The following is a 144179-nucleotide window of genomic DNA, read 5'->3' on the forward strand; positions in this document are numbered from 1 at the left end:
AAGGGTGAGCATATATATATATATATGGCCAAGTGAGCTATAAATTGAATCTTGATTAGTCTAAGATCTCACCTAACATATACATATTCTTATACAATTCTTAAATTATGCCTAGCTTCCCAAATTCCTCACTTTTGTATCACATACTCATGTACCAAATTATTTTTTATTTTTTATTTTTTATTTTTTTATTTTTATTACATGTGCATTGATTTTTTTACTAAACTTAGTACTGGGGTAATTTTGTGTCCCCTTATTTAATGATTTAATTATAGGAAATTTTTTTTATAAACATAACATATATCAATGCACATGGTATTTTAATTATTTTAGTTTCACATGAGCATGCACCCAAATTCTAAATAATTTGTCAATTAAGCACTTTCCTATCAACCCATGTTCCCACAGTTTCCCCACACTTTGTGGATACACAATCTCTATCTTAAGCTAACCAAAGATTCAATTTTGGGGTTATTTAATTTGTTTTCTGCTTAAGGCTAGTGATGTGGTAAAATACAGAACAAATGGGGATTAAAAGGCTCAAGGTGGCTAACAAGGGTGACATAAAAGGGTAGGCTATTTGGGATTAAGTGAGCAAAAATAAGTAATAGCCTCAATCATATGCAAGCATGTAACTACATTCTATATTGGACATATAGAATGGAACAAAGCAAAAGATTGCAATCATAGTGAAGAAACACACAGGAATGAAAACTATGGTTAAATAATGTAACCATGCAATTAAGCTCAAATCTCACAGGTTGTGTGTTCTTTGGCTCAAAAATCATATATCATTTATGTATATCATGCAAGTAAGAATACAGAGTTCCAACTCAATCAATGTGAATCCTTGAATGACTTTTGTAAAGAAATAAATACATTCTTTGAAAAATGTCGTCAATTCACCAACATTTTTTACTATATTTATATATGCTAAGTGGATTGTTGTGATTATGAAAATCTAAAAATTTCTAGTTTACTCTCTATTTTCAATTAAACCAAATTCTCATATGCTAAAATGGTAAACTAAACTTAATAATACATATTTTCTATATCACAACTAATAAACTAAGAGTGCAAATCAAGCTAAATATCTAAGATATATACAGCCCAAAGTGCAAAATGTAATAAAGTAAAAATAAACAGAAATACAGTAAAAGAAAATGTGCAAGTACTGGAAAGAAAATAAGATAAAATAAGATAAAATAAAAATACAGAAAATAAAACAAAATAGGATAAAAAGAGTCTGAAAGTAGTTCACCAAAATAAAGTTCGCCAGAAATGGAGACCTCCCCACACTTAGATAATAGCATCGTCCTCGATGCTCAGTCAGGCTGTGTGGGAAGAGTCGTCACCTCCAGAAGGGTGTGCTCATGCTGTCTCTATAGGCTCTAGTAGTGAAGGTGCCTGAGGCTCCTCGTGCTGGGGCTTTGCCTGCTGGGGCTCTGCTTGTGCATCATCCTCCTGCTCATCTGCCTCCTCCTCAGATGGCTCTGATGGTGTGTTAGGCTCGGAGGGGATGTCAGTGTGGCCCAACCGGATCATCAACTTCAAATCTCATAGCGTCGCTTGCTGCGACACTCAGACCTCTCATATCGCCGCTGGTTGCGGTGCTCCATCTGATCTAGGCACTCAAAGAGGCGGTGCACAAAGTGGTAAATGGGTTGGGAAGCCAGTGAGGGCGCTGTGGGTGTGGGTGGTGCAGCAGGTGCTAAAGGGGGAGCAGAAGATGTGGCTGCATCAGCGGAGGCAGTAAGAGAAGGCGGTCTGTAGCCCAGAGCCTCGAACTTCCTGCCGTGTAATATGGTCTTCTTGCAATCGGCGGCTGGTGGTTTCTCATCCTCAGACTCCCAGGGTACCTCAGCTTGGTGGCCCAACTGTGTAATCAGATATGGGAAAGGTAGAGTGCCGCGGACATGAACTTTAGCTATGGAGTGCCTGATGAACCGTGGAAGCTACAAGTCCTTGCCTTCCATAACACACCAGATGAGAGTAATCATGGCAGCTGGCACCTCAGTCTCGTGAGTGCTCGGCATAACATAGTTGCTCAGAATTTGCTGCCATAGTCGAGCCTCATCATTCAGATAAATGATCTTAATGCCTTAGGGTTTACTGTCGACTTACCCATAACCCATGGGACAGCAGGATCAATATCTATGGTGTGCTTCACTGCTTCCCAATCAAAACGCATAAACCTCATATCTTCCTCAGCCTGCTGATAGCCATTTGGCTTATCCGATTTAGGATGGAAATGGAGGATATCTTCAATTGCCTCCTCAGTGAATAAAATCTATTTGCCTCTGAGCTACACTACATCCAGGGTCGTTTTATAATAGTTGCAGTAAAATTCTCTGACCCAAGATGCATTTACCTCAGTCAAATTCCTCTCCAGAAAGAACCAGCCTCTCTGCTTTATCTGTTCTGTAGTGTACTGTTGTAGTTCAGCTGGAATTCTGAGGGTCTTTTCCAAGTATAGGTGCCTTTTAGTCCCAAAGACATCATATTTCAGTTCACAGTAGCGGTTTGCAAACTTGATCGGATCAGTGGCAGGCACTACTTGATCTGCTTTTTCTTGTAGAGTAAAGTTTTTCTCACGCCAGGAATCATCATGTAGTATATCTAAAATAGTGGTAGATGATTCTCCTCTTTTTCTTTTGCCGGTGCTAGCTTTAGATTTGCCTTTCCCTTTTGGATTAGACATCCTGAAAAGCAAAGGTTCCAGGATACAATTTATCTAAAGCAGAGAAAACAGGAAAGCAAATAGAATTCAAGCAATATAAGCATAGATGAGTAAAAGAGGAATGAAAATTAAAGCATGAAGTGAGTCAGATAGATGTAGAATTTTAGACTGCATGCAAGATAAAATTCAAAGAATTTAATTAAGAATCACAATCCAAAAACTATGAGATGCAGAATGCTTTGTTGTCAAGGAATAACGATAAACATGCCTTAAAAGGGTTTAAAAGGGGTTAGTGTAAACTAAGAGAGAAGTTAGAAAGTCAATGAAGTCAAAAGTTAAAAAGGGAAGTTAAAGTTAGTGGCATGGTACTGTAGTTCCTAGATAACAGAAATGCACAAACTTGAAGAACAATCAACTCACATTCAAGCAGATAATACAAATTATTAATGATAAACCGTGTGATAAAAGAAGCGCAAAAAATGAACAAAATCATCAATAATGCGATTTAACTAAGAAGGGAACCAAAAGGAATAGGAATGCTAGCCCATCCGTCCATGAATTGGCTTGGTTGAAATCCATTAGTGCAGAATTCAAAAGTACCAAAGCCAATTCATGAATGGGAGTTGAGTGAAACAATTTGCAGAAAAATCGGGCAGCATTCCAGCAGTTAAAGGAACGTTCCCGGGAAAAATAAATAGTAGAATCAACAAGTCAAATTCATATGTAGTGCAGCAGTTGGCAATTTTCATGAAGAACAAGGTAAGTCTCATGATGCAGGTAACATTAAGCAAAAACACAATTTGGGTTTTCTAAGAATTTATCAACAATGAAAAACACGAAAACCATATGTAACTTCCTAAGAATTAAATAATTGAGCCAAGAAAGCAGCCATAAGTAATAATTCAATAAACAATTGAACACAGGCAGCAAGGTTTTACTTGAGCGATGAACAGATTAATGGTTGAAACATGGCATTGATGTAGTAAAAGTTGGTCAACAAGGGCCTAATTGACTCAGAATTTCGTCAATTAGTTCCTTGGTCCTGGTAATGATGAATGCACATGAGAGGGAACCAAAAGTAGGACGGAGATGCTGGTCTAATGAAATATGAATTGAAATGGGCTAAAAGAAATGGGTACAAGGTAAAAAAACAGTGCCAGATTCAACTCATAATTCGCGGTTGAATAACTTAGCATCAAAAACTTTTTTTTTTTGGAAAATTTGGCAGCATCTTGGTAGTAAATTAGGCATTCCCGAATTAAAATAAGCAACAAATAAGTTCTCATGGAGTTAAAGCAGTTCAGAAAAGAATAAAGCAATCAGCATGTGATATAAACTCAGAGCAATAAATGCAACTAGCAGTAATAAATGCAACGCATATGAAATGATGGCATTAAGCAGAGCAGCATCAAAAGGGATTGGAACAGCATAACATCAATATCGGCAGTAAAGCAAATCGAAAATTAGAAAATTCAAACAGCAAGTACGGAGCAATTATAAGGCCTAGAATCCTCTAACCACAACCTAGCTACCTAACCACCTAGAATCCACTACGAAACATGCATTTCTAATTAACCTAAATTGAACAGAATTAAAATATGCAAACTAACTAACTTGAATCGGAAAAGAAATCGGAGTGCAGTGGAACCTGGGAGGGCAGTGAAAGAAATGGAACGAAGAGAGAGGGGGTGGTATGGTGGCTGCTCCGGTGAGCTGCACGGAGGCGATGGGATGCTGTGGTGGTCGGCGACGATCCTTGCGGGGGCGCAGGGTGGTACGTGGTGAGGCATGGGGCTGTCGGAGTTGAGAAGGGGAAGAAGGGAAGATGGAGGGGTGAGGGGGGAACGGTGGCATTGGGGGTGGTGCTGGCCGGCGTTCTGGGTGCGGCGGCAGGGTTGGGTTGGCAACGGGGCAGAGGGCGAATAGGGGGGTAGGGGGATAAGAGGAAGAGAAGGGGGAAAAGGGAGGGTACGGTGGTGTCGCGGTGATGGTGGCCGGCGGTCTGGGTGCGGCGGTGGTGGTGGGTTCGGCTGTTCTGGAGGAAGGGGAGGAAGAAAAGTGGAGATGGAATGTTGGGGAGGGGGTGGAAAATGACGCGAGGGGGGTTAGGGTTTTCACGTCAGGAGTTAGTGAATTTAAATCCACGCGTACGCGTGGGTCATGCGTGCGCGTGGATGAGGTAAAATTGAAACGACGCGGAAGCATCATTGATGCGAACGTGCGAAGAGGGATAGGTGGAGATGACGTGGACACGCGAAGCACGCGTACGCGTCGACCAGAATCGTGCTAAACGCACGAATCCAGCGTCGTTTTGGCGCAACTTTCTGTTTCATTTGAGTGGGCAAAAATTTTCTGGCGACGCGTGCGCGTCGCCCACGCCTACGCGTGGTGTGCTGGGATTTAGTGACGTCGACGCGTCATGGACGCACACGCGTGGGTCAATTTATGCCTAACGCACGCTAGCCGTAGGATTCCAGCCCAACTTTTTGGGCGTTGGATGGAGACGCCGATTTGGAATCGACGCCCAAGCGTCGCCTACGCGCACACGTGGTGTGAGCTTTTTTTTTTTAATAGAATATGCAAAATGCAAAATGCAGATGCTGATGCGGATGTTATGAATGATACTGGGAAAAATAAAATAAAATAAACAAACAAAACAAAATAAAATTAAAATTGAAAAGGAACGATCATACCATGGTGGGTTGTCTCCCACCTAGCACTTTTAGTTAAAGTCCTTAAGTTGGACATTCGATGAGCTCCTTGTTATGGTGACTTGTGCTTGAACTCATCCAGAAATCTCCACCAACGTTTGCAATTCCAATAGCCTCCAGGGTCCCAAACTAGGCACATAAAGCTTTTGAACAAGTTAAAGCAGGTGTTCAGGCCCCAGGAGTGTTGATTATCAGAATAAATTCCAGGATCCCAAACCTTGCTTTTGTACCCGTCTTTGCTTTGATCTATATTGTTCCAACCAGATGGTACGCAACTTGAATTTTCACTGAGACACCCAAACATCTTCCGAAATTCACTCAGTCAAGCTTTATACCAATCCTTGCATTTCCATTTGGAGCGTGGAATCGTATTGAGCCTTATATGCCAACTCTTATTACTAACTATCTCCATCTTACTCTTAAAGCCACAGAGAGCTCTAAGCTGGCCATCGGTTTCAAGAAAACCATATTCAAGTGGAAAGGTGAAGATAAAGGCTAAGGATTTTACCCACTTGAAGTTTGTATTGGGTGGTAATGGCCTTAGGAGAGGTGTGTCCAGTGGTCTTTCAAACTTCACTTCCTTGTACTCTTCTGTGAATTCTTCCACTTCCTGACAAACTTCTTCTTCAACTGCAACCACGTCTTGATCAAAGTCGTCGATTTCTTCCCCATCACTCAAGTCATAAGTTGGAGGTTGAGAAAAATCTACCTCTACATCATCTTCATATTCACTTGGGGCAGATTCTTTAATCTTGAAGAATTCAATTGTGGATGCAAGTTCATTACTAGGAGAGCTTGATTCATGATCATCTTTACCAAGGAAACTTACTTCTTGATCTGTTCCGTCCAGTTCTTCATAAGATACATGCCTTGGGGGTTGTGCACTATTCTCCTTAACATCAATTGTAAATTTCTGGGCAAAATTCTCCTCAACTCTTGATTCCCATGGAGGTTCAGCATCTCCTAAGTCTTCGACCAATTCTTCTTCCTTGATAATTTCATCTTCCTCCACTTGTTCCAATACAAAGTCATGCTCCTTACTGTCCACCGGAGCTTCTAGTGTCTTCTTCATGCTACGTTCTTCATTAGATTCTCCACATGATGCCATGGGAGTTCCTTGAGTGTCCGAACGTTGGGAAGCTAATTGATTTATCGCTTGCTCCAGTGGATGAAGGGTTACATGAAATTGATCTACTGTTTCCTTGAGGCGAGCCTGTGATTCTTGGGTCGATGGATATGGACATGGTACATATGGAAGTGGTGGATCTTAGGAGTAATTGGATTGGAATTGTGGTAGATAAGGTTTAGGGTCATATGGAGGTGAATGGTTGTAGGTGGCTTGTGAGTATGGTGGTTCAAAGCTATGTTGAGGAGGTGGTTTATTGGCATATGATGGAGTTTGCTGGTAACTACAAGGGGGTCCACCATATCTATCATCTTGGTAAGCACCTCGGAATGGCTCTTGACCATAGTAAATTAGTGGAGGTTGGTTGTCACGAAAAGGTCCACCATAACTATTGTCTTGGCATGCATTGTAGAATGGTCGTTGTCCATGGTATCTTGGAAGGTGTTCTTGCCGAAAGGGTTGATCAGATCCTCGTGGCTCCTTCCATCTTTGATTGTTTTGACCTTGATGCATGTTCCTGTTATAGCTTCCATTCCTTACAACAACATTGGAACCAAACTTAAAGCCAGAGGGGTGAGAACGCATAGTAGCTAATAAAAATTAAAAACAAAAACAAAAACAAATAAAAAAGCAAAAGAAAAAATTTACAATAACCAATAATAAGGCACACAATTGCAATTCCTCGGCAACGGTGCCATTTTGACGAAACAACTTTTGTTAATAAAGAATCTCATAAAAATAATCACATTGTAAGTATAGTTTCCAAACCAACAGAAGATCCTTTCGCACAAAAGTTTGGTTGTCACAGGTAACAAAACCCAACAAAATTTATAACCGAAGTATTTAAATCTCGGGTCGTCTCTCAAGGAATTGCAGGGTAGTATGATTTATTATTGGTTATGGAAAAAGATATATTTTTTAGTTTTTGAAATAAGGAACAGGAAAATAAATTGACAGGAAAGTAAATTAATTATCATAAAAACCAGTACAAGGTATAAGAACTGGAAATCCCATCCTAGTTATCCTTATCAAGTGTGATGATAATTGTTTATTGCTCCTACTTAGTTAATCCTTACTAAATAAAGGAAAGTCAAGTGGACTAATCAATGGGATTCCTCAAATCCTAGTCAACTCCGATGGAAAGACTAGCTTTAGAGGAATCCAAATCAATTAGCAAATTCTAATTTTCAATCAACAGCTGAGTTTGATAACTCAAGTGTCACCAATTACTCAACCAAAGTGAAGGGGGAAAGAAAAATCTAAATTAAATTGGAAGCATCAATAACATAAATAGAAGAAAGTAATCTTAAATCTGAAATACCTCAATTTATATTAAATAGGAAAAATCAATTCTAACATGGAATTCATAAACCAATATTGGGAAAATAAACAAATTAAAGTGATAGAATAAATAAAAGTAAAAGAGAACATAAATTAAACGAACATTGAACCTGGAATTGAGAAAACGAAGAAATCCTAATGCTAAAACCTAAGAGAGAGGAGAGAGCCTCCCTCTCTAGAAACTACATCTAAAACCTCAAATTATTGATTAATGAATGGATGAATGATGATTCTTTTGATTCCCTCATTCTCCAGCCTCTATTCTGTGTTTCTGGGCTTGGATTTGGGCCGAAAAAGGAGCCCAGAAATCGCTGGGGGCGACTTCTGCAACTTTCTGCACATGGCGTCTGTCACGCGTACGCGTAGGTCACGCGTGCGCATCATATGGAGATTTTCCTTGTCATGCGTACGTGTCAGTCACGTGTACGCGTCGCTCGTGCTCTGCGCTAGGCACGTGTTCGCGTTGTCCATGCGTGCGCGTCGCTGCCATTTTCTTCAAAACTCCATTTTGTGCGTTTCTTCCATTTTTGCATGTTTCCTTTCTGTCCTCTAAGCCATTCCTGCCCTATAAGGCCTGAAAATACTTAACACACAGATCACGGCATCGAATGATAATAAAGGATAATTAAAATTAACATTTTTTAAGGCTTAGGAAACATGTTTTCACATGTATCACATAATAAGGAAAGAATTGTAAAACCATGCAAATTATATGAATAAGTGGGTGAAGAATTGATAAAAACCACTCAATTGAGCATAGGATAAATCATAAAATAGTGGTTTATTAGGTACCAACCCATTAAGTCTATTTCTCAAAGCCTTAAGTATGTAGTGTCTACTCCTAGGCTTAAAGTACGTCAAATAGGTTTGATCACATCAACCCGTAAGTCCCAACCTATCTACTAATTAGATTAGTAGTGGGTTAGTGTCAATGGGTATCAAATTGATCACCAAGGGTTTTCAAACCACCAATTCAAAGAGACCCAATGACTCAAGGTCACTCACTTCCCTTAGCCTAGGCCAAGAGTAAAGAAAACTACTCCATAATCAAAGGAAACATTTCATCAAACACATGGTAAGCATTACTAAAGGACATATTCAAAATGCAATTAAATTGAAATTAACAAGTACCCACTAACAATTTTCAATGTAAAATCACTCAAACAACACAATTACCATGGAAATCATCAATGTAGCATTAATAATTCAAGATCCACTAGATTCATGAAATGGGTAGAAAATGACAGTTGACAAAAAAACATAAATCTAACACAAGATCTAAACAAAATTATACTAAGGAATTCAAATTAAGTAATCAAAACTAGAAATCAACAAGATCCAATTCAAAATTCAACAAGGGAAGATCAAATCAAACTAGATCTAGAGAGGAACAAGGGTTTCTCTCTCTAGAAGAACCAAAAACAAAAACTAGCTAAAAATTGTGCCCAAGTGTCAATGAATGATCCCACCCCCCTTTTCCCCTAGCATCCTTGGGTCTTTTCCATGTAGAACCAGCTTGAATTTGGGCCTCTTCAACCTCAAAAATCACCAGGCACGATTTCCTTTAATGAGGTCACGTGCAGCTTGTCGCGCATACGCGCCATGCACGCGTGCGCGCCATGTACGCGTGCGCGTCGGTGGGGATTTCTCTAATCCGCGCGGATGCGCCGATCTTCGCGCGCTGCTTCCAGCTGTCCGCACCCACGCGTGCAAGCGAGGTACGCGTGCGCGCCCATGCTAAAACTCCCAAAATCCAAATCTTCATGTTCCTTCCACTCGTGCATGCTTTTTTTCTCTCTTCTAGGCCATTCTTACTCTATAAATTCTGAAATCACTCAACAAACACGTCACGGCATTGAATGGTAATAAAAGAGGATCAAAATATGGTAATTTGAAGGCAAAAGAAGCATGTTTTCCATCATGAAGTAATATTAGGAAGAGAACACAAAACCATACAATTCTTGTGAATAAGTGTGAAAAACATTTACAAAACCCCTCAAATTCTACTCAATATAAACCACAAAATTGGGATTTATCAACCTCCCTCATTGTGTTACGAAATCGATGACAAGGAGGACCATGCACAACCTCCGACACATGGTTTGAGCAATGAGGGGTGTATAGAAGAAGTTGGTGAGCAAGGAATTGAAATCGAAGAAGCTTGCAATAAGGTGGAGATAGTCAAGGAAGAGCACAAGGGAGTGGAACTTGCAAGATCATTGGAACCACCCTTTTCTAAGTCACCATCCAACACAACATTCAAGTGGGTAAAATTCTTATCCCTAAGCTTCACTTTCTCACTTGAATATGGTTTGATTGAAAATGATTGTCAACTTAGAGCTCTTTGTGGAGTTAAGAGTAGGAGGGAAGTGTGTAGTGGTTGGAATAATAATGTTAGGCTCATAAAGGTTGAACCCTCAAGGCATAAATACTATGGTTGGAGGAATGTTAAATTGTATGGGTCTAGGAGGAGAATTTGGTGCCTTAAGGAGAATTCTATGTACCTACCACCCGGACGGAATCATGATGATCAATTAGAAGATGGGTGTGAAAATAAGATATAGGATCCCGGATCATAACATGAAGACCAATTTTGGGAGCTCATATCTTGGGAAGAACCTCACCCAAGCTTGGTGGAGGCGGTTGGAAATTCTGACAACCGTTTGAGGAGCAAGCATCCTTGGAGGTTCAAGGATGAATACAAGCATAAGCCACCTTGACAAGGAGCTTCCCAAATGTCCAACTTAAGGACTTAAACTAAAAGTGCTAGGTGGGAGACACCCCACCATGGTAAACTCTTTCCACTCTCTTGTACATATAATCAATGAATGAATTGAGTTGCCATTGTTAGGTAGGTTTCTTCTTTGCATATTGTTGTTATAGTATTTTGGTTGTTATTTTGTTTGATTAGATGTATGTCTTAAGTTGTAAGATAGTTGTTTTGAATTGCATTTTGCTTGAAATCCAAGTTTTGTATGCTTGTCTTTGAAAATTTTTCAAAACCAAAAAGATTTGTTGTTAAATTTGAATTTTGATTGTTCTAGAATGCTTGTAGAATAGGAGAGTGCCCTGTTTCTGTTTTCAATTTAAAAAAAATTGCACGCCACGCCTAAGCGTAGCCGACGCGCACGCGTCGTATGGCATTTTGGGACTCCTGGTACAAAAACCAGAGAGTTGTGTGAAATTCGTGCGAGAACTGTGCGGGGAGCACAACTGCTACCCACGCGCACGCTTACGCGTCACCTGTACTTTCTGCATTCCACGCGTACGCGTGGGCGACGCTTATGCGTCGCTTGTCCCTCCTGCCACCCAAGCGCATGCGTGGACGACGTTTACGCGTCGATCCACCATCCTGCCTACCAATGCGTACGCGTCGCCGAAGCGCACGCGTCACTTTCCGCGCCCTGTTTCCCCTGTTCTGCTCTGTTCTTTTTTCTTCCTTTCTTTCTTCTTTCTTCTTTCTTTTTTCTCCTTTCTTCTTCTTTCTTTTTCTTTTTTTCTCTCCTTTCTTTTTCTTTTTTTCTCTCCTTTCTTCTTCCTTTCTTACCTTTTCTCTTCTTCTCTTTTCAAATTTCCACTTTTTATTGGTTACGGAAAAGTATCTTTTTGGGTTTTTGGAATAAGGAACAAGAAAAGTAAATTGCAAGAAAGTAAATTGATAATTAAGAAAACTCTTCGCAAGGTATGAGAATCAGACGTCCTATCCTAGTTATCCTTATCAATTGTGATGAGAATTGTTCATTGCTCCCACTTAGTTAACCTCTAACTATGGAGGAAAGTCAAGTGGACTAATCAATTTGATTCCTCAAGTCCTAGTCAACTCCTAAGGAAAGACTAGCTTTAGAGGGATCCAAATCAACCACCAACTTCTAATTATCAATCAACAAAGGAGTTTGATAACTCAAGTTCTTCAATTACTCAACCAAAGCCAAGAATATAAAAATCTAACTTAAAACTCTCCCAAGCATTTTGTCAAACACTTGGAAGGCAAAACATAAAAAAACATAGAAAAAGTATTAGGGAATGTAAAATCTAAACAACCAATTGAAAGCATCAATAATAACAAAAGAAGAAAGCAATAAATCTGAAATACCTCAAAATGCATTAAATAGAGAATCAAGTCTAACATGAAAAGTTCATAAATTCAATTGGAAAGATAAATAAACTAAAATGCTAAGACAATTAAAAGTAAAAGAGAAACTAAATTAAAGGAACATTGAACCTGGAATTGAGAAGAAATAAACCTAAAACTAAGAGGAATCCTAAAACCTAGAGAGAGGCTCCTCTCTCTCTAGAAACTACATCTAAAACCTAAAATTATGTGAAATTGATGAACGAATGAATCCTTGATTCCCCCACTCTGTAGCCTCTAATCTGTATTTTCTGGGCCAAAAACTGGGTCAAAAATAGCCCAAAAATTGCCCCCAGTGATTTCTGATACGTCTAGTACGTGGCTCTGTCACGCGTACGCGTCGTCCACGCGTACGCGTGGATTGAACTTTCGCCAGGTCACGCGTATGCGTGATCCATGCGTGCACGTCACCTAACAGCATGGTAACTATGGCGAATTATATATCATTTCGAAGCCCCAGATGTTAGCTTTTTAACGCAACTAGAACCGCCTCATTTGGACCTCTGTAGCTCAAGTTATGGTCAGTTAAGTACGAAGAGGTCAGGCTGGACAGTTAGCAATTCCTTCAATTTCTTGTATTCCTTCTACTTTTGTATGCTTCCTTTCCATCCTCTATGCCATTCCTGCCCTATAAACCCTGAAATCACGTAACACACATATCAAGACATCGAATGGTAATAGTAGAGGATTAAAATTAGTAATTTAAGGCCAAAAAAGAATATTTTCAATCATAGCATAAAATTAGGAAGGAAAATGTAAACTCATGCAAATTATATGAATAAGTGAGCAGAGAGTTGATAAAAACCACTCAAATTAGCACAAGATAAACCATAAAATAGTAGTTTATCAATCTCCCGACACTTAAACATTAGCATGTCCTCATGCTAAGCTCAAAGAGATAGAAAGAATGAATAGGGGAAAGTAAGACTCATGAGATGCAACCTATGAATGCAACTATATGCTAAGATGTTTCCGTCTACTTGGTCAAAAGTAAATAAGTTCTCCAAGAGAAACATAAGTCAGATTTCTCTAATTCAAATCACACAATAAAAGACAAGTAAACTTGTAAGAAGATAGCTCATGAAAGCAGGGAACATAGAATCAAGCATTGAACCCTCACTGGTAGTGTATATATACTCTAATCTCTCAAGTGTCTAGAGTTAATCACTCTACTCTTCTCTAATCATGCTTTCTAAAACTTTGTTCTTTAATCAACAAAAATTTAGTATACCAATGCAAACATCATGAGGTCTTTTCCAGGTTGTAATGGGGCTAAGGTAAGGGTGAGGATATATGTATGCCCAAGTGAGCTAACATATGAATCTTTGACTAACCTAAGCTCTTGCCTAACACACATACACATTCTATGTAATTCTAATTCATGCCTAGCTACCCATAATTCCCACTTTTGCATCACATACTCATGTACTAAATTTTTCTCCAATTTCATCACCTATGCATTGATCTTTTATTCAACTTAGCATTGGGGTAATTTTGTCCCCTTATTTATTTATTTACTTATTTATTTGAATATCTTTGGTCTTTTTTTAAACATGAAAGCAAACATAACTTTATCAATGCACATAGGTTTTAAATTTTTTTTTTTTTTGGTCTTATATGAGTAGGTACCCAAATTCCCAATAATTTTTTCAATAAAATTCAACGCTTTCCTATCAACCCAAGTTCCCACGGTTCCCCCTACTTAATTGATACACAATCTCTATCTTAAGCTAACCAAAGATTCAAATCAGGTAATTTAATTATTTTTCCGCTTAAGGCTAGTGATGTGGTAAAATATAGAACAGATGGTATAAAAAGGCTCAAGGTGGCTAACAAAGGTGATTGAAAGGGTAGGCTATTTGGGATAAGTAAGGTAATAACAAATGATGGCCTCAATCATATGCAAGCATGTAAATACACTAAACAATGGACATATAGAATGGAACAAAATATAGTTTACAATCATAGAGAAGGGAACACACAAGAATAAAATATTATGGTTAAATAATGTAACCATGTAATTAAGCTCAAATCTCATAGGTTGTGTGTTCTTAGCTATAATTCATGTTCCAATTTACAGTCTCCAAACAAGTTTAACATAAATTTTTCAATTTAAATTAGTGAAATATTATAAAATAGGGTCTTGAAAAAAATTTATCACTCCAACCAAGTAGTGGTAAAATATGCACAAAATCAAGCAACATGCAATCAAACATGCAAATGCAACTACTAATTTAACAAGGAAAATTAAACATTGGTGTTGGAATAGGATATAACTAACCCACGAAAGTCAGTATCGACCTCCCCACACTTAAAAATTGCACCGTCCTCAATGCATGCTAAGATGTGCAAGTGGACGGGTGGCTTTAACTGATGCTTTTCTCCAAAGAATGTGCATATGAACTTGTTTGTCACCCCATGTAAAAGTTTTCCGTTTCCCTCCTTGATGGCAATCCTCAAAGAAGAGAAAAGGGAAGAAAAGTAACCCAAGAACAAAGATATAAAACAAATAAAATATGTTTGGGTTAATGCCAAATAATGAGGGTCTCAATTACATGGTAGCTACAGCATGCAAGTGAGAAAACAGTACAAGCAAATGGCATATCAATTAAATTTATGTCAATACAAAAAGAGTACAACTATCATAAAAGATTAGCATTGACTGAAATAATATTACCCAATCGAAATAGAACAAGTCATGAAGCACCAGGATAATGCAAGAAGAGATGCAACAGTTGAATAAGAAAAGTTAACACCAATGGAAAATTAATAAATTTAGAAAAGAAAAAAAAATATACACAAAATTAAAATCCAATAAATGAAAGTATGTAAATAAATTAAGTAAAATAGAATGAAGGTGAAGAAGGAAGAGAAGTTAAAGAGATGAAGAAGAAGAAAGTAAGAAAGGAGAAAGAAAGAAGGAGAAAAGAGAGAAGAAAGGAGAAAGGGATGAAAAACAGGACGTGACGCGCGCGGGGGCATCACGCGCATGCGTGAAAACACAGACAGCCATGCGACGCATAAGCGTCGCTCACGCGTACGCGTGGATGGCCAAAAGTGAAAACTGACGCGTGCACGTCGGTCACGCGTACGCGTGCCTTCTCACACAACTCCAGCACCATGGCCACACAACTCTCTGTTCAATGTGCTCTTTACGCCGATTTTCATTCCCACGCGTACACGTCACTGATGCTTACGCGTGGGTTGAACTTTTCTGCAGGGGACACGCACGCATGAGGTATGCGTACGCGTGGCGTGGCTTGTGTGCCACGCAACCCTCCCGCGTGTCTCTCGCGCAACTCTCTGTTCAGTTGTGCCCACAAACGACGCTTGCGCGTTGATCCACCATTTTTTATATGCAGCATGCAGAATGCAAAATGCAGATGCTGATGCAGACATTATGAATGAACACAAAGAAAAATAGAATAAAATAAAACTAAGAATAAAACAAAACAGAATAAAACTAAGACTGAAAAAGAACGATCATACCATGGTGGGTTGTCTCCCACCTAGCACTTTTGGTTAAAGTCCTTAAGTTGGACACTTGGTGAGCTCCCTGTCATGGTGGCTTATGCTTGAACTTATCCAGGAATCCCCACCAGTGTTTGTAATTCAGATAGCCTCGGGATCCCAAACTAGGTGCATAACGCCTTCAAGCAAGTTGAAGCAAGTGACAAGGCCCCAAGAGTGTTGATTGCTAGAATGAATTCCAGGGTCCCAAACCTTGCTTATGCACCCGTCTTTGTATTGATCGCCATTGTTCCAACCGGGTGGCAAGCAATCTGAATTCTCACTGAAGCGGCTAAACAACTTCCTAGACGCATTCAGTCGAGCTTTACACCAACCTTTGCATTTAAACTTTGAGCTTTTCACCATATTGAATCTTGCATGACAAATCCTACCACTAGCCATCTCCCTCATACTCTTATAGCCACAAAGAGCTCTAAGTTGCCCATCTGTCTCAAGCAAAGCATATTCAAGTGGGCTAATTAAGCTTAGAGATGAAAGATTTACCCACTTGAATGAAGGAATAGATGGTGATGGCTTTGGGGGAGAGGTCTCCAACAACTTTGGCAAGGTGATTTCCAGTTCCATTCCCTTGAGCTCTTCCTTGTCAAATTCCACCTCTTTGCAAGCTTCTTCAATTTCAACCTCTTCCCTTTGTTCAATGGGAGAGGGTTCAATGATAGGTAGAAGCTCATGAATTTTTGAACCCATCTCATGATCAACTACTTCCAAGTCTTCAACCATGATATGCCTTGGAGGTTGTACACCCTCCTCAACATCAACATCAAACATCTTGGAAGGAGGCTCTATGACTGAACTTTCCCATGGAGGTTCAGCATCTCTTAAGTCTGCAACCACTTCTTCCTCTTCAATAATTGCTGCTTTGTCCAGTTGTTTTGCTAGTAAAAAATTCAAAAATAAGTTCTCGTTGCAAGTATAGTTTCTAAACTAACAATAATCCTTTCGTACAAAAACATGTTTGTCACTAAAGCAAACCCAATAAAAATAAACCGAAGTATTTAAACCTCGGTTCGTCTCTCAAGGAATTGCAGGGAGGTGTAGTTATTATTGGTTATGGAAAAGTATCTTTTTGGGTTTTTGGAATAAGGAACAAGAAAAGTAAATTGCAAGAAAGTAAATTGATAATTAAGAAAACTCTTGGCAAGGTATGAGAATCAGATGTCCTATCCTAGTTATCCTTATCAATTGTGATGAGAATTGTTCATTGCTCCCACTTAGTTAACCTCTAACTATGGAGGAAAGTCAAGTGGACTAATCAATTTGATTCCTCAAGTCCTAGTCAACTCCTAAGGAAAGACTAGCTTTAGAGGGATCCAAATCAACCAGCAACTTCTAATTATCAATCAACAAAGGAGTTTGATAACTTAAGTGTCTCCAATTACTCAACCAAAGCCAAGAATATAAAAATCTAACTTAAAACTCTCCCAAGCATTTTGTCAAACACTTGGAAGGCATAACATAAAAAAACATAGAAAAGGTAATAGGGAATGTAAAATCTAAACAACCAATTGAAAGCATCAATAATAACAAAAGAAGAAAGCAATAAATGTGAAATACCTCAAATTGCATTAAATAGAGAATCAAGTCTAACATGAAAAGTTCATAAATTCAATTGGAAAGATAAATAAACTAGAATACTAAGACAATTAAAAGTAGAAGAGAAACTAAATTAAAGGAACATTGAACCTGGAATTGGGAAGAAATAAACCTAAAACTAAGAGGAATCCTAAAACCTAGAGAGAGGAGAGAGCCTCTCTCTCTAGAAACTACATCTAAAACCTAAAATTATGTGAAATTGATGAATGAATGAATCCTTGATTCCCCCACTCTGTAGCCTCTAATATGTGTTTTCTGGGCCAAAAATTGGGTCAAAAACAGCCTGGAAAAAACTCCCAGTGATTTCTGATACGTCCAGCACGTGGCTCTGTCACGTATACGCGTCGTCTACGCGTACGCGTGGATTTAACTTTCGCCAGGTCACGCATACACATGATCCACGCGTGCGCGTCGCCTAACAGCACGGCAAATATGGCAAATTATATATCATTTCGAAGCCCTGGATGTTAGCTTTCTAACGCAACTAGAAACGTCTCATTTGAACCTTTGTAGCTCAAGTTATGGTTAGTTAAGTACGAAGAGGTCAGGCTGGACAGCTTAGCAATTCCTTCAATTTCTTGTATTCCTTCCAGTTTTGCATGCTTTCTTTCCATCCTCTAAGTCATTCCTACCCTATAAATCCTGAAATCAGTTAACACACATATGAAGGCATCAAATGGCAATAGGAGAGGATTAAAATTAGTAATTTAAGGCCAAAGAATCATGTTTTCAATCATAACACAAAATTAGGAAGGAAAATGTAAACTCATGCAAATTATATGAATAAGTAAGCAGAGAGTTGATAAAAACCACTCAAATTAGCACAAGATAAACCATAAAATAGTGGTTTATCAATGTACTTCAAGCATAGAGGTAGACTTAATGAGCTTGGTTCCTCATAATTGTCAATATATGGTTTGTAGACAAGGATGGTGATCTCAATACCCATGTCTTAGCCAAGAGTTCTTTCCTTTATTTTATGAGTTCTCGTTATTTACTTTCTTGTTATTATATTTTCTTACCAATTGAAAATCAAACCCCCTTGTTCTTCATAGCCAATAATTGATCACTTCATTGTAATTCCTTGTGAGACGACCCGAGGTTTAAATACTTCGGTTAATTTTCATTGGGGTTTGTACACGTGACACCCAAATTAAACTTTGATTGAGCATTGCTTGTCAGTTGGGAACTATACTTGCAGTGAAGTTATTTCTTCTAACCGAGAAAAAATTCTTAGCCGACAGTTTTGCTCTTTCAAGTTTATTAATCCCTCATCTGAGAAATTATTAATCCTTGAAAGGTATGCAAAAATTGAAAAAAATAAATCAACAACACTCAACCGAACTAATTTTATTTATTGAATAATTTGAATAATTTACAAGAAAATAACTTACAAAAAATTTGTTCAGTTTCTTCCTCGAATCAAGTATATTTTCTGGCAGCTTATTGATAGGGTCAAGCACATAGAATTTCTTTTTGTTCACATCGGCAATCCACAACCACCAATGTGCTCCATTGCAAATTGGCACAAATAGCTAAAGTTTGGAAAAATATTAAAATATTTCAGTCAAAACAATAGCAAACAAGAGAATTATCGAAGAATTTTTAGAAATTACAACTTACAAATGGATGTGATGCAAGTTTTCTTTTCTCAAGAAACTGATGATGGTGGGCATATTGTTCAATATCGAACCGGTAGGCCTTGTTTGTACTTTTATCAATGTAGGACTCGCCATGTGTTCCCAACATAAAATTCTGCAAAAAGAATATCAGTTAAATCACATTTGCACTGAACCCAACACAATTAATGCACCGAACCGAAAACAATTCATGTGCTGAATAGTACTTGAAAAACATTCAATTATCACGAGAAAAGTTTTCTTTATGCAAAAGAACTCAACAAAACACATAACAATCAGGTGAATCAATATTAACATTTCCACTCTACCAAATAGCAATCAGCAGTGAATAAGAAATTTAGCTTACTACAATATCCAGTGGCACAATGTATATTAGTTCTTGATACCGCCGAACTTTTATTTCGTTGAGAATCATGCTGTATATACAAACCACCTACAGGATGAAAATTTATGCGATATACTATATAAGATTCTTTAGAAAAATCATTAACGTTAACGCAATTGGCAAAGGATTTACTGTGGCATGCAATTGTTTGGGCATTAGAGACATGAAATATTCTCTTAATCCCTCGTAAAGTGCCTCGTGTTTCAAGACAAATTTGGATCATATTCATTGCTACCATCTTTTGTATGTTTCACATATGTCATCCAATGATAACACTTTTCAATCAACTCATTTGTGATTTTTTTTTTTCTCCGGGGTTTTGTAAACTTCAGAAGCTGGTAAGGTTGGTTCTGAAGTTGTTGCTTCAACAAAGTTTAATGCTGCTGTCACTCCAGCATCTACGACTGCCTCTTCCAAGATTTGAAGCTGTGAAACACTTAGTTGAGAGGGCTGACTTGGTTGAGATGCTGGTGGACTTATCCCAAGGTTAAAGGAAGGCCTTTCATCTTCCCTTTCCCTATGTTCAGCAGCACTACAAGATGATAGATATTTAACAAAGATATTAATCAAAAATGATATTTAATCATTGCAGTGAACTGAAATTTAAATAAATAGTGAACCTAAATCAAAACTTATAGTGAAATGAAATGATATTAAAGAAAAGAAAGTAACATACCTATCAAATGATGACAAGATTAGAGTTTGTTGTTCTGATTTCCATGCCACCGGAGATTCTTTGGATTGTTGCTGTTCTTCATCATCAAAAATTTCATACACATCATCATCTTTGAAGAACTCTTCAATAATAGAACTCATAAGTGACACAGTAACATCCTGCTTTTTGGGTTCTGGAGGGCAGCTATAAGAAACAGAAGATAGTCCAAAGACAATAACACATTGAATTAATTTCTGGCTTTAACTGAACCATAATTAAACCATGTATAAGCAGTAAATATTATCAATATTTATATAACCAGTAAAACTTACACATCAACAGGTGTTTCTTCTTTGGATTGCTGTGCTGTTGGTTCTTTGGATTGTTGTTGTTGTTCTTTGGTAGGGCTATTGCATTAAATAGAAAACAGTTCAATAACAACCCAGAATTATTATCCTATATCATTAAAATTAATAAAAAGAATTTTTATGTGAAACTTACTCTTCATTAGAAAATTCATACACATGGTCATCTCTGAATAAGTCTTCAATTACAGAACTCGTAAGAGACACTGTAACACCCTGCTATTCGGGTTCTGGAGGGCAGCTATAATAAACAGAAGAGAGTCCAAAGACAAGAATACATTGAATTCATTTCTGGTTTCAACTAAACCATAATTAAACCATGTATAAGCAGTAAACTTTGAACAAGATTCATGTGGTGAATAAATATTTATTAACATACTCATTATTAGAAGTTGTGTTTCTTTTTGTGGGGGGACATAGATGAAGTCATCCTTGATCAACTCTTCCTGAGCTGAACTTGGAAAAGACAATGCAAGAGAAGATCTAGGGAATGTAAACAAGGATAAAGTTAATGTTGAATAATTAGAATTTGTTTTAAAAAATAGGAATTTGCACATTGAAAAACTCACACTTCCAAAGGTTGAGAAGGAGTTTCTTGTCGAAACTCAACAATTTGTAACTCAGAATCAGGTGTAGCTCTAGTAACATTTAAACACATTTTCCTTGTGATTAATTAAACAAAAATTATTACCTAAATCTATAAGAGTAACATAAATATTTTTAACTTACACTGGTGGAGTTTTAAAAGTCTTTCTTGGGAATATTTTCTTTTTTCTAAAATATTTTACCGTGCTTTCCAGGGTTGTTTTCCTAAAAAAAGATAACAAATTAAAATTAGAAACCAAGATTAAAAGCAGAGGTCTAGAAACACAATAAAATCATTTTTTCCAACCACCGAACCAAAAGTACAGTATGCAGTGAACCAAGTTACCTGGTATTGCTTGTGGCATTTACAGAAGGTGTAAAGCTTCCTTGAGTCATTAATATTTGCTCGCTATCCAAATTTACAGTTGGCACTCTAAAGAAGAAAAGGTTGTAGCAAAAGTAAGCAAAGAAAGAAAAAGAATTCAGAAATAATAAACTGAATCTTACGTCAGAGAGAATTCATGTTGTGCCTTTGGAGAGTCAAACTGATTTGGAGCAATATTTGCTGTCTGAGCTCCATCATTTCTTTTCTTTGATCTTTTTTCTCTTATCATTTCCAATGCTCGTTTTCTTCTTTCTGCAGCATTGTCTTTTGCTTGTTCAGTTCTGAAAGTTCACAAAATAAGTATCAAGGAATCTAGAACGTAAGTATCAATAAAAGAATTTATGATTCGAGAAACTTGCTCCTTGTCAGGTTGGGCTGGTGTTTTTGCCACCCTTTCTGGTTGTTTTCTTTTTATTATGAGTATTTTCTCGATTTCATTTTCTCTGGAAAATAGATAAACACATTGAATTTATACTGGAGACAAGACACTAATAATGAAGTCAACCAAATTGACAGACACCACCGAACCGAACTAAATTAAAGTGCTAAAATGAAAATTAGAAGCCCATCGAACCGAAAATAAATCATTTGCTGAACAAAACATGATATATATGAAATTAACAAAATGTCTCACAGAAATTATGCAATACTTACTCGCTTTCATATTCGCTTGTGCTCTCTGAATCTATTGGCACATGCTTTGTTTTTTTGGTTTGTTTTTTAACCACCTTTGGTGGTTGTTTTCTTTTCTTTATTTTAGTTTTTTTTATATCTTCTTCTATGAAATACATAGGAACAAGCGCATAAGAACAAATTTAAGCAAATACAAGTTAAATGAAATCAATATCAAAATTAAACTTATTGGCTTTCGGATTCAGATTCAGAGAATCTTTCCTCTTCAGAAGAGGAATCCATCTCGACAGTTTTTCTTTTTTATTTTCTTTCCTTTTTCTTTCTTTTTCAAGTTACTTCTTTTTGTTTTTTCTTTCTGTACAGAAGTCCCTACAACAGAAACAAGGATTCAATTATTTAATCATCAAGAAAATACATCAACAATCCGGTGAACCAAATGAAGCAATCCCACCTAACCGAAAAATATTCATATGGTGAATAGTACATGACAACTATTTAATCACCAAGAAAAATGTTTCTTAATGCAGAAACATTCAAATCAACAAATAAAGAATTGCAAGTAGGACAAATAAATTAATTATAACCTAAAATAGAAGTTTATTTAGTTAGTAGAGTATTTTAAAAGCATTTGAAAGCAAATTTTTTGGGGAATTTTAGTAGAGTATTTACCAATGGTTTTGTTGCTTCGGATAAAATCCATTCAATCATCATTTTCCTTGTCCAATGGGCCACCCATGGTGCAGGGGGAGCATTAGGTGCAAATGGGTGGGGGAATTTGGTTTCGTGGAAGTATATCAATATTAATACAAAAACACAGCCATCAACAGACTGTTTCTTCCCATTTCTCTTGTTTTCAACTCTTTTCATCAAAAAGTTTAGAACATGCTTCGCCCAATCCCATTCCTGAATGTAATCCACATGAAAGATCGGTGGCTTATGGATTGGGGAGGCCACACTTACTGTTGTGGGGAGCAAGAATCACTTTTGTATGAAGACAACAAAAGTCCTCTTGAATTTTTTTCCGGTTCTCCTCCCCTTCTACACTCATGTCCAGCACATTCCTTGTCTGCTGGATTCAGGTTGTTGTAATCAACCTTTTTAGGAAAACAATTCCCTACAATATTTTAATAGCAAAAATCAATCAAAAACGCTCAGTTTAATTTTCTAGACACCAATGAACTAAAAAGAAGCAGTAAGTGAAAAATATATTACCTACGTTGGTTATGCAGAGGGCAGCTGCTACTTTCCGAGGAGTTATGTATATTTTGCCCTGGAGAGTTTTTAGGCATCCTTTCTCTTCATTAAACCGATCAAGCAATTCTTTCAACAGTCTATTAGAGACATTCATTTCTGGGACATTTGCTAGGACACCAAATCCCATTTCTTCCACAATATCTTTCTTTTCTTGACTCATTTTCCTATACACTGTTGCTATTGCCTTTGTTTGGCATCTGCAATAGTCAGTTTTCTACAAGTTTTGAAACAGAATGTGAGGATATATTTATAATACAAAATAGATATTATTCGAATGAAAGCGGATAAATATATTTAATCTCCTTACGTTATAATGTGCCTTTTCCTTCATTGTTGCCATTTTCTTGTGTTTTGCTGTAATGAAAAATTTTGGTCAATAGTTCATTGAATACATCAACAAGCACAAGCATGTATATCTTAATCAAGTCAATTAAAATGCCACAACCCACCGAACCGAAAATCGTTCATGCACAGAACCAAAATCACAAAGGGTACCGAACTGAAAAACATTCATGTGGTTAATAAATGATGATCAACTTTCAGTCAACAAGAATAGTATTCTTCCATGAAAAAGAAGTACTGAAGATAGTAACAATCATTTTCAAAGTTGTAGTTAAACTTTCCACACAAATAAGAGCAAGCACATATATCTTAATCAAATCAACCTCTTCCAAAAGAAAAGTTTTTCAAATTTCATCAATTAGGTGTTCTTTGAAAATGACATTTACAAATTGGATTCTTAAAAAACTCTTACTGAAACTTGATATCTTTCTTTAAGTATCAAGGTCAACTACCATTCGTCTTGAAATCTATCCACATATAATGAGATAATTTTACAGTAGTATGGCTTATCAAAGTGAAAGAGTTGTCTCTAATTTCAATTGTTCTAAACAAAACTTATTCAATATATCAACAATCACAAGCATGAATATCTTAATCAAGTTAATTAAAATGCCACAACCTACTGAACCGAAAGTCATTCATTCATAGAACCAAAATCACAAAAGCCATCAAACTGAAAAATGTTCATGTGGTTAATAAATGATGATCAACTTTCAATCAACAAGAATAGTATTCTTCCATGCAAAAGAAGTACTAAAGATAGTAACAAAGCTCTAGCTAAATATCCACACCAATAAGAACAAGCACGTATATCTTAAAGCCCTAGTTATACTGAATTGAATGTAAATAACAACAAATTTCATTCCAAGGCCTAGTTATACTGTAAAAATCATTCACAACAGTTCAATCTACTAAACGAACCAAATCAAACCAGTAAAACTAAAATGCAACTAAGCGAAACGCTACATTGCAAGATTTCAGATGAACAGTAGTTTTCTTATACATTTGGTAGTCTTTGTTACTATGTTCGTTTGTTTCTGGTTGTTGTTTGTGAAAACTTCTTCCAATTCCTTTCTGGTACACACAATTGTAATCTCAACTCTTTATCACAACTCTGCACAACTAACCAGCAAGTGCACTGGGTCATCCAAGTAATAAACCTTACGTGAGTAAGGGTCGATCCCACGGAGATTGTCGGCTTAAAGCAAGCTATGGTCATCTTGTAAATCTTAGTCAGGCAGATTCAAATGGTTATGGAGAATTGATAATTAAAAGATGAATAAAATATAAAATAGGATAGAGATACTTATGTAATTCATTGGTGAGAATTTCAGATAAGCGTATGAAGATGCTTTGTTCCTCCTAAACTTATGCTTTCCTATTGCCTTCTTCCAATCATTCATACTCCTTTCCATGGCAAGCTTATGTTGGGTTTCACCGTTGTCAATGGCTACCTCCCGTCCTCTCAGTGAAAATGGTCCAAATGCGTTGTCACCGCACGGCTAATCAGCTGTTGGTTCTCGATCATGTTGGAATAGAATCCATTGATCCTTTTGCGTCTGTCACTACGCCCAACACTCGCGAGTTTGAAGCTCGTCACAGTCATCCCTTCCCAGACCCTACTCGGAATACCACAGACAGGGTTTAGACTTTTCGGATCTCAGGAATGCTGCCAATTGATTCTAGCCTATACCACAAAGACTCTGATCTCATGGAATGGAAGGCTCGGTTGTCAAGCGAGGAAACCATGCGTCATGAACCCGGAGGCTAAAAGATACGCACTCAAGCTATTGCAAGTAGAACGGAAGTGGTTGTCAGGCACGCGTTCATAGGTGAGAATGAGTGTCACGGATCATCACCTTTTTCAGGTTGAAGAACGACTGTATATCTTAGAGAAGAAATAGGCTTGAGTTGAATAGAAAAACAATAGTACTTTACATTAATTCATGAAGAACAGCAGAGCTCCACACCTTAATCTATGGTGTGTAGAAACTCCACCGTTGAAAGTACAAAAGTGATAATGGTGGTCATTGGCTTCGGCCCCCAGAGAGGGAACCAGAAGAACCAAGATGATTCGAAGATATAAATACAATAGTAAAAAGTCCTATTTATACTAAACTAATTACTAGGTTTACAGAAATGAGTAAATGATGCAGAAATCCACTTGCGGGCCCACTTGGTGTGTGCTTGGGCTGAGCATTGAAGCTTTCACATGTAGAGGTCTTCCTTGGAGTTAAACGCCAGTTTGTAACCTGTTTCTGGCGTTTAACTCTGCTTTGCAACCTGTTTCTGGCATTTAACTCCAGAATAGGGCAGAAAGCTGGCATTGAACGCCAGTTTGTGTCATCTAAACTCGAGCAAAGTATGGACTATTATATATTGCTGGAAAGCCCTAGATGTCTACTTTCCAACGCAATTGAGAGCGCGCCATTTGGAATCCTGTAGCTCCAGAAAATCCACTTTGAGTGCAGGGAGGTCAGAATCCAACAGCATCTGCAGTCCTTCTTCAGCCTCTGAATTTGATTTTTGCTCAAGTCCCTCAATTTCAGCCAGAAATTACCTGAAATCACAGAAAAACACACAAACTCATAGTGAAGTCCAGAAATGTGATTTTTATTTAAAAACTAATAAAAATATACTAAAAACTAACTAAATCATACTAAAAACTATATAAAAATAATGCCAAAAAGCGTATAAATTATCCGCTCATCACAACACCAAACATAAATTGTTGCTTGTCCCCAAGCAACTGAAAATCAAATAGGATAAAAAGAAGAGAATATACTATAAATCCCAAAATATCAATGAAACTTAGCTCCAATCAGATGAGCGGGACTAGTAGCTTTTTGCCTCTTGAATAGTTTTGGCATCTCACTTTATCCATTGAAGTTCAGAATGATTGGCATCTATAGGAACTTAGATTTTAGATAGTTTTATTGATTCTCCTAGTTCAGTATGTTGATTCTTGAACACAGCTACTTTATGAGTCTTGGCCGTGTCCCTAAGCACTCTGTTTTCCAGTATTACCACCGAATACATACATGCCACAGACACATAACTGGGTGAACCTTTTCAGATTGTGACTCAGCTTTGCTAAAGTCCCCAATTAGAGGTGTCTAGGGTTCTTAAGCACACTCTTTTTTTGCTTTGGACCTTGACCTTAACCGCTCAGTCTCAAGTTTTCACTTGACATCTTCACGCCACAAGCACATGGTTAGGGACAGCTTGGTTTAGCCGCTTAGGCCAGGATTTTATTCCTTTAGGCCTTCCTATCCACTGATGCTCAAAGCCTTGGATCCTTTTTATTACCCTTGCCTTTTGGTTTTAAGGGCTATTGGCTTTTTGCTCTTGCCTTTTGGTTTAAAGAGCTTTTGGCTTTTTCTGCTTGTTTTTTTTTTCTTTCTCTTTTTTTTCGCCATTTTTCTTTTCTCTTCTTTTTTTCGCATTTTTTTCTGCAAGCTTTGTTCTTCACTGCTTTTTATTGCTTCAAGAATCATTTCTATAATTTTTCAGATTATCAAATAATATTTCTCCTTTTTCATCATTCTTTCAAGAGTCAACATATTTAACATTCATAAACCACAATATCAAAAGACATATGCACTGTTCAAGCATTCATTCAGAAAACAAAAAGTATTGTCACCACATCAAAATAATTAAACTAGTTTCAAGGATGAATTCGAAACCATGTACTTCTTGTTCTTTTGTTTTTAGAACAGTTTTCATTTAAGAGAGGTGATGGATTCATAGGACATCCATAGCTTTAAGACATAGACACTTAAACACTAATGATCATGTAATAAAGACACAAACATAATTAAACATAAAGCATAGTAAATGAAAAATAGAAAAATAAGAACAAGGAGATTAAAGAATGGGTCCACCTTAGTGAGGGTGACGTCTTCCTCTTCTTGAAGAACTAATGGTGCTCTTAAGCTCCTCTATGTCTCTTCCTTGTCTCTGTTGCTCCTCCCTCATAGCTCTTGGATCTTCTCTAATCTCATGGAGGATGATGGAGTGCTCTTGGTGCTCCATTCTTAGTTGTCCCATGTTGGAGCTTAATTCTCCTAGGGAAGTGTTGATCTGCTCCCAATAGTTTTGTGGAGGGGAGTGCATCCCTTGAGGCATCTCAGGGATTTCATGGTGAGGAATTTTCTCATGCTCTTGTTGAGGTCCATTATCTCTTGTTTGTTCCATCCTTTTCTTAGTGATGGGCTTGTCCTCATCAATGAGGACATCTCCCTCTATGTCAATTCCAGCCGAATTGCAGAGGGGGCAAATAAGGTGAGGAAAGGCTAACCTTGCCAAAGTGGAGGACTTGTCAGCCACCTTGTAGAGTTCTTGAGGTATAATCTCATGAACTTCTACTTCCACCCCAATCATGATACTATGGATCATGATGGCCCGATCCATAGTAAATTCAGACCGGTTGCTAGTAGGAATGATTGAGCGTTGAATAAACTCCAACCATCCTCTATCTACAGGCTTAAGGTCCAGTCTTCTCAATTGAACCGGCTTGTCTCTTGAGTCAACTTTCCATTGAGCTCCTTCCACACATATGTCTATGAGGACTTAGTCCAACCTTTGATCAAAGTTAACCCTTCTAGTGTAGGGGCGTGCGTTTTCTTTCATCATTGGCAAGTTGAACGCCAACCTTACATTTTCCGGACTGAAATCTAAGTAATTCCCCCAAACCATTGTAAGCTAATTCTTTGGATTCGGGTTCACACTTTGATCATGGTTCCTAGTGATCCATGCGTTTGCATATAACTCTTGAACCATTAAGATCCCGACATGTTGAATGGGGTTGGTGAGAACTTCCCAACCCCTTCTTCTAATCTCTTGTCGGATCTCTGGATACTCATTCTTTTTGAGCTTGAAAGGAACCTCAGGGATCACTTTCTTCTTGGCCACAACTTCATAGAAGTGGTCTTGATGGACCTTTGAAAAAGATGTGATCGAAATTTATTTTGAAAAATATTTGAAAAAGAAATTTAAAAAGATTTGATTTTGAAAATTAAAGTTGGTTACTTGACTAACAAGAAACAAAAAGATATGATTTTAAAATTTAAAGATTGAACCTTTCTTAATAGGCAAGTAACAAACTTTAAAATTTTTTTGAATCAATCACATTAATTGTTAGCAAGGATTTTGAAAATATGAAATAGAAATAAGAAAAAGATTTTGAAAATAAATTTTGAAAATTTCGAAATTATGAAAGAAAAATGAAAAAGATTTGATTTTTGAAAAAGAATTGAAAAAGATAGAATTTTTAAATTGAAAATTTGATTTGACTCATAAGAAACAACTAGATTTTAAAAATTTTTTGAAAAAGTCAACTCAAATTTTTGAATTTTATGAGATGAAAAAGGGAAAGATATTTTTTTTATTTTTGAATTTTTAATGAAAAAAGAGGAAAACAACCAAAAGACTCAAAACATGAAAATTATGAATCAAAACACACAATGCATGCAAGAACGCTTTGAATGTCAAGATGAAGACCAAGAACACTTTGAATGTCAAGATGAACACCAAGAACTTATTTTTGAAAATTTTTTTAAGAAAAGAAAAACATGCAAGACACCAAACTTTAAAAATTTTTAATGTTGAGACACTAATAAATTGAAAATGCATATGAGAAACAAGAAAAGACACAAAACAAGAAAAATTAAAGATCAAACATAGAAAATTATCAAGAACAACTTGAAGATCATGAAGAACACATGCATGAATTTTCGAAGATTTTAAGAAAAATTAAATTTTTTTGGATTTTTTCGAAAATTAATTGGAAAAAGAAAAATAAGGATTTCAAAATTTCTAATGAGAATTCCAGGAATCATGCAATGTTAGTCTAAAGCTCCGGTCCAGGAATTAGACATGGCTTACTAGCCAGCCAAGCTTTCAGTGAAAGCTCCGGTCCAAAACACTAGACATGGCCAATGGCCAGCCAAGCTTCAGTAGATACAAATCAGGCATATAACATTTGATTAGATGAGAGTCCAAGGGCTCTTGCCATGATAAGTGGAGGCCTCAGTCCAAAAAAATTAGACATAGCTTGATAGCCAGCTAGGCTTTGGCATCTCTTAAGCACCAAGGCAAGGTGGTGTAGGCAGCTAGGAAAAGAATCTCCAAACACAGAAAAATCATCCATGAAAACCTCAATAAATTTTTCAATCATGTCCGAAAAGATGGACAGCATGCATCTTTGGAAAGTGGCAGGTGCATTGCACAATCCAAAGGGCATGCGTCTATAAGCAAAAACTCCATATGGACAAACAAATGATGTTTTCTCTTGATCTCTAGGATCAACTACTATCTGATTATAGCCTGAGTATCCATCCAGAAAGCAATAGTAAGCATGTCCTGCAAGCCTTTCAAGCATCTGATCCAAGAATGGGAGTGGGAAATGATCTTTTCTGGTGGCCTCATTGAGCTTCCTGTAGTCTATGCACATCCTCCACCCAGTGACAGTTCTTGTGGGTAAGAGTTCGTTCCTCTCATTTGGCACCACAGTTATGCCACCTTTCTTGGGAACTACATGGATGGGACTAACCCATGGGCTATCAGAAATGGGGTAGATTACCCCTGCCTGCCATAACTTCATGACCTCCTTTTGTACCACTTCTTTCATGACGGGATTCAATCTTCTCTGAGCTTGAATGGCGGGTCTAGCATCCTCTTCTAACAAGATTTTATGCATGCATATGGATGAACTTATCCCCTTCAAATCAGCTAGGGTCCATCCAATGGCATCTTGATGAGTTTGTAGCACCTTGATCAATTCTTCTTCCTGTTCTTGGCTCAGGGCAGAGCTAATGATAACAGGATGGCTCTCATCACTACCCAAGTATGCATACTTGAGATTAGGGGGCAATGCTTTGAGCTCAGGTTTTGGTGCTTCCTTCTCTTCTTTCACTCTCTCTGGCATGCTTGGCATGGTTGTTTCAGCAGCGTTGATGTCACTAACTTCAATATCCTTGGTGAACTTCTCCTCTGCCACTACCTTTGTTGTTTCCTCAAAGGTTTCTTGTATTGCAATGTCCACTACATCCACCCTCATGCATTCCTTTAGTGATTCTGATGGATAGCTCATTGCCTTGAATACGTTAAACACCAATTTCTCGTCATGTAGTCTAAGAGTGAGTTCACCCTTTTGTACATCTATGATGGCTCCAGCAGTAGCCAGGAAGGGTCTTCCCAGAATTATTGAAGCTTTGGCTTCTTCCTCCATATCTAACACCACAAAATCAGCAGGAAATATAAAATCTCCCACTTTCACCAACAAATCCTCAACTATCCCATGAGGGAATTTAAAAGTTCGATCTGCCAATTGGAGGGCCATTCTTGTTGGTTTGGCTTCCTCAATCTTCATTCTTCTCATCATTGTTAGAGACATCAAATTGATACTGGCCCCTAAGTCACACAAGGCCTTCTCCACCATGACTTCTCCTATGATGCAGGGGATTTGGAAACTGCCTGGATCCTTCAATTTCTGAGGCAATTTGTGTTGAATGATGGCACTGCATTCTTCAGTCAACAACACAGTTTCCTCATTTCTCCAGCTTCTCTTCTTGGTCATTAATTCCTTTAAGAATTTTGCATAGAGTGGCATTTGCTCTATTGCCTCAGCAAACGGAATGTTGATTTGAAGCTTCTTGAAAACCTCCAAGAACCTGGAGAATTGGCCATCCTTTTCACTTTTCATCAAACGTTGAGGATATGGTGCTTTAGGTGTATAAGGCTTCAGGACCTCTTTTTCTTTTTCTTTTGTTGCAGACGGTGTAAAAGATTGTCCTTGTTCCTTGTCTCTCACATTTTCCTTTGCTTCATCCTCTGTGGTTTCCTTTGAGATCTCCTTTAGATTCTTTCCACTTCTGAGGGTTATGGCCTTACATTCTTCCCTTGCAATAGCCTTGGCAGCATGAGAAACGCTTGGCCCAGGGGTTTGCTTAGACAAATACACAATTTGATTTTCTAGCTTCTGGATGGCAGCTCCTTGGTTTTGCAGGTTAGAATTTACTTCTTCCTTAAAGGCTTTCAATTCGGTTATGTCTTGACTCATGGTCGCAAGCATTCCTTCTATCCTGTTTAATTGATCTTGAAATTGTTGGTTCGGATTAGGTTGGGTAGGTTAATTATTTTGGCCATGATATGATGGTTGGGAGTAAGTGTTTTGTGTGGCTTGGTATGATCTTTGGTTGGAGTTTTGGTATGTGGAATTGTTGTGTTGGTTATGGTTGTAAGGTTTGTGGTTTTGTGGTTGGGTTTGTTGGTTCCCCCACCCAAAGTTTGGGTGGTTTTTCCATCCTGGGTTGTAAGTGTTGGAATGTGGATCATATGATTGCCTTTGTTGGTTTCCCACATAGTTGGCCTCTTCCCAATCACCTCCTTCAGTGCTTACTTCCTCTTGATCTTGTGTGTGTATTGCAGCCACTTGCTTTGTTTCTAATTTCCTGGTGAGCTCTGCTAGTTGCTTGGTAAACACCTTGTTTTGGGCTAAAATTGTATCAACATGGTTCAGCTCCATGACTCCCTTAGTGTTGTGTCTCTCTGAAGCATAGTAGTACTCATTCTCAGCCACTGTCTCAATCACTTCAATGGCTTCTTCCACAGTCTTTTTCCTGTTCAATGAACCTCCTGATGATGGTCTACAGCCTTCCTTGATTCATAAGAAGGTCCATCATAGAAAATATGCAATTGCACCCAGTCATGGAACATGTCTGGTGGGCATTTCCTTGTCAAATCCTTGAATCTCTCCCATGCCTCGTAGAGAGTTTCACCATCTTGTTGTCTAAAAGTCTGAACCTCAGATCGAAGCCTATTGACCTTTTGTGGGGGGTAGAAACGTGCCAGAAACTTGCTTTCCACCTCATCCCAGGTTGTTAGGCTCCCCCTTGGGAATGATTCCAGCCACTTAGCTGCCTTGTCCCTAAGTGAAAATGGGAACAAGAGCAGTTTATAGGTATCTTCCTGGACTCCATTGGACTTCACAGTGTCGCAAATTCTCAGGAATTTTGTGAGATGTTGGTTTGGATCTTCATTAGCACTCCCACCAAATGAACAATGATCCTCCACAAGTGATATTAGCTGTGGTTTGAGTTCAAAATTGTTGGCCTGAATGGGTGGTTTCTGAATGCTGCTACCACAATTCCCAGAGGTTGGGTTTATGTATGAACCAAGAACTCTCCTCTCAGGAATGGCATTGTTTCCATCAGCCCTCTCATGGTTGTGAACTTCTCTATCCATGTTGAGATCTAAAGCTTCCTCAAAATTATCCTCAGATTCTCCTTCAGATTCCTCTTCTCTCAGTACTCTCTTCCCTCTTGCTTCCCTTCTAATTCTATGAAGGGTCCTCTCTGGTTCGGTATATGGAGGAGTTGATGTCTCTCCTCTCCTACCTGTCATACAAGAACACAGCACAGGCACCAAACAAGTGAAATACTCTTGGTTAATGGAAGAGTATGGTTAGAGCAGTTGAGGAATTAATTCAAATAGTTAGTGAGTCAGTGAGTTAGTTGCTTGAATTTAAAGGCATAAAGAAAGAAAGCATGTAACAGAGTGCAGAAATTAAAATTCAACAAGTAACTTGAACTGAATTAACAAAGCAAGAAAAATGCTCAATCTAGTTAACTTCCAATTTGAGAATTGTCAATCGAAAACCAATCCCCGGCAACGGCGCCATAAACTTGATGCGCATAAACTTGTTATGCTACGATTTAGGAAATTGCACGATCGGCAAAATTCCTTCCGGCAAGTGCACCAGTTATCGTCAAGTAAAAACTCACAATAGAGTGAGGTCGAATCCCACAAGGATTGGTTGAGTGAGCAATTCGGATTAGAAGTATGTTCTAGTTGAGCGGAATCAAGATTTAGATGAGAATTGCGGAATGTAAAATTGCATGAATTAAAGAGCGAGAAGCTAAATTGCTAAAATTAAAAGGGATGGGGGTGATTGCATGAATTTAATTGCAGAATGTAAAGAGAAAGTGGTAAATCAGAAATGGGGAGTTCATTGGGTGTTAGGAGATATTGAGATCTCCGAATCAAAACAACTTTTATCCCTTCCTCAACCAATGCATTCATTGAATTTTGCTTGGCAATCTTATATGATTGGATCCCAATCCCTTGGCTCACCAATTCTCTCTAAAAACAAACAAATTCCCAATCCCTTGGTTTAAATGTTCATAAGAAGAGATGATGCTCGATCACTGATTATACCACACAGTTTCATGAACCACAATTTGGTAGGATTACATGTCACAATATCCATCCAAACCCCAATCCAATTCACTGTGAGAAAGCTTCTCTAGCATGAATCCTCCATTCCTTTCCCAAGGTTCCGAAGGATTCCAATTATGGGCAGTTTCTTTCCCAAGACAACTACCCAATGGAATTAGATCGAGAAGCTTTCTAACAAAATTCAAGAGAAAAGATTGAAGAAGAAGATAAAACTATTATTGATTCATTGAATTACAATAGAGCTCCCTAACCCAATGAAAGGGGTTTAGTGAGTCATAGCTCTGAATTCAATTACAAAACTAAAGGAAAATGATCCAAAGTTCTCTGTGTGTAAAAACTTCTCCTAACTAACTTAAATTCTATCCTATTTATACACTTTCTAAATTGAGCTTCTGTTGTGTTTCTTGGGCTTTGAGGCCTTTCCCTGATTTCCTTTTACTTTGGGTTTATGGTCCATAATCCTGATGAGGCTGTGATCCAATTCTGTAACATTCATTGAGCAAACTTAGTGATAAACAAGTAATGACACAAGACTCAACAAATTGAAGCTCCAGACTCATCAATCCTTCAGGCCCAATCCCATAAACCATGACATTCAATTGGGTTTCATACCATAATATGTTCAAGTTAATGTTTGTGCTCAAATGCTACTTAAACTTCAATATATTTGGCCCAGAAACCCCTTTCAAAAAGTGGCGTTTAAGTTGAAGTTTAAGTTTCAGTTTAAGGTTAAACTGAAACTTAAACGTGGAAATGGAAGAAAGCAACCCAGGAGTGTGAAATGTCGAACACGTTTAAGCTTCAGTTTAAGGTTAAACTGAAGCTTAAACGTGGAAATGAAGAAAGCAACCCTGGAGGAGCAATTGGGTCGAACACGTTTAAGCTTCAGTTTAAGGTTAAACTGAAGCTTAAACGTGGAAATGAGAAAGCAACCCTGGAGGAGGGAAATAGTCGAACACGTTTAAGCTCCAGTTTAAGGTTAAACTGGAGCTTAAACGTGGAAATGCTCCTGGTGCCTTTCTTACTTCTGGCGTTTAACCTCCAGTTTAAGGTTAAACTGGAGGTTAAACGTGGAGATGCTTCCTGGTGAGAAATTGTGTCGAACACATTTAAGCTCCAGTTTAAGGTTAAACTGGAGCTTAAACGTGGAAATGCTCTCTTGGTGAAATTCTCATTCTGGCGTTTAACTTCCAGTTTAAGGTTAAACTGGAGGTTAAACGCCAGTTCCAGCATTTCTTAGCCTTCATGATTCTGGCGTTTAAGCTCCAGTTTAGGCTTAAACTGGAACTTAAACTCCACATGTGATATTTAAGCTTCCTTTATTGATTTTGTTGCTTCCTTGCCTAGCCTCTTCTTCCCTGAAATCATCCAAACAATTGCATCAAAGTCTTGCAAAATTTCATGAGAAATCTTCCATTCATAGCATTCAAGTAATATAACTAAAACTCATGGATTTTGCATCAAAATCATACTGTTTGGATGGTTCATTGCTTTGTTATTCATTTAACCATTCTTGGTTACTTTAAGCTCAAGAAAATGCATAAGACAACTAAAACTAACAGAAAAATGCTAGTGAAACTAGCCTAAGATGCCTTGGCATCAGGCTTCAACAGATTATGAAGAAACTCTAGAATTCCTTCTTAAAAATTTTAAAGAACATAGAATAATTTATAAAATTTTTTTTCGAAAATAAGAATAATAAAAAATAAAAAGCTTAAAATTAAAAATAAAATTACTTAATCTGAGCAACAAGATGAACCGTCAGTTGTCCAAACTCGAACAATCCCCGGCAACGGCGCCAAAAACTTGGTACGCACAATTGTAATCTCAACTCTTTATCACAACTCCGCACAACTAACCAGCAAGTGCAGTGGGTCATCCAAGTAATAAACCTTACGTGAGTAAGGGTGGATCCCACGGGGATTGTCAGCTTGAAGCAAGCTATGGTCATCTTGTAAATCTCAGTCAGGCGGATTCAAATGGTTATAGAGAATTGATAATTAAAAGATGAATAAAATATAAAATAGGATAGAGATACTTATGTAATTCATTGGTGAGAATTTCAGATAAGCGTATGAAGATGCTTTGTTCCTCCTAAACTTCTGCTTTCCTATTGCCTTCTTCCAATCATTCATACTCCTTTCCATGGCAAGCTTATGTTGGGTTTCACCGTTGTCAATGGCTACCTCCCGTCATCTCACTGAAAATGGTCCAAATGCGCTGTCACCGCACAGCTAATCAGTTGTTGGTTCTCGATCATGTTGGAATAGGATCCATTGATCCTTTTGCGTCTGTCACTACGCCCAACACTCGCGAGTTTGAAGCTCATCACATTCATCCCTTCCCAAACCCTACTCGGAATACCACAGACAAGGTTTAGACTTTTCGGATCTCAGGAATTCTGCCAATTGATTCTAGCCTATACCACGAAGACTCTGATCTCATGGAATGGAAGGCTCGGTTGTCAGGCGAGGCAACCATGCGTCATGAACCAGGAGGCTAAGAGATACGCACTCAAGCTATTGCAAGTAGAACAGAAGTGGTTGTCAGGCAAGCGTTCATAGGTGAGAATGATGATGAGTGTCACGGATCATCACCTTCTTCAGCTTGAAGAATGAGTGTATATCTTAGAGAAAAAATAGGCTTGAGTTGAATAGAAAAACAATAGTACTTTGCATTAATTCATGAAGAACAGCAGAGCTCCATACCTTAATCTATGGTGTGTAGAAACTCCACCGTTGAAAATACAAAAGTGATAATGGTGGTCGTTGGCTTCGGCCCCCAGAGAGGGAACCAGAAGAACCAAGATGATCCGAAGATATAAATACAATGGTAAAAAGTCCTATTTATACTAAACTAATTACTAGGGTTTACAGAAATGAGTAAATGATGCAGAAATCCACTTCCGGACCCACTTGGTGTGTGCTTGGGCTGAGCATTGAAGCTTTCACGTGTAGAGGTCTTCCTTGGAGTTAAACGCCAGTTTGTAACCTGTTTCTGGCGTTTAATTCTGCTTTGAAACCTATTTCTGGCATTTAACTCCAGAATAGGGCAGAAAGCTGGCGTTGAACGCCAGTTTGCGTCATCTAAACTCGGGCAAAGTATGGACTATTATATATTGCTGAAAAGCCCTGGATGTCTACTTTCCAACGTAATTGAGAGCGCGCCATTTAGACTCCTGTAGCTCCAGAAAATCCACTTGAGTGCAGGGAGGTCAGAATCCAACAGCATCTGCAGTCCTTCTTCAGCCTCTGAATTTGATTTTTGCTCAAGTCCCTCAATTTCAGCCAGAAATTACCTGAAATCACAGAAAAACACACAAACTCGTAGTGAAGTCCAGAAATGTGATTTTTATTTAAAAACTAATAAAAATATACTAAAAACTAACTAAATCATACTAAAAACTATATAAAAATAATGCCAAAAAGCGTATAAATTATCCGCTCATCACAACACCAAACATAAATTGTTGCTTGTCCCCAAGCAACTGAAAATCAAATAGGATAAAAAGAAGAGAATATACTATAAATCCCAAAATATCAATGAAACTTAGCTCCAATCAGATGAGCGGGACTAGTAGCTTTTTGCCTCTTGAATAGTTTTGGCATCTCACTTTATCCATTGAAGTTCAGAATGATTGGCATCTATAGGAACTTAGATTTTAGATAGTTTTATTGATTCTCCTAGTTCAGTATGTTGATTCTTGAACACAGCTACTTTATGAGTCTTGGCCGTGGCCCTAAGCACTCTGTTTTCCAGTATTACCACCGAATACATACATGCCACAGACACATAACTGGGTGAACCTTTTCAGATTGTGACTCAGCTTTGCTAAAGTCCCCAATTAGAGGTGTCTAGGGTTCTTAAGCACACTCTTTTTTTGCTTTGGACCTTGACCTTAACCGCTCAGTCTCAAGTTTTCACTTGACATCTTCACGCCACAAGCACATGGTTAGGGACAGCTTGGTTTAGCCGCTTAGGCCAGGATTTTATTCCTTTAGGCCTTCCTATCCACTGATGCTCAAAGCCTTGGATCCTTTTTATTACCCTTGCCTTTTGGTTTTAAGGGCTATTGGCTTTTTGCTCTTGCCTTTTGGTTTAAAGAGCTTTTGGCTTTTTCTGCTTGCTTTTTCTTTTTCTTTCTCTTTTTTTTCGCCATTTTTCTTTTCTCTTCTTTTTTTTCGCATTTTTTTCTGCAAGCTTTGTTCTTCACTGCTTTTTATTGCTTCAAGAATCATTTCTATAATTTTTCAGATTATCAAATAATATTTCTCCTTTTTCATCATTCTTTCAAGAGTCAACATATTTAACATTCATAAACCACAATATCAAAAGACATATGCACTGTTCAAGCATTCATTCAGAAAACAAAAAGTATTGTCACCACATCAAAATAATTAAACTAGTTTCAAGGATGAATTCGAAACCATGTACTTCTTGTTCTTTTGTTTTTAGAACAGTTTTCATTTAAGAGAGGTGATGGATTCATAGGACATCCATAGCTTTAAGACATAGACACTTAAACACTAATGATCATGTAATAAAGACACAAACATAATTAAACATAAAGCATAGTAAACGAAAAATAGAAAAATAAGAACAAGGAGATTAAAGAATGGGTCCACCTTAGTGAGGGTGACGTCTTCCTCTTCTTGAAGAACTAATGGTGCTCTTAAGCTCCTCTATGTCTCTTCCTTGTCTCTGTTGCTCCTCCCTCATAGCTCTTGGATCTTCTCTAATCTCATGGAGGATGATGGAGTGCTCTTGGTGCTCCATTCTTAGTTGTCCCATGTTGGAGCTTAATTCTCCTAGGGAAGTGTTGATCTGCTCCCAATAGTTTTGTGGAGGGGAGTGCATCCCTTGAGGCATCTCAGGGATTTCATGGTGAGGAATTTTCTCATGCTCTTGTTGAGGTCCATTATCTCTTGTTTGTTCCATCCTTTTCTTAGTGATGGGCTTGTCCTCATCAATGAGGACATCTCCCTCTATGTCAATTCCAGCCGAATTGCAGAGGGGGCAAATAAGGTGAGGAAAGGCTAACCTTGCCAAAGTGGAGGACTTGTCAGCCACCTTGTAGAGTTCTTGAGGTATAATCTCATGAACTTCTACTTCCTCCCCAATCATGATACTATGGATCATGATGGCCCGATCCATAGTAACTTCAGACCGGTTGCTAGTAGGAACGATTGAGCGTTGAATAAACTCCAACCATCCTCTATCTACAGGCTTAAGGTCCAGTCTTCTCAATTGAATCGGCTTGTCTCTTGAGTCAACTTTCCATTGAGCTCCTTCCACACATATGTCTATGAGGACTTGGTCCAACCTTTGATCAAAGTTGACCCTTCTAGTGTAGGGGCGTGCGTTTTCTTGCATCATTGGCAAGTTGAACGCCAACCTTACATTTTTCGGACTGAAATCTAAGTAATTCCCCCAAACCATTGTAAGCCAATTCTTTGGATTCGAGTTCACACTTTGATCATGGTTCCTAGTGATCCATGCGTTTGCATATAACTCTTGAACCATTAAGATCCCGACATGTTGAATGGGGTTGGTGAGAACTTCCCAACCCCTTCTTCTAATCTCTTGTCGGATCTCCGGATACTCATTCTTTTTTAGCTTGAAAGGAACCTCAGGGATCACTTTCTTCTTGGCCACAACTTCATAGAAGTGGTCTTGATGGACCTTTGAGATGAATCTCTCCATCTCCCATGACTCAGAGGTGGAAGCAATTGCCTTCCCTTTCCTCTTTCTTGATGTTTCTCTGGCCTTAGGTGCCATTAATGGTTATGGAAAAACAAAAAGCAATGCTTTTACCACACCAAACTTAAAATGTTTGCTCGTCCCCGAGCAAAAGAAGAAAGAAAGAAGGAGAAGAAGAAGAAAAAATGGAGGAGAGGGAGAGAGGTGTGTATTCGTCCAAGGGGAAGAAGAAAGGGTTGTGTTGTGTGAAAATGAAGAAGGAATGAGGGGTTTATATAGGAGTGGGGGGAGGTTTAGGGTTTGGCCATTAGGGTTGGGTTTGGGAGGGAAAATAGTTTGAATTTTAGAGGTAGGTGGGGTTTATGGGGAAGAGTGGAGGGATGTGAGTGGTTAAGAGGTGATGGGGAAGAGTGATTGAGGTGATTGGTGAAGGGATTTGGGGAAGAGGGGAGAAGAGGAGAGAAAAAGAGGTGGAGTAGGTGAGGATCTTGTGGGGTCCACAGATCCAGTGGGGTCAAGGACTTAACATCCCTGCTCCAATTAGGCGTGCAAAACGCCCTTTGTATGCAATACTGGAGTTTAACGCCAGACTGCTGCCTGTTTTTGGCGTTAAAAGCCCAAATGTAGCCTGTTTCTGGCGTTTAACGCCACTTCCATGCTCTGTTCTGGCGTTAAACACCAGTCTGGTGCTTATTTCTTGCATTTAATGCCAGCTTGATGCTTCTTTCTGGCGTTAAACGCCAGTTTGATGCTTCTTACTAGCGTTTAAACGCCAGTAAGCTCTTCCTCCAGGGTGAGCTGTTTTTAAAGCTGTTTTTCATTCTGTTTTTTATTTTTCAGTAGTTTTTGTGACTCCACATGATCAACCTAAAAAAAATAAAATAACAATAGAAAATAAATAGATATAATTAAATAACATTGGGTTGCCTCCCAACAAGCGCTTCTTTAATGTCAATAGCTTGATAGTGAGCTCTCATGGAGCCTCACAGATGTTTAGAGCATTGTTGGAACCTCCCAACACCAAACTTAGAGTTTGAATGTGGGGGTTCAACACCAAACTTAGATTTTGGTTGTGGCCTCCCAACACTAAACTTAAAGTTTGACTGTGGGGGCTTTGGTTAACTCTGCAGTGAGAGAAGCTTTTCATGCTTCCTCTCCATGGTTACAGAAGGAGATCCTTGATTTTTAAACACAAGGTTGTCCTCATTCAGTTGAAGGACCAATTCTCCTCTGTCCACATCAATCACAGCTCTTGCTGTGGCTAGGAAGGGTCTTCCAAGGATGATGGATTCATCCTCTTCCTTCCCAGTGTCTAGGATTATGAAATCAGCAGGGATATAAAGGCCTTCAACCTTTACTAGCATGTCCTCTACTAGTCCATAAGCCTGTTTTATTGAGTTGTCTGCCATCTCTAATGAGATTCTGGCAGCTTGTACCTCAAAGATCCCAAGTTTCTCCATTACATAGAGTGGCATTAAGTTTATTTCTGACCCCAGGTCACACAGAGCCTTCTCAAAGGTCATGGTGCCTATGCTACAGGAAATTAAGAAATTTACCAGGATCCTGTTTCTTTTGAGGTAATTTATGCCTGTCCAATGCATTCAGTTCATTGGTGAGCAAGGGAGGTTCATCTTCCCAAGTCTCATTACCAAATAATTTGGCATTCAGCTTCATGATTGCACCAAGGTATTTAGCAACTTATTCTTCAGTAATGTCTTCATCCTCTTCAGAGGATGAATACTCATCAGAGCTAATGAAGGGCAAAAGGAGGTTCAATGGAATCTCTATGGTCTCTAGATGAGCCTCAGATTCCTTTGGTTCCTCAAAGGGAAACTCCTTATTGATCACTGAGCGTCCCAGGAGGTCTTCCTCACTAGGATTCACGCCCTCCTCCTCCTCTTTGGGTTCGGCCACACCAAGCAAGGTAATGGCCTTGCACTCTCTTTTTGGATTCTCTTCTGTATTGCTTGGGAGAGTACTGGGAGGAGTTTCAGTGACTCTTTCACTCAGCTAGCCCACTTGTGCCTCCAAATTTCTAATGGAGGGCCTTGTTTCATTCATGAAACTTAGAGTGGCCTTAGATAGATCAGAGACTATATTTGCTAAGCTAGATGAATTCTACTCAGAATTCTCTGTCTGTTGCTGAGTGAATGATGGAAAAGGCTTGCTATTGCTAAACCTGTTTCTTCCACCATTATTAAAGCCTTGTTGAGGCTTTTGTTGATCCTTTCATGAGAAATTTGGATGATTTCTCCATGAGGGATTATAGGTATTTCCATAGGGTTCCCTCATGTAATTCACCTCTGCTATTGCAGGGTTCTCAGGATCATAAGCTTCTTCTTCAGAAGATGCCTCTTGAGTACTGTTGGATGCAGCTTGCAATCCATTCAGACTCTGAGAAATCATATTGACTTGCTGAGTCAATATTTTATTCTGAGCCAATATGGCATTCAGAGTATCAATTTCAAGAACTCCCTTCCTCTGAGGTGTCCCATTACTCACAGGATTCCTTTCAGAAGTGTACATGAACTGGTTATTTGCAACCATGTCAATGAGTTCCTGAGCTTCTGCAGGCATTTTCTTTAGGTGAATGGATCCACTTGCAGAATGGTCCAATGACATCTTAGATAATTCAGACAGACCATCATAGAATATATCCAGGATGGTCCATTCTGAAAGCATGTCAGAAGGACACTTTTTGGTCAGTTGCTTGTATTTCTCCCAAGCTTCATAGAGGGATTCACCTTCTTTCTGTTTGAAGGTTTGAACATCCACTCTAAGCTTGCTAAGCTTTTGAGGAGGAAAGAACTTGGCTAAGAAAGCCGTGACCAGCTTATCCCAAGAGTTCAGGCTATCCTTAGGTTGAGAGTCCAACCATATTCTAGCTCTGTCTCTTACAGCAAACGGGAAAAGCATAAGCCTGTAGACCTCGGAGTCAACCCCATTGGTCTTAATAGTATCACAGATCTGCAAGAATTCAGTTAAGAACTGAAAAGGATCTTCTGATGGAAGTCCATGAAACTTGCAGTTATGTTGCATCAGAGAAACTAATTGAGGCTTTAGCTCAAAATTGTTTGCTCCAATGGCAGGGATTGAGATGCTTCTTCCATGTAAATTGGAATTTGGTGCAGTAAAGTCACCAAGCATCTTCCTTGCATTGTTATTATTTTCGGCCATGTCTCCTTCTTTTTCGAAAATTTCTGTCAGATTTTCTTCAGAGAGTTGTGCTTTAGCTTCCTTTAGCTTCCACTTCAGAGTCCTTTCAGGTTCAGGATCAGCTTCAACAAGAATGTTCTTATCCTTGTTCCTGCTCATATGAAAAAGAAGAAAACAGAAAAGAAGAGGAATCCTCTATGTCACAGTATAGAGATTCCTTTATGTGAGTAGAAGAAGAAAAGAAATTCAAACACAGAAAGAGGGAGAGGGTTCGAATTTTTAAGAAGAAGGGAAGTGTTAGTAGATAAATAAATAATTAGAAGGAGGTGAGAGAGAAGAATTTTCGAAAATAATTGAAAAGAAAAAAATATTTTTTTTGTTTTTTTTAATTTAAAATTAAAGTTAAAATTCGAAAATCTTAAAAATGAAATTAAATTAAATTAAAATTTAAAACAAATAGTTAATTAAAAAGGAATTTTGAAAAAGAGGAAGGTGATTTTCGAAAATTAGAGAGAGATAATTAGTTAGGTGGTTTTAAAAAAGATAAGAATCAAGCAAAAAGATAAGATTAATTGAAAAAGATTTGAAAATTAAATTTTGAAAAGATAAGAAGTTAGAAAAGATTTTGAAATTGATTTTGAAAAAGATGTGATCGAAATTTATTTTGAAAAATATTTGAAAAAGAAATTTAAAAAGATTTGATTTTGAAAATTAAAGTTGGTTACTTGACTAACAAGAAACAAAAAGATATGATTTTAAAATTTAAAGATTGAACCTTTCTTAATAGGCAAGTAACAAACTTTAAAATTTTTTTGAATCAATCACATTAATTGTTAGCAAGGATTTTGAAAATATGAAATAGAAATAAGAAAAAGATTTTGAAAATAAATTTTGAAAATTTCGAAATTATGAAAGAAAAAATGAAAAAGATTTGATTTTTGAAAAAGAATTGAAAAAGATAGAATTTTTAAATTGAAAATTTGATTTGACTCATAAGAAACAACTAGATTTTAAAAATTTTTTGAAAAAGTCAACTCAAATTTTTGAATTTTATGAGATGAAAAAGGGAAAGATATTTTTTTATTTTTGAATTTTTAATGAAAAAAGAGGAAAACAACCAAAAGACTCAAAACATGAAAATTATGAATCAAAACACACAATGCATGCAAGAACGCTTTGAATGTCAAGATGAAGACCAAGAACACTTTGAATGTCAAGATGAACACCAAGAACTTATTTTTGAAAATTTTTTTAAGAAAAGAAAAACATGCAAGACACCAAACTTTAAAAATTTTTAATGTTGAGACACTAATAAATTGAAAATGCATATGAGAAACAAGAAAAGACACAAAACAAGAAAAATTAAAGATCAAACATAGAAAATTATCAAGAACAACTTGAAGATCATGAAGAACACATGCATGAATTTCAGATAAGCGTATGAAGATGCTTTGTTCCTCCTAAACTTCTGCTTTCCTATTGCCTTCTTCCAATCATTCAAACTCCTTTCAATGGCAAGCTTATGTTGGGTTTCACCGTTGTCAATGGCTACCTCCCGTCCTCTCACTGAAAATGGTCCAAATGCGTTGTCACCGCACGGCTAATCAGTTGTTGGTTCTCGATCATGTTGGAATAGGATCCATTGATCCTTTTGCGTCTGTCACTACGCCCAACACTCGCGAGTTTGAAGCTCATCACATTCATCCCTTCCCAGACCCTACTCGGAATACCACAGACAAGGTTTAGACTTTTCGGATCTCAGGAATTCTGCCAATTGCTTCTAGCCTATACCACGAAGACTCTGATCTCATGGAATGGAAGGCTCGGTTGTTAGGCGAGGCAACCATGCGTCATGAACCAGGAGGCTAAGAGATACGCACTCAAGCTATTGCAAGTAGAACAGAAGTGGTTGTCAGGCACGCGTTCATAGGTGAGAATGATGATGAGTGTCACGGATCATCACCTTCTTCAGCTTGAAGAATGAGTGTATATCTTAGAGAAGAAATAGGCTTGAGTTGAATAGAAAAACAATAGTACTTTGCATTAATTCATGAAGAACAGCAGAGCTCCACACCTTAATCTATGGTGTGTAGAAACTCCACCGTTGAAAATACAAAAGTGATAATGGTGGTCGTTGGCTTCGGCCCCCAGAGAGGGAACCAGAAGAACCAAGATGATCCGAAGATATAAATACAATGGTAAAAAGTCCTATTTATACTAAACTAATTACTAGGGTTTACAGAAATGAGTAAATGATGCAGAAATCCACTTCCGGACCCACTTGGTGTGTGCTTGGGCTGAGCATTGAAGCTTTCACGTGTAGAGGTCTTCCTTGGAGTTAAACGCCAGTTTGTAACCTGTTTCTGGCGTTTAATTCTGCTTTGAAACCTATTTCTGGCATTTAACTCCAGAATAGGGCAGAAAGCTGGCGTTGAACGCCAGTTTGCGTCATCTAAACTCGGGCAAAGTATGGACTATTATATATTGCTGAAAAGCCCTGGATGTCTACTTTCCAACGCAATTGAGAGCGCGCCATTTGGACTTCTGTAGCTCCAGAAAATCCACTTGAGTGCAGGGAGGTCAGAATCCAACAGCATCTGCAGTCCTTCTTCAGCCTCTGAATTTGATTTTTGCTCAAGTCCTTCCATTTCAGCCAGAAATTACCTAAAATCACGGAAAAATACACAAACTCATAGTAAAGTCTAGAAATTTGATTTTTATTTAAAAACTAATAAAAATATACTAAAAATTAACCAAATCATACTAAAAACTATATAAAAACAATGCCAAAAAGCGTATAAATTATCCGCTCATCACTTTCCAATAGTGGTTTCTGTAGAGAATGTGACTTTGAGTGATTTTGAGAGAGATTCGAAGAGACGGAGCATTTTCGTGTGTGTTGAAGAAGAATGAACGTTTTTTCATAATGAAGCGCGAATGAAGTAGTCGTTTCGTTTGTATGGGGCGCGTGGAAGTGACGTTTATTTAATGAGATTGGGAAGCATGTTAGTTGTTTTAGGTTTGGGCCAACTTAGTTACATAGTTACATGGATGTGTAGCAGGCCGTTTATTTTAGATATTTATATGAACTCAAGTTTAATCAAGACTCATAGTTAAACATGAAATAAAATGTTAAGAACACTAAAAAAATAATTTAATCAATACTCTGATCTTCTAATTTTTATCATCGGTTAGTTTGGAAAAAAGATAATAAATTATGATAATAAAAGAACATTGATTAAATAGTAAAAATATAAATGAAATAACAAACGAGAAAAAAGAATTGAATATGTATTTTTTTTTGTTTGCAATGCAACCAAAAATTAATAAGTTGTAGAGTGGTTTATGTGTAATTTGTTATAATAATGGAAATGGGTTAGAATCTCGTTCTTTATATTTTAAATGATTTCTTTTACAGAAAAAATATTTCATTCATTAAAAAAAGTTATACGTCACTTATAGAAAATAGAGATAAATTAGATCTAAATTTAGAGAAAAGAATTAGATATATTTTATATCTAAAGTTCAATCTCAAATAATCTTAATAAATAATAGAAATATAGATGGATCTGAGTTTTTATAATTTCTAAATCAATATAAAAAATGATGTAATATGTTGAAATATCTGTTTTTTCTGCTTAAAACTAAATTATTTGGTCTAAATATATTTCTATAAACAAAAAGTAAATTTCAGTTTATCTTCCAAAATTTAGTAGATTTATACTAATATATCCGCATCACCCATAAAAAAGAGAGAACAATGAAACAACACAAAAGAAAAAAAAACACCATATAAAGATGCTAAAAAAATAGAAACTAAAATAAACTGAAAGATAAAAAAAATGAGATGATAGAAATAAAGAAGGAAGGGGTAAGAGATGAAAGAAGAGGGGACAGAGGAAAGGAAAAAACGTTAGAAAGAAATAGAAACAAAGAAAAAGGAAGACAGATGAAAGAAAACGGAAGAAAAAAGAAAGATGATAATAAAATAAAAAAGTGGAAGAGAGAAGAGGAAGTCCACTACCTTGCAAGGTTAGCGGGCCTCCTTCCACGGCAGCAACAAAGACGAAAAAAAAAAGAGCAAGTTGAAACTCTAGCAGAGAAATAATAATAAATGTCTTTGATATAACTAAGGAGATGGGCGAATTTGTATTAGGTAGACAAAAAAAACAGTTAGAACTTGTCTTATTTAGTATTAATTAATTGTCGCGGTGGCATTTACGTTGGTCCCTCTTAATGTTTGTCTAACACAATTATATCTTTTTTTTTTTGCAAAAACACCCTTAGTCTATTATTATAACATCAGTACTATATCTCTTATTTATTACAAGAATAACCCAATATTAATCATTAACCCATTACTATGATTTTCAGTAACCGTTGCTCTTTCCGATTTCTTCAACTTTCTCTTCCAACAATGGCGGCAATGCCTCATTCCTTCTACCCTTTCTCGCATTACCTGTGCTTCTCTTCTTCGCCAATTGCAGGTTCTTTGATAACTGTTTCTTTTTTACTTTTATTTTTCACATTTTTCACTTTAGTCTTTCATTCTTGTGTGTAAGTGTAAAATTGGAATTAAGTGTCCATGAATCGATGATTGAAATTCCCCAAAGTTTTAATCTGTCAATTGTGTTTGAAAAAAAAACTCGTTGCTTTTACATGGTTATGTATGGAGCGTTCACGCGTTAATTTAGTGGTGAAATTAAACTTCTTAAGGACTCCCGAGTTTTTTTTTCCTTATATATTTGTTTACTATTATTTTGTTGGTTTATGCCATATAAGTATATGATGCAATTGCCGCAGCCATTTGCAGCTGAAGTTTGTTAGAGAGATTCAAGATTCGTTATAGATATGTTGTTTCAAAATATTTATAGAACATCACAAATTTTAGTGGCGCAGTGAGGAGGGGTGCGGAATAATCTCGATCCAGGATCTGACAGTTGCAATCGTTCGTGGGTAGTCTCGATCCAGACCCTGGTAGTTGCTGTTAGTGTCGGGGTTCATTGCAGTGGTGAAGAAGAGTTCATTGCAATGGTAAATAAGAAGAAGAAGAAAAAAATCAGAAAAAGAAGAGACCACATCTGCAAAACAAATAATAAGAGGAAGACAAATCTAGACCCTGATAATTGCTGTTAGTGCTGGAATTCATTGCAGTGGTGAAGAAGGGTTCATTGGAATGGTGAATAAGAAGAAGAAGAAAAAAATCAGAAGAAGAAGAGGTCCCATCTACAAAAAAAAATAATAAAAAGAAGATGAAAAGGTTTATTTGTAAAAACATTAAATATTAGGTTGTATTTAATAAAATTAAATATATAAATTTATATTTAATCTACACTGTTAGATATAATATTAAAATGATCTAACAGTTTAAATTAAAAATTAGACTAAAGGACTAACGTTAGTCCTAAAGATAGTTGGGACCAACAAATCAACCACCAATTTTCGCAATAATTAATGAATGCTAAATAAGACAAGTTATGGCTGTTTTTGGCTGATTTTCTTTGGTTACCAAACATTTCTGATATTTTAAATGGTTTTAATTGACTTTATGTAACTAATTGTGTGCAGCATAATGATAATTTAGGAACTGCGTTTTTTTAAGATCTTGAGATCAAACCTTAGCCTAGGTAGATCCATAATTTATATGATATGATTATGCTTTGGAAAATCATTCTTGTGGTACAAACACACACATATTTATATTTTTAAACACACACTTAACAGATCTAACACTTCCACTTAGCTTTCACATACTCGTCCTTCATTCACAAACATTTGCACCATACCTCTTTTCATATACAAATAAACAAAAATTTTATTCACACATTTATTTCAAAAAATAACAAATACACAGATCACAAACATGAAGAACAAAGATTGAAAAAAATAAAATCCATATAAAATAGTAGTAAACCATAAAGACTTAACTTTGCTGATTTTCTGATATGCTTCTAAGTAAAAGATTTTTTGTGATAAAATTTTTAGATTTTTTCTACAAATTATTTTAATAATATGATGATCTCTGAACTCTCTTCTTTGCACTTTATTTTTTTTTAACTTTCTATTTGAAAAGTTTTGTCTTCAGGTCCCTTTTTCTAACCTTTTTTTTTTCGCTCTTGCACTAAGTTGATTGTGATATTTATAAGAAATATGCTCATTCATTAATGCAAATTGGGGCAAAAAATTCTATCACCTGCACATATTTTGACGAATATTTTTAATGATAGTTTGTAAATAAATTGATGATAGCTTTATTTTTCAAGATCTTGGTGCTGTTAATTTTATTGAAGGATTCTATCTCTGATTTTAATCTGCTACTAGTCTGTTATTTTTTTATTTTTCATACTTTTGATTTTTATTTTTCTATTATTTTCTTTTGAATATTGATGTAAGAAAAAATATTGAAATAAAATATTTTTGTTTTTATTTTTTTTTTTAAATTAAAGGATAATAATAATAATAATAATAATAATAATAATAATAATAATAATATGTTTTCATATGGATAAATTTAGATATCAACACCAAGATTTCTCAACCTAATTCACAAAGTCCTAACCATTCATCAATGAATAAAATAAAAAGTGAATTAGAGCCGTGTCAGTTAGGTCATTTCAACCATTTTAATTACAACTATTTAAGTTCAAGTATGTAGTTCAAGATTGACCTAGGTTTTAAGTCAAAGCCAAGCAACTAAATTACTCTATTTTTAACCTAGATAATTCATCAAATACTTGGAGTAAATAAATAAGCATAAACTTGCAACTAATGAAATTGTAATTTTAAACTCACCAAATTTACAATAAACATAAAACTAACATCACGACAATACCCAAAAAAATTAATTCATTAAATTTAAATAAAAATTTCAAACATAAAACATTCATAACATTAATTGAAATAACGTGAAAAAAAAATTACAAACCATAAAAAGAATGAAGAAAATGAACACTTAAAAGTTTGAAATCTTGAATTCTTAAAGATACATCAATTGAAAATTAACCTAAACTAGACTGAAAACCAAAACCTAACCCTAATTCTAGAGAGAGGGGAGATCTTTTCTTTCTAAATTACTAACTCTCCCTATCAAGCCTCTTTGATTTTTCTCCTTGTATCCTTGAAACTTTAATGTATTGGAAGCATTTTTGGGATCCAAAATGCAAACCACGTGTTTAATAAAGCACGGTATGTGTTGCTTTGTCCACATATGTGAATATATACATATACGTGCGACTCATCTTCTTTGTCCAATATAGACATATGCGTACTATTTTAAAGCACTGGAAGTTAGCTTTTTGATGCTGCTAAAACTGTCTCATTTGGACCTCTATACCTCAAACTATATCAAATTAATGTAAGAAACCAGGATTAACAACATCTGAAACATTTTTGCCACTAATCATTGGTTGTGAATTACATCTACAATCATTGAGAACTGGAAAAAGTGTTCAACATAAAAAGTTATAGAATTGGAGTTTTTCTTTGCAACAACTCTAGGTTTTGATGGGGTTGGAACCGAAATTCCAACACCTAAAACTCACCGGCAAGTATACCGGGTCGCATCAAGTAGTAAAACTCACTTAGAGTGAGGTCAATCCCACAGGGATTGATGGATCAAGCAACTTTAGTGGGTGATTAGTTTAGTCAAGCTAACATTGAAGTAAAATTGGATGAAATGTAGCCAACAGAAAGTAAATAGCACGGAAAATTTAAGTGCAGAAAGTAAAGGGACTGAAACTTAAAGAACAAGGAATGTAAATTGACAGAATCTTAAATGACAAAAAATGTAAATTCACTACAAGAAAAATATGTTTTAGCGACAAACTTTTAGTGGCAATAACATAATGGTCACTAATTCTTTAATTTAAGTTATGTTTTTCCGGCAATTATACATTTGCCATTATTGTTATATATTATAGTGGCCATTATTACTATTGCCAGAAAATTATTATCCTTTTTCACTTTCAATTTTAATTTTTCTAAATTATTATAGTGGCCATTCTTATTATTGCCGGTAAACTTTTATTACCACTTAATTTAATCTCATCCCTAAATCAATTGGAAATTGGAATAAGAAAGAAAAGCTGAAAAGGAAAGAAAACTATCCCCACTGGCTTGGGTTAACTTGCGTAACTTCTCTCCATCGCCGATCACCACCGTGATAGCCATTGCCATCGCCGACAACTGCCGTCCATCATCCTACTCCTTGGACCTCGTTTCCATCCCATCCACCTTAGATCCACATCGCTCTTATCATTTTTCGTCTCAGATCTACGTCACCAAGGCCTTCCAGCCATCGTTGCTGCTCTTGTCGCAACACCACACCTCCGCCGCTTGCACCGCCGCCGTTCTTCCGCGTAGACGCACAAGATCGTCGTCGCTGGTAGGTCTTCTCCGTTTATTTTTTCGATTTTGGTTTGAATGTTCAGAAGCTTGTGATTCTCTGTGTTATTACTTTTGCTCTGTTTTCTTGCTTGATCCTAATGAATCTAGCATATCAAGCTGAAATCGAAGTGTTTTTTAAGTGTTTCAGATCCTAATTTTTTGTTTGCTCTTTCTTCTCCGTTTTTGCTTGCTTAATCTTCCGTTCTTGTTGAAAAGTTTGGGAGCTGATTTGGCTATTGACTACACAAAGGAGAACTTTGAAGACTTGCCAGAAAAATTTGATGTCGTTTATGATGCCACTGGTAAGAAGAAAAAACTGTGTTTTCGTTGTATCATTCATGTTCTTCCAATCTCTGCATGCCTAAATTTATGAATTGCTTTATTCTACACACAAATAAGCACAACTAACATTAATATCATTAATTCCCTATACTTGGATGCAAGTTCAATTCAGCTAATCTTATAGGATCAATAATTAAGTGGAAAGAGCTTAATCAAACTTATAATATGGCTGGAAAATGCTTAACAACAAACTACTATGGTGCTAAAGAAAAAATTGAGGCATTTCTTCCTTTGCTTCAGTAGCTTATCCTGATGTCATGTCATGCCATCTTATTCTTATGTCAAGTAGAAGTAGCTTATCCTGCTTCTGCCTATAGATTTTTTTTCTTTCCCCATGATGTTGACATGATGGTTCATATGGCTATATATCTTTGTTTGAAGATAATTAACAATCTTAATAAAACTTGTATAAAATAAGATTTAGGTACATATGAGTTTATCTTAGTTGGTCGTGCGTTTTTATCTACTGCTGGATTTGGTTTGAAATCTTAATTCTTAATTTGTTTGGGTAGTTCAGATTGCTTATAGTTAAATTAGTTGTTCTAATGAAGTTATTTAAATATATGTATAAAATACATTAGTCAGCAAAAATTTCAAATTACTACAATTAATAGCAAAATTGCAGAGATGCACACATATAAAGTTTATAGCTTATTCTGTTATTATTACAATTAATTTATGTTACTTTGTCAAGCATTGATTGATACATTTTCCTGCATTTTAGTTTATTGATTTCTGTATAATTGTTTCATATGCAGGTGAACTCTATGAGCTTGATGGAAGAAAGTCAGGACCAATATCTCATGGCCCATCCTCACCAAGTACATTGTTAAAAGTAAGAATCTATGAATGTGAAATTGTACAGGCAATAACTGTATTGTTCCTTAAAGACACGCATTCTGAAAAAAGGACCTAATTCAGTTTGTGAGTTCGTATAATGGAAAAGGATTCCATAATATTGTGGTCAAATAAGACTGAGTTAAACGCTGCATGAAAAGCATTTTGATTTCGTTTCTATTGCAGGGAAGTTGCTTTACATTTGAGTTTCAAAATCTTTCAAGGGCTTTTGATTCAGAGGCATAATACCATTAACATCAGCCTCTATAACCAAGAATGAGTTACGTGAATTTTGGGACCAAATTACAGATCAGAGTTTTTATTCAAGGCTTCAAACCTTCTTTGACATGTAAGCATTATTCATTTCATTTATTTTAGTTTCATTTCATTTTTTTCAACTAGGAAAATTATTTTTGCATTTTATATTACTATAAAGCTTGTCAGAGGTGTTCCAAGAAATGTATGGGCAAAGGGAAGTGAGTTTGGTGTGAAAATTGCAAGGAAGGTGTATTCATGAGGTACCTAAATTCATTATCAATAGATATAACCTAGATATATGCAGCAATGATTTAGATTTTAGAAATGTGGCCAATATGGTAGCACAGAGATTTTTTAAAATTAAATGTGGTTTCATTGACAGATTAAGTTGAACGTATATTTGATTGATGTCATTGGCAGCTTTTGCACACTTGAAGCTTTAACACATCCAAAAATGAAAACAAGGGATCAGTTTTGGGTCTTGCAACTGAAAGAAGCGTAGAAAATTGGATTCAAGAAGAGTAACAAATTATCAATGCGTAAAATGCTCGAAAATAGGTAAAACTCATCACTTTCTTTTTGCCAATGATTGATAAATGAATATTACTTGTAGTTGTAGGTGCTAAACGAGGATAAAAATTGTATGTCAATTGAGTTATCTGTCATGAAACTCTTCCCATTGAAGTGGGAAAGGAAGCTGCTTTTCTAAAATTTGTGTTGTAGTTTGCTTTTGTTTGCAATTTAATGTTATTCATTTTCAAGTATCATAGTTTTCCAAGGAGCTAATTAACGATTTCAGTGCATATGAAAATTGAAAACCAAATTAAGTATACATCTACAGTGGATCAAGATGCATGTGTGTTGTGAAGGTTTGACATGTCTTTGAATTTGAAATTTCACAAGCATTCCAAGGAAACACCTGATAAGGTAATTAAGCCATGAAACTTCCTTTTAGGCATAAATGGAATAAATTCTTTCACTTTTTTTTTAATTTTTTTGTATAGTAGATCTTCACATCATCACTCTGCCTCTCTTTTCATTTATGTTTTTTGCATACCATCAAGTATAGGAGAAATGGCCAGCATGTTCTTTTGCATTGTTTATCTAACATCAGTGAGTTGATTCCCTTGGGCCTTTGGTCATTTCTAGCTCTCTGCTAAAATTTTTGTTTGGTATTTAATACTTATCTGTTTATTTTGGAGGAAATGTTTAGATACAAAGTTGGTTTTAGATTAGACTTCAAGACTTGCTAGAAGTGCCTAAAGACCTTGAATGTAAAGAAGGTGAGATTTCTTTCATGGCTTAAACTTCTTACTTATGTTCAAATAATCAATGCTGCATTTAAAATTTTATGTTATGCCTCCATTAGATTTGCCAATTCTTCTCTCTGTCTTTTATGTATTTGTGTGTTTGCTTATCATCCCTAATCAACCAAATATAATTTTCTTTTATGAGTATGCAATTTATTTATGTTTTTACATTTTAGCTTTGGACACATTAGAATATCATATTAGTTTGACTTCACAAACTCATATTCTTGTTGCTATTTACCTCAACATTGTTTCACAGAAGCATGCTATGCACAAAGCGATGAAAAATGTGCTTTAGTTAATACTTTTCATTTGCTCTGAAGATAAGTTTTCAATGTAGCAATCATAAACTTTCCAGCAATCAATATCCACATGAAATCATTCTGTTGTATTACAGTTGCATCATGTACCATTGTTGCATAAGCCTGCATTAAGTAGCCAAATTCACTTATGATGCTTAGGCATGTCACATTTAATTAATGTGAGAAACTTATGTGTCAATTATGTGCCTCTCTTTACATTAATGTTTTTAAATTTCACTAATCTAGTTTCTTTTTCATTTTTCTCCCTTATTTTACAGATCTAGGTACACTTATTTTTAAGTTACCCTTGGCAATGTTTATTAGGATATGTCAATTGAATTGGTTTATAGCCTAACTTGATCTAACATAGTTATAGGCTTGTAGCATTTTTTATTGTCTAGATTTGTAATATAATTTATTACTTTTCAAGAAAAATTTGTGTATTAATCTTTTGAGTTTAATAAAATATCTCATTTTGTAATAATTAATTTCAGTATATTTATATTATGCATAATAATAATAATTGTTGACAAAAGTAATTGAGATTCTAGAAAAAAAAAGATAGTTCGTTGCTTTTAAGAAAATGAGTATAATATAACTAAAAAAAGTCTTAAGATTTTAGCGGCAATAGTAATGGCCGCTAAAAATGAATAACATTGCAATTTTGGAATTACTTTCATGGCCATATAAATTGCCAAGAAAATGGCCACTAATAGTTATATACTTTTTACGGCCATTAAAAAGGTCTTTACCAGCAAATGTTATAATTGCCGCTAAAACTTTTTAGCGGCAAAGCATAAGACGGCTAATGTCTAATTACCGATAAATGTATTAGTGGCTATTTTTATTGCCACTAAAAGCAAAATAAATGGCCGCTAAAAGTGATTTTTCTTGTAGTGATTGCAGTGAATGTAAAGGGGGCTGGGTGCTGGAAACTAAAGGAAGCAATAATTCAAGCAACTGGAAATATAAATTGCAGGAAGAATAAAAGGATTTTGGGAGCTGGGATTCAAGAAATCAAACAAGGAAGTGTAAATAGCAATCAACAGGGAAGTAAAAGATGCAGTAGATTTAAACAGATTTGAAAAATCACTTGAAAAATCAAAATAGAAAGCAGCTTGGCTCAATTGTAAAATCTAAATGAGAGGTTGAAGATCTCAGGAGCTCAATGAGACTAGAAAACAAGTCTAGATCTCAATCCCTTCTTTGATCCAACAGCAAACAGATTGAAGAAGAAATAGAGATGAAAGCGGTAAAGAGAGCTTGGATTCAAATCACCATTCACTGAAATTATGCAGACAAGCAAACAGAGATAATTCTCAAGGTGAGATTGAAACAGAATTTCTTCAATTCTCAACCCAAGATTTAAAACAAAAATGAAAACTAAGAGAGATCTCTCTAATCCTAATGCTCCCCAGTGGAGCCAGCCTTCTGATGCTCTCTGTTCCAGCCTACCTTACAAAAATAAAAAATGATGCCTTATATAGGATTTTTACCAAAATGAAAGTGAAATTCAAAAAAAATTACAATTAAATATAATTCCTATTTTAACTATCTCTTGTGCCTTTGAGTGATGATAATGGGCTTTTCTTGCTTTGGAATTGAGTTGAAAATGGCCCTAATTGATCGCTCTTGGTCTTGAAAAGAAATCTGCTTGCAGTTTGGACTTTGGAGCATTCACGTTTGAGTCAACGTTTGGGGTCAAACGTTGACTCAAATGTCTTCGTGTAAGGACGTTCTGCAGACCAGCCAACCATCTGTCACTTGCATTTGACCTCAAGTTTGAGGTCAAACGTGAACGCAAACGTTGGGCATCCAACTTCAATTCTGGCTGAACTTTGCTGGCATTGGAGGTGGCGTTTGAGGCCAACTTGAACGCAAACGTCCTCTTTCAACTCTATACCCTTTGCTTTAATTTTGCAACGTTACATGCATGCTTGTGTTTACTATAATAAAGCTTAATGCATTAACATTAAAGTACTTATTTGCAATGTATGGCTTTAATTAATAATGCTTTAGTGCATTAACGTTAATTGCATTGGAAATTAAAGTTTGAATGCTTTCATTGGCTGTAGCATTCATGATTTGCCAATTGCATTTCATTTATTAATAATGCCATTGCATTGATATTGCATGGTTCATGATGGCATCATTAATTAAATGCATGCATAAGGCATTGATAATTAAGTGCATGCATGCTTTAATTCATTAACTCATGATAATGAATGCATAAAGCATTAATGCATGCCATGGCTTTATGGTCATGGGCCACGCTTTTAAAAGCATGGCCTAAGGTTCCAAAGCGTGCTCAATCTTCAAAGCGTGCCCAGAATTTCTCTTTTCTTCTTTTTAGCTTATTTTGTGCTCTTTCATTTCTTTTTCTTCTTATTTCCTACAAAATTTATCAAATCAAAAGATCAAAGAAATATACCATTTAAGAACAAAAGAATGCAATATTTAAGCAGTAATTATCAATTTCTTGTATGAAAAAGTATAGAAAAACATGACATGGTGACATGTCATCACAACACCAAACTTAAACCTTGCTTGTCCCCAAGCAAGAAAAGAATCATGCAATAGAGATTGACAATCCAAGGTAAGAAGAATAGCAACACAATGTTCATGGTAAGCTAGTTTTCAAAGCATGCTACAATCACAAAAGAAATGTAAATGATTGATGCTTCTATCTAGCTCAATTTATGAAATCTTTTTCTTATATTTCTTCCTTGAAACAAGCTTTTGATTTTCTTATTAGCTTCTCCTTTTGGGTCCTTTGCCCCATGAGTTGATAACAAAGCTACGACTCTAAATGCTTTGTTTTCAAGTATTACCACTTGATACATAAGCACCACAAGCATTTAATTAGAGGACTTCATTAAGCTCATTTGTTTCTTTTCTTGACTCTCTAATCATTGATGCTCAGAGCCTTGAGCTTTGAGGGAGTGTTTTTTGCACTTTGAGCCTAACCTTGACTCTAAGTGTTTTGTTTTCAAGCTTTTTGCTTGATACATAAACACCACAAGTACTTAACAAATTAATTGTCATTGGTACTCAGAGCCTTTAGCTTTCTCATTCTTTCCCTTTTTCTTTTCGTGCCTTAATTTGCAATTGCTTCTTCAAGGTTTTTATGATTTCAAAAGATTTCACAAAATGTCCTATATGAAAACTTCAATGAAATAAAATCTAATGCAATTGAGCAACAATCAACCATACTAGCTTTCCAATACTTGTATGCACATGCTAAGTTCTTCTTTAATGCCTTGTTTGTTTATGATCATGATGCTTTATTACTTTTGAACTCACATAATTCAAGTTGGTAGTCATAATGGCACAGCAGCATGTTGCAAATCAAAATTCAAGCTATGCTTAGTCATACTACACATGCATACAGAGAAAATGAAGACAATGATGCAATGTAAAGTGCTGGAAACAAAGGAGAGGAAAAAGAACTTTACAACCTTGTGATTCATCTTCTCTATTGTTGTCCTTCTCCTTCCATTCTTCCCTTTCCCTTTGCCAAACTCAGAATGCTTGTTCATCCTCAACCAACAATTAGAACAATGGCTATGGGGCTAAGATGGATCATGAATGTCTTATACAATGAAATGTTAGTAGCACATGTGTTTTAAGCAAGCAAAATTAAAGATAACAATCAAGGCACAAGAGGCAGAGACATTTTGATTGCATAGATAAGAAGGTGTGTGCAATACATTGCATAAAAGATAAGTGGCACACCAAACTTAGTATGACACTTTCACTTGGAATTAATGCAAGTATCTTTTAAGAATTGGAACCAAATTTTGTTGCATAGCAACACCAAACTTAGAATGCAATCATATGTCAATTTATTTGAATTAAAACTAAGCAAATGAAACTGTTATTTGTTAAGTACAATCACCAAGCCAAGAATCTGACATGAATAAGGATCTCTTGGTGATGTACTAACAAAGACAGTTAATAAGCAAACTAGAGGAAAGCGTTTAAAAAACAGAAAAATAACTACAGCAGGTAGAATGAAAAAGTGTTAAATCAAAAGAGAAAAATAAAACTGTAGAGGCATTGTGATTATACAAACAAGTGGTGCTGCTGGATGACTTGCATAGAAAATTAAGTGGCACACCAAACTTAGAATCTTAGTGTGACACTTCCATGTAAAATTGTTGCAATCATCCATGAAGATGGAAAACAGTTTGTTGCAGGGCAACACCAAATTTAGAATGTAACCATATGCCAATTTATTGAATTTAAACAAAGCACAAAAAGAAAACAAAGCAGAGAAGAATTGTTACCTACGGTTGGGTTACCTCCCAACAAGTGCTCTTTTAGTGTCATTAGCTTGACATGTTGTTCTTCACTTTCTTCCTCTTCTTCCAGTTTGTTAAGAGGAATGACGTCAAAGGGGGGAAAGATTCAGCTAGTGTCCCTTGTCTTGGCCTTTCCTTAGCACGCTTCCTTTTGTAAATAGCTTGATTGAGCTTGCTTGCTGGATTAGGGACAGAATTGGTGTTCTTGCTAGTTGCCTTCACTTCTTTGGATTCAAGACTTGGTTGCTGTATGATTATTGGAGTTTTGTATTCATCCAGAGCCTTTTGAATTGGTGGTTCCATGAGCTTTTTCTCTATGTACTTCTCTGCTTCACTTGAGTTTGGAATTCTTTGGTTGTCTTTCTCACTTTCTTGCTCTTCCACTTCCTCCCTTGCACTCAGCATTTGACTTAATAGCTTTTTCATGGAGGAGGTTTGTTGATCTTCCCAACATTTTTTCATCTCCTCTTCATATCTTTTAATCTCAGATTCAATTGTTGAGGCTTTTTGGTCCAGGGGGATTTGAGGAGGTTGTGAGTGTTCAGGTTCTCTTGTCATCTCAAGTGCAGTTTTAGGTTCCAATACTTTCACCACATCTTCCTTTTTTGCAATTTCACTTGACACAGGGACCTTGTGTTCTTGTTTTTCCATTTCCTCCTTCTTTGCATTCAATAATTGGCCTAACTGCACTTCCATATTTTTGAAGGAGTTTTCTAGTTCTTTCTAGTATTTCTCTTTCTCCTCCGCAAATCTTTTGAGCATGGACTCAAGCTTTGAGAGTCTTTGGCTATTGGAAGTTTGTGTGGGTGGTAAGTTTTGAAAGGGGCTTTCTGTTGAAGCATGGTCAAGTGATGATATCTTTGGATGAATATCATATGGAGCATTAGAATTTCCTTCCCAGCCACCATTGGATTAATGACTTGCATCATTTTGTGGTGGAGGAAAATATCCCATATGATTTTCTTTCTCATCTTGTGTCTCTAAAGCAAATCTCCATGGATTGGAGTCCTTAGAATTTGTATTTTCTTGGTGATATTCCCAGTCACCATTAGAGATTGGTGATGGTGGGTGATATCCCATAAGATTTTGTTTGACCATAAGATGAGTTGAACTCCATTTGTATTTTGTAAAATGCAACATCAATGAAAATTGAAATTACTCATATCGGAGATGAGAATTTCTTAGTGAGGCAAAAACACAAACACCTTGGTTTCAATCTAAAATAGAGAACAAAAATAAAGAAAATGCTTGATCTAGACTTCTCACCCACTTAATCATTGTTGATCTAAATCAATCCCCGGCAACGGCACCAAAAACTTGATGGGTTTTTGGAAAATAAATTCCAACACCTAAAACTCACCGGCAAGTATACCGGGTCGCATTAAGTAGTAAAACTCACTTAGAGTGAGTTGATCCCACAGGGATTGATGGATCAAGCAACTTTAGTGGGTGATTAATTTAGTCAAGCTAACATTGAAGTGAAATTGGATGAAATGTAGCCAACAGAAAGTAAATAGCACGGAAAATTTAAGTGCAGAAAGTAAAGTGACTGAAACTTAAAGAACAAGGAATGTAAATTGACAGAATCTTAAATGACAAGAAATGTAAATTGCAGTGAATGTAAAGGGGGCTGGGTGCTGGAAATTAAAGGAAGCAATAATTTAAGCAACTGGAAATATAAATTGCAGGAAGAATAAAAGGATTTTGGGAGCTGGGATTCAAGAAATCAAACAAGGAAGTGTAAATAGCAATCAACAGGGAAGTAAAAGATGCAGCAGATTTAAACAGATTTGGAAAATCACTTGAAAAATCAAAACAGAAAGCAGCTTGGCTCAATTGTAAAATCTAAATGAGAGGTTGAAGATCTCAGGAGCTCAATGAGACTAGAAAATAAGTCTAGATCTCAATCCCTTCTTTGATCCAACAGCAAACAGATTGAAGAAGAAATAGAGATGAAAGCGGTAAAGAGAGCTTGGATTCAAATCACCATTCACTGAAATTATGCAGACAAGCAAACAGAGATAATTCTCAAGGTGAGATTGAAACAGAATTTCTTCAATTCTCAACCCAAGATTTAAAACAAAAATGAAAACTAAGAGAGATCTCTCTAATCCTAATGCTCCCCAGTGGAGCCAGCCTTCTGATGCTCTCTGTTCCAGCCTACCTTACAAAAATAAAAAATGATGCCTTATATAGGATTTTTACCAAAATGAAAGTGAAATTCAAAAAAAATTACAATTAAATATAATTCCTATTTTAACTATCTCTTGTGCCTTTGAGTGATGATAATGGGCTTTTCTTGCTTTGGAATTGAGTTGAAAATGGCCCTAATTGATCGCTCTTGGTCTTGAAAAGAAATCTGCTTGCAGTTTGGACTTTGGAGCATTCACGTTTGAGTCAACGTTTGGGGTCAAACGTTGACTCAAATGTCTTCGTGTAAGGACGTTCTGCAGACCAGCCAACCATCTGTCACTTGCATTTGACCTCAAGTTTGCGGTCAAACGTGAACGCAAACGTTGGGCATCCAACTTCAATCATGGCTGAACTTTGTTGGCATTGGAGGTGGCGTTTGAGGCCAACTTGAATGCAAACGTCCCCTTTCAACTCTATACCCTTTGCTTTAATTTTGCAACGTTACATGCATGCTTGTGTTTACTTTAATAAAGCTTAATGTATTAACATTAAAGCACTTATTTGCAATGTATGGCTTTAATTAATAATGCTTTAGTGCATTAACGTTAATTACATTGGAAATTAAAGTTTGAATGCTTTCATTGGCTGTAGCATTCATGATTTGCCAATTGCATTTTATTTATTAATAATGCCATTGCATTGATATTGCATGGTTCATTATGGCATCATTAATTAAATGCATGCATAAGGCATTGATAATTAAGTGCATGCATGCTTTAATTCATTAACTCATGATAATGAATGCATAAAGCATTAATGCATGCCATGACTTTATGGTCATGGGTCACGCTTTTAAAAGCGTGGCCTAAGGTTTCAAAGCGTGTTCAATCTTTAAAGCGTGTCCAGAATTCCTCTTTTCTTTTTTTTAGTTTATTTTGTGTTCTTTTGCTTCTTTTTCTTCTTATTTCCTACAAAATTTATCAAATTAAAAGATCAAGGAAATATACCATTTAAGCACAAAAAAATACAATATTTAAGCACTAATTATCAGGTTTGCTCTCCGATCAGTATAGCTCTTTGTGATGCATTTTCATAAATATATCTTGTATTTCAACACAAAAAATTAAACAAAATTTGTCATCAACACCAGTTGGATATTAAACCAATTATACTGAAAATAAAGACAAAATTCATTCAAATTATTGATTATCACAATTGGAGAGGAAAATTCAAATGCAACTAAAAATTACATAAAAAGTAAAACCAGTTTTTCTTTCATAAAATCCAGTTCTCACTTAACCAAGATTTTTCTAAACTAACTTCAAAACCTTTTTAAGTTTAAAACTCCTTCAAAGGAATAAATGTAATATTCTAATTTTTAGCACCTCATGATCGTACTAAAAGTCCGAGCGCTACTTACCTCTATTCCTTTAATTATATACTATGTTTATTTAATATTGAGCCTTCGTGAATATGAACAGAAATTTTTAATTAGGAAAACGGAAAATTTTTATTTTTAATAACTTAATCACAAAGATATATATATATATATATATATATATATATATATATATATATATATATATATATATATATATTCACATAGCATTATATACATAGACTTATTTTAAGATTCTCAAAATACAAGTCTTATCTCCTCTAAAAACTAAAAACAATAAACGATGAGGGAAAAAATAAAATCTAACAACTCAACTTGTAAACATAATCTTCTATGCTCCTGTAGCTCCGCACTAAACTTTCGCACCTATAACTAAAAGGGGTGAAAATAGGGGGTAAGAACTGGGGAGTTCTTAGTAGGGTCGGGGTAGTTAGTTAAGTTCATTTTATTATGTTCTCAATAAATAACAACGGTCAACAAAGTACAATCCAACTCAATAATTACAGAACATAGAATTCAATCACAAGCACACACAATCATAGAAAACACAATCACAAATAAATATGTGTAAACAATCAGTGGCGGAGCCACGTTTGTGGGAAGGGGGGCAATGGCCCCTCCCAAACCTCCAAATTTTCAGTTTACTTCTCTTTTAATTTTTAATTTTTCTCTCATCCTAACTTATATTTTTCATATTCGCCCCTCCCAAAAAAATTCTTAGCTTCGCCCCTGTAAACAATGATGATGCATGTCTAGTCCTAGTGTAGGCCATGAGCTCATGTGTCGGTTGCCTACCCGCTCCCAACATTACCCGGGCATGAGACCCAGATATGGCTTTCCAGATGCATACAGTGTGCATATAAGTCTTATGGTCAGACCGCATACAATGTGACTTTTAAATGTATTGTAATATATATGCTTACATCTGAAAAACAGTTCTCAGTGTGTAGGCGTTCCCACTATACATTTGGCACTAAGGCCCAAACAAGGTCGCATCTACTCTTCTGTGGCAGACAGTCTTTTAAAGCTTTTTCTTTATCTTTGCCCTCTGTTCTCCTATGACAGAGATCCCTTTTAGTTAATACATTCTTTTATTCCTGCTCTTTGCTCTCCTGTGGCATAGGTTCTTTAATATTTTTCTTTCCTTTTCTTTTCTTTCTTTTTCTTTTCTTTCGTATCATTCCATAATATAATTTATCTTTGCATTATTCCCTCGCATTTTCCTAAGTGTCTTATTTAAAAGAATTATAAAGTACTTTAATTAAGTCTGCGTTCTCTAAAACTTTTAAGATCACTTTATTTGCTCTTCTCTGACTTATAATAATATTAATAATATCTCTACTAATTAATATTCGTAATAAAATATTAACAATAATATAAATAGAATAATTTAAATGGTAAATAAATAATATTTATATCTTTTCTTAAAACTTAGTTTATAAAATCTTATTTTTTAACTTTTATTAATTACTTTCTAAATCATGAACTTTTTAATATTCTATTTTTAGCCTTAATATTTTATAAAATTATATTCGAACCCTCACTTATTTTCATATTTATAAAAATAACCTGAACTTTTATAAAATACCCACTTTTATCCCGTACTTTATTTATTACCCAAAATACTCAAAAACTTACATAATTACAAATTGTACTTCGATTTTATATACAAATATAATATTATCCTTCAAAAATAAAGTTTAAATATTTATCTTCCTCTTATACCAAAACCGAAACCTTTATCTCTTCCCTTTCAAAATATTACTTGTATTTTAATCCATTTTCGAGTCTTTCGGTTACCGATTTTTCATAGCTTTTAATTTAATCTTTCAATCACCAAATCTCATCAATTTTCTCAAAATACCACATCACAACAGTCTAAATGTCATTAAAATAACCACAGCTGATCAGTTGTTCCTCAAATCACAAGCAACAACAATAATTCAACATAAAATCATTCAAACTCAAACAATAATCAACCAAATCAACAATTACTTATCAAATTCACATTTAATTATTTTAAAGTTACCAAACTCTACCTTGTGTAAAATCAAAATACTCGAAGCTCCAGAGAAGTTTTTGATCGAGCTATCGAAGAAGAAAGTGTCTGAAATCATCTATGCCTCTTAGAACTCCAATTAGCTGAACTCAAGGAGAAGGAAAGCTACGTCACCGTCAACTTATACCGAACAAAAGTAATACTAACATGTAGAGAAAGAAGATACGAACACTTTTATCGGATTAGATTTTTTTATTGGAATTACGGATCACAAGAAATCAAAATTGAAAGTTAAGGAAGTTCACGATTTCTCTCCTCTCTCGGTTCTTTCTTTCTTGCTTTACTAAAAAATGAAGCATGCAAGGCCGGTTTGAAACTAATGATGATGTTTAGGGAAAATGTTACACATCAAATGGGTTTAGGTGTCATGATCTTTTATATATATATAGAGGCATAAAAACACGATTCATTTCTTTCCTTTTCCCAAATGGCTTCGGCCAATTCTTTTCCTTTTTTTGTTCAAATTTTAATAATAATAATAATACAATTAGATTTGTGTTATGATAATAATAATAATAATTATAAAAATTAATTTAATTTTTTGTCTATCAAAATAATTTTTCATAAATACTTTGAACTAAAAGAATAAGTCATGATTAAATTAAATTTTAATAATTATAAAATTTTATTTAATTATTTTTAGTAAAATAATTTTTTTAAAAACAAAATCTCAATAAATATAATAAATTATAAATAACTAATTATTTAATTTTCAAAAATTCGGGTCTTACAATAAAAAATCATCCTGTTTGCAAATCCAAAAATAAAACCGTTTATTCTTTAATAATCACTTCAAGGTTCGCTAAAACATCCCAAATCATACTCTTTTCTTTAGTTAAATCAAAATCAAACAAAATAATTCTTCAATCAAATTAACTAAAATAAAACTTCCAAATTCTCATAAAAATTTCGGCAACACCTCCTCTAAAACTTAGACTTTGCCACCCTCCTCGCGTCACAACCAAGCCATTTCTCAAACTCTTCTTAATCATTTCCAAAATTAAACGAATTCCAAAATCTCAAATCACTTTCAAATATCAAACCAATTCCAAATCTCAAATCATTTTCAAATCTCAAATCATTCATAAATATCAAATCATTTTCAATCCAAAGCCCAAAGCAAAGAAATCATTATAACTAAAATTGCATCAAGCATTCAGTCTCAATAATAAAAAACAACTACAATCCAACCATTATTATAATAATGTCAAACTAAGCACAAAATCCAACTAAATAATTTCTATCGATTAATAAACCAACTAAGCAAGCAACTACATTCATTCAAAGCAACCCAATTCAATCCATAAGACTTACGAAATTATCAAAATATATTTTTCGCATTAATATCGATTTGTAACAATTCTTGAAAGTAAAGAGTTTAAGAAAAATTCCCTACCTCGATCGTGACTTAACAAACTCCCTTTTACACTTATTTTCACAGTAGCGAAGTCAAATTTGACCATCCTCGCAGCAGCAATAGCCATTTAAACACAGCATGCAAAAAAAATTGATAAATAAAAGAAAAAAAATATTTATTAATGAGACAAAAAAGTTTGACAAGTGTTAATTTTATAGAATTAAGTGGATAATTAGATTTACTATTTAGTCCTTCCAATCATTTTTTATTTATTCAATACTATAATAATAATGTATTCAGTATTATTAATTAGTTTATATTTATTATATCATACCATCAAAAATTTATTAAAAAATACTAATATAATAAAATCATTTTTTATTTATTCAATACTATAATAATAATGTATTCAGTATTATTAATTAGCTTATATTTATTATATCATACCATCAAGAATTTATTAAAAAATACTAATATAATAAATATCACAATAATAAAATAATTTGAAAAAAATAATGTATCTAAATTTTTTAGGACATATAAACTCCTGACTAATTTGACATTGACCTTAAAATGACATCGTTTTGTCTAAATGAATAAAGATAAATAGACTCCCAATCAATTTGACTTTAAAGCATGGTTCTAAAATAAAATCAAACTGACTGGTTGAACCAATTCAATCGAAAAAAAGTTAAATTTGTTTTTCTTTTTATGTCTCCTCATCTAAAGGCCTTTATTTACATTATCTTTGAATTAATAATGAATTTAATATCATTAGTAAGTTATTTTATAAAAAAAACTATCCTATTAATTATTCATCATTAATTCTATTTATTAAAATATTACTTTATTCTTATGTATTTTACATTATAGATCAAAGAATCTATATATTATATTTTTTTTATAGATTTTTAATTTTTAAGATAAAAATATAAATTTTAAAGTCAATTGATATTAAAAGATTAAAAAAAATTGTTACAAAAATATTTGGATTTATCAAAACCAAATAGGAAAAAAAATGAACTCTTTTTTCTTATACTTTATCCAAAAATTCTACTTAAATATATATTCACAATAGATTGACAGAATTATATTTTATTATACTATAAAATTTATTATGATACAATTCTTTGTTTTAAGAGTAAAACACACTAATTAAGCAAATACTTCAATATATATAATGTATAGATTGATCGAATCAGTTTTCGTTATATAACTAACATTATATTTCCTATAAAATTTATTATATTTGTTTTAAGAGCTAAAATGATTGTTTTATAACTAACTATAAAAATTCCTCTAATATCATTTTAGTTATCTAAAAAATTTGTATGAAAAATTAATAACATTAGTTTTGCACACATTTTGCGGGTCTAAATCTAGTTATCTTAATAGCGCCAACAGCCTAGTGTGCTGGACCCTTTCATGCCCCAAATCGGAACGCTATTAAAGGTTCACCGGAGAGCGATGGACAATGTCATAGAGAGAGAGAAGAATCTCAGCACCAATCAAAGCAATAATGAGCCACTCTAGAAAGTCAGATTTCCTGTTTTGAAGAATTTCTTGAAGAAAACGGATATTGTGCTGCAAAATGAACAGGTTCCAATGAATCATAAACAAATTGAAAATGCTATTCCTACAACCGGAATAAACAACTCGAAACAATTTATCGCAAGCCCCTCCTCCGCGTATGATTTTGACAGGCTGAGTGATGAGTGGGAATGAGATCTGTACTCCACAAGGTCTGAGTAAAGTCGTGCGCGCAGGAGGGGCATGTGATGAGTTGTCACAACTGTAGTCTGGACTGTAAATAAATAGAAGACCCTCGATGGTAGAAAAAATATTTTTTTGCACAAGTTTTACCTCCACGAATTTCAACTTGAAATCAAGACTAGCAAATCTCTGAGTTAATTCAAATTCATCCCTAAGATACTCCCATATCTGAGCATATTTGGCATCTTTCCAAGCAATATCTGATCTGTGACAACCATTTAAATTTTCTTAGTTTAATGAAAGACAAACAAAATGAATATAATGATGCAAAACTTGAATGTCTTAACGATTGTTTTATCAACAAACTGCCTTATAGTCGTACAATAATTGTAACCAGCAAAGGCTAAAGCTAATTTCTAGTAATAATCATATTTGCAAACAAATATTTCAATTTTCAAGCACAATCTCTATACAGAATAACATAAAGTGAACAGTTTTAAATAAAATGAATAACTTTATTTCCTATTAAACCAAAAGCACAAAATGAAGCATTAAGTGTGCCACGAACAAGAGATTATCCATACAATTTTGAATAAAGCGTGTAAAAGTTGCAATAGGAAAAGATACACAAACCTTAAAAAAAAATAATCAAACCAAGAAATAAAAAATAAAAACACAATGATAGGAAGAAAGAAAGGAAAATGAACGTATGAGCACAAATAATAAAGTTACACAAAAATATTCATAATATACTTTCAAAAAGCGTATAGTTAACCTTCGCACTTTGTTCTTTTCTATCCCATGACTCAATCTCCAAAGATTCGGTTATATTGGTAAAAAGTTTGTTTATATTCGTCATATTCCAACAACATAACACATTTTGCTTTTGTTTAGGAGTATTTTTCAATAATTACAAAAGGATGCAAGTTAATGTCATGATTTCTCTTCTGGTTCTAATGAAGTAATTTTTCAAAAGCATTGTCCTAAGGAAGATTATGCCACTGAATAAGATGGCAGCTGCAGCAATCAGAGTTTTCCAGTTGAATTACTAGGGTCTAGGGGCAGACATGGATACATTTGAAGTGAGAGGATGTGACAGGTTTTTTCAGATATATTCTAATAGCCTCGAGTGCATGGTTTTCCCATTACTAGAACAACTGCATGGTTTTCCCATTACTAGAACAACGGAAGACTGAAGTAGGACCAGATGTCAGAAGGAATACATGTCTGCCTATGGACATTACAACCAACACCAACCGATCGATTATTCATAATTTAACCAACCATTAAAATAGGGTCATTGGTTGTTGGTTGTGTTACAAGATGAAGTCCACTTACAAAAGGTGAAAAAAGAGAGAAATAACAAGGGGATAGTCTATCTATATTTTAACCTTAATCAAATATTCCTTTTTCAATAGACATATTTGGAATAACTGGGACTAATGACAAGAATCTGAAAACCAAGTAGAATGTTTTATTCTAACACACAACACTTAAAAACACACAATTTGTCACCACAAATAGAACTATTACCTCTCAAATAGTCCAAGCTTAAGGATCACATCAGCAAGATTTGAATTTGCCTTCCCCACCAACTGGAAAAGTTTTTTCCTCTGCATTTGGAACTTTCCAGTTGCTTCCATCTCTCGGTTTATGTCTGTAAATTCTGCAACCATTCCATCGACCTAGTGTACATGGTGGCTGTTAGAGAGAGTCATTCGTACACAGGACTGTCCAAATATCAAAGCATCCTAACCAGATGTAGAACAAACCTGTCGTCCATAGTAATCAAGAGCAATGCTTTGACCCAAAACACTACCAATAGTGCGAATTCCATCAATATTCAGGTATTGTAACATTATGTAATCTAGTCCACCTTGCATCCATGTACTTAAAGCGGGTTTTTCTCTTACTTCATACTCTAAAATCTCGAAAACAAAGTAAATATAAGAAACATAAAAGCAATGTTAACCTATTATATATAATGTTCAGACTCCATGAAATCATAATTTTTATGAATCAAGACTATCATTATAAAGGGCTAAATAGATGTCAAGTTTTTATAATAGTACTAAATTGATGTTAGCATTTATTCCCTATCATTCATGGAAGATACCAATGTCATTTTTTTCCTTGGCACTATTCCCATGACACACTCCATGTTCAACATACTAACTTATTACAACTTACAAATTTTGGAATTAATCTAATTTTTTACACCATCTTTGAATGATCAAAGTAGTAGTTTTCTCTCTTGTTCAATTTTCTTTTAAGTCATAGTATTTGGTGGACAGCTATGAATTTTCAACAGTATGTTTGAGAAGAAGGATTATTAGGGTTAGGGAGGACAAGTTTTTGTGTTAAAGAAATGTATTTTAAGAGTTCTTGAATTTATTTTTTTCAAGAAAAAAGGTTGATTATCAAAAACCTTTCTGACATCTGATGGAGAAATATCAACAACCACAAAGATAAATATGGTTTTCATTGATTTCGAGAATGTGTATGATAGGGCTCCAACTAAGGAAAGATTTGGGATTGACACTATTCAAGCAATCATATATATGCATAATGGAGTCAAATTTAGCTTTTAGAAAAAGTTAACATAGAAGAAAGATTTCGCTCTAATGATAAGACTACATCAAGGGCCCAATGGTCTGTATCTTTCTATTCTGGTCTAGGATTCCTTAACATATTGAAGAGCAGATGGTATAAGGCATGCCTTTGAAAATGATATGGTTCTAATGGGAGAATCAAGAGAAGAACTAACTTTATATCCTAACAGATAACAATATAAATTGTATTCAGGAAGATGTGGTTCACTCTTATGCAGCTACGGAAACATGAAATTGCAGCAGCAAGCAACACAATAGTAACTGCCTATTACAATTGGTTTATATTAGCTGAAATAGGTTACTAGCTTCCCGCCACCTATTACCAACGATAAAACCTATAACCGACACTATTACAACCCAGAAAGCATGGAGATATCAAGGAGATCGTATGTCCATATGTCTTGGCATCGATACAGCTCGATGCACAATAGAAACCTACATGGCACACACCAGACATGTAAAAATTAAAATATAATTGTCTGCATGGACGTGTCTAGAAACATACCAACCACCATTCGACACAGCTGGAAAACAGTTAGGACATGACCAAGTGCTTTTTTCTTTCATTTTATTGATAAATTACACCTAATGAACCCTTTGACATATAAAGAAGGAAAAATATATGGAACTGTGTATGGTTTATAAAAATACATCTCTTTTGAGGGTAATTTTGATATCTCCCTATAAGCACCCATTCGTGGGAGAGAGAGAGAGAGAGAGAGAGAGAGAGAGAGAGAGAGAGAGAGAGAGAGAGAGAGAGAGAGATCAATTAAGGTTGGTAGTTTGTTGCCAAAACCAATTTTCACCCCGAACCTGTTTGTTCAGTGAAACTTGTACATTTGTTTGGTCAAAAGGTGAAATTACCAAACAGTAATTACTTTACTTCAAAATCAATTTTATCTAAAATCAGTTCTCTCCAAATTTCAAAATCAGTTCCACAAATGTAAAACATTTATGAAGAGAATCCCTATACTCCAAATGAGTCCTCAAGAAACTTAGTTAGACACTTTGGTCCCTAACAAATATTAATTACCAAATTACTCTCCAACCTTTTACTTCATTAAACAAATCAATCCTCCTCACATCAAATTCTTCTATTAGGGGCTAACAGGGTCACCTATGTGGAAGGACTTATCAGAGAATTTTTATACGTACCATCCTTTCTCATTTCAGGAAGCAAACCAGATGCATGCTTTTGAACAATTTTCAAATACCCGTCAACCTCATGCTCAGGAACGTTAAACAATACAATGGAACCATACTGAAAAACCACCATGTAACAGCTACTGCTTCCTCTCGAGAAAGAAGTACCCAGACCCTGAAACCCAAAAAATAAATAAATAAATAAATAAAAGGATCAAATATATAATAGGCTTGGTGAATAAGAATGAACCCAAAGTATGCTTTTACACTACTATCATTACTACTATTGTTGCAATTGGTCAACAAAACTTACAAGTGTTGTTGTCAACAACTATTTTATTATTAAAATATGTTTCCCAAGCAACGGAAAAAATAAACTATAGCCAAACAAAACCTGTTTTAATGTTCTTCTCTTAAGTTGAAAACAGTAATTTTGGAAGAAAGGCTCTTAAAGAAAAACATAACTTCTGAATTTGCAACATAGAGAAACACACACTATAAGTGCTGAATTTAACTAACATGCACCAAAGAAAAAAAAGAAAAAAAGAAAAACGCAAAACACAGATAAAACAGAAAAGGAAAGCAAACAGGAAAAGACAGAATTTGCATGCATCCACCTTTATGAAGAAGCAAAAATGATGCAGCTAAATCAACGTAAGCAAATGCACTTTGGGGCAAAGGGCTTCTGATAACTTGCAACAATAAGCACCAGAAATAATAAGCCTCAATGAAGAAAAAAGGTTGAAAGCAAGTGTAGCTACAATAAAGTTCAAAGAGTGCATGTCACATATTCCTTACAAAAAGCTAAAAACAATCAACAGAAAATAGAATAAAATGAAGTTAACAATAAAAATAAAAAACGTTATAATGGCAACCAAATTGATTAAATATGTAAGACAAAGAGAATAAGAGTCAACAAAAAGCAAGTTTAACAACTTATTTGGGATTGTCAGTAGCACAAAACACAAAGCATGTTTGTCTAATCAAAATAATGAAACAAACTTCGATGTTATTATTATTGAAAGTGTAGAAACACCTGCAGAAGAAAAGAATGTAAAAGATAAAGGATGTATACTGTTGGAAAGAAACATTGACTACATAGAAACTAGGCAGACCTAGGAATTAGTTGTATAGAAACTAAGCACTCCTAGAAAATTACCACTCTCATTCATTGTAATTTCTGACTAGTCTTCTAGGATTTTGCATCAAGAAGAACAAGCTTTTATTCTCACATATATATTTTCACAGATTTTTCTACTTATACAAAGCAGTGAGTGATGTGGTTACATCTTATTCTCTGTTTTTATGGATTACTTTCAAGAAACGATACACTATTGGCCTTTGTTATTTCTCTTTCCTATAGGGTTGTTATCTCATCTTCTCCAGGGAAAGAAAAGGCCATGCTACACTGAAGAGGCAGGTACCTAAATTTGCAATGTCCTGCACTGTTGGCATGCCTTTGACTGCGTTGATCTAAGTTAACAACAACAAAAAATTGTGTTTCTTTCTAATCAATATAAAACACCCAAAAACCATAAAACCATGCACATTAATTGATCCAATGCAACAAGCAGATAGTTCATATCATACAATTCGACATCAATATTTGTATTGTCAGTATTTAGAGCAGCGGTTCCTTCTCCCAACTGCAATGTTTAATGCAACAGCTAAAATAATTTCCCCTAATTCATCTTTCAATAATCATCATTTTTCAGAGCTTTTATAAATATCTATATTAACATATATCTTTAAGGCTTTGATTAAAAACTTAACAAGGAAAACAAATTATAGTAAAATTAAACAATAGTTATTTGAGGATTTAAAGTTCTTTCCAGAACCTTTCTGTCCCAAAAAAAAAAGGGATTTAAATGCACTCCTGTCTGTCAACAGTCAACTATCAAAATCCTTGAGGCTTATAATAAAAGTATATAACTTATTAGCCAGTGAATCTGGAATATAGGCAAATAAAGAAATCCAAGTCGCAATATAAATGATCCCCCCCCCCCCCCCCAAAACAAAAAAAAAAACTCTCAATATGAATGTAACTTCCAATTTAGCATACCCAAGAATGAAAATTCACAAATGAAGTTATGGGACGAGAGCAACTAATGAGGACAGGGGAACATAATCCAAGAGAGACGTACCCTCGATTTAGAATGATTGTCAAACTTGAGAACAACATAATTGGTCATCCTTGATGATGGCGTGACAAAGTTTGGTTTGTTCCGTTCCACCAAGCTTTTTAAATCAACACTACAGCCGTAGAAAGGAAAGTGAGAAATACAAATCAATGTACGTATGGAATAGCAAGCCACCAAATAGTGTTGTTAAATGTTAAGATTCTGAAAAATATGAACTCCTTTGCGTTATCGCATCCTGAATTTTAATAAATACCTCGAGAAAGAAAAAAGAAAAGAGACGATCTCTGTTGCCATTTCTCACATAATGTGAATGCATCACGATGACAGCATATTAGAATATCATACCAGAGATATCACACCTTTCATAGTCAACAACTCCAAATTCTGGTTAAGTTGTCAACTAACAGCACAGCTCATTGAGCATGGTTATAAACCACTGTTTTGGAGCTATTGAAGGCAGGTTTTCCAACTTGAAAATTAATGATAAATTATAAGCCTACAATGCAGTAGTTTTCAATTACAGCATATTGCATAATTAATATTTACAAACAAATTTGTGGAGAAAATTCAGAATCAAATTCGCATATGTTTCTGCATTGTCTTGTGGCTGTGTTGCTATGGAACAATTTGTTTGATATCTTTTATGAATGTTGGGTGTGCCCAGCAACTCTATATCAGCTCCTATGATTAGCAGGAAATAGGCGAAGTCTTTGTTTTTGTGTGTAGTATACTCCACTGTTTAGATTATTTGGTTGGAGCATAATGCTTGCACCTTCAATCACAAGTTTTCTGACAAGCAAGTTTCATGGAATAGGCCTCGTGCCTCTCAGAAATGTTGAGAGATTGGAAAGCTATGCTTTATAGATAAATATTTTGTTTGTTTTTCTGTTGTATCAAGGATCTCTTATACTGTATCTTGTATTATCCTTCTCTTCATCTTAATGAAATTCTTCTTTAATCAATACATACCCACACAAACACAAGCAATATATATATATACAAAAAAACCTGGTTAATAAACCTATACAGTAATAGGAGTTTCAAATTGAAGATTTTGTCACATTACAATGCCAATTACAACGCAACCATTGCATGTTGATAGCCTGCTATCTAATCTACTTGAGCATGACCCAAGAAGGAGACATATCATTCCCCAAGCGGTACCAGTTTCGCAGCTATCATCGATGAAGACATGTGATAATGTATTAGCCAAGATATGATCCAAACACGGAGAGAACCATTTACACAATAAAATGTCTTGTAGGTCCTTACTTTCAACTCAAATGCTTCTTTCAATTTAATAGTATCCAAACGATTATATTGTTTTCTAAAGGTACATAATTTTGCTGTCCTCGTTACCTTTGTTTTTCGGTCCAAAATAAAAATAAGATAAAATAAGAATATAAACCAATTCACCTTCCTTTGCGTAGTATATCCAATTTCATCTTTCCCAATTCAAATTAACAACAAAATAATAAAAACAATTTAAACTGAAACATGCCCAAAAATAAACATAGATACCTTGTAGAGAAGAAGAAGGCTCTAACAGGAATGGAGGTTTTGGAATCTTTCTCAACGCTTCCATCTCTCCCGTCGCCAACCTCAGAGCACAAAACGGTGTCGTTCCAGTCGAGAGTGGGAAGGGAAGGAGAAGAAGAAGAAGAAATGCACCGCATAACGGACAAACCGACATTGGAGCCGATATCGCGCGTCTTGCTGGGAACAGATTGAGAGAAAGAAGCATGGGTTGGTGTTATTGCTGTTCCGGGAAGCGAAGGAAGAAAAGAGTGTGAATACGAGTGCGGGAGAGAGATGAGTGAAGTCATCAACAAGGTCGGGTAGAGAGACGAAGAAGACGACGATGATGACCAAGGTGTGTTAGCCGCCGAAGAAGAGCAAGAAGTGGAAGAGAGAAAGGTACGGAGTCGCAGGGTGGTTCTGAGGGTGAAGTAACTGCAGTTTACGGTGCGGAACATTTTTCCAGCTTCGTTTCAAACTCCGCACTCCTCAACCAACCTTCGGAGTATAAAATATGAAGTAGGGTAAAATAATTTTTTTTATTTTTTTAATATTTAATTTAATTTTATTTTATCTATATGATTTACATCATTTTTTTTATATAGTTATGAGAAAATCAAGCTAATAATTGACCTAATTAAAATATCGCTATTTTTTTTATGAAATTGGCAAACGTAGTGTGTTATCTTTTATTATGAGTAGTTTTAGTTTTTTTTTTTTAATAGAAATATTAGATAAGTAGACAATTAAAAAGTTGATTGGTATGTGAAAATATCTTTTAAGTTTAATTATTTTGCAGATTTTTATAATTTTATCGAATTTTTAATTAGATTCTTATACTTTTTTTTTAAATTGGGTCTCTATATATTATTTTTTTTAATTTAATCTCTGTTAACGTTAAACATAAAAAAAAACGTTAATGAACTATGAAATTACTTGAATATCTCTGTCTTTCTTTTATAAGAAGTTCATATTTCTTATTTCTATGAGATTTCTCTTCTTTTCTATTTTCTCTTTTTCCCAATTATAGATTTTTCTCTACATTACAAGTTTTTCTCTAAGGAAGTTCTATGGTGTTGATGGAAAAAAAAATCCACACCTATGGATATTATGTGGCAAGCTTTTTAGTTGAACACGTATTGATTGGCCATAGTCACAAGTTCAGTTGATGGAACACTAGGTCAGGGATTTTGCAATTGTACCGGACACGGTAGAAAAGTTAATAAGTCTAATTAGGTCCTAATTATTTTTGGTAAGTTGGGGTTCTTGGGCAAATTTTATTTTTCTGTGTATGTGGCTATGAGTGGGTTTTTTGGGCATGGATCACATTTTTTTATGCAAGTGTCGAGAACAAGTTTTCTTGTGGATAAAATTTAGTCAAAGATAAGATTAAAAAGGAAATGGGCTACAAATTTTCTTGGACTTGTCTGGGTTAACCAGTTTTTTAATTTCCAAGTGATATGGCTAAGGTTATGTAACTGTTGTTTTGTTAGGGTGTTCTCATAAGATGGAAGAGATTGTATATTGTTAAACGAAGAAAGAAAAGAAAAGGATATAGTACATTGTTTTGATATGTAACCTAAAAAATTAAATAAATAAATAAAGAAATATGTGACGTATGTTACTAATGTGACAGTAAAATAATATTTAAGATAGAAAAAAATATTTTTATTAATTTTTGAATGTTATCTTTTATTAGTGTGTTGTTAGTAATTATTTATATAGCATAAATTTGCATAGTTTCAGTAAACTATAAAAATAGAGAATTCTTTTTAAACATTATGTATCTGATATTAATAATGTAAATGAAATCATTATGAGTACGCAATTTATTATAATATTTATGAAAGACGATAAAAAAAATACAGATATTTAACATTTTTACTGTTTATATTTTTATTCATCCGAATAAAGATATCAGTTGGTAATTTTTTTTTCCTTATTAAATTTATTTTTATTAATTTTTTAATATTAACAATGACTATATTATTGTGAACAGTAGTGGACACTCACATGAGATGTGGGTGCAAGTCGTGTGGGGATGTATCTTACAGGAATGGTATATAAGATGGGTTTATAATGAGTTAGGGTCATATTTGAAGAAAGATATTAGTGGTGTCAGAGTTGCTTCCTCCCCTCCCGTTGTAATATACATTTTTCCTGCATGCATTAAGCGCGATGAGCACTGAGGCAGGTCGTTTTCCATTCTATGCAGTGTGCAAGGGTCGTGTCCCTGGTGTTTATAGGACATGGAAGGAGTGTGAGCAACAGGTGAATGGCTTTCGAAACTGTGAATATCGTGGCTTTAGGGATTTGGATGAGGCTTTGGCTTGGTTGCGAAGCGCCGCAGCTCCTTCCACTCGTCAACCAGGAAATGCTGTTCAATCGGTGAGCAGAAGACCCTGTAGATTGTTGGAAGGGGCTTTTTGCTCACTCCCATCATCTCAGCAAGGATGCTCGGGAGTAGTGGCAGCGAACAGCTAGCACTGTGTTGATGAAGTGGACTCTGGTGGAAAGGGAGGTGAGATATTAGAATAAATTTTTTAAAGCCTTTCCCAACAATTTCATGTATGAATCGTTTAATGTGAAAGGGGTTGTCATGTTATTGATGTGCGTAAGTGTTAGACCATACAGATTTGGGTCGCATAGCGGTGGCGCCTGTGAAAGAGAGTGCATTCATGCATGTCGAAGACATGGAGCTGATGTTGATGCGAGCGTACTCTTTCTTCCGGATTGGTCCCCTGATTTTTGTTCCTCAAGATGAACTCAAGGGATGATGATGTCCTGTTTGGGTTTACGGTTGTTCTTCCACAGAATGACAGAGGTCTAGATCTTGTTGCTCACGGTCCCTTATGCTACGAGGAGCGTTTTGCTCGTCAGGAAGTGTCGTTCACAATGGTTGAGAAGATTCTTTCTGCTATGGGATATACTGTTAGTGATTACAATTATCGCATTCTTGGCCATATGACAGAGCAGTTAAATGATGCTAAGAAGGAGGAAGTTGACAGGTTGAACGAACAAATTTGTGTACTAGAAGTTGAAAATGAAGATCTTAGAGGACAAGTTGAAATGTTTGGAGAAATGTTGGAGGAATAGGCTGTATGTAATTGTGTTCGTTTATTTGGTTCTAGTTTTAATCTCTTCTTTTGTTTTCAGTAAATGGAAGACTTGCATTCTTCCAGTTGTAACAGAATATTGTTCAGGTGTTTTGGTCGGACTTTACTGTTAAAACAGGCTTAATGTGGATCATGATGGGATACAATTTACATGTGGATTTGAGGTTGGTTTTGTAACGTGCTAAGTGATTTTCATTAGAGAAAGTAAATGGGTAAAGGTTTCCTAATTAGTAAGATAACTTTATTCAAGTAACTTTATGGTGTTAGTAATAAGTAAAATAAAGAACCAGAAACAAAAAAAAAATATGATTATGAGCAAACTTCATAATTATCGATTAAAGAACCAATGGTGTCATGATGAATTTTACTTATCATCAACAAATTATGAAATTTACGGTAATGAAAATTAAAAGAATATAGGAAAGTAAAAAACATTGAGTTCAAAGTCGGAAATTTGTTTTTAAAAATACTGAATTGGATTATTTATTTAATCATATTTTTTAGTAGCAAATGATTCGGTTAAAAACATGCTTACATCGGTTGTTAGTTGACGATTTATTAATAACTCCAAAAAAATTAATTTATGATATTATTTTGTTAAGTAAATTTTAATTCGTTTTTTGAACTTCGTTCATTATATTTTTTATATAGTTGTTTTTACAGTACCCAAAAAGGGATATGTTATGAATTTTTTATTTCGTATTGAAAAATAATATTCATTTATTAGGTTAAAAATAACATACAAAAATAGATAAATTTATCTTCTTTTGATAATAAAAACTGATATGTACTTGTTAAAATATAATAGGAGACCACTTTAAAAACTTATAAGTATTCTTTTTTTTAAAGATGTTTGCATGTGTTATGTTGTTATTGGACATTTTTATGAAACTGATTAATAATTTATTTTTTAATAAATTATAACAAAATCGGTTTATTATATCAGTGATAATAGACCCAATTGTTTGCATTATAATTATTAGACCCGATTTGATCCGACCGAATTACATAATCTAAATCGAATATGTTTAAACTTTTTGATAAAAAGACAAATATATTCCTATTTTTTGTGTTTTGGACATTTAAATCCCTAAAAATTTAAAAATATAATTAATTCTAAAAAAATCGATTTTATTCTAATTTGCGAAGAAAATTAAAATAACTGATTCGTTAATACGTCCAATGATAATGCAAAACGTTAGGGCCTTTACAAGAAGACGTTTTAAGCGTTCTTATGGGAGCACCCCCATATAACAATAACGTATAAAATAAAATACTTTAGTGCTCTTTTGATGTACTCTCAACAAGGTGGTTATTATTATCATGGATTAGGTTCTATTTTTGTACGAGTTATGTTTCTATTATTGTTGTGGAGAATAAACTCTTAATATAATTGAATTATACCGGTAAATTACGTATGGCGGGGAAATTAACACATTGTTTGGATTGATAGAATTTAAAGGAAAAGAAAATAGGAGGAGAAAAAATTAATGTAAAAGGTTTTTGTTGTTTGCATGAGAAGAAAAAATAGATGGAAAAGATAAAAATTACAATTGGGCCCACTAAATTATTTTATGTCCACAAATAAGAAGAAAGTGTAGAAAAATGTGACAATATGAATAAAGTTAGACCTTTACCCCCTATCATTAATAAATTATAGATTACATATAATGTAGATAAGGGTATTAATGTAATTTTATAATATTGTGGTTTTTTTTGTTCTGACATTTCTTTCCTTGAAAACCCAAAAAAAAAAATTTCTCATTATTTTCTTTCTATTTATTTTCCCTTAATCCAAACAACATACAAATAATTGTACTTTTCGTTGTATTTGCTTTCCTCTCATTTATTTTCCTCTTATTTTCTTTCCTTGTATCTTGTTTTGTAAATCCAAAGAAAGCCTGAATGAAATTAAAAAAGGCAAATGAAGTTTTAGGGGAAACTAGATTGTTGTTAGTTACACTAACCAGTTTAACTTGTTATTACGTTGGTTCGAAGTGATTAGGAAGAATTCATGTTTTTAGTTTGGTTGAATGTTAATTATTTTGTTAGCCGCGCTTTTTGTTATAGGCTGAGTGAATCTTCTATATATCTTCTTGTAAAGAAAGGATATGATGCTTGGATTGATTGATGGGGGCGCATCAGAGAGGGATGATGGGTGTCTTATGATGTGACAATACATGTAAAAAAAAGGGTTTCTCTCACACTTAATCTTTCTTGGAGGGTGAGTATGCTGAGGGTTAATAAATCTATGAATATTTTATACCAAAATTAATGGTAGGGCATGTACAAGTGACGAGTGATACACTACACGAAGTGTCCGTCAATGTAAGCTAGACTTTGTGTTGGGCCTCCCTGAAGATGCACCAGGCCCAAGCCCATTAACTATGTTTGCATCTTTGTCTTCATACAGGAATGCATGCACGCTTGGAGAGCTTCATACTACTCATACAACTGATTTTTCTTCCCACATAACAAGGACGCTTACTGCTAACCAACACTGATGGAGAAAAATAGTGTGTCACCCTTTCACAAGGAAAGAGAAGTGTTGAAGTTTTCTGAAGATACCCCAGCATCCCAGTCTGAACTTGACAGGTATAGATTATTAGTTCGAACGAGCATAGATACACTAAGTTGTGTATAATGATGCCTCCATATGGCGGGTTGTTTTTTGCAGGGAAGGACGAACTGATGCCAGTGAGAATGGGACAACGCAGGACCAACAAGTGTTGCGTCTCCTTGGTGGCATTAAAGAGGTATGAGTTCTTATTTGGACAAGACTATTTGTTGAGATGTAGTTCTCACGAGGGGTGTACTATGGTCGATTTCGTTGGGTTATTCATGTGCTGACTTGATACTTATCTGCTGTACTTGCAGCATCTGGATAAGGATAAGGAAACAACGAAGGCCCTTTTGCAGTCTCACGGAGACCAAATCAAGAAGCTGACAGAAGTGGTTGAAGGTCACAGCCACATACTGGGAGCTTTGATCAAGAATGTGTCAACCAAAGTAGATCCTATGCCAGCCAAAAAAGATGAAGGAAAGAACGCTCCAGCAAAAGAGAGACGCGGCCGACCTAGAAAGACCAGCGATGCCACCAAGAAGACAGGGGTGGTAGCAAGGAGGACGCCAGGGTTGAAATCGGCAAAGTCAAAGACTGCAGATAGTTCCTTGAAGGTCAGATTGGGTTGAAATGATTGTCATGTGTGACTAGCTGCATTTCTTTGTTAGGTACTTTGGTCTCCATAAAGCCTGATGTGTTAATACCTTTTTTTTTTTTTTTCATTTATGGTCATGTTTCTTAGCGGAAGCTAGACTTTGAGGAACAAGAGTCTAGCACCGATGTCATGTTAGAGGTACAGCAGCAGGGTCATGGAACTCTATTCACCTATTACACTCATTCTAATGCCTATATGGATGGCGTTGAGACACCTAATGTATGACCATTATCATCCTATTGATGAATACTTATGAAGAATGTAATATTTTTTGCCTATTTGAGTCTCTCCTAATTAAGTTTGATTTGATAAACAGTGTATGAAATTACTATTCCCACCGCCTGAGGGAATGGAGTTTGTTGGAATGGAACTTGCTGTTGCTGCTTATGTTTTTGGGAAGGATTTGCCGAAGAGGTTTACCAGTCTATGTTGAACGATTTCGATTATGTTGTTTGCCTCGGTTGTTTTATATAGTTGCTATGACGTTGTAATACTTTCCTTGTTAATCCTTTCCTTGTTACTTAACAGCGAGGTCCTCGTCCCAACCGAGCACTGTCTCAGAGACAGGCGTGCCCTGCACACCCTCTGTCCTGGTGAACGTGTCATGGATGACGTACGAACTATTCACAACCCTTATGCAGTTTGACATTTTTCGTACATACTCAAGAAAGCCATTGGCTGACCCTTATCGTAATCGTCAATAAATAATTTATTTGTCCTCCCATTTTATAGGTGATCAGTCTGGTTGCTGTCATGTGCACCGAAGGCACTATGTCGGATTCTGTTCTCAAGAGGTGGTGGCTTCCCACCTCTTTCCAGGTAACGAATGTACAACATTTCTCCTTGTAAGTTTTGAGGAAATTGCTATTTGTGACTTTAACAATTGCAGCAAATAGCCGTTAATCCAACAAATTATTGTCCAAGCACGCTGGAGTACATCAAGCGCAAGTTCATGGGGAAAGTAGACCAACTCTTTAAGGTAACTTTCTCCGTTTTTCATCACATGCTAAATGTCTCTATACGTGCCAAACAAATTGTTTCCTTCAACATCATCAGGTTTACATTCCCCTGCACACGGAGGATCATTGGTATCTGATGATCATTGATTTCTTCAACTGAAAGTTAGTGTATCTTGACTCGCTGAAAGATTCCAAGCTTACAAAGTCCCGTAAGGATCAGATGTTGTATGTGGTAAGCGATTGAAGAAAATTTTTTTTAACACAATTTACTTCTGCGTGGAACAACGGAAAGATGCACTTTGTTGATTTAAAATAATGCATGTTGGCTTGTGGATAAAACAGGCATTTTTCTTGGAGAACTTGTTGTGTGATGACTATTTCTACGAAGGAACGCCTAATGAAATGCACAAACCATCCACTTATGAAATAGTGGAGCCTGAGATCGGACAGCAAGCCAATGGATCGTAAGTAATTAGTTTTTTTTGTCTTGAATTGTTTTCCCATACGTGGCAAATAATAGGTTCTCCACCCATAACGGAGTACGTTTTTTCCAAGCATTTAAACACCTATACGTTGGTGCCTCAGGTTCTCTATGTGACAAGTAAAATTTGTCTGAATTGTTAATTTTATTTTAAGACAATTTATTGCGTTGTTAATTAAATTGATCAAAGGTCAAGAGAAAGGCAGAACGATATTAACCATCATATTATGTACATTCTTTAAATAAATTAAGATACCCGATCTATAGTTGTTTTCTTGAACGGGAATAACACTGCCACTTATTTTTCCTTATTGGACTGATTTATGGTGCGCACTGTTGCCTAATGCTGTTAACGTCAGGAACGACTGCGGAGTGTGGGTCGCCCAATGGATGATCCAATCCCATCTGTGGAGTAACTACGACCTACCGGTAACTCCAGAAGCCAGTTGATGTGCCGTCAATAGGATAGCAAAATCACTATTTCCTAATACTGTTTTTGTTGTAACGTTTGCCATTTTGTAGGTCGTTAACGAACATACAAGAATGAGGTTAGCAGTTGATCTTGTATTGGGGAGACACAATCCATATCGAGCTGAAATTGGTCGAAAAGCTGTAGAATATTAGGACAAAATATGTAGAAAATCAGCCAAAAAGACTAAGAACATGATTGACCAGGTGGATGTTACTACAAGTCCTACCATATAGAATGTACTCAGCAAAGATGTACCCTTTTTTGGTGGCCAGTTATGGGATATTTTTTGTTTTTTTGGGTTTGTTGGATCATATAATGCTGGAATGATTAAACATTATAACAGGAATATTTGATGTAAAATGTCCCTTTAGTTCCAACCAACATGTTTTCCATGATGGGCAGTTTGGTTGATATAAAGAGGCATCCTTGGTGTACCTTTTTGTTTGGGTTATGGGTGTATATAAACTGGCCCTTTTGTTGTCTCCGACCCTTGGTCCCTTATGAATTCAGTGGGTTGAATGTTTTATGTGGGTACACAATTAACAAGAGGAAGTATGGCTTCATGTTTTGGGCTATCACAATGTTCTTAAATTTAATTTATTTTTTTATGTTAAATACTTTTTAAAAAATTACTAACAATTTAAGTTGTACTTAATTAACAAAACAAAATGTTAACTTAATGTTCAATTAATTATCTAATATAACATATTTAATTATCATTGTTGTTTGAGTTACTTTATTCGTTGTTTCTACTAAATCAATTTTAATATAAAAAAAACTTACTACAAAATACAAAAATATTTATCTGTATTTTATTTTGAAATAAACATAATGTACTCAGTTATGTAAATCTATTCAATGATTTGTAATTTTTACTAGTTTTTTATTTTGAATATTAAAGTAAGTAATTTTGTATGGCCTACTATTAATATTAGATGTGATTATATCAATGTGAAATGATATAAGATTTAAAGAATTTTTTTCAAGAGTTAAAATTTGATCGGATGCTAAAGATAAATTTGATATAAAAAATGTTAAAATATTTTATTGTTAGTAAAACTTAGTGTGTTTTGCATAATAAACACACAATTGATGAAAGACAATTTGTTTTTACAAACAAATCTCAATATATTCATTGTCCTCTATTGTATTGCAAGAAAAAGGATAAATTTTATATATTAAAAATGACATATAATTATAACAATAGTAAGTGTTAATGATGTAAACAAAAACAAATAATTAACATAAAATTAGTCAAATTATCAAATATTTACATTTCTTGATTAAGGATTATCAATTTAAGTTGAAGAGATTTTAAAAATATATATTTAATGACAAGAAAGTAATCTTCTATAAAATTTTCAAAATCATATATAATTCTCAAAAGATATATAGTTCAGTTGATCATTTGACAATAGCAATAAAATGAAATTTATACATAAAAAGCATATTATTATATAATTTGAAAATTTTATAAAAGATTAATTTCTTTTCATTAAATATATATTTCTAAAATCCTTTCAACTTAAATTTATAATCTTCAATCAAAAAATCTAAATATTTGATAATTTAACTAATTTTACTTTATGCGTGGGTCTGTCCCTGCCTTAGTCTACACGATAGCTTATTTGAGCACCCATCTTGTATTAACATTATCTCCTTATTTAAACTCTTTAATAAACCATATGAAAAAGTTGAACATACAAGTACGACTGAAAATGCAACATTGCTTCTGGCTACAGTAATCAACAATATTACACCTAATCTTCTGCCGAATACTGAATCCTTTTCATGCAACGACAGACCACTCAACGGGAGAAACAATATAAGGTCAAACATATTGGTCCCCATGCCAGTATACATGGATTAGTTTAACATGGAAGCAATATTAAAGGGCTACGAATGGGTACAACATCACCTATCACACAAAAGTAGTCCATACTAACCACGAAGCGGTTGGATGGAACAATCGAACGAATGTTCCACTCATCTACACCAGTTTAGAGAAGTTGTGGAATAGATCCCGAACCTAAAACAGTGTCAGTTACCAAACTCGTGATCAACACGGCACACCATATTACCCTAACATACTAATTGTTTATGCGTGCATTTATAAACCTGTTGATTTGGACCAATACTCTCGCTGGTTCCAAATGACTATTGCCCACGGTGTCTGTGAAATGGAACCGTATTCATGAATTCTACCTACGGTATGTGAAGAGCCCCACCTCCGAACACTTCTTCTACCACGATAGTTTGATCATTGGATCCGGTCGCGTCCAGTTCGGCCACCTAAATAACTCACAATTGTTACCAATTCAGTTATCAGTAAAAGGTTCTTCACATCAAAAATCTAAATTTAGAAGCCCTTGCTGCCAAGTATCTAAGCAAATAATAAACCTTCACGCGTTACGAACAAATAAATTTATAAAAATTTCTAAATTACCTCCTCACTTTGTCCCTCGTCCTCAGCCGAATTGAATGTATCTAGTCGGGCCTTTTTGCCCCTTCGAGGCCTTCTGTCTGTGCAAGTCCTCTTAGTATGTCCCGGCTTGTTGCAGTTGGCACACTGTCTCTTGGACGCCTTCCTCTTATGACCTCTTGGTGCTCCCTTTGTTCGCACAACAATAGGATCTCGAATTTCACCCCGTGCCTTAGAGTTCGTAGGATGGACACCTTTGGCGAACTCTGATTCCAAGGTTGCACATAGTCGGTGAATCCCGTCCAAAGCAACAACGAATAACCCAACCTGCTGGGCCCCTAAAAAGAACAACCGTCGGGACGCCGAATGAAGTGCTCCATGGCGAAGCAAGAACCATCTATCACCCCCGTCATCTGTTTTCTCGACGTAGATGTCTAATGATTTTGCTTCTTTGGTCCAACGCTTCAACACTAAACTACTAGGTATTGTCAACAAGTGTTCATGCTTCATCACGAAAAACATATGTTTGCATGGAAACCCCTGAATTTTCCAAAAATTACAACCACATTCTAATTTACCCATGTTCTTATCACATAAAACTATAATGTGACGGCCTGGATGACCGTACTCCTCAACTGTGTACACCTTCGTGGTCAACGACCTCCTCACCCCAACAAAATTAACTGAAAAAACACTCTGAAGCTCCCTTTTAGCATCTACAAATACCGCTCTCGTGTAAACAGAAGCAGCATGATGCTCAAGGGATTCTAACGAGGTTGTTAGCACCGATTCACTATAAATAGACCTGAACTGTGCCAGCAATTCATTGTTCCTATACTCCCGCACAAGAAGTTCTAGATTCTGAACAAGCTCCAACATACTGTGTTTTGATTCAAGGAAATTCTTGCACACCGAATTTATCCCTTCGCATCGTGATGTTGTCCGATACCTGGCACAGAATTTCTCGCACAGGAAAGCGTTTGCCCACATCTCTTTTTTTCCATAAACTTGGTTCCACCACAGTGTGTCCTGCAAGCCATAATCGGCTGCGGCCTGGGCCCACTCTGCCTCAAAGTCCTCAACCGTCATTTCAGAATAAATCCACCGATTAAAAAGCCGATGTAAATTGTCATCCTTCACGTTTGACGTGACATTCTTCTCAAAGTGCCAAGCACATAACCGATGCGTGGCATTTGGAAAAATTGTTCATACGGCTTCTCAAATTGAGTCATCACCGTCTGTGACAACAACAGACGGCTGCTTGCTGCACATGACCTCCAAGAAATTCTCCAACAGCCACGTATATGACGCAATGCTCTCATCTAACACCAAACCAAACCCAAAAATACATGTTTGCTTGTGGTTATTACATCCTGAGAAAATCACCAGCGGCCTCTTGTATTTGTTCTTCTTGTAGGTTGAGTCGAATGCAAGTACGTCTCCAAAGTATTGGTAATCTATCCTGTTGCCACCGTCGACCCAGAGTAAATTCGCTAGCATCTCCTCCTCCGTCACATTATACCTTGCCATCGAAGTCGGGTCTGCATCGACTTTACCCTCCAAGTACACTATAGCTGCGTTCGCGTCTCCGTCAACTATCTTTGCACGACGCCTCTTATCCACGTAGTTGTAAGCATCTTTCTTCAAAAAACCTACCAATGAATACCCTCCAGATACTCCAGCCATGTACCGCATTGTCTTCGCCGTGGAGATGCCACAACCTTAAAACCCATCTAATTGGGCTTTCGCAGCATCCGTCATCGAACAAAAACTTGTAATTAGATGAACCATTCCAGGATGAATCATGTCGTGGTTGTGGTTCAAAATGATTTTCTTGACCCTCCACAACGAGCTTTCCTTATCTAAATATATACACATTCTTGCTTCACAATTCGTCCTTGTCTCTGGCTTGTGAGGCCTCTTCCTATCGATCCTGTTATAATGTTTCTTATCTCTCTGTCCCTCTCTATTGCAAAAAAATCTTCTCCGAACCAAGTTACATTTCTCATCCTTGAACATATCTCCCCTTCTAATACCAAACCCGTAGAATTTTCCTAATTTCTTATAAAACTCGTATGCATCGTCTTTGCTACGAAACACCTTCCTCAAAATATCATTTTTCGTTATATCAGCGACATCTCCAAAATTAACTGCCGCCATCACACCTGCCCCCTCGTCACACATTGCATTAACGTCAACAGCCTGGGGAACGTCCATCACAATATTCACAACACAGTGCCAAATTCTTAACGCAGGCCTGCAAATTAAGCTCAAATGAAAAAAAAAACCAACGATATTGCACAACACCGACCACACAAATCTCGTGTCCCCCAAATAAAATATTAGCTTGTGAGGTATATGAACCCACCACAATATACCATTTTGTTATCTTAAAAACATGCAACGATACCCTCCAATGACAGCAATCAAATGAACTCCAACAAAGTGACCAGTGCTAATTGCCACACAGCACCCAATCCCACAGCAAACTCATAAATAAATGTGCCAGCTTAGTAAAAATACTATTGATGTGTTACTAATAACAAGAACAGAAAAACTCAACCTCTTGAACTCAATAATTACATCACCTATCCAACCAGATAATTGCATCACAGTTATCATAAACTGCTTTCAAAGCTTAGAAGCAGTGTGAAATTAAACACGTGAACCGTATAATAATTCAAAAGATCATGAATTGCAAATTAATTAACAAGAACACAAGTTACTAATAACGGAACATGATTAAACATTCAACACTTTTCAACCCAATTTTACCTTGGCTCGTCACAATGATTAACAACATCAAAAAATAATGAACAAACAGTGAATCAGTAACATAGGCAGCAGAAATCTACCAGTTTAAAGGTTCTGAACGTACTAAAAATACTATTGATGACTTACTAATAACAAGATTAGAAAAACTCAACCTCTTCAACTCAATAATTACATCACCTATCGAAGCAGAAAATTGCATCACAGTTATCATAAACTGATTTCAAAGCCTAGAAGCAGTGTGAAATTAAACACATGAAGTGTATAATAAATCAAAAGATCACGAATTGCAAATTATTTAACAAGAACACAAGTTACGAACAACGAAACGATTCAAAATTCAACACTTTTAAAAAAACAATTTTAACTATGCTCGTCACAATGATTAACAACAACAAAAAATAATGAACGAACATTGAATCAGCTACATAGGCAGTGCAAATTTAAAATTTAAAGGTTCTGAATTTAGAATTCATAATCAAATACAATCAGTGTGCAACGCCAATCAACCAAACACTGACTGAGCATTAAGTTCTGATTCTCTAATTGGGAAGCAACAAAGTCAGGATCAAATTCAAGTTACAGCAACAAATTAAGCAAACCCTAGTAAAGTCCCAATGAACCGCAACATTTAAATCAGCAACATGCCAAATTTATTGAATACAATTTCAGCAACATACAAATATAAGACGACAAGGGAAATATGAAAAATACGGAACATGGTAGGCATGGTGCAGAGACTCACCAACAGGCGACTGCGACTCCGCGACCACCCCTTAGAAGGCAAGCAATCAGGAGTCCCCATGAGTTTCTTCTCCCGCCGGCAACGACAAACCCGAACCACGAGAACCTAGTAACTGCGACGACACTCGGGTGACACTGGGAGGCAGAATCGACAACGATAGACACGGAGGGCGGCCAGCAACCACCATGTAGATCTAGACCACTCACTAGCGACGGAGGTGCGAGCAGCCTAGCACTGCAAAATCAAACTGGCGACCACCAGACGCGGAGGAGACAGGGATAGGAACGAGATGACCACACCGGAATTCCTTGGGTGCGACGAACGGCGGCTGCAGTGTACCACTCCCACAGACGGCGACAACTGATGGTGGAGGCTAGGGTTTGCTATCCGCGGAGGAGGCTAGGGGAAGTAGCTATTTGCTGCAGGAAAGAGTTGGAGAAGGGGGGATAATGCGTGCAATCCCTTTTCCCCCTTTCAACTAACAAAACGACGTCGTCTTCTGTGAACCTCCGGTTTAGATCCGGTCCGACAGGTCGGTTCGGTTCGGCTATTCTTAGTGGTTTTTAATTGGATGGTTTTCCACAGTTTATGTTATCAGTGACTAAATTTTATCTACAACAAAACTTGTTCTGCACACTTGCATAAAAAAATGTGACCCAAGCCCAAAACCCACTCATGGCCATATACACAGAAAACAAAAATTTGCCCAAGAGCCCCACCTTACCAAAAATAATTAGCACCTAATTAAACTTATTAACTTTTTTACAATGTGCAGTGCAACTGCAAAACTGCTGCTTCTCTCTGACCTAATGTCCCATCAACTGAACTTGTGACTATGCCCAATCAACACGTGTTCAACTAAAAAGCTTGCCACATAATATCCATAGGTGTGGATTTTTTTTTCATCCACACCATAGAACTTCCCTTTCTCTAATTATTCTCTATATGGTAATTATTTTAATAATTTCTGAATTTCGATTCTATGCAAAAATCAATAAAGTATGGATCTGTCCACTCTATTGTCCAAAGCCTTGTCATTCTCGTTGCTGACTTGAGTTTTAGTCTGAGTTGAAACACCGACACAGAAAAAATATATACCACAAATGATTATTTTTCTTTCAACTTCTTTACTCCACAACTTGAAAAATCTGGAACATGTATCAACGGCGGAGGCTTATTAGATTCTCCACCGCTTGATGCTTCTCTCTAGCATGCTCACCGGAGTTTCAGTGCTTAGAAAGCTTGTATCAATGGTTGACTCGTTTACTTCCATCCACATAACCATCTCTTACATAAGGTTAATGGTCAATGAATAATCCTATAATAACCACCATCAACATATTGGTTCTAATTCCAAATAAGAATAAAATATTTTTGGCTTTTTTATTTAAATAATTATGTAAAATACATTAATTCCTGAAATGTGCACGAATTAAAAAAATGACCAAAATACACAGGGCTATTTCAGCTGAGGCGCCCACAAAATGGAATCGACCTCCATGTCAGGTGAGGTGTCCACAAAATGGAAGTCAGCATGTTAGACCCATTTCTACTGTGCCGTTCGCGAAATGGCAAGCAAGTCTCGTGCAAAAATTGAAAACGCTGCACTATGTGTGTAATCCAGCCATCTGAAGAACTCATGTTTAGGTATTTTATTATGGTTGAAAAATCTTATCTTATCTTTTTTTTAAAAAAAATTCAAATTTCAAATTTAAATTTCAAATTTCAAAATTAAATCTTTTTCAAAATCAAATTTTAAATCTGATCTGTCTTTTAAATCCTTTTCAAATCTTTATCTTATCTTGTTTTAATTTCAAAAATTCAAAATTCAAATTTTTAAAATTTAAAATTCAAATTTCAATTTCAAATTTCAAAATTTAAAAATTTAATTTTCAAATTTTAAATCTTAAATTCAAATCTTTTCTCAATTAGTTACTTATCTCCTCTCTTCTTTTTCAAAACTTCCTAACTAATTCTTCTTTCTTCTATTTTCGAAAATTCTTCTTCTCTTTCTCTCTCTTCTTTTTGGAATTTTAATAATTAATTTTCAATTTCTTTTAATTAATTAACTTTAATTTTCGAAATTAATTAATAAATAAAATAAAAACAAAAATATTTTAATTATAGTTTATCTTTTCTACTTCTATTTCTACTTCTATCCCTTCTATCTTCATTCTCCTTTCTCTTCCTCTACCTTTCTTCATCATGAACCCAAGTGGGAATGAAGAGTTTAGAAGAACTCTGGGATCTTATACAAATCCCACTGCTGACTTCTATGGAAGAAGTATTAGTATACCTCACATCAGAGCAAGTAGCTTTGAACTCAACCCTCAACTTATTACTCTAGTGCAGTAAAACTGTCAGTATTTTGGGCTTCCTCATGAAGAACCTATAGAATTCTTGACAGATTTCTTAAAGATTGCTGACACAGTACACAATAAGGGAGTAGACCAAGATGTCTACAGACTATTGCTCTTTCTTTTTGTTGTAAAGGACCAAGCAAAGAGGTGGTTGGATAACCAGCCTAAAGCTAGCTTGAAAACTTGGAAACAGTTAGTAGACAAGTTTTTAAATCAATACTTTCCTTTAAGAAAGATGACCCAACTGAGACTGGACATCCAAAGCTTCAAACAAGGAGATAATAAATCTCTTTATGATGCTTGGGAGAGGTATAGAAGGATGCTAAGAAAATGTCCCACTGAAATATTTTCAGAATGGGTATAGTTAGACATCTTCTATTATGGACTTTCAGACATGGCTAGAATATCTTTGGATCACTCTGTCGGTGGTTCCATACACATGAGAAAGACCATTGGAGAGGCTCAAGAGCTTATTGAGACAGTTGCCACTAATCAACATCTGTATTCATCCCTGAGACCTCTATAAAAGGAGACGTTAAGGCAGTATCTACTGAACCTAACCCTCCAGAACAGGATGGCCCATTGACTCAGCAACTGCACGCCCTTGCCCAGCAACTACTGGAATTGCAAGAGGCCTTACGAGAGACTCAAGCTTCTAACAGGAATGTAGAAGCACAACTGAGTCAAACAAGGCAGTAGTTATCTAAGCAAATAACAGAGGAATGCCACATCATTCAACTAAGAAGTGGAAAAACATTGAATACCCAACCTCAGAACAACAGGAGGTTAGGAAAAGAACAACTGACAGAGGATAACTAGGTCTCTACACAAGATAAATCTGGGCGTTCAAACGCCCAGGGAGATATCACTCTTGGCGTTGAACGCCAAGAAAGGTCAGAGACTGGGCGTTCAAATGCCCAAGGAGCAACATCCTTGGCGTTGAATGCCCACAAGGGAATGATGCCCCTAGCATCAAACACTAGAAAGAGGGCAGCAACCTGGGCGTTGAACACTGATGAATCCACATTCAATGGTATTTATTTGCTCTATTTGGATGAATTTTATCAATATTTGTTGCACTTATCCATTGAAATAGCATCGTTTCATGACTTCTTCCTAAATTGTGCTTGAAAGTGAAAACATGCTTTTTAGGCCTTATAATTGCTAAATTTTATCCACTTTAATTCCATATGATGCCTTGATGTGTTTGCTAAGTGATTTCAGGTTTTCAAGGTAAGTATGGGTTGAAGAAGTGAGAAAAAAAGAGCATGCAAAAGGGAAGAAACCATGAAGAAATGGAGTTTGGAAGTTCACCGATCTGTGTGTGCGAGCTCGGCGACGCGTACGCGTGACCCACGCGTGCGCGTGACCCGAGTCACATGAGCTCATTAATGCAAATAGCTGGGGGCGAATTCTGGGCCTCCAAAACCCAATCCAGCTCATTTCTGAAGCTATTTCAACCCCAATTCAAGTGGAAACAAAGAGGCAATTAGGTTTAGCTTTTACATGCTTTTTCTCTTAGTTTCTAGAGAAAGAAGCTCTCCCCTCTCTCTAGAATTAGGTTAGGTTTAGTTTAATTTCCTTTAATTTTAGTCTTTAATTCTTGTTTTGATGTAGTTTCTTTTATGTTTTCATGCCTTCTTGTCTTTATCTTCTTTATTTCTCTTGTTATTTCTCTTATTTTGTCACTTTTATGTTATGAATACTCTTTGTCAATTTTAATTTCAATTAATGCAAATTTATGTTTTATGTTCATTTAATGCTTCTTTTTTTTTGTTGTTATCATTTTCTTACTTTTGGTAGTTAGATTTTAATTTTAATGCATTTTAATATTATTTTATTCTCATGCACACCAAGTGTTTGACAAAATGCTTGGCTTAGTTTTTGCATAGTTTTTCTTCACTCTTGGCTTGGAATTGATGACTTTGGTGACCCTTGAGTCATTGATGTCCATTCTTATTTGATACATTAGAGTAGTTAGTTGATTTGGTTTCCCTTGACTCTAAGTGACCCAATAGTGTTGACTTAGGACTTAGGGATTAGAATCAACTATGCCTATTTAACTTATCCTTGATGTAGGGTTGACTAAGTATGATTAACTCTTCATAATCATCATGTGTTTGTGGTCAATGACTAGGATAGGTAATCTTAGCCTTCAATCCATGCCAAGAGATTTCTTGCATTTGAAGTTTTCTTTCCTTGCATTTAATTGCTTTGACTTTTATTGCTTTGATGTTTAATTTCTTGCATGTTTAGTTTTTACACTCTTGGTTGAGAAATTGGGTATTTGGGTGAAATTGAGTTGTGGATGTCCATTCCGCATTGTGTGAGAATTGTTAATTGGTTTGGTTTCCCTTGACTCTAAGTGACCCATTAGTGTTGACTAGGACTTAGGGATTGGAATCAATTATGCCCTTTTGACTTATCCTCGATTTTAAGATAGACTAACTGGGATTAATTCACACATAATTACCATGTTTGTGGTCCATAACTAGGATAGAACTCTGGTGCATGGAATTGCAATCACACCTTTGCAACTCTGTACAACTAACCAGCAAGTGCATTGGGTCGTCCAAGTAATAAAATCTTACGCGAGTAAGTGTCGATCCCACAGAGATTGTCGGCTTGAAGCAAACTATGGTCATCTTGTAAATCTTAGTAAGGCGGATTCAAATGGTTATGAGGTTTTGATAATTAAAAGATAACTAAAACGTAAATTAAAATAAAGATACTTATGTAATTCATTGGTGGGAATTTCAGATAAGCGTTTGGAGATGCTTTGTTGCTTCTGAACCTCTACTTTCCTATTGTCTTCATCCAATCATGCGTGCTCCCTTCCATGGCAAGCTGTATGTTGGTGGATCACCGTTGTGAATGGCTACCATCCGTCCTCTCGGATGAAAAATACCAGGTACGGTTCTTGCACGGCTAATCAACTGTCAGATTTCTCGTCTCAGATGAAAAATACCAGGCACAGCTACCACACGACTAATCATATGTCAGTTTCCACTTGTGTTAAAATAGGATCTCTCTATCCTTTTTCACACTGTCACTACGCCCAACATTCGTGAGTTTGAAGCTCGTCACAGTCATCCCTTCCCAGATCCTACTCAGAATACCACAGACAAGGTTTAGACTTTTCGGATCTCAGGAATGCTGCCAATTGGTTCTAGCTTCTACCACGAAGGTTCTAATCTCACGGACTCGGTCCGTGGATCAGAGACCCAAGAAATTATACTCCAGCTGTCATCCAATGACTACGTTGAACATCGTGTAGACCGCTTGTGGTTGTCAGGCACGCGGATCTTGGCTAAGCGAGTAACGAAGATAGTGGGTGATTGTCATGGGTCACCCCTTCATTCTGACTTAACTGAATTAAGTACGAGAGTATATCTTGGAGAAGAAGTAAACGTGAATTGAAAGAGAAATAATAGTACCTGCATTAATTCATGAAGAACAGCAGAGCTCCGCACCTTAATCTATGAGGTGTAGACACTCCATCGTAGAAAATACATAAGAGAAAAAGGTCTAGGCATAGCCGAATGGCCAGCCTCCCAAATATAACATAAAAGTCCAAAGATCGATCAGATAGATCAGATATCAATTGTAAAACGTGCTATTTATACTAAACTAGTTGCTAAGGATTACAGAAAATAAGTAACTAAGTGCAGATAGTGCAGAAATCCACTTCTGGGGCCTACTTGGTGTGTGCTTGGGCTAAGCATTGAGCTTTACACGTGCATAGGCCTTTTCTAGAGTGAAACGCCAGCTTGGATGCCAGTTTGGGCGTTTAACTCCAGTTCTGGTGCCAGTTCTGGCGTTTTACGCCAGAAAAGGGTCTCTGGCTGGCGTTTAAACACCAGTTTGGACCATCAAATCTCGGGCAAAGTATGGACTAATATATATTGCTGGAAAGCCCAAGATGTCTACTTTCCAACGCAATTAAGAGCACACCAATTGGGCTTCTGTAGCTCCAGAAATTTACTTCGAGTACAGGAGGGTCAGAATCCAACAGCATCTGCAGTCCTTTCTCAACCTCTGAATCAGACTTTTGCTCAGGTCCCTCAATTTCAGCCAGAAAATACCTGAAATTACAGAAAAATACACAAACTCATAGTAAAGTCTAGAAATGTGATTTTTGCATAAAAACTAATAACAATATAATAAAAAGTAACTAAAACATACTAAAAACTACCTAAAACCAATGCCAAAAAGCGTATAAATTATCCGTTCATCACAACACCAAACTTAAGTTGTTGCTTGTCTCCAAGCAACTAAAAACAAAATAAGATAAAAAGAAGAGAAAATACAATAAATTTCAAAATATCAATGAAGATTAGTTCCAATTAGATGAGCGGGACTAGTAGATTTTTGCTTCTGAATAGTTTTGGCATCTCACTTTATCTTTTGAAGTTCAGAATGATTGGTATCCATAGGAACTCAGAATTCAGATAGTGTTATTGATTCTCCTAGTTTAGTATGTTGATTCTTGAACACAGCTGCTTTATGAGTCTTGGCCGTGGCCCTAAGCATCTTGTTTTCCAGTATTACCACCGGATACATAAATGCCACAGACACAAAACTGGGTGAATCTTTTTAGATTGAGACTCAGCTTTGCTAGAGTCCCCAGTTAGAGGTGCCCAGAGTTCTTAAGCACACTCTTTTTGCTTTGGATCACGACTTTAACCACTCAGTCTCAAGCTTTTCACTTGGACTTTTATGACACAAGCACATGGTTAGGGACATCTTGATTTAGCCGCTTAGGACAGAATTTTATTCCTTTGGGGCCCTCCTATCCACTGATGCTCAAAGCCTTGGATCCTCTTTACCCTTGCCTTTTAGTTTAAAGGGTTACTGGCTTTTTCTGCTTGCTTTTTCTTTTTCTTTCTTTTTCTTTATTTTTTGCCTTTTTTTTCACAAGCTTTATGTTTTTCACTGCTTTTTCTTGCTTCAAAAATCAATTTTATAATTTTTCATATTATCAATAACATTTCTCTTTTTTCATTATTCTTTCAAGAGCCAACAATTTTAACATTCATAAACTTCACTATAAAAAATATGCACTGTTCAAGCATTCATTCAGAAAATAAAAAGTATTGCCACCACATCAAAATAATTAAACTATTTTCAAGATAGAATTCGAAATTCATGAACTTTTTTTCTTTTTCAGAAAACACTTTTCATTTAAGAAAGGTAAAAGATTCATGGAACATTCATAGCTTTAAGACATAGACACTAAACACTAATGATCATGTAATGAAGACACAAACATAGGCAAAACATAAAGCATAGAAACCGAAAATAGAAAAACAAATAACAAGGAGATTAAAGAACGGGTCCACCTTAGTGATGGTGGCTTCTTTTTCCTCTTGAATAACCAATGGAGTTCTTGAGCTCCTCTATGTCTCTTCCTTGCCTTTGTTGAGGACCATGAGTGAGCTCTCTTGTTTGCTTCATCCTCTTTCTAGTGATGGGCTTTTGAGATGAATCTCTCCATCTCCCATGACTCGGAGTTGGAAGCCACTGCCTTCCCTTTCCTCTTCCTAGAGGTTTCTCCGGCCTTAGGTGCCATTAGTGGTTATGGAAAGCAAAAAAGATGAGCTTTTTCCACACCAAACTTAAAAGGTTTGCTCGTCCTCGAGCAAAATAAGATAGAAGGGAGTAGAAGAAGAATGATGCAATTAATTTTGAAAACTTATTACTGTATGCAAGAAAAATTAAAAAAAGTTGAAAAGAATTTGAAAAGATATGTAAGTTTTGAAAACGTTCTGGAAGGAATTGAAAAGAATTGAAAAAAAAAGAATTAAAAAGAATTGGAAAGGTTATTAATATTTGAAAATAGAAATTGAAAGATGAACGTTTAAAATATGTTTGATGCAAAAAATTATGAATTAAAACATGAAAATTTAAAAAAAAATCGAATTGGAAACCAAATTACCTCCCTTGTGTCATCCTAGCGTTAAATGCCCATAATGCTATCCATTCTGGCGTTTAACGCCCACTTGACTGCCTCTTTAGGTGTTTAACGCCCAGCCAGATACCCTGGCTGGCGTTAAACACCAGGAATCCTTATTTACTGGGCATTAAACGCCCATTCTGCTATCCTTACTGGCGTTTAAATGCCAGTAAGCCTGTCCTCCAGGGTGTGCTGTTTTTGATGCTATTTTTGATTCTGCTTTAATTCTGTAGCTATTTTTGTGACTCCACATGATCATCAACCTAAAGAAAACATAACATGGCAATGGAAAACAAATGTCTATAAAAAATAAATATAATTAAATAACATTGGGTTGCCTCCCAATAAGCGCTTCTTTAATGTCAATAGTTTGACAGTGATCTCTTAGAGAGCTTCACAGAGACTCAGAGCTTAATGGTGGCCTCCCAACACCAAACTTAGAAGTTGAGTGTGGGGGCTCTGTTTGACTCTGTATTGAGAGAAGCTTTTCATGCTTCCTCTCCATGGTTACAGAAGAAGATCCTTGAGCCTTAAACACAAGGTAGTCCTCATTCAATTGAAGGACTAACTCTCCTCTGTCCACATCAATCACAGCTCTTACTATGGCTAGGAAGGGTCTTCCAAGGATGATGGATTCATCCTCATCCTTCCCAGTGTCTAGGATTACGAAGTCAGCAGGGATGTAAAGGCCTTCAACCTTCACTAAGACATCCTCTACAAGTCCATAAGCTTGTTTCATTGATTTGTCTGCCATCTCTAGTGAGATTCTTGCAGCTTGTACCTCATAGATCCCTAGTTTCTCCATTACAGAGAGTGGCATGAGGTTTATTCCTGACCCCAGGTCTCACAAAGCCTTCTCAAAGGTCATGGTGCCTATAGTACAAGGTATTAAGAACCTTCCGGGATCCGGTTTCTTCTGAGGTAATATCTGCTGAGCCAAGGCATTCAGTTCATTGATGAGCAATGGAGGTTCATCCTCCCAAGTCTCATTACCAAATAACTTGGCATTCAGATTCATGATTGCTCCTAAATACCGAGCTACTTGCTCTTCAACAATATCTTCATTCTCATCAGAGGAAGAATCTTCATCAAAGCTCATGAACTGCAGCATTAAGTTCCATGGAATCTCTATGGTCTCTATATGAGCCTCAGATTCCTTTGGTTCCTCAATGGGGAACTCCTTATTGGTCAGTGGACGTCGAGCAAGGTCTTCCTCACTGGAAATTACTGCTTTTTTGCTCTTTCCAGGTTATGCCACTTTGGATATAGTTATGGCCTTGCACTCTCTTTTGGGAATCTCTTCTGTATTGCTTGGGAGAGTACTAGGAGGAGTTTTAGTAACTCTTTTACTCAGCTGACCCACTTGTGCCAGCAAATTTCTGATGGAGGACCTTGTTTCAGTCATGAAACTGAGAGTGGTCTTAGATAGATAGAGACTTTAGTTGCTAAGTCAGAGAGGCTCTGCTTAGAATTCTCTGTCTGTTGCTGAGAAGATGATGGAAAAGGCTTGCTATTGTCAAACATATTTCTCCCACCATTATTATTATTATTGAAGCCTTGCTGAGGCTTCTGTTGATCCTTCCATGAGAAATTTGGATGATTTCTCTATGAAAGATTATAGGTTTTTCCACAGGATTCTCCCATGTAATTCACTTCTTCCATTCCAGGATTCTCAGGGTCATAAGCTTCTCCTTCAGAGAAGGCTTCTTTAGTACTTCCGGATGCAACTTGCTTTCCAATCAGATTCTGAGAAATCATATTGACTTGCTGAGTCAATATTTTATTCTGAGCCAATATGGTATTCAGAGTATCAATCTCAAGAACTCCTTTCTTCTGAGTCATCTCATTATTCACAGGATTTCTTTCAGAAGTATACCTAAACTGGTTATTTGCAACCATTTCAATGAGTTCCTGGGCTTCTGCAGGTGTTTTCTTCAGATGAAGAGATCTACCAGCAGAGTGCTCCAGTGACATCTTGGATAATTCAGACAGACCATCATAGAATATACATAAGATGCTCCATTCTGAAAGCATGTTAGAAGGACACCTTCTGATCAATTGCTTGTATCTTTCCCAAGCTTCATAGAGGGATTTACCTTTCTTCTGTCTGAAGGTTTGGACTTCCACTCTAAGCTTGCTCATCTTTTGAGGTGGAAAGAATTTGGCCAAGAAAGCATTGACTAACTTTTTCCAAGAGTTCAGGCCTTCTTTAGGTTGTGAGTCCAACCATATCCTAGCTCTGTCTCTTACAGCAAAGAGGAAAAGCATAAGTCTGTAGATCTCAGGATTAACCCCATTGGTCTTAACAGTGTCATAGATTTGCAAAAATTCAGCTAAGAACTGATGAGGATCTTCCAATGGAAGTCCATGAAACTTGTAATTCTGCTACATTAGAGAAACTAATTGAGGCTTAAGCTCAAAGTTGTTTGCTCCAATTGCAGGAATTGAGATGCTTCTTCCATAGAAGTCGGAAGTTAGTGCAGTAAAGTCACGAAGCATCTTCCTTGCATCTCCACCATTGTTGTTGGGTTCGGTTGCCATGTCTGCTTCTTTTTCAAAATTTTCTGTAAGGTTCTCTCCGAAGTATTGTGCTTTAGCTTCTCTTAGCTTCCTCTTCAGAGTCCTTTCAGGTTCAGGATCAGCTTCAACAAGAATGTCTTTTTCCCTGTTCCTGCTCATATGAAAAAGAAGAGAACAGAGAGAGAAGAGGAATCCTCTATGTCACAGTATAGAGATTTCTTTATGTGTCAGAGGAAAAGAAGAATAGAATGAAGAAGGAAGAAGAAGAAATTCGAACACAGAGAGAGAGAGAGAGGGTTCGAATTATTAGATGAGTAGAAGAGAAGTGTTAGTAAATAAATAAAATAAATAGAAAGAGAAAAGAGAGAGAGTATTCGAATATTAATTAAAAGAAAAGGAAAATATTTTTGTTTTTATTTTAATTATAAGTTAGAATTCAAAATTTAAGAAAAGAAATAAAAGCAAATTGAAAACTAAATAAATTAATTAATTAAAAAGATTTTTGAAAATTTTGTTAGTTAGTTTTCGAAATTAATGAGAGAGAAAAGTAGTTAGGTGGTTTTGAGAAAGATAAGAAATAGTAAACTTTTTTTTTAAATTAAAACAAACAAGTCAAGTGGTTAATTGAAAAAGATTTGAAAATAAATTTTGAAAAGATAAGAAGTTAGAAAAAGATTTTGAAATTAAAATTTTAAAAAGATATGATTGAAATTTATTTTGAAAAAAATTAAAACAGAAATTAAAAAGATTTGATTTTTAAAATTACAGTTGAAGACTTGACTAACAAGAAACTAAAAGATATGATTCTAGAACTTTAAGATTGAATCTTTCTTAACAAGAAAGGAACAAACTTGAAATTTTTGAATCAAAACATTAATTGTTAGTAAAGTTTTTGAAAATATGAAATAAAAATAAGAAAAAGATTTTGAAAATTTATTTAAGAAATTCGAAAATATTAGGAAGAAAAATGAAAAAAGATTTGATTTTTGAAAAAGATTTGAAAAGATAAAGTTTTTAAATTAAAATTTTGACTTGACTAACAAGAAACAACTAAATTTTAAAAATTTGTGACCAAGTCAACTCAAAATTTTGAAAATTATGAGAAGAATGAGGAAAAGATAATTTTTTTGACTTTTGAATTTTTAATGAGGAGAGAGAAAAACAACAAAATGAAACAAAACATAAAAATTTAAGATCAAAACAAATAATGCATGCAAGAACACTTTGAATGTCAAGATGAACACCAAGAACACTTTGAAGATCATGATGAACATCAAGAACATATTTTTGAAAATTTTTAAGAAAAGAAAGACATGCAAGACACCAAACTTAAAAATTTTTAAACTTTAGACACTAATAATTCGAAAATGCATATGAAAAACAAGAAAAGACAGAAAACAAGAAAATGTAAAGATCAAACAAAGAAAATCATCAATAACAACTTGAAGATCATGAAGAACATAATGCATGAATTTTCGAAAATTTTAAGAAAATTAAAAAAATGCAATTGACACCAAACTTAAAATTTGACACAAGACTCAAACAAGAAATACAATTTTGTTTGGTTTTATTATTTTATTAGATTTTGTTTGTATTTTTTTTCGAAATTATTTTGGAAAAAGAAAATAAAGAAATTCAAAATTTTTAATAAGAATTCCAAGATTCATGCAATGTTAATCTAAAGCTTCGGTCCAAAAGAATTAGACATGGCCAAATGGCTAGCCAAGCTTTAGCATAACAAATACAGACATGTCCTTTTTACAATGGAAAGTGGAAACCTCAGTCCAAAAGATTAGACATGGCTTAACAGCCAGCCAGGCTTCAACATATCTCATGAAGCTCTAGAATTCATTCTTAAAATTTTTTATGAATTTTTTGAAAACTAAAATTTTTTTTTGAAATATTTTAAAAAACTTTTTGAAAAGAAAATAAAGGTCGAAACAAGAAAGAATGTTACCTAATTTAAGCAACAAGATGAACCGTCAGCTGTCCAAACTCGAACAATCCCCGGCAACGGCGCCAAAAACTTGGTGCATGGAATTGCAATCACACCTTTGCAACTCTGCATAACTAACCAATAAGTGCACTGGGTCGTCTAAGTAATAAAACCTTACGCGAGTAAGGGTCGATCCCACAGAGATTGTCGGCTTGAAGCAAGCTATGGTCATCCTGTAAATCTTAGTCAGACAGATTCAAATGGTTATGAGGTTTTGATACTTAAAAGATAACTAAAACGTAAATTAAAATAAAGATACTTATGTAATTCATTGGTGGGAATTTCAGATAAGCGTTTGGAGATGCTTTGTTGCTTCTGAACCTCTGCTTTCCTATTGTCTTCATCCAATCATGCATGCTCCCTTCCATGGCAAGCTGTATGTTGGTCGATCACCGTTGTCAATGGCTACCATCCATCCTCTCGAATGAAAAATACCAGGTACGGTTTCTGCACGGCTAATCAACTGTCGGATTCTTGTCTCGGATGAAAAATACCAAGCACAGCTACCGCACGGCTAATCATCTGTCGGTTCCCACTTGTGTCGGAATAGCATCTCTCTATCCTTTTGCACACTATCACTGCACCTAACATTCATAAGTTTGAAGCTCGTCACAGTCATCCCTTCCCAAATCCTACTCGGAATACCACAGACACGGTTTAGACTTTCTGGATCTCAGGAATGATGCCAATTGGTTCTAGCTTCTACCACAAAAATTTTAATCTCACAGACTCGGTCCGTGGATCAGAGACCCAAGAGATTATACTCCAACTGTCATCCAATGACTACGTTGAACATCATGTAGACCGCTTGTGGTTGTCAGGCACACGGATCTTGGCTAAGCGAGTAACGAAGATAGTGGGTGATTGTCACGGGTCACCCCTTCATTCTGACTTAACTGAATTAAGTACAAGAGTATATGTTGGAGAAGAAGTAAGCGTGAATTGAAAGAGAAACAATAGTACTTGCATTAATTCATGAAGAACAGCAGAGCTCCGCACCTTAATCTATAAGGTGTAGAAACTTCAGCGTAGAAAATACATAAGAGAAAAAGGTCTGCCTCACAAATGTAACATAAAAGTCCAAAGATCGATTGGATAGATCAGATATCAATAGTAAAACGTGCTATTTATACTAAATAGTACTTGCAAGAGAAACAATAGTACTTGCATTAATTCATGAAGAACAGCAGAGCTCCGCATCTTAATCTATAAGGTGTAGAAACTCCAGCGTAGAAATACATAAGAGAAAAAGGTCTGCCTCCCAAATGTAACATAAAAGTCCAAAGATCGATTAGATAGATCAGATATCAATAGTAAAACGTGCTATTTATACTAAACTAGTTACTAAGGATTACAAAAAATAAGTAACTAAGTGCAGATAGTGCAGAAATCCACTTCCGGGGCCTACTTGGTGTGTGCTTGGGCTGAGCATTGAGCTTTACACGTGCATAGGCCTTTTCTAGAGTTAAACGCCAGCTTGGATGCTAGTTTGGGCGTTTAACTCCAGTTCTGGTGCCAGTTCTGGCGTTTTACGCCAGAAAAGGTCTCTGGCTGGCGTTTAAATGCCAGTTTGGGCCATCAAATCTCGGGCAAAGTATGAACTATTATATATTGCTAGAAAGCCCAAGATGTCTAATTTCCAAAGCAATTGAGAGAACGCCAATTGGGCTTTTGTAGCTCTAGAAAAGCCACTTTGAGTGCAAGAGGGTCAGAATCCAACAGCATCTGCAGTCCTTTCTCAGCCTCTGAATCAAACTTTTGCTCAGGTCCCTCAATTTCAGCCAGAAAATACCTGAAATTACAAAAAAATACACAAACTCATAGTAAAGTCCAGAAATGTGATTTTTGCATAAAAACTAATAAAAATATAATAAAAAGTAACTAAAACATACTAAAAACTACCTAAAAACAATGCCAAAAAGCGTATAAATTATCCGCTCGTCAGACTCCTTAATTCCCCAATTCTCACCAAGAGTCTTCTTGCATGTTCATTCAATTTCTTGCTATTTACATTTCTTGCATATCTTGTCATCCAATCCCCATTTCCTCCCATAGCCAATAATATGACATTTCATTGCAACTCATAGGGAGAACAACTCGGGAGTTAAATACTCTCGGTTAATATATATTTGTTTTGTAATGTGACTCATCTTTAGAAATTAAATTTGATTGATGATCAATTGTTGGGTTTGGACTATACTTGCAACGGACAAATTCTATTTTTAGTGTGAAAATCCAAACCTATGCATCTGGTCACTCATCAAATTTTTGGCGCGGTTGCCGGGGAGTTGCAATGGTGTTATGTTGTTGGCTATTGTGTATATGTGAATAGTGTGAATAGCTTATTTTTGGTGATTGTACATATATTGCTTGTTTTTTGGTTAGTGTGAATATGTTACTATGTGAATATGTGAATAGTTTGTTTTTGATTAATTGCTTGTTTTTGCTAGTTTTAGGAATTCATTTTATTTGTTCTTGTTACCTTTGATTTTCATTTTCTTTTTATCCTATGAATTCTCACCCATTGCATTGTGAGTTTTGTTGCTATTGTGTATAGGAATTGGGAATTTCAATTGCTTGATACCTAGAGGGAATGAAAGGAACTAACAAGAAAAATTGGGTGTACAAGCTTGGGAATCTCAATTGCCTTGGAGAATACAAGCTTGGGTGAGAGCTTCTCAATATAGTCTAACTTAACGACTCTAAATAGAAGTGTTAGGAGGGAGACACCCCACCATGGTAACATTGTTCTTACCCTTTTCTTGTTTATAATTTTGGTTTGTTGCATGTTTGCTTGTTAAGTTAGCTTAGAATTAGTTTAATTTTGAGATTTATTAGGTTAATTTTTGTATGGATCATGAATTTATGGGTTTTGAATGTTTTGGGGTTGAGCTTTTGTTGAGTTAAGGCTTATAGCCTTAGATTTTGAAGAAACATTTTTGGGAAAACAGGGCATGTGCGTGCGCACACCCTTATGCGCATGCACACAACAACGAAATTTCACCTTTTGTGCGTACGCACCCATCTGTGCGTACGCACACAAGCCTTTATGCCCCCTGTTCGCAGTGCCAGCACGCCTTGTGTGCGCACATTCCCCCATGTTTTGCGCTCTGTATGTGCGCACGCTGCTGTGTGTGTGCACGCACCCCCTTATTCGCACTACTTGTGCGGGAGCACAGAGCTATGCGCACGCACACGGCCTTACACTCCCTCTGGTGGGAGTGCTAGCACAGCTTGTGCGCATGAACCCCCTGCCTAATTTTGTTTTTGTGTGCACACACGGACCTGTGTGCACGCGCACACATGATCCTTTCCTCTAAAAAAAAACCTACCTATGCGTGCGCACGGCGCCGTGTGCACGCACAATTCTCAACAACCCCTCTGCTCGCAGCTCACGCACTCTTTGTGCATGGGAACACCCCTTCATTTCCTTCTTGCGCGCCCGCACACATTTCTTGTGCACACGCACAGACACCAAATTCCCTTCTGTTCGCAGCGCCCGCACCCTGCTGTGCACGCGCATAACCCCCTTTTCCGCCTACGCACACGTACCTGTGCGTATGCACGCCCCTGTTTTCTCCTACTACACTTCTTTTCTTCTCCTCTCTCTACTTCTTCTCTTTTTTTTCTCTACTCCTTCTCTTCTTTCCCTCCTCCAACAACCACTCACCACTATACTTCACCACCTACGACACTCACCTTTAGTTAGTTTGTTAGTTAGTTAGTTAGGTAGGTAGTTAGTTAGTTAGTTATTTAGCTTATTTAGTTTAATTCTCTGTTTTAATGCTAAGTGTTGGATGATTGAGTTGATTTGTTGATTGTGTTGAGATATTGCTGCTGAATTATTATTGTTGTCACTATTTGTTGAGGTTATAAATTGTTGCTTGGTATTGAGTTCTTCATGTTTAATTTTGTGCATACCAAGTACTTATAACATTGCCTTCATGAACTCTTTTGGATTTCTAAATTGCATGTTTTTGCCACCATGTAATTTGATTTCATTATCTATAGTTAGGCAGTTTGTTCTTAGTTGATGCATTTTTTTGTTTAGGTGATGCTTGTTATAATTGATTTTTCTTTAAGTCACCTATTTGATGCATTAACATTGAGAATTGTGAAATTGGATCATAAGCTTGCCTAATGACACTTTTTGAGCTTTTTAAGCTTTGTGGACTATGCTTGCCATGTTTTCCACTTTATGTCAATTAGGTGTTGCTTCATCATTCAATTCACAATTTCTTTATTCTTGCTTGAATGCTCTTGTACTTCTTTGTTGCTTGTGTGTTTATCTTGGCATACAAGTTTCTTTTCTAAGTATTTCATGCACACTAGAATGAGTGAAGTGCATGCTTATCTTGTCTAATTGTGACCTAGCTTACAATGCTAGTGTGTGTGTGTTCTAAATCGCGCAATTTAGAATACACCCACTTATTTCTTCCATGTCACAAATTAATTCAATCACTCATTTTAGTGATTCTTACCTCATTCCAATATTCCATGCTTCCTTGTTTTTCCATTCACTCGTCTTACGGTGTTATTTCCTATTTTTCATGAATGATTCATCGTAAGCAATAAGGGAAGCGGGAGAAAGAGCATGCAGTAGCCAATTGAGCCACCAGCTGAAGGTGGTAATCTGAAGTCACTACACTCTCCTTGCTCACCTTTGAATGCACGGAGGATCGTGCAAACATTTAAGTGTGGGGAGGTCATCACCGATCAACAATCTTGGGTGACATACTCTAATCCTAGCACTTTCATCTTCTTTTTGAATTCTTAGTTGCATTTTTCTTCTTGGCTTGTATATATTTTAGTACCTTAATTGAATTTTTATTAGTTTATTACATTTCTTTGCATATATATAATAAGCTTAGTTAATATAATGAAAATTTTCCAAGAAAGACATTCTAGATAGGGCATTGACATCCTAATTGATTTGAGTTGGAACTTTTGATTGAAACTTGCTTGAAATATATTGTGGAACTTGTTTTTGAGCTAAGAACACACAACCTTGTGAGTTTTGAGCCTCATTGTGTGGTTACATCATATAACCACTATTTTTTTGTTCTTGTGTGTGCTATTCTCTTTTTATGACTGTAATCTTTGATTTGTTTGATTCTTTATGTCCATTGTTTGATGTATATATGCATTTATATAATTGAGGCCATCTTTTTATTAACCTCACTTATCCCAAATAGCCTACCCTTCTATCTCCCCTTGTTAACCAACTTTGAGCCTATTTCAATCCCCTTTTTGTTCTTAAAGTTAGCACATTATTAGCCTTAAAGTGAAAAATAAATAAATGTCCCTTATTTGGATCTTTGATTAGCTTAGGCTAGTGAGGGTGTATATCATATAAGTGTGGGGAAGTTTGGGAACTTTGGTTGAGATAGAAGTGGATTTTTTTTTGTATTGTTAATTGAAAATCTTGGAAATTGGGTACATACTCATGCATCAAACACTTAAACCATATGCATTGTCACTTTTGTATATATATATATTTTAGTTTGAAAAAAAAATAAAAAAAATAAAAAGGAGACAAAATGTCCCAAAGTGAAGTAATAAGAACAATGCATATGAGATGTGATTAAAAAGAAAATGCATGAGTATGTGAGAAAAGTGAAAAAATGGGTAGTTAGGTTTGCTTTGAGTTGTATAGGTTGTTAAGTAGGTTTGGTGAGAGTTTAGACTAATCAAAGATGTAAATATCAAGCTCACTTGCCCATATATAACCTTACCTTTACCCTAGCCCCATTACAACCATGAAAAGTCCTCATGATATTTGTAAGCATACATTGAATAAGGTTGATTGTTAGATAAAAGACAAATCTTAGAAAGCATGATTAGAAAAGAATGAGTGAATTGACCCTATACACTTGAGTATTAGAGCGGATACATATCCGGTGAGGGTTTAATTGCTCAATTACATGTTTTCACTTATCATTATTGCTTATCTTGCAAGTTGTTAATTCCTTTCAAGAACTCTAATCAATTATGGATTTAACTTGGTTAAGATTGCTTTAGCCCTTATGTTCATATATGCTTTCTTGGAAATTGACTTATTTTGACTAAGTAGTTGCATTCATTTAAGTAGATTGCATGTAGGTAGTTTACTTGCATTGAATAAATATAATACCCTTTGTTTCCTTCTTGAGTATAGCATGAGGGCATACGATTGTTTAAGTGTAGGGATGTGATGAATCCACATTCAATGGTATTTATTTGCTCTATTTGGGTAGATTTTATCAACATTTCTTGCATTTATCTATTGAAATAGCATAGTTTCATGATTTCTTCCTAAATTGTGCTTGAAAGTGAAAACATGCTTTTTAGGCCTTATAATTGCTAAATTTTATCCACTTTAATTCCATATGATGCCTTGATGTGTTTGCTAAGTGATTTCAGGTTTCCAAGGCAAGTATGGGTTGAAGAAGAGAGAAAAAAAGAGCATGCAAAAGGGAAGAAACCATGAAGAAAAGGAGTTTGGAAGTTCAATGATCCGTGCGTGCGCGCGCACAAGTGCGAGCTCGGCGATGCATACGCGTGACCCACGCGTACGCATGGAAGTGAATTTTGCCAGACAATGCGTACGCGTGACCCGAGTCACGTGTAGGGTTGCACATGGATCGGATAATATCCACATATCCGCGGTAATTATCCGCATTCGATCCGAATTTTGCGGATATTATCCGATCCGCAGAGCCATCAGATCGGATCAGATCCGATCTGCACTATGGTAGGATCGGATTGCGGATTTAGTAGTGATATCCGCGGATCCGATTCTCAAATCCGCATATCTGCACGTCTCATATAAATAGCATTGTTTAAAAAAGTAAACCCTAATGTGATATGAATTTTAGTGTGTTATTTTATGAATTTTATGATATCTTGTTTTTAATTTTTTATGTTGTACTTCAACTTAGAATAATTAAACTTAAATCTTGTGTTATTATTTTTTTTATTAAAGAGAATTTTTATTGATAATATTTTAGGAGTAAATAGGTTCAAACAGGTGAAAAATAAATTTTATGGATATTTTTTTGTAAAAATAGCCAAATAGAATCTTAAAATAGGTTTTTTTTAATTATGCGGATATACCCGATATCTGATCCGATCTGATCGGATCAGATCTGGCCTGAAAAATGCGGATATCGTATCCGATCCGATCCGATGAGTATAGTGTGGATCAGATAGAATTTTAGGCTATATCCGATCCGATCCAATCCGTGTGCAGCCCTAGTCACGTGAGCTCATTAATGCAAATCGCTGGGGTGAATTCTGGGCGTCCAAAACCCAATCCAGCTTATTTCTGAAGCTATTTCAACCCTAATTCAAGTGGAAACAAGGGGGGCAATTAGGTTTAGCTTTTACATGCTTTTTCTCTTAGTTTCTAGAGAGAGAAGCTCCCTCCTCAATCTAGAATTAGGTTAGGTTTAGTTTAATTTCCTTTAATTTCAGTCTTTAATTCTTGTTTTGATGTAGTTTCTTTTATGTTTTCATGCTTTCTTGTCTTTATCTTCTTTATTTCTCTTGTTATCTCCCTTATTTTGTCACTTTTATGTTATGAACACTCTTTGTCAATTTTAATTTCAATTAATGCAAATTTATGTTTTATGTTCATTTAATACTTCTTTTATTTGTTATTATCATTTTCTTGCATTTGGTAGTTAGATTTTATTTTTAATGCATTTTAATATTATTTTATTCTCATGCACACCAAGTGTTTGACAAAATGCTTGGCTTAGTTTTTGCATAGTTTTTCTTCACTCTTGGCTTGAAATTGATGACTTTGTTGACCCTTGAGTCATTGATGTCCATTCTTGTTTGATGCATTAGAGTAGTTAGTTGATTTGGTTTCCCTTGACTCTAAGTGACCCAATAGTATTGACTTAGGACTTAGAGATTGGAATCAACTATGCCTATTTGACTTATCCTCGAGGTAGGGTTGACTAAGTAGGATTAACTCTTCATAATCATCATGTGTTTGTGGTCAATGACTAGGATAGGTAATCTTAGCCTTCAATCCATGCCAAGAGGTTTCTTGCATTTGAAGTTTCCTTTCCTTGCATTTAATTGCTTTGAATTTTATTGCTTTGATGTTTAATTTCTTGCATGTTTAGTTTTCACACTCTTCATTGAGAAATTGGGTGTTTAGGTGAAATTGAGTTGTGGATATCTATTCCGCATTATGTGAGGATTGTTAATTGGTTTGGTTTCCTTTGACTCTAAGTGACCCACTAGTGTTGACTAGGACTTAGGGATTGGAATCAATTATGCCCTTTTGACTTATCCTCGATGTTAAGATAGACTAATTGGGATTAATTCACACACAATTATCATATTTGTGGTCCATAACTAGGATATGACTCCTTAATTCCCCAATTCTCACCAAGAGTCTTCTTGCATGTTCATTCAATTTCTTGCTATTTACATTTCTTGCATATCTTGTCATCCAATCCCCATTTCCTCCCATAGCCAATAATATGACATTTCATTGCAACTCCTAGGGAGAACGACCCGGGAGTTAAATACTCTCAGTTAATATATATTTATTTTGTAATGTGACTCATCTTTAGAAATTAAATTTGATTGATGATCAATTGTTGGGTTTGGACTATACTTGCAACGGATAAATTCTATTTTTAGTGTGAAAATCCAAACCTATGCATTTGGTCACTCATCAAACGCCCAAGCAAGGGAGGCCAGTCACATACTAATTGCAACCCTTCTAAGCAAGCTAGTAATCCCCCTTCCAACACACATGGCACTCGGCCTTAATCAACCAAAGTTGATGAGTATAAGGCTAAAATGCCATTTCCTCAGAAGCTCTATCAAGAGGAAAAAGATAAACAATTTTCCCACTTTGCGGATTATCTCAGAACACTAGAGATCAAGATCCCTTTTGCAGAGGCTCTTGAACAGATACCTTCTTCTGCTAAGTTCATGAAGGACATTTTAAGTCATAAGAAGGATTGAAGAGAGTCAGAAACAGTCCTCCTCATTGAAGAGTGCAATGCGATCATTCAAAATAACTTACTAAAGAAACTTAAGGATCTTGGAAGCTTTATGATACCATGCACTCTAGGTGATGCTTGAACAAGGACAGCTCTATGTGACCTTAGAGCAAGCATTAACCTAATACCTGCTTCATTAATAAAGAAGCTTTGCTTGACTGATGAAGTCAAACCAACCCGCATGTGTCTTCAACTTGCTGATGGGTCTATTAAGATACCATCAGGAGTGATTAAAGATACGATTGTGAGGGTTGGACCCTTTGTTTTTCCCATTGACTTTGTGGTGTTGGATATAGAAGGGCACAAGAGTGCATCCCTTATCCTAGGGAGACCCTTCCTAGTTATAGGACAGACCTTCATTGATGTTAAAAAAGGGGAAATAATCCTGAGAGTCAATGAGGAAAAGTTCGTACTGAATGCTGTCAAGGCTATGCAGCATCCAGACACCCCTGAGGAATGCATGAGCATTGACCTCATTTATTCTCTGGTGGAAGAAGTCAACATGGCAGAAAGTATCAAGGAAGAGCTGAATGACATCCTTAATGATGCCCAGCCTGATTCAGAGGAACCTCTGGAAACCTTTGAGGAAAAGGAAAAGCCCCCAAAGCTTGAGCTTAAGCCATTACCTTCCTCCCTTAAATATGCATTTCTGGGAGATTGAGATATTTATCATGTGATCATAAGCTCTGCCTTAGAAACACAGGAAGAAGATGCACTAATTCAAGTGCTCAAAACACATAAGACCGCCCTTGGGTGGACTATAAGTGACCTTAAGGGCATTAGCCCAGCCCGATGCATGCATAAAATCCTGCTGGAGGATAATGCCAAACCAGTGGTACAACCACAAAGGCGATTGAATCCGGCTATGAAGGAAGTAGTGCAAAAGGAAGTCACTAAGCTCTGGGAGGCTGGGATCATTTATCCCATTTTTGATAGCCCCTGGGTGAGCCCTGTCCAAGTTGTTCCCAAGAAGGGAGGCATGACAGTGGTTCATAATGAAAAGAATGAGAAGATCACAAAAAGGACAATTACAGGGTGGCGTATGTGCATTGACTATAGAAGACTCAATGATGCCCCCAAGAGGAATCATTTTCCTTTACCATTTATTGACCAAATACTAGAAAGACTAGCAGGGCATGCTTTTTATTGTTTCTTGGATGGATATTCTGGGTACAATCAAATAGCAGTGGATCCACAAGATCAAGAGAAAACAGCATTCACATGCCCATCTAGCGTGTTTGCCTACAGACAAATGCCATTTGGCCTATGCAGTGCACCTGCCACTGATGATTCTATATTTCTGATATATTTTGGTTTGATTTGAATGGATTTCATCACATAAACCCACATTTATTCATCCAAATAGCATACTTTTGTGTTCCCTCCCTAAATTGAGCCTAATTGTGAAAACAAGCTATTTTGTGCTTAATTTAATAACTTTTATCCCACTTTTATGACATTCGATGCCATGACATATTTGTTGAGTGATTTTAGGTCCTAGAGGAAAGTTTGGCACGGCAAAAGTGGAAGGAAGCATGTACAAAGGGAGAAAGCATGAAGAAAACAAAGGAGAAGCACATATTGGAGTGTGCGTACGCACAACAACCTGTGCGTACGCACAAGAAGAAAATCATCATGTGTGCGTACGCACACACCTGTGCGTCCGCACACTGATAAACCACTATTTTATGGTTTATAATGTGTTTAATTGTGTGGTTTTATCATGATATTTACCCACTTATTCATATGATTAGCATGCATTTATATTTCCTTCCTAAAATTATTACATGATTGAAAACTTGCTTCCTAGAGACTTTTAATTATGCATTTTAATTCTCCTTTATTCCATTCGATGCCGTGATCTGTGTGTTAAGTGTTTCAGGTTTTATAGGGCATGAATGATTTGGAGATTGGAAAGGAAGCTTGCAAAAATGGAAGGAACACAAGAAATTAAGGAGATGACCAGCGAGAAGTGACGCGGTCGCATGGCTCACGCAACCGCGCAGAAGAGAGGAAATCGCAGTGACGCGGTCGCATGACTCACGCGACCGCGCGGATTGGAATAGCACAAGTGACGCGGAGGCGTGGACGATGCACCCACGTGGCAAAGCAAAATGCCGCATGACGCGTCCGCATGAATGACGCGATCGCGTGACATGCGCGATCTGCATAATCTGCAGAATTCGCTGGGGGCGATTTTGGGCCCTGTTTTGACCCAGTTTTTCGGCCCGAAAAAGCAGACTAGAGCCAGAGGACATGCAGAAACCAAAGACAACATTCATTCTACACAGTTTTTAGTTTTTAGATCTAGTTTTACTCCTCCTCTAGGTTTTCTCTCTACACATTCATAGTTCTTAGGATTTTTATTTCGATTGCTCTTTGCATTGGGATATTGAGAAGAGTTATTACCTCATCAAGACTTTGTCATTCTACTTCGTTTTCTTTACTTGGCTTTACTCTTCCATGTCCTTCAATTTACTCAATTTTACTATTGGATTATTTTAGAATTTATTAATACAAGAGTTACTTTTATTTTTAATTGATTCCTTTGAGTTTTATTTATCATGTCTTTCTTTAATTCCCTTTCCTATGTTATGAGCTCTACATTCACAATGAGCGAGTAGTTCCCTTACTTGATGGGAAGTTGATTGAAAGGAACCCTTGAGTTGGAATGTTCAAAGGAGAAATTGTAATTGGGTTTATTATTGGATGGCTCTCTAGTCACTAACGCCAGTCCTTCCAAGTAAGCGGATTGGGACTTGTGAGTAGAAACATCATTCCAACTTGTTTGACTTTCCCTTATTTGGTAAGGAATAACTAAACAGAACGACCTTCAATTATCAATTAATCTTGAGAGTACTGCAACAAGAATAGGGCTTCCAACTAATCTACTCCCAGTCAAGGCTTTTATTTAAATTACTTAATTTCCCCAATTTAATTTCCTGTTTATTCAACTTAAACTCTTTCTGAAAATATCTGATTAATAAAATAGCACACCTTTCTGCAACTCGTTGGGAGACGACCTGGGATTCATACTCCCAGTATTTTAATTTTAATTTTTGTGACAACCCTTCTAAATTGATAAGCGGATTTCTGGTTGGTTAAGAACTATACTTGCAACGCGCAACTTATATCAATTCTTAATTAGCCAATTTCTGCCACGTCAATTTTTGGCACCGTTGCCGGGGAGTTGCAATAGAGTGCTAAAGTTATTAATTGGATTTTATTTATTGCATTTTATTTTATCTTGCTACCATGAGCTGCTTGTTTCTTTCGTTAGATGACGCGTTCACTTCCTGATCCAAGCTTGCTAGTATTCGATCCTGAGATTGAAAGAACCATTTCACGAATAAGGCAAGCTCGGCGTTGGTTAGTCGTCTCTGAAGGCGGATCTGAAACGTCACTTGAGAAAGAAACCAACCCCCGTTCTACTGATTTGGTTGATTTACGTACAGGTAATATGGCAGCAGCTAGGAGAGTTACTATTCAGGAGGCTGGAGCCCCTGATTTTACAATGCAACCATTTCAAGCGTATCACCCAGTGGTGGCTACAGACTTTGAAATAAAGACTGCACTGCTCAATTTGATGCCCAAGTTTCATGGCTTGCCTGCTCAAGAGCCTTTCAAGCAGCCTGTTCTACTGTCAGGTGTGATGGTACAGATGAAACTTCAATTTTGCTGAAAGCTTTCCCGTTTTCTCTAGAGGGGAAGGCAAGAGAGTGGTACTACACTCAACCAGCAGCAACTGTATCCAACTGGGATACACTGAGAAGAGAATTCTTGGAAAAATTCTTTCCAGCTGAAGTTACTGATAAACCGAGGAAAGACATTTCTAGGATTGTTTAGGATGAATCTGAGACTCTCTATGAATACTGGGAGCGCTTCAATAATCTTCTGGAAGCATGCCCCCACCATATGATTGACAAGATAGTGTTACTCGGTTACGTCACACAGGGCATGAGGCCCCAAGATAAGACCACATTGGAAAGTGCTAGCAATGGGTCTATGAAAAAGTACAAAACCACTGACGAGGCATGGCAATTGATTAGCGACTTAGCTGAATCTACTCGGAATCACAGGCAGAAACAAGGCCGTTCAAAAGCCGTTGCAGAAGTATCCTCTAGCAGAGAGACTGCTGCTCTGACTCAGAGTATCTGTGAAATGACCAACTTGCTGAAGCAGATGCAATTGAATCAACAACAAGTTCAGCAAGCTCAACCTTCTCCACCACAGCAAAACCAACAGTTAGTCCCACAGAAAGTTTACAGAATTTGCGCTGATTATAGCCACTATACTGATGAATGTCCGCAGCTCCAGCAGGAAGACAACACCGTGGCAGCCACTCATAACTTCTATGACCGCCCCAACCAAGGGTACAATCAAGGTGGCAATTACAACCATGGATGGTAGGACAATTCTAACCAGAATTGGAGGGACAACAACAACAGAAGAGGCAGAGACAATCAAGAAAATCAGAGGTGGAATAATAACAACAACAGGCAGCAGAACCAAAACCAGCCTTACAGAGCGCCTCACCTAAGACAATCCCAAGGACCACAGAATACCCAACAGCAGACCTCTCAAATTACTTATCCTTCCTCATCTTCTAATGATGATTTACTACAATCCATTAATCAGAGACAACAGACCATGGAAAATAACATTAATGCCACTCTAAATGGTCTGAACGCTACTCTGCAAGCTCTTGTCTCACAAATTGGATCAATGAATAACTCCAATAACCAGCCTTTGAGCTCCAGTGGAAACCCTCTCAACCATTACCCAATCCCAAGGGTGGCATTAATGCCATCACCCTGAGGTTCGGAACCACACTGCAGGAGAGGAATCAGGAGGAGCCAAGCCTACCAGAACACGCCTCAGCTGAAGAGGTAGTGGAAATAGAAGATGTTGAAGAGGAAGAGGACATACAGAACATAGCTGAAAAAGAAGAAGTTCAACCACAGAAGGAAGCACCACAGGGCGCAAATATTGCAGAAGACACCACTCCTATCCCATTTCCACAACTTGCAAGGAAGCCCAGGAAGCAGCTGGAACCTGATCCTAAAATGGTAGAGATATTCAAAAAGGTTGAGGTAACTGTTCCTCTTTTTGATGTTATTTAACAGGTACCTAAATATGCAAAGTTTCTAAAAGATTTATGTATACATAAAGACAAAATTAATGAATTAGAAACTATTCCTTTAGGTAGTTCCATATCTACTTTAATGGGAGGTTTACCTGAAAAGTGTAGTGACCTAGGTCCTTGTATAGTTAATTGTACTATTGGTGGTGTGATAATTTCTGACTGCATGTGTGATTTAGGAGCATGTGTGAGTATAATACCTTTGTCTATATATGATATTTTGAGGCTCCCTCCTTTAAAAAGGTCGGCAGCTCATTTTGTGTTAGCAGATAAGAGCATTATTACAGTAGTTGGAGTTGCTAAAGATGTATTAGTGGGCATTAAGGGACTCACATTCCCCACTGATTTTTATATTCTGGAGATGTCCCAAAATGACTCAGAGAAGCCATCATCAATCCTACTTGGAAGACCTTTCCTGAAGACATCAAAGTTTAAATTGGATGCTTTTTCAGGAACATACTCTTTTGAAATAGATGGCCGATTAGTAAGTTTCAACCTGAATGGAGTTATGAAGCACCCTCCAGAAGATCATTCTATCTTCCAGTGTGACATCATAGATGAAACTGTAGCTGAAGTTCACCAGGAGGAATTAGAGGAGAAGCACACAGGACAAGGTCCAAGTATAGGGACATTCTCAGAGGACAATGACAGTGCTTTACCATTGTTACCAGCTCCAGACAACCCAGAGCCTGACCATGATCAGAAGTTAGACTTAAAACCCCTTCCTCCACACCTCAAATATGCTTACCTTGAGGACAAGCAAAAGTGTCCAGTTATCATTGCAAGGGAACTCACTTCTCAACAAGAAGAGCAGTTACTAAGTGTGCTGAGGAGGCACAAGAAGGCAATTAGGTGGAGTTTGGCAGATATAGTAGGCATCAACCTTCAAGTATGTGAGCACAGAATATTTTTAGAAGAGGGAGCAAGGCCCGTTCATTAACCCCAGAGAAGACTGAACCCCACTATCTTAGAGGTTATAAAAAAGGAAGTGACCAGACTACTGGAGGCAGATATCATCTATCCTATCTCAGACAGTGAATGGGTAAGCCCGGTACAAGTAGTACCAAAGAAGTCTGGAGTCACTACAGTGAAGAATGAGCATGGAGAACTCATAGCAACCAGAGTACAGAATGCTTGAAGGGTCTGCATTGACTACAGACGCCTCAACCAAGCAACCCGTAAGGATCACTATCCTCTTCTATTCATTGATCAAATGCTGGATCGCCTGTCAGGTAAATCACATTATTGTTTTCTAGATGGTTACACAGGTTATTTCCAGATTCATATAGCTCCTGAGGATCAGGAAAAGACTACTTTTACATGTCCTTTTGGGACTTATGCTTACAAGAGAATGCCCTTTGGCTTGTGCAATGCACCAGCTACTTTCCAAAGATGCATGATGAGTCTTTTCTCTGATCTTATTGAGGACTATATGGAAGTTTTTATGGATGATTTTAGTGTTTATGGCGATTCCTTTAGCCTTTGCTTAGATGGATTATCTAGAGTATTAGATAGATGTGTCAGTACAAACCTCGTATTAAATTTTGAAAAATGTCACTTTATGGTTAAACAAGGGATTGTACTAGGACATGTTGTGTCTAATACTGGCATTTCTGTAGATCCGGCAAAGGTGGATGTTATTTCTAGTTTACCTTACCCCTCTTCTGTGAGGAAAGTCCGCTCGTTCCTTCGCCATGCAGGTTTTTACAGGAGATTCATTAAGGACTTCAGTAAGGTAGCACTTCCCTTATCCAGACTACTGCAGAAGAATATTGAGTTCGAGTTCAGTGAAGATTGCAAACAAGCATTTGATAAGCTGAAAACCACCCTGACTCAAGCTCCAATTGTGAGAGGACCAGACTGGAGCCAGCCATTCGAAATAATGTGCGATGCTTCCAACCTGCAGTAGGAGCAGCATTGGCTCAGCGTGAAGGTAAGGATTCTTTTGTTATTGCTTATGCGTCTAAAACTCTAGATGCAACACAATCCAATTACACTACTACTGAGAAAGAGCTTCTTGCTATTGTTTTTGCTCTGGATAAATTCTGAGCCTATTTACTTGGTACGAAGGTAGTAGTGTACTCGGACCACGCAGCTCTAAAGTATCTATTAGCTAAAAAGGAGTCCAAACCAAGGCTTATACATTGGATACTGCTATTACAAGAATTTGATTTAGAAATTAAGGATAGGAGTAGTAACCAGAATTTAGTGACAGACCACTTGAGTCACCTTGAGCACATTTCAGATGACCCCACTCCTATAGCTGATAATTTCCCATTTGATAACCTGCAAGCAGTATCTGAGGTAGTCCCTTGGTATGCACCTGTAGCTAATTATCTAGTTAGCCGCACTTTTCCTCCAAACTTTTCTAAGCATCAAAGAGACAAGCTGAAAAGCGAGTTTAAATATTATATATGGGATGACCCATATTTATGGAGATGTGGCACTGACCAGGTAATTAGACGGTGTGTGCCTCAATCAGAATTCCAGTCCATCTTAGAGGCCTGTCACTCATCTGAGAGTGGAGGACATTTTGGCCCTCAAAGAACAGCTAGAAAAATCTTAGACTATGGATTCTGGTGGCCTACACTTTTTAGAGACGCTGCTAAATTTTGTAGATCTTGTTTCCCATGCCAAAAATTTGGTAATATATCCAGGAGGGATGAAATGCCTCAACAAATTATGCTTTTCTGTGAAATTTTTGACGTTTGGGGTATTGACTTCATGGGTCCATTTCCAAATTCTAATGGTTACTTTTATATATTGTTAGCTGTGGATTATGTTTCCAAATGAGTGGAAGCAATTCCTACCCGCACTGATGATTGAAAGAACTGAAGATTGATGGTTTAGAGGTTATAATAAACTCTCGTTGCAAGTATAGTTACTAAACCAAGCAATCAGCCTTTCTTACAAACGTTTTGGTTGTCACAAGTAACAAACCCCTAAATAAATTGATAACCGAAGTATTCAAACCTCGGGTCGTCTTCTCAAGGAACTGCAGGGAAGTATGTTCTTATTATTGGTTATGGAGATTGTAAATTGGGGTTTTGAGAATGAGGAGTGAATAGTTTAATTAGCAATTAAAGTAAATGAAGAACAAGCAATTTAAATGGTAAGTAAAATAAATAGACGACTGTAAATAAACTTTTGGCAAGGTATGAGAAATTAGAGATCCTATCCTAGCTATCCTTATCAATGATGATGAGAATTGAATCTTAATTCCACTTTGTTAACCTTTACTAAGATAAAGGAAGGTCAAGGGATTAATTGGTTTGATCTTCGAATCCTATTTATTTCCTAAGAAAAGATTGGGATTATTGAAGTTCAGTTTAATTAACAAAGATAACAATTATCATTCATGTTTGAGTTTGATAACTCCTGAGTTACTGATTTCTTAACCAAGACCAAAAGGAGAAAAGTAAATCTACTGGAATAAAAATATCTTCAGATGGGAATAACAATAATGTAAATAAGAGAAAGCAATATTAAATTGAAATACCTCAAATAGCATTAATTCAAAAGAGTAATCTGTAACATTGAAGAATTCATAAATTAAATTGCAAAAGTAAATAAAAAGGAATATTGAACCTGATGAAGAGATAATCCTGAAAGCGAATAAAATCCTAATTCTAAATCCTAATCCTAAAGAGAGAAGAGAGAGGAGAAAACCTCTCTCTAAACTAAATCTAAATCATGAAAACTAAACTAAAGTCGTCGCTCCTTGAATGGATGCATTCCCCCACTTCATAACCTCTGGTCTATGCCTTCTGGACTTGGATTTGGGCCAAAAAGGGCTTCGGAATTCGCTGGGAGCATTTTCTGCAATTTCTGGTGCGTGGCCTCTGTCACGCGTCCGCGTGGGTCACGCGGTCGCGTCATTCGGAGTTTTCCTTGTCACGCGGTCGCGTCAGTCATGCGGCCGCGTCGCTGCTTCTTCGCGCTTGGCAGTTTCTTCAAAAACTCTGTTTTATGCTTTCCTTCCATTTTTGTATGTTTCCTTTCCATCCTTTAAGTCATTCCTGCCTTAGAAGATCTGAAACTACTCAACACACTAATCACGACATCAAATGGAAATAAAGGTAATTAAAATAATTAATTTTAAAGCATAGGAAGCATGTTTTTCACATACATCACATAATGAGGAAGGAAAAGTAAAACCATGCAAATAATATGGATAAGTGGGTGAAGGATTGAATAAATCACTCAGATTAAGCACAAAATATATCATAAAATATGGGTTTATCAATGATGCTAACATTGTTGTTTCCTTTATGAGAAACCACATTATTTGTCGCTTTGGATCACCACGAGCAATCGTGAGCGATCAAGGCACCCATTTTTGTAACAGGAGACTAACATGATTAATGAAGAAGCATGGAATAATTCATAAGGTTGCAACAGCCTACCATCCTCAGACTAATGGGCAAGCCGAGGTGTCAAACAGAGAGATAAAGCGTATCTTGCAGAAGATAGTCAAACCTCATAGAAGAGATTGGAGCACCAGGCTACAAGATGCACTTTGGGCGTACAGAACTGCATACAAGACACCCATTGGGATGAGTCCTTTCCGCTTAATCTATGGAAAAGCTTGTCATCTCCCTGTTGAAGTCGAGCACAAAGCCTTTTGGGCAGTAAAGGAGTGCAACATGGGAATGGAGAAAGCCGGATCTGAAAGAAAATTGCAACTGTAAGAATTGGAAAGCCTTCGCCTAGAAGCTTATAAGAATTCAAGACTATACAAGGAGAAGATGAAGGCTGTACATGATCAGCACATTAAGAGAAAAGAGTTCCAACCTGGGGACTTAGTCCTCCTTTACAAATCTCGACTGAGACTCATGCCACGCAAGTTGAGATCAAGATGGGATGGTCCATACAGAGTAGAGAAGGCTGAACCGTACGGAGTTTATCACCTAAGCTATCCTTCAAGCTCTGAACTTATCAAAGTTAATGGACATCGTTTAAAGTTGTACCATGGAGAGAGGATGCAGAAAAACAAGGAGCTTGAGATCTTCCTCTTGGAAGATCCTCACATAGCCGAAGATTGAGCTAATGGAGCGTCCAACTTACGGACGTTAAAGCAAAGTGCTAGGTGGGAGACAACCCACCATGGTATGATCGTTCTTTTTTTTATTTTTAGTTTTTTCTACTTAATAACTCTTCTCTTTATTAGTACATTTCGTGTATTTGTATTTACATACTTTTATTTTTAATTTTAATTGAAAAAAAAAGGGGGTTACGCAACGCGACCACATCATTGACGCGTCCGCGTCGCAAGGAGATGGGAGAAAATAAAAAAACAAACAGAGAGTCACGCAGGAGCGTGGCTAGAGGCGTGCCAATGGCACAAATTGTCCCACGCGCCCGTGTCACATGGGAACATTGGCCTCCCACGCGACCGCGTGACCCACGCGGTCGCGTGCCCTAGAATTCAACGTCAAAAAGGTGCACGACCAAAAGTTGTGCTAGAGTGGTGCTGGATTGGTGTTGAACGCACAATCCTTCCCACGCGGCCGCGTGACCGACGCTACCGCATCATATCCTTCTAATGGCCACTCATGCGATCGCATACCCCACGCGATCGCGTCACCCAATATTTGGCAATCAATGATTTTGAACAGAGAGTTGTGCGAGTGCGAGGCTGCCCTCGCGCCAGTGGCATAAAACGGGTCAAGCGACCGCGTGACCGACGCGACTGCGTCAATCAGTATCAGCGCAAGTCGCGCGACCGCGTGCCCCACGTGACCGCGTCGATTACGCCGCACAGCTTCCCTGATTTTCCACTTATCTTATCTTTTTCTCCTCAAATCCTATTTTCTCTTTTTCCTCCTCCCTTCTTCCTTCCTCCTTCTTCCTTCTTTCTCACTTTTTTTACACCCTCACTCTCTCTCTCTCCTCCATTAACAAGGTTTTCGTTTTCTTCTTCTCTCCTTGCTTTTCTATTTTTCTTCTTATTTTTCTATGTTATCTTCTTTTCTTTTCTTCTTACTTTCATTATTCATATTTTCTTCCTTTTTACTTGGTATTAGAAATTTATTTGAGTAATTATTTCTCATTATATGCTTGTGGATTGTTCTAAATTTGTTTGGTAATTATATATTACTTTTTAAAGGGTTGCTTGCATGTTCAATTTAATACTTTCTATACATTATTTCACCATGCATGCTATGTGTTTGTGAAAAAGCCCATATGGCATTTTGCACTTTTCTCCGTTATTCTACTCTACTATTAAATGCCTGTTTTTCACAAAACCCCTTTTATATTTTATTCGTTATAAATAATTGTCAATACAAATGTGATGGTTTGTTACGAGTGATGCTTGATCTATGCTACTCATGCCTTTGCCAACATGCCAATAAACACCTTGCATTCACTTGTCATCATATGCACTAACTATTTTCCATTGATGACTTTTCACATGTAGTCATGACCATGTGTTAACATCATTTAGCTTTTACTGTGCATTCATAACCACCCTTTTCCGTTCTCTTCCTTGCTCTATCTCTTTGAATTTAATTTACTTTCTCTTCCCTTTTTCAGAATGGCCACCAAGAAAGGAAAAGAGAAAGCTACTCCCAAATCCACAGCAAGAAGAGGAACAAAAAGAGCATTAGTAGCAGAACCCTCTTCAACTGCGGTTAAACCCTCAACAAAGAGACTTAAGAGGATTATAAAGGTTGATGATAAAGAAAAAGCCTTCCCAGCAAAGGACATTGCACGATTTCCCAATCGCTACTGTGAGCAGATGTTCCCCATCCTGGCAGAAAGGAGCTACAACAACGAATACCTTCTTCTCCTCCCAAACCATATTGCTACCTTTGTTGAGCCGTAAATTGCATAAACACAATGGGGTTTCCTACAGAGATAGCCAAGGCAGGTCAATCTTTCTTGGGTAGTCAAGTTCTACTCCAACTTCCACCTTCCAACCCTGCAGTCTGTCTTTGTCCGTCAGAAGCAAGTCCCTATTACAGAAGAGGCCATTCAAAAAGCTCTAGGTTTTCCCCCTATTCCAGAAGGTTTGGACGCCTTTCAAGAAGCCGCACTCAAGCGCCAGATGTACCAATTTGACTGGGATGCTATTCTCAGAGTTATCGCACTACCTGGCAGCCGATGGATCTACGGATACCATCGTACCCGCCCTAAGGGAATTTCAGCTTCAGCACTTACCTTGGAGGCTCGCGTATGGGCACAGATCATGTCCCATTACGTCTTTCCGAGCACTCACGAGTCCTCCTTCACTGCGAACATGGCTGTTCTACTATGGTGCATCCTTACAGACCAGCCTCTGAACCTACCAAGACGCATCCGGAATGCCATGGGATACGTACAAATCGCGAGCAACTTACCTTTCCCCGCCTTGGTCTCAGATCTTGTCTCAGCAGCCGGAGTCTCCTTCAGAGCTGGGGACACCAAAGCCATACTTCCACGGGATGATCAATATGTCCCTAATGGGAAATATATCAGACCCTCAATAGCCACTACAAGCCAGCCCACTGAACCGGCTTAGGACATTCCTCCTTCCGTACCACATGCACCTACCACAGACCAACTGCTCCATCAGATACTCGAAAGGTTGGATCGGCAGGAACACAAAGCTAAGATGAGAGAGCGCCGTAACAAGCGCCGATTCACATACCTCAAGGAGCTGATTATGGGAAAATTCAAGGACTCAAACACCCCGGACTCCACTTCCTTTACCAGCACAGGGAGCCATGACGGTCCCGACTGTGGAGATACTGCTACCAGCCCACCCCTGTTCCTGACAGATGGCACCGAGGACGGTGCAAAGCCTTAAGTGTGGGGAGGTCGGTCAGTACCTGACTTCCGGAGGTAATTTCTCTTCCCTAAACACCAATAAATTAGGATATTTAGTTAGTTTTTCTTTTATAGAATAGGATAAATTGCATAGTAATAGATTAGTTGCATGCATGTTCTACTTGATTGAAAAGACAATAAGTTTCTTTTAAGACTCTATTTTTGGAACAAAATTTCACTAATTTTAATTAAATTTTTATGTTAAATTTGCTTGAAGTTGTATTTGGAACATGATTTTTGAGCTAAAGAACACACAACCTGTGAGAATTGAGCCTTTATTCATGGTTACATTATTTAACCATAATTATTTTATTCTTGTGTGTTTACTTCTCTATGATTGTAATCTATATTTTGTTTCATCTTATATGTCCAATATTTATTATATTTATATGTTTGCATATGATTGAGGTCATTAATTGTTTAGCTCACTTATCCAAATTAAGCCTACCCTTTCAATTACCTTTGTTAGCCACTTTGAGCCTTTAAATCCCATTTTTTCTATATTTTACCACATTACTAGCCTTAAGCGGAAAAAATAATTATATATCCCAAACTGAATCTTTGGTTAGCTTAAGATAGAATTGTGTGTGCTAATTAAGTGTGGGAAATTATGGGAACAAAAGATAATAAGGGAATGTGTCATGATAATAGAATGGGAATTTGGATACTTACTCATGTGAAACTATAAGAATTAAAAATCTATGTGCATTGATAAGCTATGTTTATTTTTATGCTTATATTAAAAAAAAATCAATAAAAAATATTCAATATATAAATAAGGGGACAAAATTACCCCAACGTTAAGTTAAGAATTCAAAGGTCAATGCATGTATGATAAAACTAAAATAAAAGTTGATACATGAGTATGGAATGTGAAAGAGAAATTCTGGGTAGCTAGGTATGAATTCTAAAGTTATATAGAATATATACATAGGTTATGTTAAAGCTTGGGTTAATTAAAGATTCAGTTTATAAGCTTACTTAGCCACATATGTATCCTTACCATTACCTTGGCCCCATTACAACCTTGAAAAGACCTCATGATGTCTGCATTGGTATATTAAATGTTGTTGATTGATTAGGAGAAGAACAAAAAAATTAGAAAGCATGATTAGAGAAGGATAGAGTGATTGCCCTATACACTAGAGAGATTAGAGCGTATATACATCATCAGTGAGGGTTCAATGCTTAAAATTCTATATTCCCTGCTTTCATGAGCTGCCTTCTTGCATTTTTATCTGTTCTTACTGCATGAGAATTGAATTAGTGGAATTTAATTTGTAATTGTGTTGAAGAGCTTATTTATTATTGATCAAGTGGAAAAAAAATCATATAGTTGCATTCATATATATATATAGGTTGCATTGCATTGCATGAGTTTTACATGTTCCTACTCATTTATTTTATCTCCTTCAACTAAGCATGAGGACATGCCAATGTTTAAGTGTGGGGAGGTTGATAAACCACTATTTTATGGTTTATAATGTGTTTAATTGTGTGGTTTTATCATGATCTTTAACCACTTATTCATATGATTATCATGCATTTATATTTCCTTCCTAAAATTATTACATGATTGAAAACTTGCTTCCTAGAGACTTTTAATTATGCATTTTAATTCTCCTTTATTCAATTCGATGCCGTGATCTGTGTGTTAAGTGTTTCAGGCTTTATAGGGCATGAATGAGTTGGAGATTGGAAAGGAAGCTTGCAAAAATGGAAGGAACACAAGAAATTAAGGAGATGACCAGTGATGACAAGTCATCTTAGCCTAGTTTCACTAGCCTTTTTCTTTAATTTTAGTAGGTTTTATGCACTTTCTTGCATTCTAAGTAAGTAATTTGGTATGAAAATGCATAACTTCTTTGAATCAAACAACCACCAATTATTTGATGTTAAATCATGAGGTTGAAGCCAAATTTAATTGATTTTTAATGATTTATAAACCTTGTGAATTTTGTGATACTTTGATTAGTTGTTTTGATTACTTGTAGGTGAAGAAAGAAGAAAAGAAGAAAAGCGTGGCACAAGAAGTGTGCCCAAAGGAAAAAGAAAGCGCGCCAAAAGGAAGAAAAAGCATAACCACATTGAGGAAGAAAGGGAAGCTAAGTTGAAAAAGCTAACTGAGCTTCACAAGGGATGGAAGGAGAAGGCAAGCTACAAAGCTAAGTTCAAATAGTTAACTTAGCACTAAAGAAAGCAAGGAATTGGTGCAAAGCTAAGTTAACTAAGTTAACTTTATCGGGGACCTCTTCAAATTAATTCAAGATGAAATCCCATGAGTGAAGCCACCAAGATTCGAACCAAGGACCAAGGAGAAGGCAAGGAACGTTCCTCACAAAAGAATTCAAGAAGAAATAGCCAAAATGCATCCTCCATGGTTCGAACTTGGAACCACACGCTACTCCTTGCAAGGGAATTTGAGAATAAATAGCTAGAATGCTTCCTCCAGGACTTGAACTTGGGTATTCTTTGAAACATAAGGAAGGAGTGCCACCAAGCTTGCAAGGAAAATCAAGGAAAAATAGCTTAAATGCTTCCTCCAAGTTTCGAACTTGGGAACTCTTGGAAACATAAGGAGGATTGCCCACTCATCCAAGGAAATTAGCTCCAAAGATTTCCTCCACTTCCTCCACCAAGTGTTGAACCTGGGACCTTGAAGTCTCAAGCAAAGGCACTACAAGGAAAGCTAAGTTGGAAATTCCAACTGAGCATTGCCTCTCCCCCAAGCCTCCACACTTTGGCGCACAATCCTAGCACACCAAGGCATCATGACACGGCCCAGCAACAATTGAAGCACACTAAGCTTGCCATGCACACCACACTTGACACGGATGGAGCATGCTTGAAAGCTAAGTTGGATTTTCCAACTGAGCTTTCCCCTGGAGGTGCACTTTGGGCTACAAATTGGATTAAAAATCCAATTTAATTCATTTCTTCACCAAATCAAAAGTCCACCCAAATTCCAAAATCCAAGAATAGAAAGTGTATAAATAGGAGTTAGTTTGATGTAATTAGTACAACCTTTTGATACTTTGAGATTTTACTTTGAATTTTCCTTTTAATTGTCATTTTCATTTTTGAGTTTTTACTTTAATTCTCTGAGAACTTGGAAGGGGAATTGCTCTCTCTTCTTCTTGGTTCTTGCTTGAGCACTCTTTTATTTTCTTGCTTTGGATCTTGGGTGAAGAATTGATGAACTTCTGTTTCAATCTTACCTTGAGATCTCTTGTTTACTTTCTCTGCATAATTGAATTTCACTTTCTGTTTACTGCTTCATCTTCTCTTCAATTATGCAATTTACTTTTCTTTACTTCTTTTGCAATTGTTCTTGTTGGATCAAGGAAGGATTTGAGATCTAGACTTGTTATCTAGTCTCTTCCACCCTGAGATCTTCAACCTCTTTTACTTTGCTGCAAATTAAGCACTGCTTTCTCTGCTTTTAAATTCTTCAAGTCATTTTACTTTTCTGTTAAGATCCACTTCACTGCACTCAGATTTTCTCTTTTATGTTTAATGCAATTTAGTTGTTCTTGTTTAATTTTTGCAATCCCAACTCCCAATCCCGTTTACAATTCAAGCAATTTACGTTTCTTGCACTTTAAGCTTCAGCTATTTACATTACTTGCAATCTAAGTTTCTGCAATTTAATTTACTTGCACTTTAAGATTCAACACATTTACTTTCCTGTTCTTTAATTTACTGCAATTTCCCCTTCTCCTTTACATTTCAAGCAATTTAGCTTCTGCCAATCACAAATTACCCAACCAAATCTTGATTCGCTTGACTAAATCAACCACTAAACTAAAATTGCTCAATCTTTCAATCCCTGTGGGATCGACCTCACTCATGTGAGTTATTATTACTTGATGCGACCCGGTACACTTGCCGGAGAGTTTTGTGTTGGATCGTTTTCCACACGATCAACCAGCGAGAAGTGACGCGGTCGCATAGCTCACGCAACCGCGCGGAAGAGAGGAAATCGCAGTGACGCGGTCGCATGGCTCACGCGACCGCGCAGATTGGAATAGCACAAGTGACACGGAGGCGTGGACGACGCGCCCGCATGGCAAAGCAAAATGCCGCATGACGCGTCCGCATGAATGACGCGATCGCGTGACATGCGCGATTTGCATAATCTGCAGAATTTGCTGGGGGCGATTTTGGGTCCTGTTTTGACCCAGTTTTCGGCCCGGAAAAGCAGACTAGAGCCAGAGGACATGCAGAAACCAAAGACAACATTCATTCTACACAGTTTTTAGTTTTTAGATCTAGTTTTACTCCTCCTCTAGATTTTCTCTCTACACATTCATAGTTCTTAGGATTTTTATTTCGATTGCTCTTTGCATTGGGATATTGAGAAGAGTTATTACCTCATCAAGACTTCGTCATTCTAGTTCGTTTTCTTTACTTGGCTTTACTCTTCCATGTCCTTCAATTTACTCAATTTTACTATTGGATTATTTTAGAATTTATTAATACAAGAGTTACTTTTATTTTTAATTGATTCCTTTGAGTTTTATTTATCATGTCTTTCTTGAATTCCCTTTCCTATGTTATGAGCTCTACATTCACAATGAGCGAGTAGTTCCCTGACTTGATGGGGAGTTGATTGAAAGGAACCCTTGAGTTGGAATGTTCAAAGGAGAAATTGTAATTGGGTTTATTGTTGGATGGCTCTCTAGTCACTAACGCCAGTCCTTCCAAGTAAGCGGAATGGGACTTGTGAGTAGAAACATCATTCCAACTTGTTTGACTTTCCCTTATTTGGTAAGGGATAACTAAATAGAACGACCTTCAATTATCAATTAATCTTGAGAGTACTGCAACAAGAATAGGGCTTCCAACTAATCTACTCCCAGTCAAGGCTTTTATTTAAATTACTTAATTTCCCCAATTTAATTTCCTGTTTATTCAACTCAAACTCTTTCTGAAAATATCTGATTAATAAAATAGCACACCTTTCTGTAACTCGTTGGGAGACGACCTGGGATTCATACTCCCAGTATTTTAATTTTAATTTTTGTGACAACCCTTCTAAATTGATAAGCGGATTTCTGATTGGTTAAGAACTATACTTGCAACGCACAACTTATATTAATTCTTAATTAGCCAATTTCCGCCACGTCACACACGTCCCAGCGCGTGACTCATTTATTGCAAATCACTGGGGGTGATTTCTGGGCCTCCAGGGCCCAATTTTTGGACTTTCTGAAGCTGATTGAGTGTTATATGAAGGAAGGCCTCACTCAATGTGAAAGGGGGGAGGGGGATAAATTAGGGTTAGTTTAGCATTATGTAGGTTGTTTTCTAGAGAGAGAAGCTCCCCCCTCTCTCTAGAATTAGGGTTATTTAGTTTAATTTCTTGTAATTTCTACTTTTAATTCTTGTTTCTATTTACTTTTCCTTGTCATTTATTGTTATTTCTTCTTTGTTCTTCTTCATTTCTTTTGTTATTTCCTTTATTTTGTCATTTTTATGTTTTATAACACTCTTGTTATTTTAATTTACATTTAATGCAAATTTATATTTCCATGTTATTTATTGCTTTCTTTAGTTGTTATTGTTATTTTCTTGCTTTGGTAGCTTTAGATTTTATTTTAATGCAATTTAATATTATTTTATTTTCATGTACACCAAGTATTTGATAAAATGCTTGGCTTAGTCTTTACATAGCTTTTCTCTACTCTTCGCTTGAAATTGATGACTTTGGTGTCCCTTGAGGCATTGATGTCCATTCTTGTTTGATATATTAGAGTAGTTAGTTGATTTAGTCTCCCTTGACTCTATGTGACCCCTTAGTATTGACATAGGAATTAGGTATTGAAATTAACTATGCCTATTTGACATATCTTCGATCTAAGGTTGACTAATTTGGATTAACTCTTCATAATCATCATATGTTTGTGGTCAATGATTAGGATAGGTAGCCTTAGTTCTCAATTACTTGCCAAGAGGTTTCTTGCACTTGAAGTTTAATTGCTTTGAATTTTATTGCTTTGATGTTTAATTTCTTACATGTTTAGTTTTCACACTCTTGGTTGAGAAATTGGGTGTTTGGGTGGAATTAAGTTGTGGATGTCCATTCCGCATTGTGTGAGAATAGTTAATTGGTTTGGTTTCCATTGATGCTAGTCTTTCACTAAGTAATTAGTGAGTTGACTAGGACTTATTGATTGAGATCAGTTATGCTCTTTTGACTAATTCTCAAGGAGGATTGACTAATTTGGATTGATTCCACACAATTGCCATGTTTGTGGTCCATAACTAGGATAGGAATCTTAAATTTCCCAATTCTCACCAAGAGCTCTTTTTCCTACTTGATTTCCATTTCCATTGCTTTAATTGCTTTCCTTTTAATTCCTTGCATGCTTGCTTCAATTCTTGCTATTTACATTTCTTGCTCTCTTGCTTTCATTCCCAATTCCCCATGCTCTTTCTCATAGCCAATGATTATACACTTAATTGCAACTCCTAGGGAAGACGACCCGAGAGCTAAATACTCTCGGTTAATATATTTGTTTTGTATCGTGATAACATTTGATTGATGGTCAATTTGTTGGGTTAGGACTATACTTACAATGCCAATTCCATTTTAATAATCGAATTGCTAACCTATGCAAATTGGCTATTTATCAAATTTGGTGCCGTTGTTGGGGAGTTGCAATGGTGTAAGTTATGGGCTATTGTATATATGTTAATATGTAAATAGCTTGCTTTTTGGTTGTCTTTGTTGATGGTTAGGATTGGGATCCCGGAGTACATTGGAGATTCAAGCATTTGGAGGGAAAGTCAAGCACAAGCCACCATAGCAAGGGCTCTCCCAATTGTCTAACTTAAAGACATTAAATAAAAGTGCTCGGTAACATTGTTCTAACTCTTCTTTTTGTACATATTTTGACTTATTTGCTTTTTGTTATGCTTTGTTAGCTTAGAATATGTTTAATTTTGAGTTAGTTATGTTAATTTTGGTTCGGATCATGAATTCATGGGTTCTTGCATGTTTTGGTTTTGAGTTTTGGTTGAACTAAGGCTTGGTGCCTTCGAATTTTGAAGAAAAATTTTGGGAAAAACAGGGTATGTGCGTGCGCACACCAACGAAAATTCACCTTCTGTGCGTACGCACCTAGCTGTGCTTACGCACACAAGCCTTTATGCCCCCTGTTCGCAGCGCCAGCACAGTTTGTGCCTGAGCACCCTCCTGTTTTCTGCGACCTGTGCGTGCGCACGTACTTGTGCGTACGCACACATGCCCTTTTTTGCACTCTTTGTGCGAGCGCACAGACTTGTTCGTCCATACGCCAACTTGCTTCCCTTCTGGTGGGAGCGTTGGCACAGTCTGTGCGCGTGAACCCCTGCCCCCTTATGCTCTTGTGCGTGCGCACGGACCTGTATGTGCACGCACAAATGATCCTTCACCATGTCAAAAAAAAACCCTTCTGTGCATGCGCACACACCTGTGCACGCGAACACGTCTTAATTCCTCTTCTGCCCAGAGCGCTCGCATAGAGTGTGCGCTCGCACACCCTCCCTTGTTTCGCCTAGTGTGCGTACACACACGTACCTGTGCGTGCGCACACCCCTGTTTTCACCCACTTCACTTCTTTTCTTCTCTTCTCTCTACTTCTTCTCTTCTTCTTTCTTCCACCTCTCTCTTCTCTTGCTTTTGCCATCCTCTCTACTTTCTTTACTTTGTTTTGTTTGCATTTCATTCCTATTTTAGTAATTATATGAGTTTTTGTTTAGTGTTTGTTAATTAAATAAATTGCAAGTGTTTGATTGATATTGATTGGGTTGCTTCTTGCTTAAGTTTTGGTTTAGTTTTGATGAATATGTGTACTGAGCATTAAATCTTTGTTTAATTGCCTAATTGAATTATGACTTTGATTCATATGTTGTAGCTACCATATGCATTAAACTTTATCCTTCCTTGGCATTTTGAATTGTGCACTCTTAATTTAGTGAATTGAGTTGAACTACTCATTCATCATGATTTTTAAGTGAATATAATCACATAACAAGGTATTTGTTCCTTGTTAATGCCTTGCATTTTTTTTAGTTGACTTGACTTGATTCTTATCAAAACTTGTCACTTTTTGTAACAAGCACCTTATACATGTGATTATTTCATTATTCCTAAGGATGGATAAATAGGCTCTTTTCTTCATTGGATCGGTTATTGTTGATTGTGCCATTTCCTATTCACCTTATGCTTTCACTTGCACAACTTCAATAACCAATGCCTTATATACTCAATTCACTTTAATGGTGGCTATCTAGGCTTGTTTGTGCATTTAACTCTTGTTTTTCTTTGCTTGTAACCTAGGCCACTTAATTGAGAAACATGCTATTTCTTTTGATTACGTGGTTATCATTTTTACCCGACCACTGTGTTCTGTTCTAAATTGTGCGCGCATTTAGAATACACACACTGCCTTTCATCACACCACACACAACTTACTTCTCCTCGATTGCTGTTTATTTGTTTATATAGCAACTCGGAGCCCCGGAGCCCACCAGCTGAAAGTGGAGCCTCACAGTCCTTCACTCCCGGATTATGTGCATGCATGGAGGACCGTGCATTATTTAAGTGTGGGGGAGGATTGCTAACTACAAGGGGGTAAAATTTCATAGACACTTTGCAATACTCTTTTTGTCCTTTTTCTTCAATTTTTGCAATTTTTGTTCTTATTTGCACTTGGTTTGGTTTGTTTGTATATATTTCTTTAATGCTTATAGTATTATGGTAGTACATACTTGCATGTTACATGTTAGATTGAATATGTTTGGTAAAACAACAAAGAATTTTCAAGAAATCTCTTTTAGGGCATTCCATTGATTAGATTTGAAAACTTGTTTTTGAACTTGCATGAAGTATTTTTATGGAACATAGAAAAGAGCTTGAACAAAATACCTTGTGAGATTTGAGCCTTAATTGTGTGGTTGCACATTATCAACTACAATTTTTGTTCTTGTGTGTTATACTCTTTTATGATTGTAATCTTAGATTTGCTTTAATCTATATGTCCTATATTTGTTGTTTAGAATATATTTAGTATGATTGAGGCCATTCTTGAATTTGAACTCACTTAACCCATATGGCCAACCCTTACATCTACTTTGTAACCACTTTTGAGCCTTTTAATTCCCCTTTTGTTCTAATATGAAGCACATCTTTTGCCCTAAGCAAAAAACCATTAATGTCCATGTATTATATCTTTGATTAGCTTGGGTTTGAGTGTGTGTGTTAATCAAGTATGGGAAAATTTGTGGGAAGCATTGGTAGTTAGTAATTTTGGATGTTCATTGAGAATACTTGGAAAAATGGGTAAACACTCATGCATTCTATACTTGAAATATATGCATCTCTTTTTGATGTTAAGAATATATAAAAAAAGAGAAAAAGAAAAAAAAAAGAGAAAATAAGAATGTAAATAAAGGATGCATATGTGTGTGAATTGGAAAAAGGATGCATGAGTGAATGAAAAAAAAAGAGAAATGAATGGGAAGGTAGGTTGGTTTCTTGAGTGTAAATAGGTTAATATAGGATTAGGTGGGATACTTGAGCTAATCAAAGGCCAATTTGCTAGTCCACTTAACCATATTAATCCTACCCTTACCTTAGCCCCATTACAACCCACAAAAGACCTCATGATATTTGCATTCATGCATCAAGTATTAGTTGATTGTTAGATGACTTGCAAATCTTTGAGAAACATGATTAAAGGAGGATTGAGTGATTAAACCCTACACACTGAACGATTAGAGTGTAAACACATCTGATAAGGGTTTCAATTGCTCAATTCTATGTTCCCAATCCTTATCTTGTATCTTCTTGCAAGTTGCTTGTTAGATTTTGAAAATTTCAAATCAAATCTTTGGACATTGATCACATTGCATCATTTCCTTGTCTTGGCCCTAAGTCTATTTTGAATTGATTGAGATTCTATTGCTTGTTTTTGCCAAAATCAATAGGAATTATAGTATATATAGATAGATAGCATTTAGTATAGTTGCATGCATATAAGTAGTTGCATTTAATAAATTGCTTACCCTCCTTACCCTTCTCCTTTGATTGTGATTAGCATGAGGACATGCTATTGTTTAAGTGTGGGGGAATTGATGAGTCTATATTTTCTGGTATATTTTAGTTTGATTTGAATGAATTTCATCACATAAACCCACTTTTATTCATCAAAATAGCATACTTTTGTGTTCCCTCCCTAAATGGAGCCTAATTGTGAAAACATGCTATTTTGTGCTTAATTTAATAACTTTTATCCCACTTTTATGCCATTCGATGCCATGACATGTTTGTTGAGTGATTTTAGGTCCTAGAGGCAAGTTTGGCAAGGCAAAAGTGGAAGGAAGCATGTACAAAGGGAGAAAGCGTGAAGAAAACAAAGGAGAAGCACACATTGGAGGGTGCGTGCACACAACAACCTGTGCGTACGCACAAAAGCCACAAAACCATGTGTGCGTACGCACAACAACCTGTGCGTACGCACAACAACCTGTGCGTACGCACAAGAAGAAAATCAGCATGTGTGCATACGCACACACCTGTGCGTTCGCACACGTCTCGGCGTGTGACTCATTTATTGCAAATCGCTGGAGGCGATTTCTGGGCCTCCAGGGCCCAATTTTGGGACTTTCTGAAGCTGATTAAGTGCTATATGAAGGAAGGCCTCACTCCATGTGAAGGGGGAGGGGGAGAAATTAGGGTTAGTTTAGCATTATATAGTTTGTTTTCTAGAGAGAAAAGCTCCCCCTCTCTCTAGAATGAGGGTTATTTAGTTTAATTTCTTGTAATTTCTACTTTTAATTTTTGTTTCTATTTACTTTTCCTTGTCATTTATTGTTATTGCTTCTTTGTTCTTCTTCATTTCTTTTGTTATTTCCTCTATTTTGTCATTTTTATGTTTTATGACACTCTTATTATTTTAATTTACATTTAATGCAAATTTATGTTTCCATGTTATTTATTGCTTTCTTTTGTTGTTATTGTTATTTTCTTGCTTTGGTAGCTTTAGATTTTATTTTAATGTAATTTAATATTATCTTATTTTCATGCACACCAAGTGTTTGATAAAATGCTTGGCTTAGTCTTTACATAGCTTTTCTCCAGTCTTGGCTTGAAATTGATGACTTTGGTGTCCCTTGAGTCATTGATGTCCATTCTTATTTGATATATTAGAGTAGTTAGTTGATTTGGTCTCCCTTGACTCTATGTGACCCCTTAGTGTTGACATAGGACTTAGGGATTGAAATTAACTTTGCCTATTTGACTTATCTTTGATGTAAGGTTGACTAAGTAGGATTAACTCTTCATAATCATCATATGTTTGTGGTCAATGATTAGGATAGGTAGCCTTAGTTCTCAATTACTTGCCAAGAGGTTTCTTGCACTTGAAGTTTAATTGCTTTGACTTTTATTGCTTTGATGTTTAATTTCTTGCGTGTTTAGTTTTCACACTCTTGGTTGAGAAATTGGGTGTTTGGGTGGAATTGAGTTGTGGATGTCTATTCCGAATTATGTGAGAATAGTTAATTAGTTTGGTTTCCATTGATGCTAGTCTTTCACTAAGTAATTAGTGAGTTGACTAGGACTTATGGATTGAGATCAGTTATGCTCTTTTAACTAATTCTCAAGGAGGATTGACTAATTTAGATTGATTTCACCCAATTGCCATGTTTGTGGTCCATAACTAGGATAGGAATCTTAAATTTCCCAATTCTCACCAAGAGCTCTTTTTACTACTTGATTTCCATTTCCATTGCTTTAATTGCTTTCCTTTTAATTCCTTGCATGCTTGCTTCAATTCTTGCTATTTACATTTCTTGCTCTCTTGCTTTCATTCCCAATTCCCCATGCTCTTTCTCATAGCCAATGATTATACACTTAATTACAACTCCTAGGGAAGACGACCCGGGAGCTAAATACTCTCGGTTAATATATTTGTTTTGTATCATGATAACATTTGATTGATGGTCAATTTGTTGGGTTAGGACTATACTTACAACGCCAATTCCATTTTGATAATCGAATTCCTAACCTATGCAAATTGGCTATTTATCAGCCACCTTTCAGAGATGTATGCTATCCATCTTTTCTGATATGGTAGAGAAGTTCCTTGAAGTATTCATGGATGACTTCTCTATTTTTGGAGACTCATTTGACTCCTACCTTGATCATCTTGCCCTAGTTTTGAAAAGATGCTAAAAGACAAACCTAGTTCTAAACTGGGAGAAATGCCACTTCATGGTGACCGAAGGCATTGTTCTTGGGCATCGAATTTCAAACAAGGGGATAGAAGTAGATCAAGCTAAGGTGGAAGAAGTGATTGAATGATTGCCCCTACCTACTAATGTCAAGGCAATCAGAAGTTTCCTAGGACATGCAGGATTCTACAGGAGGTTCATAAAAGATTTTTCGAAAATTGCAAAACCCTTGTGTAATCTCTTGGCCACTGACGTACTGGTGCATGGAATCGTGATTCACACTTTTCACATCTCCGCACAACTAACCAGCAAGTGCACTGGGTCGTCCAAGTAATAAACCTTACGTGAGTAAGGGTCGATCCCACGAAGATTGTCGGCTTGAAGCAAGCTATGGTCATCTTGTAAATCTCAATCAGGCGGATTCAAATGGTTATGGGGTTTTGACAATTTAAAGATAAATAAAACATAAAATAAAATAAAGTTACTTATGTAATTCATTGGTGGGAATTTCAGATAAGCGTCTGGAGATGCTTTGTTGCTTTTGAACCTCTGCTTTCCTACTGCCTCCTTCCAACCATGCGTGCTCCCTTCCATGGCAAGCTGTAAGATCCTCTCAGTGAAAATGGTCCTCTACGGTTTCTGCACGGCTAATCAACTATCGGATTTCTCGTCTCGGATTAAAAATACCAGGTACAGCTACCGCATTGCTAATCATCTGTCAGTTCCCGCTAGCGTCAGAATAGGATCCATTGATCCTTTTGCACACTATCACTGCGCCTGACATTCGCAGGTTTGAAGCTCGTCACAGTCATCCCTTCCCGGATCCTACTCGGAATACCACAGACAAGGTTTAGACTTTCCGGATCCCAGGAATGCTGCCAATGATTCTAGCCTATACCACGAAGATACTAATCTCACGGACTCGGTCTGTGTATTAGATATCCGAGAGAATATACTCCGGCTGTCATCCAATGACTACGTTGAACATCATGTAGATCGCTTTGTGGTTGTCAGGCACGCGGATCTTGGCTAAACGAATAATGAAGATTGGGTGATTATCACGGGTCACCCCTTTATTCTGACTTAACTGAATTAAGTACGAGAGTATATCTTGGAGAAGAAGTAGGCGTGAATTGAAAGAAAAACAATAGTACTTGCATTAATTCATGAAGAATAGCAGAGCTCCATACCTTAATATATGGGATGTAGAAACTCCACCATTGAAAATACATAAGTGAAAAAAGGTCTAGGCATGGCCGTGAGGCCAGCCTCCAAAACGTGAACAATGGTCTATGATAGCATGATCAAAGATCAAAAGTGATCAAAGATCTAAAATAAATCTCTAAAAGTAGTTTTTATACTAAACCAGTAACCTAGGTTTATAGAAAAACGAGTAACTTAGTGCAGATAGTGCAGAAATCTACTTCTGGGGCCCACTTGGTGTGTGCTTGGGCTGAGCATTGAGCTTTACACGTGCATAGGCTGTTCCTGGAGTTAAACGCCAGCTTGGGAGCCAGTTTGGGCGTTTAACTCCAATTCTGGTGCCAGTTTGGGCGTTTTACGCCAGAAAGTTTTAGGCTGGCTTTGGACGCCGGTTTGGGCTATCAAATCTCGGGAAAAGTATGGACTATTATCTAATGCTGGAAAGCCTAGGATGTCTACTTTCCAAAGCAATTGAAAGCGCGCCAATTGGGCTTTGGTAGCTCCAGAAAATCTACTTCGAGTACAGGAGAGTCAGAATCCAACAACATCTGCAGTCCTTTTTCAGCCTCTGAATAAGATTTTTGCTCCGGTCCCTCAATTTCAGCCAGAAAATACCTGAAATCACAGAAAAATGCACAAACTCATAGTAAAGTCCAGAAATGTGATTTTTGAATAAAAACTAATAAAATATAATAAAAAGTAATTAAAACATACTAAAAACTATGTAAAAACAATGCCAAAAAGGGTATAAATTATCCGCTCATCACAACACCAAACTTATATTGTTGCTTGTCCCCAAGCAACTGAAAACAAAATAGGATAAAGAGAAGAGAAAATACAATAAATTCCAAACTTATCAATGAAGATTAGCTTCAATTAGATGAGCGGGGCTTGTAGCCTTTTTGCTTCTGAACATTTTTGGCATCTCACTTTATCCCTTGAAGTTCAGAATGATTGGCATCTATAGGAACTTAGAATTCAGATAGTGTTATTGATTCTCCTAGTTCAGTATGTTGATTCTTGAACACAGCTACTTTATGAGTCTTGGCCGTGACCCTAAGCATTTTGTTTTCCAGTATTACCACCGGATACATAAATGCCACAGACACATAACTGGTTGAACCTTTTCAGATTGTGACTCAGCTTTGCTAGAGTCCCCAGTTAGAGGTGCCCAGAGCTCTTAAGCACACTCTTTTTTACTTTGGACCACGACTTTAACCGCTCAGTCTCAAGCTTTTCACTTGACACCTTCACGCCACAAGCACATGGTTAGGGACAGCTTGATTTAGCCGCTTAGGCTAGGATTTTATTCCTTTGGGCCCTCCTATCCATTAATGCTCAAAGCCTTGGATCCTTTTTACCCTTGCCTTTTGGTTTAAAAGGCTATTGACTTTTTCTGCTTGCTTTTTCTTTTTCTTTCTTTTTCTTTATTTTTTTGCATTTTTTTCTTTTTTTTCATTTTTTTCGCAACCTTTTGCTTTTCACTGCTTTTTCTTGCTTCAAGAATCAATTTTATGATTTTTCAGATTATCAATAACATTTCTCTTTTTTCATTATTCTTTTAGGAGCCAACAATTTTAACATTCATAAACAACAAATTCAAAAATATGCACTGTTCAAGCATTCATTCAGAAAACAAAAAGTATTGCCACCACTTCAAAATAATTAAGCTAATTTCAAGATAAAATTTGAAATCCATGTACCTCTTGTTCTTTTGCAATTAAAAACTTTTTTCATTTAAGAAAGGTGAAGGATTCATAGGACATTCATAGCTTTAAGACATAGACACTTAAACACTAATGAACATGTAATAAAAACATAGACAAAACATAAAGCATAATTTTTGAAAAACAGAAAAATAAGAACAAGGAAATTAAAAAACGGGTCCACCTTAGTGATGGCGGCTAGTTCTTCCTCTTGAAGATCTTATGGAGTGCTTGAGCTCCTCTATGTCTCTTCCTTGCCTTTGTTGCTCCTCCCTCATGGCTCTTTGGTCCTCTCTGATTTCAGTGAGGATAATGGAGTGCTCTTGGTGCTCCATCCTTAGTTGTCCCATGTTGGAACTCAATTCTCCTAAGGAGGTGTTGATTTGCTCCCAATAGTTTTGTGGAGGAAAATGCATCCCTTGAGGTATCTCAGGGATTTCTTGATGAAAGATTTCCTCATGCTCTTGTTGAGGTCCATGAGTGGGCTCTCTTGTTTGCTCCATCTTCTTCTTAGTGATGGGCTTGTCTCCTTCAATGAGGATGTCTTCCTCTATGACAATTCTAGCTGAATTGCATAGGGTACAGATGAGATGAGGGAAGGCTAACCTTGCCAAAGTAGAGGGCTTGTCTGCCACCTTGTAGAGTTCTAAAGGTACGATCTCATGAACTTCTACTTCCTCTCCAATCATGATGCTATGGATCATGATAGCCCGGTCTATTGTAACTTCAGACCGGTTGCTAGTGGGAATGATAGAGCGTTGCATGAACTCCAACCATCCCCTAGCCACGGGTTTGAGGTCAAGCCTTCTTAGTTGAACCGGCTTGCCTCTTGAGTCTCTCTTCTATTAAGCTCCTTCCACACAAATGTCCCTAAGGACTTGGTCCAACCTTTGATCAAAGTTGACCCTTCTAGTGAAAGGATGAGGATCTCCTCTCATCATTGGCAAGTTAAATGCCAACCTCACATTTTCCGGACTGAAATCCAAGTTATTCCCCCGAACCATTGTGAGCCAATTCTTTGGGTTCGGGTTCATACTTTGATCATGGTTCTTAGTGATCTATGCATTGGCATAGAACTCTTGAACCATTAAGATTCCAACTTGTTGGATTGGGCTGGTGAGAGCTTTCTAACCTCTTCTTTGAATCTCACGTCGGATCTCTGGATATTCACCCTTTTTGAGCATGATGGGAACTTCGAGAATCACTTTTTACTTGGCCACAACTTCATAGAAGTGGTCTTGATGGACCTTTGAGATGAATCTCTCCATCTCCCATGACTCGGAGGTGGAAGCAATTGCCTTCCCTTTCCTCTTTCTAGAGGTTTCTCAGGCCTTAGGTGCCATTAATGGTTATGGAAAAATAGAAAAGCAGAGCTTTTTCCACACTAAACTTAAAAGGTTTGCTTGTCCTCCAGCAAAAGAAGAAAGAAAGGAGTAGAAGAAGAAGAAATGGAGGAGATGGACAGTAGTAGTGGTTTCGGCCAAGGCGGTAGAAGTGTGTATGATGTGTGAAATTGAAGGTAGTGAGGAGGGATATTTGATGAGCGGATAATTTATACGCTTTTTGGCATTATTTTTACATAGTTTTTAGTATGATTTAGTTAGTTTTTAGTATATTTTTATTAGTTTTTAATTAAAATTCACATTTCTGGACTTTACTATGAGTTTGTGTGTTTTTCTATGATTTTAGGTATTTTCTAGCTGAAATTGAGGGACTTGAGCAAAAATCAGATTCAAAGGTTGAAGAAGGACTGCAGATGCTGTTGGATTTTGACCTCCCTTCACTCAGTGGATTTTCTGGAGCTACAGAACTCTAAATGGCGCGCTCTTAATTGCGTTGAAAAGTAGACATCCAGGGCTTTCCAGAAATATATAATAGTCTATACTTTGCCCGAGTTTAGATGACGAAAACTGGTGTTCAACGCCAGTTCCATGCTGCATTCTGGAGTTAAACGCCAGAAACAGGTTGCAAAGTGGAGTTAAACGCCAGAAACAGGTTACAAACTGGCGTTCAACTCCAAGAGAAGCCTCTACACGTGTAAAGCTCAATGCTCATCCCAAGCACACACCAAGTTGGCTCCGGAAGTGGATTTCTGCATCAATTACTCATTTCTGTAAACCCTAGTAACTAGTTTAGTATAAATAGGACTTTTTACTATTGTATTTACATCTTTAGTTTCATCTTTAGATCACGTTTGGGGGCTGGCCATTCGGCCATGCCTGAACCTTCATCATTTATGTATTTTCAACGGTAGAGTTTCTACACACCATAGATTAAGGTGTGGAGCTCTTCTGTTCCTCATGGATTAATGCAAAGTACTACTGTTTTTCTATTCAATTCAAGCTTATTCCTATTCTAAGATGTTCATTCGCACCCAAGAACATGATGAATGTGATGATTATGTGACGCTCATCATCATTCTCACTTATGAACGCGTGCCTGACAAACACTTCCGTTCTACATGCAAACAAGCTAGAATGAGTATCTCTTAGATATCTAATACAGAGGACCGAGTCCGAGATATTAGAATCTTCGTGGTATAAGTTAGAACCCATGGATGGCCATTCTTGAGATCCAGAAAGTCTAAACCTTGTCTGTGGTATTCCGAGTAGAATTTGGGAAGGGATGGCTGTGATGAGCTTCAAACTCGCGAGTGCTGGGCGTAGTGACAGATGCAAAAGGATAGTAAATCCTATTCCAGTATGATCGAGAACCGACAGATGATTAGCCATGCAGTGACAGCGCATTGGACCATTTTCACAGAGAGGATGGGATGTAGCCATTGACAACGGTGATGCCCTACATAAAGCTTTCCATGGAAGGGAGTAGGAATGATTGGATGAAGACAGCAGGAAAGCAGAGGTTTAGAGGAACGAAAGCATCTCTATATGCTTATCTGAAATTCTCACCAATGAATTACATAAGTATCTCTATCCTAGTTTATGTTTTATTTATCTTTTAATTATTAAAACTATATAACCTTTTGAATCCGCCTGACTGAGATTTACAAGGTGACCATAGCTTGCTTGAAGCCGACAATCTCCGTGGGATCGACCCTTACTCACGTAAGGTTTATTACTTGGATGACTGTTGGTTAGTTGTATCGAAATTGTGAAAAAGAAATAAAATTATGAACATGCATATTAAGTTTGTAGCGCCGTTACCAAGGAATTAATGATCACGATTTCGTGCACCAAGTTTTTGGCACCGTTGCCGGAGATTGTTCGAGTTTGGACAACTGATGGTTCATCTTGTTGCTCAGATTAGGTAATTTTCTTCTTGTTCCAACTTTTGTGTTGTTTTCAAAAATTTGTCAAAAATTTTTTTCCTTGTTTTCGTTTTTCTAAAAATAAATTTTAGAAAATCAAAAAAAAATTTAATAAAATCATAAAATCAAAAATATTTTTGTGTTTCTTGTTTGAGTCTAGAGTCAAGTTTTAAGTTTGGTGTCAATTGCATCTTTTTAATTTTCTAAAAAAATTATTTTCGAAAATTTCATGCATTGCATTCTTCATGATCTTCAAGTTGTTCTTGGCCAGTCTTCTTGTTTGATCTCCATATTTTCTTGTTTTGTGTCTTTTCTTGTTTTTCATGTGCATTCTTGAAACATTAATGTCTAAAGAATAAAAATTTTTAAGTTTGGTGTCTTGCATGTTTTCTTTTCTTGAAAATTTTTCAAAAATAAGTTCTTGGTGGTCATCTTGACATTCAAAGTGTTCTTGGTGTTCATCTTGACATTCATAGTGTTCTTGCATGCATCACATGTTTTGATCCAAAATTTTCATGCATTGAGTCTTTTTGATGTTTTTCTCTTTCATCATTAAAAATTCAAAAAATCGAAAAAATATCTTTCCCTTATTCTATCATAAAATTTAAAAAATTTGGGTTGACTTTTTCAAAATTTTTTCAAAATTAGTTGTTTCTTATGAGTCAAATCAAATTTTCATTTTAAAAACTCTATCTTTTCCAAATCTTTTTCAAAAAATCAAATCTTTTTCATTTTTCTTTCTTAATTTTCGAAAATTTCAAATTGATTTTCAAAAATCTTTTTCTTATTTCTATTTCATATTTTCGAATTTAATACTAACAATTAATGTGATTGATTCAAAAATATTAAGTTGTTACTTGCCTATTAAGAAAGGTTCAATCTTTAAATTTTAAAATCATATCTTTTAGTTTCTTGTTAGTCAAGTAATCAACTTTAATTTTCAAAATCAAATCTTTTTAAATTTCTTTTTCAAATCTTTTTCAAAATAAATTTCAATCACATATTTTTCAAAATCAATTTCAAAATCTTTTCTAACTTCTTATCTTTTCAAATTTGATTTTCAAATCTTTTTCAATTAACCACTTAACTTTTTGATTGATTCTTATCTTTTTCAAAACTACCTAACTAATTCTCTCTCTCTAATTTTCGAAAATCCCTTCCCTCTTTTTCAAAATTCCCTTTTTTTAACTAGTTGTTTTAATTTTTAATTTAATTTGATTTCAATTTTAATTTTTGAAATTTAACTTTAAATTTTATTTTTTAATTTAATTAATTTTTGAAATTCCCTCTCTCTCATCTCCTTCTATTTATTTATTCATCTACTAACACTTCTCTTCCACCCAAAATTCGAACCCCATCTTCCTCTCCGTGTTCGAATTTTGCCTCTTCTCTTTCTTACATTCTTCTCTTCTTATACTTGCATAAGGAATCTCTATACTGTGACATAGAGGATTCTATATTTTCTTTTCTATTTTCTTCTTTTTCATATGAGCAGGAACAAGGATAAGAACATTCTTGTTGAAGCTGATCCTGAACTTAAAAGGACTCTGAAGAGGAAGCTAAGGGAAGCTAAAGCCCAACTCTCTGGAGAAAATCTGACAGAAATTTTCGAAAAAGGAGGAGACATGGCCGAAAATAACAACAATGCAAGGAAGATGCTTGCTGACTTTACTGCACCAAATTTCAATTTACATGGAAGAAGCATCTCAATTCCTGCCATTGGAGCAAACAACTTTGAGCTTAAACCTCAATTAGTTTCTCTGATGCAACAGAACTGCAAGTTCCATGGACTTCCATCAGAAGATCCTTTTCAGTTCTTAATTGAATTCTTGCAGATCTGTGATACTGTTAAGACCAATGGGGTTGATCCCGAGGTCTACAGGCTTATGCTTTTCCCGTTTGCTGTAAGAGACAGAGCTAGAATATGGTTGGACTCACAACCTAAGGATAGCCTGAACTCTTGGGATAAGCTGGTCATGGCTTTCTTAGCCAAGTTCTTTCCTCCTCAAAAGCTTAGTAAGCTTAGAGTGGATGTTCAAACCTTTAGACAAAAGGAAGGTGAATCCCTCTATGAAGCTTGGAAGAGATACAAGGAACTGACCAAAAAGTATCCTTCTGACATGCTTTCAGAATGGACCATCCTGGATATATTCTATAATGGTCTGTCTGAATTATCAAAGATGTCATTGGACCATTCTGCAGGTGGATCCATTCACCTAAAGAAAATGCCTGCAGAAGCTCAAGAACTCATTGACATGGTTGCAAATAACCAGTTCATGTACACTTCTGAAAGGAATCCTGTGAGTAATGGGACGCCTATGAGGAAGGGAGTTCTTGAAATTGATGCTCTGAATGCCATATTGGCTCAGAACAAAATATTAACTCAGCAAGTCAATATGATTTCTCAGAGTCTGAATGGAATGCAAGCTGCATCCAACAGTACTCAAGAGGCACCTTCTGAAGAAGAAGCTTATGATCCTGAGAACCCTGCAATAGCAGAGGTGAATTACATGGGTGAACCTTATGGAAAC

The 144179-nt window shown here is 36.3% G+C and overlaps 2 protein-coding genes, 1 long non-coding RNA gene and 4 other non-coding genes across 25 annotated transcripts; 3 read left to right on the top strand and 4 right to left on the bottom strand.

Annotated features, from left to right (window-relative positions):
- The first annotated feature begins 32074 nt into the window (after window positions 1-32074).
- On the top strand, window positions 32075-32178 carry LOC112731258 (small nucleolar RNA R71). Its single transcript, XR_003167045.1, has one exon. It is a non-coding gene; the product is annotated as a small nucleolar RNA R71 (small nucleolar RNA).
- Window positions 32179-41973: 9795 nt separating this feature from the next.
- On the top strand, window positions 41974-42081 carry LOC112731299 (small nucleolar RNA R71). The gene has a single exon (XR_003167084.1). It is a non-coding gene; the product is annotated as a small nucleolar RNA R71 (small nucleolar RNA).
- Window positions 42082-50492: 8411 nt separating this feature from the next.
- Window positions 50493-55948, top strand: LOC112727470 (uncharacterized). Of its 19 annotated transcripts, none has more exons than XR_011868564.1 (10): window positions 50505-50836; window positions 51055-51140; window positions 51939-52015; window positions 52204-52366; window positions 52696-52833; window positions 53117-53202; window positions 53345-53388; window positions 53489-53558; window positions 54785-55211; window positions 55534-55948. It is a non-coding gene; the product is annotated as an uncharacterized lncRNA (long non-coding RNA). The 19 variants fall into 19 exon arrangements; XR_011868561.1 differs by lacking the exon at window positions 55534-55948 and adding an exon at window positions 52454-52535 and having other exon boundaries at window positions 54794-55144; XR_011868556.1 differs by lacking the exon at window positions 55534-55948 and adding an exon at window positions 52454-52535 and having other exon boundaries at window positions 54785-54972.
- Window positions 55949-66294: 10346 nt separating this feature from the next.
- LOC112727472 (protein RETARDED ROOT GROWTH-LIKE) lies at window positions 66295-74792 on the bottom strand. The gene is made up of 7 exons (XM_025777208.3): window positions 74270-74792; window positions 72752-72860; window positions 70620-70782; window positions 68625-68773; window positions 68386-68537; window positions 67003-67117; window positions 66295-66723 (listed from the first exon to the last, which is right to left on the bottom strand). The coding sequence occupies exons 1-7, from the start codon at window positions 74722-74724 to the stop codon at window positions 66586-66588; spliced, it is 1281 nt and encodes a 426-aa protein (XP_025632993.1). The 5' UTR covers window positions 74725-74792; the 3' UTR covers window positions 66295-66585.
- Window positions 74793-84717: 9925 nt separating this feature from the next.
- Window positions 84718-86023, bottom strand: LOC112730093 (protein FAR1-RELATED SEQUENCE 9-like). Its single transcript, XM_025780204.1, has 2 exons — window positions 84959-86023; window positions 84718-84804 (listed from the first exon to the last, which is right to left on the bottom strand). The coding sequence occupies exons 1-2, from the start codon at window positions 86021-86023 to the stop codon at window positions 84718-84720; spliced, it is 1152 nt and encodes a 383-aa protein (XP_025635989.1).
- A 28084-nt stretch (window positions 86024-114107) lies between these two features.
- Window positions 114108-114215, bottom strand: LOC112731484 (small nucleolar RNA R71). The gene has a single exon (XR_003167258.1). It is a non-coding gene; the product is annotated as a small nucleolar RNA R71 (small nucleolar RNA).
- Window positions 114216-143666: 29451 nt separating this feature from the next.
- LOC112731076 (small nucleolar RNA R71) lies at window positions 143667-143774 on the bottom strand. Its single transcript, XR_003166869.1, has one exon. It is a non-coding gene; the product is annotated as a small nucleolar RNA R71 (small nucleolar RNA).
- Between the last annotated feature and the right edge of the window lie 405 nt (window positions 143775-144179).

The sequence above is a fragment of the Arachis hypogaea genome, chromosome 12 (assembly GCF_003086295.3).
Source record: "Arachis hypogaea cultivar Tifrunner chromosome 12, arahy.Tifrunner.gnm2.J5K5, whole genome shotgun sequence".
NCBI classification, from domain to species: Eukaryota; Viridiplantae; Streptophyta; class Magnoliopsida; order Fabales; family Fabaceae; genus Arachis; species Arachis hypogaea.

Coding starts and splice junctions, on each gene's coding strand:
- LOC112727472 (XM_025777208.3), bottom strand. CDS start 74,724: ATGTTCCGCACCGTAAACTGCAGTTACTTCACCCTCAGAACCACCCTG. Junction 70,783..72,751: donor ACAATCATTCTAAATCGAGG/GTACGTCTCTCT, acceptor TTTGGGTTTCAG/GGTCTGGGTACTTCTTTCTC. Junction 67,118..68,385: donor AAGCTTGGACTATTTGAGAG/GTAATAGTTCTA, acceptor TGGTTGTCACAG/ATCAGATATTGCTTGGAAAG.
- LOC112730093 (XM_025780204.1), bottom strand. CDS start 86,023: ATGACGGTTGAGGACTTTGAGGCAGAGTGGGCCCAGGCCGCAGCCGAT. Junction 84,805..84,958: donor ACGAGGGACAAAGTGAGGAG/GTAATTTAGAAA, acceptor TGAGTTATTTAG/GTGGCCGAACTGGACGCGAC.